The sequence below is a fragment of the Dermacentor andersoni genome, chromosome 9, assembly GCF_023375885.2.
Source record: "Dermacentor andersoni chromosome 9, qqDerAnde1_hic_scaffold, whole genome shotgun sequence".
In the NCBI taxonomy this organism is placed as follows: Eukaryota; Metazoa; Arthropoda; class Arachnida; order Ixodida; family Ixodidae; genus Dermacentor; species Dermacentor andersoni.
The window spans coordinates 18,250,487-18,394,665 of NC_092822.1; the positions used below are offsets into that span (position 1 = coordinate 18,250,487).

General features: G+C 46.8%; 2 protein-coding genes and 1 non-coding gene across 5 annotated transcripts; all 3 read left to right on the plus strand.

Annotated features, from left to right (window-relative positions):
• Positions 1-12,487: 12,487 nt before the first annotated feature.
• LOC126527158 (uncharacterized) lies at positions 12,488-34,101 on the plus strand. Of its 3 annotated transcripts, none has more exons than XR_008611650.1 (2): positions 12,488-13,424; positions 14,192-14,441. XR_008611650.1 is itself a non-coding variant. In XM_050174910.3 (2 exons), the coding sequence occupies exon 2, from the start codon at positions 31,922-31,924 to the stop codon at positions 33,974-33,976; it is 2,055 nt and encodes a 684-aa protein (XP_050030867.1). In that variant the 5' UTR covers positions 12,520-13,424; positions 31,907-31,921; the 3' UTR covers positions 33,977-34,101. The 3 variants fall into 3 exon arrangements, 2 of the variants coding, with proteins under 2 accessions (XP_050030867.1, XP_050030866.1); XM_050174910.3 differs by lacking the exon at positions 14,192-14,441 and adding an exon at positions 31,907-34,101 and having other exon boundaries at positions 12,520-13,424; XM_050174909.3 differs by lacking the exon at positions 14,192-14,441 and adding an exon at positions 20,333-24,024 and having other exon boundaries at positions 12,520-13,424.
• Positions 34,102-43,936: 9,835 nt separating this feature from the next.
• LOC126527480 (ATP-binding cassette sub-family C member 3-like) lies at positions 43,937-105,419 on the plus strand. Its single transcript, XM_050175311.3, has 27 exons — positions 43,937-43,942; positions 51,511-51,669; positions 54,046-54,180; positions 56,398-56,538; positions 58,227-58,361; positions 59,274-59,344; positions 59,429-59,545; positions 62,115-62,246; positions 63,283-63,445; positions 65,843-66,094; positions 66,960-67,163; positions 70,641-70,787; positions 71,730-71,826; positions 73,928-74,130; positions 75,414-75,590; positions 77,011-77,178; positions 78,285-78,466; positions 81,210-81,285; positions 82,309-82,519; positions 82,966-83,276; positions 86,227-86,553; positions 95,621-95,722; positions 96,778-96,954; positions 97,905-98,063; positions 98,901-99,067; positions 102,553-102,747; positions 104,969-105,419. The coding sequence occupies exons 1-27, from the start codon at positions 43,937-43,939 to the stop codon at positions 105,117-105,119; spliced, it is 4,365 nt and encodes a 1,454-aa protein (XP_050031268.3). The 3' UTR covers positions 105,120-105,419.
• TRNAT-UGU (transfer RNA threonine (anticodon UGU)) lies at positions 80,258-80,330 on the plus strand. The gene has a single exon. It is a non-coding gene; the product is annotated as a tRNA-Thr (tRNA).
• Positions 105,420-144,179: the final 38,760 nt, after the last annotated feature.

Here is a 144,179-nt window from a genome sequence, read left to right on the forward strand (position 1 = left end):
CACATTACGAACACGCCACATCGCGAGCGCGTCTCGACGGAGCGTGCAGGATTGTTGAAACGTAACTTAACACCCTCTGGTCGAATACGCGCCAGGTGTTGCGGGGTGAGGGGAAAGGGCATCGCCACAACGCCACATCAGCAGCACGCCTCTCGCTCTCACCGTGTCACTCTCGGAAGCTGGCGTGCGGTTCGTATCTCTATCTCTTTCTCACCCCCACTGGACTTGGCTACCACTGCTTGCTGGCTCCGTCAGCTACATACCGCTGCAACACGTACGCATCGCAGCACAAAGCACAAAGGACCGCTCAGCGCCGTTCAACTTGAGATTAATGCTTTCGCATTCACAACTCATAGGTACTTACGTGTCCTCGGTTTTCTTTTTCTACCTTTGTGTACGAGTAAAGAATAACTCTCCGGGCCGCATATTCAGCTCAGGTTGCACGATAGCCTCTTGTATGCCAACTGCAGCAAATTGTTTTTTTAATGAGATAGCATTATAGACGGACGGCACAGACTTTGTAGGTGTCCATCCGACGAAAAGTGTGGGCTGATCTCGAAGGCAGTGCAGCCTAACACAACGTCTCACAGGGCTAGTTATCACGAGGGAAGAATCCTACGAACTGACACTTGACGCATGCGGCAGGCGTTACACTTTGGCACGAGATAAGAATGTTTGCCATCGTGGTTAGTGCATTGGGCTCCTGTGCCAGAAGACAAAGGTTCGATCCCACCAACGGTCAAGCATTTCTTTATAGCATTAGAGGCAGCCTTCAGCCACGTTGTAGGTACCCAACTGAAAACTCGAGGTTTGTTGAGCGAGCGCGTGACAGTGTGCACAAGATCGCAAAAGACGTGCGAGGTGTAGAAACGTCACATTGACAAATGAGAGTGTGCAAGGCCGCTCCTGACGCACGCGCTCGCAACTGTCGAGACGTCACGTCATCATAATCTAAATATGCAGCAGAGAGGTAGCGGGGCTAACTACTGGCCTAGTTTTTTTTTCAGTAACATTTTAATAAAACAAAAGAACTGCTTGTGCTTCTGCAGCTATCTACTATGAATCATGACGACAATGTTGCGACCGCCACTCGATGCTCTTTTCCGCTGCGCGTGCCTCAATAGCCATAAATGCGGCTAGCATGTCATGAACTCACAAAGTGACCGACGTCGAGCAGAGTCAAGCAGGGACCTTGACATATTTGCGGGTAGTTGTTCCACGCCGTCTGGTGCGCGCCGAACAGCAACAGTGCGCCGAGAGTAGCACACTTGAGCAGCCGCGACGCTATGCCAGCTGCGTACTGAGCGACGCCTTCCTGCAATGAAAACGAAAAGAAAAAGAAAGAAGCCTGATGCAACGTGACAGCTTTCTCGTCGCACCAGCCGCGAAGTAGAACACATTTGCTTACTGCGATAATAGCTCGGTGGTTGCCCGCGTAGCTCTACGCCAGCAGGTGGTGCTAGAGAACCGGCCCTCATGTTTACGCCTCCGCTAATCCGGTAATTCGCAAACGCCGCCGGGTATACTGAAATACCGCACACGCTGAAACTCTCTAATCAGGAATGGGAGAGAATGGACAGTAATATAATCTTTCATCGTTATTTTCACCTTCTGCAGACAGCGCTGTAGAAGGTGGAGATCAAGCGGTATGATATAAGACAAGTTCCCTTGTTGAAACATTGGTCCCAGTGACGTTCCTTCGTCTACCACTGTTCACCACTTGTGCCCTATATGCGTTATTTTTACCTAGTTCAGCAAGTGATGTATATACAAAATGAGACTCAGCACACTTCTGTAAGCTAAATTCCGCCAACATATGTACTAGCATTGGTTTGCCCTGATTTTCTAGGCGTTTTAAAAACGTAGATTGTTTATGCTGACATATGTTACACATAGTTTCGAGGATAAGGTCCGAACGCCTTTTCGTTTATTAGTCCATTAAGCCCTGGCAAACTAAAGAATAACAAACCCAGTGCGCTCTGTGTTACAGCGCACTAATGAGTATGCGATAAACTAACCACAGAACCTCCTACCGGCTTGCTTGAAATGCGAAGGAGGTTGGCGTCTATTTGCCTGCTCCTGCCAGGGCACTCGGGTTGCTTCTTGGCGTAGGTGCCTGTGGAGACACTATTAGCACGCTTGGGACTTGTGTTCGTTTGTGGTTTGTGTAGTGCTTGTTGATGTGTTCATCTTTCTTTCTTTCTTTCTTTCTTTCTTTCTGAACAATGTATTTCAGATTCTGGTATAGCCGGCTCCAAAGCAGAATACCTTTTATTTTTATACATATACATTTTTTAGAATGCTTGAAAACTTACGCTTCTGCTTTCAATTGTGCAGTGCAACTCTGACTATAACCGTATTCCTTTCTTTATTATTTATTTGTTTCTTTCTTTCTGTTTACCCGCCGTGGTTTCTCAGTAGCTGTGGCGTTGTGCTGCTGAGCACGAGGTCGCGGGATCGAATCCCGGACACGGCGGCCGCATTTCGAGGGGGGCGAAATGCGAAAACACCCGTGTACTTAGATTTAGGTGCACGTTAGAGAAGCCGAGATGGTAAAAATTTCCGGAGTCCTCCACTACGGCGTGCCTCATAGTCAGAAAGCGGTGTTGGCACGTAAAACCCCATAATTTAATTGTTTTCCTCTCTGTTTATTTTTTTTCCTTATAGATATAATCAAAAGGAGCTGTAGGCTCTTGAACACAGCACCGGTTACCCCTTGCCACATTATCAGATATTGGTAATGATAGTCAGATAGCGATAGTTATAGTCATACGCGCATACTTCCCGGCACTTACACATTCAGTTTGCGAAGGAAAACAAGTTTGTAGCAATCAACATGATAGATTACAGCGTAACAGCCAAATAACATTGCAAAGTAGCATGAAAACTAGCCGAGCAGGCGAATACCTTTTCACAGTGTGCAACGGCGTTATCACCTTTCCTGGGAGCCGTGAGTTTTGCCAAAAAAAAAAAAAAAAAAAATGACGGGAAACGATCAACGGCAAAACAAGGGAATCTTCAGCTCGGAGCTAACATTTCGAGAATGAAACTTGTCTCTGTTAGTGCGAAGAGAAGTACCTACTGTAAAAACATTGGCTCAAACCTTGAGGCTTCCCTGGTTTGCCCACTGCTGATCTCATTACGCCTCCATCTTGTTTTGAAGCTGCCTTTTACGAAGAACTAAAGTCTCGGTTACGAGGCTCTGTTGCCGTATTTCTACACTAAACTTCTGTGTACAACCACTCCACCCCCCCCCCCCCCCCCTTCCTTTCTCCGCGTGTTATGCTCATCTTGTATCGAAGATGAAGCTATGGGTTATTATTTTTGGTCTGTCGATACTCCCCCTTCTTGATAAAACGGTTACGTCCAAATACGCTTCGCGATTTCGGTCTAATATCTTGTGACATAATATGTTTTGAAGCCTTCACTCTTTCGTTGAGTCTCAGAAGAACGCTCGCTCAGCAGTCCGAGAGGCAGTCGTATTTAAAACCAATCTACTACCTTGCTAAATCTTTTGTTCTTATTGCTATAAGGTTGTTATAGTTGCTTCTGTTGTCTTCTTCTGTTTTGTTCTCAACCACGTGCACTGCGTCGTCTACGCGAGTCATCAAACGGAGCGAAATGTTTGAGCCACAACTCTCCCGATTATTACCTGTGGTGCTGTCACCGACCAGTTTTCTTCCTTCTTTTTTTTAGCAATTTATTTACGAGCTTTGCGCAGATGCGCTCGCATGCGTCAACTGCAGTACCGCTACGAAAATAGCTTCGAAATGAGCTTCGAAAATACCTGCCAGCTATGGAAACGAGAACAAGACGCCTGCGAGCTTTGCGCAGTGCTCCGCGAAAGCATCCCTCTTTTTCTGCGGTAGCTGTATAAAGCATATACCGTCTCTCGACGGTATTATTATTACAGTATTATTATTGTTATTAGGTGTTACGTGATCTAGAACAAGTTGATGCTTTCAGAATGGCGCGACGACAGTCATCGCGCATTCCCGTTGCCTTGCTATATAGTGTGGGCTTACGACGAGAAGCCACGTATCCGTGAGCCTTCAGATAATGTCTCCCTCTGACATCGATAAGAATTCAAGCGCAGTGGTGCTGCTCCACATAGACACTGTCAAGTTACGCGTTTCTTGCATTTAGAGCCAATCACACAAAGCGCACCCGCCTTATGAGCCAATCACAGCTGGAAAGATGGTGAAGTGAGCGTGAAAAAAGTTGGTGCAGTGTTCAGAATACCAGCGGGCTTCTTGTGGAACAAGGTAGGACATGCGTGCGATGTGTCTTAATTGGAAGTGGGCGAATATAAACTTTGTTCGAATGCGGATCGAATACGAATAGTAAGTGTCGAATATGGAATAGTCGAACGCAGAAGCATAAGTGCAGGTTGCCTGTGGCAGAGAGCACAATTCTATAGTCGGGTGCAACTTTAGAAAAAAGGGGCGTTTATTCCTCAAAGGCGGATGCGCATGAGCCTCCACCAATGGGTGCGCACTCTAGACGTACGTCACTAGCCGGTGACCCTTCCGATGGAGAAGATGGCCGCCCGCGCTTCGAACTGGGCCGAGTCACGTCAGTCGCGTGCGTCTGCCCCGCGTCAGAGTGCATTTCCAAACTGTTTGTAGTGGTCTGCCATGCCGGAAATATTATTGCGAGCTTACGATGCACCATTTGTGCCGCGTGCGTTTATTCTGAGCGGTGGTGACGAAAGATTGCAGCGGGCATTGCTGACGCTAAGTTAGGCGAACTGGCCAGATTGCAGACTTGCAAAAAAGAAAGAAAGACGTGAAAAGTGAGTGAAAACTTTATTTTAAATGTCTGGCGATTTGGCTGGGGTGGGGCCATAAGCACCCCAGCCTAGGTGAGGGCCTCGAGTACTTGTACTCGGGCGGCTTTTTTGGCGTGCCGGACGGCCTACAGTTGATCAGCGAGGTCGTGGCTGAGCAGGGCCGCCTCCCAACGCGCACCTCGGTTCGAGACTGCAATTTCTACCCCGTTCGTCGGGGGACTCTTGCTGCTCGCTATCGGTGCATGCCCACAGCATGTGCTGAAGTGTCGCTCTGGTTCCGCACGCTTTACAATCGTCGGACGAGCAAATGTTGGGGTAGCAGAGGTGAAAGATCGCCGGGTTCGGATATATTTGTGTTTGCAATTGCCTCCGGGCACCCGCCTGTTTCTTGTTTAGTTTGGCGCGCGGTGGTGGGTATTTACATCTTTTCAATCTGTAGTGTTGCGTGATGTTCTGAAAGTGGTCATGCGGTCCCCCCACATACTCGGTCTTGACCTCAAGAACGTGAAAAGGAACGAAAAGCAAGCATATCACATTATTGAAAATTAGTGTGTGAAAACTCAGAACCAAAAAAATATAAACATTATGCTATTTAAAACCAAGAGTATTTATTTAAAACTATTAATGAAGCATTTTCGTACCTTTCCTGCCTCGATCGTCTTCTCGCCCCAGGTTTGTAATGGCTTCAATAAATGCATTGTTTTTTGTAAGCACTTGTTAAATAGCAACTGATCCATTATAAGCTCGCCAAAACGACTATTAAATGTGCCGTGTACATGTAAACCAGCGCAAAAGCCTTGCAGAGCTGCTATTTCTGCTTTTCCAGGGAAAACAGGGGGAAGTCGTGAGATGAAAATTCAAGACGATGAGCAAAACGGGGACAAGGTCAAAGAAGGAGCCAGCGTTTCGCCAAGTGGACTTGCCTTGAAGAAGACAAGTCCACTTGTCGAAACGTTGTCTCCTGCTTTCACTTTGTTCCCGTTTTGCTCATCTTTTTACTTTTTTTCACTTGCAATGAAGCTAAGGAGCAGACGATGGGCAGCGTTGTAGAAGGCACGGGGTCATTTTGCTCTCGTGATCCGGCACGTGCTCTGGCATTTCAATCAGGAGAGCTCTACCAAACGAGGCATCAAAATACAAAAGTCTTTATTTATATCGAGAATTACGCGTTTTAGAAGCATGGTTTTTGAGCGGGACTATTTTAGTCGCGGCTAAAATCGGCTGTCGAGCTTTGGTCATCTGGGTGGGGCCTCCCCTTTTTTCTAAAGTTGTACCCGACTGTAGTTTATGAGCTGGGCTACTCGAAGAGGCGGGCATTACTTGCACAAAATATCGAAATCCGTAATCGACCAATTAACAAACATTCATTAATTAAAGTCTAACTGATTACGCTATGGCCCATATTGCATGCAGTTAACAATTCTAAACGCGGCGTTCGCAACGCAGATCCAATTATAAGTAATTCTCAGGATGGCACCAATTTCGAAACATTGATTCCCTAATTTGCGGAGAAATGCATTGGCGTTCAAGTTAATTTCTTAACAAAATGTCGTTTTATGCATTGAAGCACAAAAGTAACTGGAACGCCAATGCCGTGAAGTTCGGGAATCAATATCTCGAAACTGGTGTCATCCTGAGAATTCGTTTCGAGTGACGCTGACGCCGAGGCCTGCGCTCAACGCAGGAAAGGGCGCCTTAGAGCTACGCTCTAAAATCACAAGTTGTCATGTACGCTTCCTCCGTGAAGCCGAAAACAAGCTTGCATTACCCATTTTGTGTCTGCATTGCTTCGAGAAGGTTTATCGGATCCTCATTTGTGATTAAGTGGTATAGTTTTTTTTCAGCAGACGAAGAACAGCTACCAGACTTTAACATTCGAGTGCGAAAAACTTGGCTTATTTATTTATTTATTTATTTGTTTGTTTGTTTGTTTGTTTATTTATATATACATACTGCAGCCCCTTTATGGGGCTATTGCAGGAGTGGGTTAGACAAGAAGAAGTCATACAAGAAATAAGTAAACAATAACATATTAAAAATTCACAAGAAGTAAGGCAGATGACAAATGAAACTCAAGATACCAGCAACACTGAGAGCAACACTAGTTGCAACTATTAAACAAATATTGAATAGCTCATTTTCGAATACGAATAAGTATAGTTAGTGTTAAGTACACGATTGGTATTCGAAGCCTCGAATATTTGCTTACCACTCTTAATGCTTGTGGCTTCACGAATACCAGGTTTCAGCAAAGCACATTTGCGGCACAACAACTTGGTCTGAGCTTTACCTCGGTGGGTTCTCTCAGCTTGCTCCTAAGCTATTTCTTCCTGTGACGAATGTCTATACACACTCAGGGATTATTTAAGGTCAGCCGGTATCAGAGGGTTTCACTTTGTCCGCAAACTTCTGAGTGTTTGCGGATTATCGGCTTACCGGAGCCGTGGATGGCGGTAGTAGAACTTATTGCGACATTGTCGCATATTGTGCAACTACTATACGTTTGCAAGATCTTTCTATGGCATCGGTATTATCACCGAGAAAAATCACAAAAGTACTGCATATTACGTATTAAGTCGTTACCAAAGCTTTTCGCCAATCGGAAAGTAAAATATTTCAGCCACTGCAATATTAGCTTTGCGTGCTCTCTGGTTCCGCTCTGCTTCATCAGATGTCGCTATTAGCGTTGTTGCTGCCGTACAACTCTCCGGGGATCCAATATTTGTTAAACGACATTACCTTTAAGGGCACGAGAAAAACTTTCTATTAGACAGTTTTAGCGTGTCCGGTAAGCTCAGGCAGACTGGGCGCTTTGCCGGATGGGCGGGAGGCGTAAACGTGAGTTGCCTGATGGATGGTGCCAGCTGGTGGCGCAAAGCTGAACCAGACAAACACAGAGCTGATAGCTCGGCAACCAAGCGTATTATTTTTCGTTGCTGGTCTAACTTTTCCCAGCGGCTTAATTGTGCCACGATTCGCGGCGGCCGAGAATTTACGCCATTAGCGAAGTAGAATAAAGTTGGCTGGTGAAATATTAGCTCTGTTTCTGTCTGGTTCAGTTCAGCGCCACCAGGTCGCACAGCCTGTCAAGCCGTTCACGTTTAAGCTTACCGCCCATCCGGCAAAACGCCCAGTACACCCGCGTTTGCCGGAATACAGGATAAGCTAAAGCTCTCTATTGTGAACACAACCCGCTGTCCGGTCGAAGAAGAGATTTTCGGGTGGTGTGGACAAGCGCTGTTCACAGAAATAAAAAAAATGAAAGCGTTTCGGTTCGTTAAGTCGTTGCAGTGGTGTTTAACGTGTCTCTAACTCTACTGGACTGTGATGTTAACACGTCAAGACTCATTCAGCTTATGAATATGTTCAAGAACGTTCTGGCGTTTCGATTACTCGTTTAAGAGGAAGTTTGAGCTCGGGGCCAACCATGAATTCCATATTCAAGTACGCGTAAACCGCAGAAGTGCTTTCATGAACAACTCTTTGACCGATTTAAATGAAATTTGGTGCGTTCGAGAAAGAAGCTTAAATTATCGTGACTATATAGGACGCGGAATGTTGATTTCGGGCGTCGAAATTAAAGAAAAAGAAACATTTCTTAAGATTTGTAAAAAAAAAAACTTCAGCAGGAAATTTACAAATCTTCAATATTGCACCAAAAATAGACATGGTGGTTCTGCAAACTACATGGTTAGAGAATCGAAAGCGTGCTAATTGGATATATGAATTTATAGCTTAATTGAAGTTGTGTTTGCGAGGCTGTTGCAAAAGTCCTATACTCACGAATACGTGGTATATTTCAGAGCGTTGTATAATACATCAATTTTTGTCCACTTAGACGCAAGAATAACGATATTTACACAATTGTGTGTGATTTTTGATTGTTGAGTTATAGGGCTGTAATTTTTGTAGTTGTGATTTACTAAATTTTGGACTTTTCAGGAATATCTGTAAAAAATTTACTGCCTAAATAAAAAAAATTTGATACTGGCACTAAACTTTAGCTGTTTCTTTTAAATGCAACAAGCCTCACCACGATCAGTGCAGTGGTTGAGGAGAGCTTCACTCGCATCGTGTATAGCCTGCAGTTCAAGCACCTACGCATCTGGAATTTCTGTTGCAGAGCGGCAGTACCTTGGATCGCAAGATGTGGCGGTCTCGCGAAAGCTATTAGTCCTCTTCTTGGGCTGACCGATCGTATCGCGGCCACGGCGGCCGCATTTTGATGGGGGCGAAATGCGAGAACACCCGTGTACTTAGATTTAGGTGCAAGTTAAAGTACCCCAGGTGGCCCGAATTTCCGGAGTTCCCCACTATGGCGTGCTTCATAATCATATCGTGGTTTTTGCGCGTAATACCCCATGAATAAATTTAATTGGGTCGACTGCCGTATCCCTGTATTCAAGTTACGTCTCGTCGTCTGAATTTATAGCACCTATGGAACACTGATGCGCTCAAATGCTTTCATTCATTCGCTTTTCAACTCGTGGTGCAAGGTCCCGTTATAAACAGCTGCCTTTCCGCTGACAATCTATTTTTTGTGTGCTTCACGTCCGGCAAAGTTGTGCATCATTCAGACATTGCCCCCGTGTGCTCGACACAAGGTGACCGAGCGAAATATGAAACGAAAACGAAATATCTGCTGCTGCATGAACATTTAACATATTGTAATCTTTATAATCATCTCAATAAAAACCGATTCTGATTCTGATTTTGATTAAGTATGTACCAATTACCCCTAAGCCACAGTATACTAATGTAAAACAACCACACCGTCGTCTGTGGAGTCTGGTAATCCTCGGCGCAGGGTGCTTTGCTCAAAAGATGCTTGGGGAAGACCACACAGTAACTCGTCTGGAACTCGGGTATCGCTCCCTACGAGAACTCATACGCGTAGCACTGTACAGTACTCCTGGCGACACGCTAATACAACCATGAGCGGTAGTACTGGTAAGAAGTAGTAGCGCATGCCTCTGTACCTCTATTTTCGTAATAGTGAGTTTGTGGCGTGAACCTTTTCTTTCTTTTTCTTTTGTTTTGTTGCGATAAATGTGCGCTCCTCAAACGCCAGTCCTGTGTGCTCGTATCGACCCTGTTTCTTTACGCTCTTATATTTGCCTTCTCAGAGGCGCTTTTCATCTAGATATGCGCGATTGATTCTTCACTGATGTTTCTTTACGGAATGTTAAAGTTTCACCTCGAGAGATTCGCTTGTCCTGTTTTTGCGCGTTCTACTCTCCTGTCGTTGTCGTCGTGCTTCAAAAAAAAAAAAAAGAAGAAAGATCTTCCACAGCGGCACTTCGTCTTCGTCAGCATTACAACAAGTCGTTGCCCTTACGAAGTCCACTTATAGAAACGCTGCCGCCAACCTCAGATATCCCTTGTTCGACCTCTGTTTACCGCTCACCGTCATGCAAACAACTGTCTTGTTTGGTAAAAAAGGGCTTCAGAGTTACAGTCCAGTGAACTAATGCAATATGGTATGCTTCACTCACCGTATCTGACCAGTTTTCCATCACTGACCTTCACTCTACACAGCACGGCATGGCAGATCGCTGCGAACACGACGCTTTCAACAATCGGCGCCGCATGCAGTGCGGGTCTTCACCCGGCGCAGCAAATGGAACAGATGGTGAGTGCAATTTTTGTTAACTTCCGTTGTTAGTTTTTTTCTGCTACAGCATTATTGTTTCTTGTTTTGTTTTAGTACACGCCACTTACTACAATTTAAACCGATCCACAAGAGCAAATTCTCATGTGGGCCCATCGCATAAATTGAGGTCTCGCTCTGGAAGGGTCCGCACACTGACGGTGCATGTTAAATACACGCCGTCGCACACGCCGCTTATACGAAAAGCTCGGGCGAAGATTTGGGAAGCGCACACGGGTGTCTGCGCGCGTGCCCCGGTGCTTTATTTTCCCCTATGAAAACCTTGTACGTACGTACGTTCCGCCAGCAAAAACACGAGTACCTCGTCTAATCTTTTATCGGTGATCGTCCTCCGCCTGCTATCAACTGTTACAGTGTTATCGCTCGGCGTGCGACGCGCCTGGATCTTTCGGAGCTTTCTCGAAAGTTGTCGCCGATTCTGTAGCGAACGAACATTGTCTTAATCGGATTGCGTGCGCGACAGGAAGAGAGTTGTACGGTATACTCGTCGATCGAAGGGCGATACTCGGGGCGTGTGGCTGCCGGCCGTTTCATGCGCGCCACTGGGCACTCCAGGTAGGCATTTCTGTATCGAATGAAAGCGAGAGCCTTTGTGATGCATTGCGCCTGCGTTTATATGTACCTTTAAGAGCCAAATTTTATAATTATTGGCTCTAAAGACGGGCAATTAAATGCTTTCAAAGCTTCTACGCTCCCTACAGAACGTCATGCATCCGATAGTTGTCTTATGTTGCTTCGTTGAGAAATGTCTCACGACATAATTGCGACGCTGGAAGTCGATGAAAACAGTGTAAATAAGTAGGCTACCCGTGCAATGTGAAACAGAAAAGTAAATCGACTTTCGAGATTAAAAGAAGCCAAATTGTAATATGCCAAATGGCGTATTACGCTCTAATACTCAGTTTTCGATCAATCAGTCAACCAATCAGCAAATAAATTGATCGCTCACTCAATCAACTAACCGTTTATTAACTTTTTGTTTACTCGACAACATCGCGTGATCAAACAGCGCATAAATTATGTTGCGCAACACTGTATGTGCTTTGGTCTCCGTCGATGTACCTGTGACATTTTAAAAGCTCTTGAGCGCGTAGACCACAACAAACTGGCAGTCTGAATATTGTTCCAGAGTATTGAACCAAAACATTTTTGTTGTCCCGGTTTGCGTTTAGATTCGCTGAAAGCGGTATATTTCCGTTTCAACGCAGGAGTGAAAAAAAGAAGAAAGAAAAAAGCATTTCGAACCGATTCGAACCCCCGGGAAAATGAAACTTTTCCGCCTATGACAACTGCAGTCTTAAACAAAATTACATTATTTGGGTCGTATCTTGCCACTTAACGATAATCGTCATCTGTCTTGTCCGCATTTCCTTTCTTAAACGCTGCGAGCCCGACACTTCCAAGTCGCGAACGGCATGAGCGACTGACAGAGCATTCAGACAGAACATGACAGAGCATTTTCGACAGGAAAATAGCGAGCGCAGCGTTTTCAAGGAAGGAAACGCAAGCAAGGCAGGTGACGATTATCGTTGTGTGCCAAACCGCGACCCAAAGGGTGTACATTTGTTTAAGAGTGTACATTTACTGCGCACATTTAATTACTTCTTCGAACTTGGTTACATTTCAAGCGTTAGAGCTCAACCAACACGATCCGAATCCTTGGACTGTGCAGTAGCGATAATTTTCGATGGCGATCGAAAGTCCGAGCGGGATCGAGGCTCGATCGCGTTGGAAAGTGCCCACCTGACTCCACGGGCCATAACTGGCTTTAACTCAAGCGTTTTAGAAATGAGAGCTCTCATTTGAAACTTTCAAACTTTTCATAGGAGAGCAACACCATCTTAGTAATCCAATCAGTATTTATATATTATTGGCACTCTAAGACTATAATTTAGAAAATGAAAGGATCAGTATAATATCAGTCTGCACCTATTTGTTATTTTTGTTCTATCAGACATCCGCAGATCTCTCCAGTAAATAAAATCAACTTTCCCTAATGTTTCTTTTTTATTACCGCAGTACATATAAATTTTTCTCCCCTGTTTCAGTTGTTTACAGATAGATGGTCAAGGCAATCGACCGAGGTGGGAATTAAGCCCGCACAGAAACACCATCAGACGTGAATTGTCCTGATGCAGCAGCGGCGCGTGTATTTCACACACCGACGTGTTCCACTGCTCATTATCTCCGTCACGATTCTTGCATCCGACAAAAGCCGAAGGTTTTGTTCTAAATCTCTACGCTGTGAAGAATAATGTTCCACGTCGCCCGACGGCATACAGCGTTCAGCAAACACGCTTGTTGGACGTCGCTCGCTACACCACTTCACTTTCGAGACAGGGCAATGTTACTTTCGTTTTCGCATCGGTGCGCCGGTGGCGCCATCCAACATCAGTTGCACAGACCGGCTGCTGCAAGGCGTCTGTACAAATATTTAGCGTACAATATTCGACTCAAAATTTAAACTTGAAATATTCACCCACACTTACTTTTCAAGTTGTCTGCACTACTATTGGAAAACTAGAAGAGAGAAAAAGAGAGAAACGCTGAACAGAAAAAAAAAAAAGAAAACACGCTGGAAATGTTGTTGATTCTGCACAAGTCTCGGAGGCGTAGCTGTGCGGCAGCTGTTTTCGGTCGCGTACGTGCGATGGCGACACGACATCCGCTGCTGCTGCGAATGGCGATGTCATGCCCCTCATTTCTGTGTTGTGTGTTGGGGTTGTTTTCTTCACTCGTCATTCATCAGCCTTTCCAGGGCGCTCTGCACGAGGCCGTCACGTTAGGTAGCGTTGCCAACCTCTTGCAGCACCTGTGCACACACGATGTAAGGCACGAATGAAGTCATGTAGCTTGGCATGGGCTCTCCGTGTTTAACTGAGTGCTCCGCGTGAAGACAACAGTGGCGAGCAAGTGAACCCCATTTGTAGTGCGTGGTAGCGGCTGTTTTCGCAGGTTCCGGTAAGTGTTGTCATAAATCGTCATCGCCTGCTCTGTCGTACAGTATCGGTACGCGTAGCCTTATTGACTCTTTCGACAATGATAGTGGTTAAAACTCGCTGTTTCTAGTTCCCAGCGCGACAGTTACAGTTAACACTGCCAGTGGTCGAGAGGAGGGTGGCTGTCGTGCGTGTTTTTGTCGTAGTGTCGCCCTTCTCCGTAAACGTTAACGCTGGTGCGACAATTCCGCGGCTCGTTATTATCTCGTCTGTTTAGTACTAGAATGTTTTTATATGTGATTTGTGACCTGCAGCCTTACCTCAGCTCTACTGCGGCGTTTGCCTCGCGTTTCGTCTCGAAATAACGGACCACGGCAACCACGCCTATCTCGGGGGGTGCTCGAACTGCTGTTGTCGCGTCGATGTTGCTGCCACGAAGCAACCGCGGCGCGCGTTTCAAATGTCATCAGTGACAAAACAGCGTGTTTCATGTTTTCTCATTCGCACAACTTATGATAACGCTGTTGAAGTAAACACTGTTGATTGTTAGCCTACGTAATCTGACGTTAATAAAGGGATACCAAAGGAAAATATAACTTGAGGTCTATTAGTAGATTACCCTGTTACAAGGACCAAGAGAAAAAGGGCTTTTATCGCAAAAAATATAAAGACTAAAGAAGGACAGGTGGCTTTCCTTTGCTTACCATCATGCGAAGGCGTCACACAATATGGCGGTATCTTCTCTGGCCTCCGTGTGTTGCCACCCTGAAACGTTTCTATCCCGAACAGTACACGTCTGCCTGCCCCTTCTGCAGCGACTTCGCCACTCTGTACCACACCTGACAATAACCCCTCCCACGCATTCTCCTATCATCTCATCTACATATTGCTTCTGGGAAGCTGCGCTGTCCAAATCGAGCCTCGAAGCCCAACGCCGGGTCATCGAGCGGGCTGAAGACGTCGCGCAGTTAGCAGGGGTCCTGGGCTAAGGACTGCTTCTAGCGAGCACTACCACCCAACCCCTATATAATAAAAGTTTTTACAGGGAAGCTGTATGTCGCTAGATTTGTTTTTTGCTGCATACGTCGAAGAAGTTCGCGTGGACCAAAAAATTGACATAGCTCTTCTCATTCCGCTCCGTGGCCTAGCCAGGACACTAATACGGGGGGGGGGGGGGGTATCCTGTAAAAGTATGTGTGCGCCTCTTTACTGTGACATCAGCATCGCCTAGCGACGTTATCAACAGTTGCGTTCTGGTCGTGCTATGCGTAGGACGCGTATTGTGCACACCGAGGAAGAGCAGCGTGCCCTCCAAGAGAGACGACGTGAGCAGAAGTGAGAATGGCCGCGAAGGCGACGGGAAGCCGCTAACGCCGAGCGTGCATCGGTCGACGGGCCTGGACCGTCTCGTAGCCACCTTCCGTCCGACGCAGAACAGCAGCGTGCCCGTGAAGATCGGCGTCCAGACGGAGGATGGCACCGTCATTGCAATGATGTGTACATCCCACTAGCTACGTCCGAGAAGAACATTGAGCGCTTCTGACTAACGTGTTCGGTTGGATCAATCCTGTCGACTCTCTGTCCATCGTCATTGTAGGGGATTTCAACATCGATCTGACCAGACCGGACGGAAAGTGGTTAGTAAAAAAAAAAAAAAAAACCTGCTGAATAGGCTCGGCATTCAATGCTATACACATGTCAATGTAACAACTACACGGCATCTGTCATGTACAGACTTGGCGTTTGCTCAAAATCTTTCCAGCATCGTCGTTCAGCCAATGGTCGTCTACCATATATATATATATATATATATATATATATATATATATATATATATATATATATATATAGTGTTCAACGCTGTCGAAAATGGTTTGAATATGCTTCATTCAGACAACCTTGGTGCTTCGTGTGTATTTCCCTTTTTGTGCGTGATGACGTTGCGGTGACGTCAGCTTAACAAGTTGTGGCAAGTTGTGTCAAACACCAATATTTTTTTGTTCATTGATTTAAAAGAACAATCTCCAAGCGTCTACATTCTGATATATCGGTAGCGTGGGATTTGAAATTGTATTTGAATATAAAGTTGCCCAACACCGTTCTTGAAATTCGGTGCTTGTATCGCTGTTAAACTCGCCAGTGATATGGTAGTTGTTGCGTGAAAGTTTTTCATGCTGTTCATGTTTGATGAGTCGTTTTGAGTGCCCTGGGTGAAGATTACCAACACGGACCCTCGGAGGCCAGAAATTCTATGTGATGTCACCAGCGAAAAGATGAAATTTCGCCTACGAGATAGCGAAATATTTTTATTTTATTTCTGTTTGTTGTTGTACACTTGCAGAGCTAATATATTCGGCATTCGGCCGCTGTTAATCATGTAAGCTATTATTTAAAAAGAAAAACCCTATGTGACGTTATCGTTGCGGGCGCCGTTGCTGCCAATTATGCCGTCGGTGCTTTCTAGGCTGTTTCCACCGCCCACGCGATTCTTTTCCTATCCTCCATTGGTGGTACCTGCCATGTTTGAGGTTCACAATCATCGTTGTCACATACGGTCTCTTTTGTGCCGCATGGTGAAGAATTGCACCTGACCACATTACCATAGTTGCGGCATAGTTGTCTGTGTCCCTTCGCTCGTCCTGTCGTGTAGCGCTGTTTTATTGCTCCTAATCATGAACCAACCAGCCCAAATGCGTACTCTTCTGGACATTACCATGTTGCGAAAAAATGTGCGATTCACATGTCATGTTCGTGCGCTGCAGTATTGCCTTTTGTTTCCTCTGAAGCACATGCACAGACGGCACCGCTCTCAGAGTCTGCGTGAAAGGCAACACGTTGCAGTAATTGCCAAACGCTGCTTTACGCGATATCGCAGCGGTAAGCGAGGCAGCATCCCACGTACACATTGCAGCAGTGACATGAGTTGAAGTGCCAGTGGTGGCGGCGGCAGTCAAAGTTGTTCCGCTCCCTAGTGCGATGTTGACGATGACGAGGCCTCCTAACCAGACCTAATGACGGCAAGATGTCGTTCACGACCGTCGTCGTTTGTGCAATGTAATGGACAGAAGGAATGGCAAATTGAGTTTGGAACGCTTAGCTGCAGTCTCTGTGACGTTTTCAAATGGATATTGAAAAGAAAACAGTTGCGAAATTAAAGCGCACTTGAACAGTTCATGCAATGCTTAGAACTGATAGACGGTTATCTATTATAGGTTATTAACAAAATTGATACCAAGAAAAGCCGAATGCGACCGCAGGCGGCACATGATTTGGTGTAGTGTTGCTGAAAACGTCTTTATTTTCAAAAATCAAATACTGGCCTCGAAGCTTAAATTGGTCTCGCACCTCCTGTATCAGGGAATCGGGGCAGGAATCGTTGACATACGAGAGGCGTGAATTAAAATGAAGTGGTGCGATTGGAGGAGGAGATTAACAGGCAGAACCTGTTATAGGCTGACGAAGGACAGAGTCAAGTGGAAATCGCTGGGAAAGATTGACGCGAAGTCTATCTGTGCTGAAGATATAGGCTGATATATACCAACGACGTCTATACTGTTTTTCTTTTCCTTCCCCGTTTCGTGTTACGCCTTCGTGATGCTGCTTTATTCATGATGCAACTGTGCTAACACGCGGTTCTCAATTATTCCAGGGTGATAGCTTCGTCACCATCGGCTTCAGAACAGAGAAGACTTACTCCTGCATCACGTTCTGACCGAGTATATTCACTACAATGCCACTTACCAGTTCTGGAGCATGAATAGTATAAAAGGAATCGAACGATATCCTAAAGAGATGACAGCGGACTAGTTGGTTTAACATGATTACGCCTAGAATGCGTGCAGAGAAATGCACCAAAGACGAGAACGCAATGCAAGCGTTGTGTTCTCTTGATAGTCATCACTTGTGTTCTCGTTTCCTTCCGTCGTCTTTAGTAAACATTGTATCATCGATCACTTCAAGATATTCGTTTATTATAGCGAAGCTTTATTTGCGAACACTGTCGGCCTTTGATGACCGTGACTGCTTCTGACGGCGGCGGCGCTTTTCAGAATAGCTGACGTGCAGAAAGTATAAGTAAAGAAATTACGTGTCCGATGGTGGCATCGAACTGTGAGGGTTCGTGGGACCGACAGCTCAAGCGACGGCGAGAGAAGCGTAGGTGGGAGGGACATTTATACGCGGCACGTTTTGTCACATATTGCAATTACCGACACATACTAACAGCAAGAGAAAATTGAGCTACGAAAACCACCAAATACACTATCCGAAACTTCGTTATCGCGAGCGGGCACCATTTCCATTCGATAACCGACTATCCCTACGCGCAGTCTGTCGGCGGTAGTCGTAAATCGCTCACTTGACTCACGCTGCTGCAGAGTCGTCGATACAGGAGGGGGCGGTACCATGACACCGGCACCGATGAGGCGACACAGTGGTGATGCCAGTGCTGAGGAGAGGGTCGTGCAGGACGGCCGGCTTCGAGTCCAACGAGCGGTCGTGCCTCGGACCCGCCTGAACTGATCGCGTACGCGCGTGGACTTCCAAGCAAGTATCGCCTCAGGTGCAGGCGCCGGAGCCGAGAGCACTGATCTCGCGCTCCCGCCAGCGCACCACCACACGCACTTCCTCTTCTTCGGTGTGCGTCGTTTCTTGGTCCCGTTGCCGCAGCACTATTATTGTCCGACCTCCTTGTTATAGCCCCTACTGGCAACACAACCTTGGTATGCCAGTACAGCCCGATGCCTAAACCACTAAATTTACTAGACGTTGTCGGCCACTACGCCAACGCCAACTAGCTCCTCGAAGCGATTGACGCGAGATCGCGTGCGCACTTCAATTTCCACCAGGCCACAGACGCAGGAATGAAACGGACGAAGCTACTGTCCTTCGCGTCGTATACTTCACCCTACATGCAACTCTCCTCTTCCTTCGACAAAAATCGCCTTCGTCGTCCTCGTGACCTCACTGCGTGGACGCCTTACAGTGCATCCGAATGATCTTCTGTTTGCATTTCGGCATAGCTTGTGAACGGTGTACGGCAGACACATCGCGTAATAATAAAGGTGTGACATGTGCGGTGCACGAAGCTTACACGTTGCCTAGGCTGACAATAATGAGTATGCTACACATTGTTTTACTTGTGTAGCATTGAAAGAGGCCATGACGCCAAATTTTCGAGAGCAACTTATGCATTGTGTATTAAACTCTACGTGTCCCATGGCAAGGTGTCAAAATGTGAGTGCGTTTTATTAAAAAAAGTTCGTATTTCAATTTATAAGTGTGGGAGTTGAACAGTAAAACAGTCTGGCGGCACGTGAGTAATGACGAAATGAGTGGGCACCCCCGGATATTTGTCGATTTCTTTGACCGATTGTTTTGGCAGTGGCGCTTAGAGAGTATTAAGTACAGAGAGGTGTACTCGTATAGTATATATAGCGCGCACAGAGAACCGAATGTATTGTTAGAATGTATAATTCTGGCGTTGGCTCTGCCCGAGTAAACAGATCCAGAAATGGCGTTTCTTGGATGCGTGTGGAGGCTTCGTTGCAATGGTACTGCGCATAACATTGAAAGAGAAATGCAAGAAACAACTCGGTGCGCTTCCACTCTGTGAAAAGGGATGACCAGCGAAACTGTTTGTGTGTGCCCCTTAATGGCAAACTGCACCTCCCTAGCGGGTCGTCCCGGGATTGTTCTATCTTCGGCATTGGCCCACGTACGGGGAGTTCTTAAAGGGCAACTCCGGCGTTTCTTTAACCACGTTGGGATATTGTCATTTTCAAATGGCACTGACAGTCCTGTCAGCGGTAGGGTGAATCAATTTGCTTACAAATTGATCAATGATTTTAAATAACCAATAAACGAGATACCGAAACCGAGACGGGTAGCTGATTCGTGTGACGGCACGATGAGTCGATGACGTCAGATCCTGCACTACCATAATGTAAGCACGCAGAACGCGTCCTAAACAGGCAGTGCACTTGGCGCTAATGCCGAAGAAGCGAAGCTGATGTCTCCTGACGGCACAGGAAGCTTTTACAGAGTTTCCGAACTAGACAGCGGCGATTTAGGCGAGTGCTTCAGCGGCAATGGTGGAGTAATCCCTGACGTCACAAACACAGGGTGGCCACTAGAAAGTCATGTGTCGGGAATGTAACCAATCTTTAAAATTCATTTTCAGAAAAACCAAATGACTTGCAACCATATAGTTTGGCACAGATAATCAGAGTGCAAAAGAGAACACATATTCAACATTTCATTAAGATCAGTGGACATCGAAAAATCGCCGGATTAACGCCTGCGTCACCTCCGCCGTGGGTAGGCCCGGCATTGCATTATGTTCGGGATTTTTTTCTATACGCGGACGCGACAGTGGGAAAAGTAGCCCTTAACAGCTTCGCTGTAAAAAGGACAATTGGAAATAATTGATAAATGAAACATCAGACGTTCGTGCATACAATGACAACCATTGGCCGGTACGAACAAGACATGGGATCCGAGGAAACTACGCACGCCAAATTACGTGATGCGGTAGCACAACAGCTGTTGCCTTTTCTTCTTCTTTTTGATAAATGAAGAAATAATACATAATGTATTCATTTAATTCAGACCTACTGATCTAGGCTCAGATGCGCTTCGCACTTAATCTTCACGAGTAAATACGACGGAAAAATCTGTAATACAAAAATAATTCCACGCTTTCTTCTACCTTTTCGAGCAGTGTATATACTACACGATTTGTGAGGTCCTCCAACACTGACTTCATAATCGTCGAGAGCTAGCGGTCTTGGCGAACGAACGCAAACAATTGGCCAGATTTTAGTTTTGATGCGTGCTTAATTATTAACTGTGCCGTGAAGGGTATTACCTTTTTTCGATACTGACACTTGGATTACTCCTTAAAAGGGTCTTTGGGCGCTCTCATTTCAGAAAATGATCGGCGGCATGGCGTCGAGGCCCAGTTACCTCGGTGGCATCCAACGTGAAATCCCCTGCGTGGATTTAGGACGGCTCGCAGCAGGGATCAAGAGCATCTCGCTGAAGTTTAAAGCCCACGGTGTAGACCTCGACGAGCCTTGCAGCAAGACTGTGGAGAACGCGAGTCGCTGCTGGATCACGTGGTACCTGCCCGCGCTGAACGAAGCGATGCGCGTCGCTTCAATGCACGTCTTCGAGCATGCTCCTGGCAAGTTCGCGCTCAGTTCGGTTCCGAACGCTAACTCGGAGTACGAGAACCCCGAGAGCACCCTCCTCGAAAGTGTCGCGTTAGTGTATTTGTTGCTGAAAGAGCACCGATGCATCACGCGTCTGGACGTGGGTGACACAGCAGTTTTGTTCTACTACTTCCCGTCGCTGCTTTGCAAAGCACTGCGGCAGAACAAAGGACTTAAACAAGTCCGACTTCGCCCCGATGACGCCAGAGGTATTTGGCGCGAAACGCACGCTTTGACTATCCTGTCTTCGGCCCTGACGAAGCTATCTGCAGGACTGGACGAGTTGGACATCAGCGAGCTCATGCCAACTGTCGAGTCCGTAGGAGGAATCGCCGACGCGGTTAAGAAAGGCAGCTTGCGCCGTCTCGTTATTTGTAACGGCTCGTCGAGCAAGATCGCGAGGAGATTGCTCCGTGCAGTCGGCTATTCTTCCTCTTTGACCGTGCTCGAAATCGGGGGTACCAAGACATTGCCGTTATCGAGCGCCGCTATCTTGTCCGATGCATTGAAGAGCAATACAATTCTCCGAAAGCTTTCCATAGAAAGAGTGGGAATAAACGCGGTCGGAACGCTGCTCAAATCCCTGGATAAGAACACAACTTTAGAGGAGCTGGCACTTCTCTACTCGTATAACGCACCGGAGGCCATCCTGTGGGACGGGTTCGAGGCACTACGTGTGAACCGTGGACTAAAGTGCCTGAAGCTCGTCCATCTTAACATGGTCAACAGTTGCGCCCTAATTATCGCGGATATTTTGCTAAAGAACGAGTCCCTTCAAGAAATATGTCTCTCCGAGAACCCCATCACCGATCTCGGCGCTCGCGCTCTAGCCAAGGCCTTGCAGCAAAACTCGACCTTAAAGCGCCTGGACATCTCTGACTGCAGGCTGAACTGGCAAGGGTTGTCAAGCTTTATAAAATTTATCTCGCACAACACTGCGATCGAGTGCGTTCGACTCGGTTTCGTCGACGTTCCTGAGACTTGGACGCCGAGTTCGCCCCTTACCGCGAGCCTATGCGCTCGCCTGGATGTAACGTGGAATACGCGCGGTCTCGAAGAATGGGCCTTGTCGATACGACAAGGGGAGCACCACTTTCCTCGACTTTGCGTCGGCTGGACAGCGGATGCCAAGTCGTCTGGCGTCGTGCAGTGGTTCGACGCAGTGCGCGCCAGCGGCATTTCGGTCACAGAACTCGTCATCAACTGTCCCGGAACAGTCGCTCAGGAGTGCGGCGAAGCCGCGGTGTCCTTTCTAGAGAACACCAGTTCTTTGAAGAAGCTTACCGTGGAGACCGTCGACAACTCCTATAGCTACGTGACCGCCATCATCCGGGGCCTTGCTCGTAACAAGAGTGTCAGGGAGGCCATATTTCACCAGTCCCTCCACATAGACCAGGACGTCAAAGCCTTGCGAGAACTCATGCGCACGAACCGTACCTTGCATCGCCTGGCGTTCAAAGCTCACTTTCTCAGAGAGCACGCCGTCCGCTCTCTGGCACGTGCTTTAGAGGACAACTTTGTTCTTCTCGCTTTCGACTTGGAGTACTCGCCTTACGTCACCATGCATCCGATCCTGAGCATCCTCGACAGGAATCAGTCGCTTCTTAATCGTGCCGTCGACTGCGTGTTGAGCTCCTCGCCGGAAGCGGAGTCGATTCGGGCCTTGCGCCTTCTCTGCGAATGCGAATCGCTACTCGATGCTGTTGCTGACGTTTCGGGCAAGGGACGAGAGGAATGTAGGAGCCTAGTGCAGGAATCAGTTCGCCGCCTACAGAGCGTGCCGTAAAATTAGCGACGTCAGAAGTGCTGTGGGGAAGTTGTGTGGAATAGGAAGTGCCAACTGACTAGCGTGATTTTTTTGGGAAAACATTCACTCCACCCTGTTTATAGTACGCATATGATTTCCTTTGAAATATTCCTTGAAGTTCCTCTTCCTCTGCCCGGCATCCCCTCGCCCCCCCCCTTCCTCCCCCCCCCGCTCCACGCCGAGAAAATAATGGATGTAATTTAATTGCGGTTCAACCGAAAATATGCCGAATGCCACAGAAGATCTGTAGACGCGTGACAGAACTTCTAAGATTTGTTCCATTTAAAAGCATAAGTCAAAATCTACTGACTGTTGGTTTGCGAATTTTCGATTTATGCCGTCAATCCTTCAATAAGAATCGACAAGAATCGCAAATTTTCAGAAAACGAGACTGTCAAGTTTACAACTCTGTAACTCAGCAATTCGAAACGACATCACAGTTTAGTGAATTGCACCTAATAGCACATCTAAACGGGACAAAGTTTTGTATCATACATGGCTCTGAAGTAAGTGACTATTATGTGAGAGCTATTGCGAAACCGTTGTAAACAGTGTAACGAACTCGCGTGAGATATAAATTGACATATTAGATTTCTTTCGCTTTGCACGCTTTAACAGATACAGCTGATAGACCTGCGATATCTGTCATTGGTGCAGAGCTACGGATGTGTTAACTTAAAGGGACCCTAAAGGGAAAATGATTTCTTCTGCATCAGTAAATTACCGTTCTACAACACCAAAAACACCACTCTTACAACGATACGACCTTTGGAAAGCCAGAAAAAAGCGCAAGAACGAAATACGGGTGGCGACGCCTACTTAAGTTCCCGCAGCTGGGGGCTGTGACGTCTTGGATTTTGATGGCATCTTCTAGGGCCTACTAATTATAAATAGCGGCACAGATTGACTACATTGTGTTCTAAAGGAACCAAATATTACACATGGCAAGTTTCGGGAACCTTTATTCAGCCAACGCGGCCCAAATGCGAAAACATACTTTGGAATCCCTGACGTCACGCTGACGTAACGGCACTGGGGTTTCGGCGCGAAATTCAAGTACTGGTACTTGGACCTTCATTTTCTCATCTAATAATCAACTATTTTTTTTTATATGACTGCCTGCAGGGTTCTCAAACAGTGCTTCATTAGTCTAAACTTATTTATTGTTGCGCTTTAGTGTCCCTTTAAGGCTTCGATATTTTTCAAACTTACCAGTGTTTGAAAGTTCACCTTGAAAAATTCAGACCCTAAATCGAAGTTCTGCTTGCAACAGTCACTAGAACATAACTTTATCTCTGATATGTAACAAATTTCATTAACATCCACCCAATGGTAGTCTCAGAAAAGCGTTTCTGTGTTTTACATGTATCTTAATAGGCGCCATCAGACTGTGGCCCGAGCTAAAGCTTCCTCTTAAAGCTCGCAGTTGGGCTGCTCTATATGGTCAGAAAACAAATGGCTCAGAAATGTAGAATTGCGAATATGAATGACGTTCAGGAGTGTAGCCCACAGTGCCTATTGGTAACACTCATAAGGACAGCGTGAGCGGAGCACACAAAATAAATAAATAAAATGGTTCTTCCTTTATTTTTTTACTTCGACTGCTGCGTTTGCGTTACATCGTTACATACGGAGAGCAGACGCATAACTCATGCTCGCGTCATGGCTCGTAAAAAGATTCGCATTACGGTCCACGAACTTGACCTGGGCGCCGTTCGAGCCCCAGGAGGGCTCCAACGCATTGTCTTGGGCATTATCGAGTTATTCCGCCGTGTTGTCGAATTTGGTAATGGCGGAATTTTGTAGCTAATCGCACAGGCCCAGTGCGTTGCTATGGCTCTATGATTGCCAAAAAATGCCGCTATTACGAATGCGACAATATGGCAGAATCTGATAATTTCCAGAATAGCACCCCTGCTCAAGCCCCGAGTGCCACTTGCAGGGGCGCTGCGAGCGCTGCTCACCTATGCTTACCTAATTTCACTGGAACTGGACTTTATGCTCGGATTACGTCAGGGGTGCTCGCATCTGTCGTCTGCTAAAGTCCGGGCGACGCATGCGCATGCCTGCCAGATTATTTTCCGCTCGTTCGGTTTAATTATCTACACTAGTGCACTTCTGACGGCCCATCGAAAAAGCTCTGCGGTCTTTCTTCCTTTAAATTTCATAAGACGCTCTATTTCTCAACGACAGCGTTTGCAGTGCCGGAAGACGGGGCTCGGTCCAGCGCGTTGCGAACGTTTCGTGCGCGGTTATAGACCCTACTACAGGTGAATAATCAAAGTATAAATGTGAGAAGCAGGTTAGAACAGCCGATTTAATGACCATAGATGTATTTCCTGGGGTGCAACAAGCATGCAATAAGTCTTGCCACACGTAAGTTCTACAGCATTTAACTTGATTTTGCTTTGTCAGTTTGCTTTGTCATGGTTTACTCTGATTTGCCACGACTAGTATAGTAATGCATCCAATTTTCACATTTGTCGGCTAAAGCGACCGGTAGTATACAGCACGACAGCTGAGCAACACTGAAATTTTATTTCTGCGCATTTCAACGCAATTCACTGACTTTCAGGCTTATAGTGTTTCAGTTATGACAGGTTTCTTCAGCAAAGTTGACACAGCTGCTCGGCCCAACGTTTTGGGCTAGACGTTCCTTTGAGGTCGTATATGGCCGCAGCCAGCAAGAAGCCGAAGCCTCATTAGTCATGTGGAATACACTGAAACTATTATCATAGTGGACACACTAGGATAATTGTCACGTGGACACACCGCAAGCACATTCATAGGACACACTGAAAACTCAATCCTCGAGATTCATAGTAGGCTCGCGGTGTTTTGTTTATGCGGCGGTGCTTTGTGAACTGACGAAGGTTATGGTTGTGTCTGTACTTGGACCAAAAAGGTTCGGAACCTCGTGCTGTATAATGTACTCTACTGTTCCTTTTCAAGATAGCTCAAGTTCAACTCTATTGGTTAGACTTTAACCTAGACACTCCAACTGGCGCTGTAGAGGAGTGTTATATGGGTTCAATTCGAAATAGGTATGTCCAAGAACCTACGTCTATGACGTGTTTCCAGCTTCAGCCGCATGCAACCGGCGAATGCACAGCACATGCAGTATGCGGCGCGCGGTGACGGTGTTATCGCCCTTGGACTTTATACGGAACATGACGACGATGGCGACGACGACGGCATCATTGTGCCTGGAGTGTCCGCCTGGAGCTTCCCTGTAAAAATGTTCGCATGCCAATGGTTTCCGGAAGAACGCGCAGAAGATTTGGAGAAGCGTCAGTGCTAGGCAGTATAGAGAAGATGCGTGTATCTCAGATACCATTTTAAATACACTTTGGGTATCTTGTATCTGTATCATCATACGTCTGGGAAGGCGTGTATCAGTATCTGTATTTCGGATACATGAAAGAATGTTTCGTGTATCTTAACGAGATACTGCTATCGCAACATCAGCATGCTAAATTATAAATGTTGGCTAAACTGCGCTTCTCAAGCTGATACTGCTGCCACAAAGTTGCCTTAATAAAGCTAATGGCAGCGACATTTTACCTATCTGCCAGATCCCTGCAGAAAGGGCAGGCAGAAAAACTCCACAGGGTAAAACTCCACAGCGGTATTTGCGCTATCGTGCAGAGGCTTCTTACTGACGTTCTCTTAATTAGATGGCGATACGATAGTTGGCTGGCAAGCAAAGCAGCGACTCCAATCAACTACAAAAGTGACAAGCAAAAGCCGCTGACAGCGCAGCGTATAAAGAGCTTTCATGTTAAGCAACTAAAGCAACCACAATATTTTTTGTCAGCATGAAAATAATATGCTTTGAGTAAGAAAGTGGAGAGCTTTGAGGTAACAGATATCTCATTGAAATGAAACAAGTTGGATCGTAGTTAAGAAATTTCCAAGCAAAAATTTTTGTGCATACGCGTTTGCTGCTTCACTACACGGACCTATAATAAGAAATTTGCGAATGTATCGTGGAATTTTAAGATACAAATGCAAAGTATCGTATCGGATACAATAATTGCAGTAGTTTGTTGTATCTGTATCTCAAGTACTTGTTGCCGGAGCATCTTGTCTCGTATCATCATACAATTGCAAAGTATCTTTGCCCAGCCCTGATAAGCGGCCAAGTTCGTTTGGGTATTGAAGGGGCAGACAGCAGCTCACAACATGAACCGAGATAACCCCGCTGATGGAATGACTCCTTATCGTAGTGGATAAAACAAGCCATGTTTTTTCTCATTAAGCGTATATTTATATATTTAATTAATCACTAAAGGTCGCGAAAAATGCCCTTCGGCGACCCACGCGGGAGAAACATGAAGCTGCATAACATGTCCATCACGTGACATTCTACTATTGTACGTGGTTCCTGGTGTTTTTATTAGGATTGAAATGCAGTATACTTTCGTATTATTATTCCCTAACTTACAATGTGCAGATAAGCCTTCGTTTGTAGTGAGCAGAAAAGTGGCGCTGCCTTCGCCTTCGTTTTCAATGAATTCGCTTGGCTCGTCTGTCTACAGAACGAGGACGCGGAGGCCAGCCATTAATGATGCAGACGTGTGCTTTGGGAAGGGGGGTAACGCGGCACACGTATAGGAAATGTCAGTAGAACAACGCGAGCTTATTGCAGCAGCTTTTTATTTTCAAAAGTGGTTGAAAAAGTGAAAATGTAGGCGGTTAACCGCAGTTACGCTCATTCCTATGCAAACGGAACGATGCACGGCTTTCGCACTTTGCGAGGCGGGCTATCGACATCGCTCTCACTTCTCAGCGTTGCTGGAGGAGGGACTCTTACTTTTTCAGAGGCGACTCAGACCGAAAAATTCGGCTTATTAATTATCCTCGCGCTTTCCGAAGTAAACGCTGCAGATGTAAACACTACCGAGGGTGAGCTCTTCGCTGCGCCAGAAAAAAACTAGCTCCTTAAAAATCGGTTGCCAGTCCCTTTAATAGAACTAGCGGGGAATAATAATAATAAGTAAATAAATCGGGGTGTTTTGGTCTGGTGGTATGCGGCTGATGCGCGGGTCGGTGCAGTGGCCGATGATGCATTGCGATCGTCACACTGAAAGGCTTAGACGACAGAATAATAAGGTAGGGAAGCTGGGAACAGCGCGGCTCCTGAGAGAAGCTGCTGGGCAGCGGACCAAGCTTATTATCCACGTCCAATGAGAAGAACCACGGAGTGAAAAATTACAAAGTTGTCTGGCGGCTTGCGTCTATAGCTTTGGGCTACGCGGTGATTTTGTGCCTTGCAGCCGCTTTACCAGGCTGACCCATGCGTGCGTCAACAGGTTATAACGCCACTTTACCACTGCCTGCGATTTTTGTAATGGGTAGAGGAGCCCTTGCAGAGCGAGATAAAACTTTATTATGTCCTTGGTTGGGTCCAGGGGTGGCGGGGGTCGGGAGACTAACCCCTAATCCTCCCCCCCCCCCCCCCCCCCCTTCCTCAGACAGCGGCCAGTCCTTGCTTTCTGGCGGCGTCTTCGGCCATCCGGACGTCCCAGAACTGCTCCTCTGGGTCCAAGCTGAGCAGAAAAGTCTCCCACTGCTCGGCCGTAGTTGTGATGTGTGTAGTGTTAGTGCGGTAGGTGTTGGTGGGTGAAGCTCCGGGGCATTGCCAGATGATGGGATTGGGGTCAGCGCGGGCCACGCACGCTTTGCAGAGTGGGCAGTATGCATCGGGGTAAATGCGGTTGTATAGCACGGGATTCGGGAAAGTTCGCGTCTGAAGTAGTCACCAAGTGGTGGATTGAGATTTATTCAGTGTTTTGTGTGCGGGGGTGGGGGTGGAAGGGGGGTAGCGTAACCGCTCTCTGCGGTAGTGGAGGAGAATTTTTCTGAACGTGACCATTCGGTCCCGCGTGTGACCGCGATGGAGAACAGAGGGCTGGTCGGGATCGGAAGGCGCAGGAGAAGTATGATGCGCCCGGTGTGCGAGAGCTCGGCGGCATCGCAGGCGGCTTCGTTTCCAGCCAGACCCGAGTGACCAGGGGCCCAGATGATCTGGACGCGGCGTTGCCTTGAGGGAGGAGTGCCAGAGAGACAAACATGGGCACCAAAAAGCCAAGCTCCGTTTGCCGCGCGTTAAGAAGTGATCATATCAAGATCGGATATAAATTGTAATTTCTTGTGCGTTTTTACAGGACGACAAACGTTACTGATGAAGCATAGCGCGACAGACCTTACTGACTACATGTTAACACGATAGGGTGAAGGGCCCCTTGTCGAACCACGCATACCAACCACTCTTCTACCACCAAAGTTGCTCATACCTTGTCTTTCATTCTTTACAAACTTATTCCTCGGAATTTTGAGAACGGCAGCCTACAAACAAATGTAATGAGAAAAAGAAAAAAACACCGACAGCGCGTATCATTTATGATAGCTCTTCTCAGACTGAAATATTAAAAGTGAGAAACAATAAGAGGAGATCGGCCCACGCAAGAGGCCGCATTTCTACCAGAAAGCTTGCCTTCGTGCATATATAGCGATCGCCGCCAGCGTTTCCCGGTAAACGTTACGGCTACATAAGCTGCAGTTGCCGGGAAGCACGAAAATCAGTCAGGAGTCTTTGAATGCTATCGCATTCCGCTCTTAAAGGCGAAGCTTAAACGCCCTCCAATTTTTGTGGATTGCCATGTGCTGTACTGCAACACGAGTAGCAGCGTGGTGTTGCCTATGAAGGTCGACAAAAGTTAAGTATTATTACCTCTATAGCAGCGGATCAATTGCCGAGCACAAATGCTTGAACCTTTCAGGGAGGCGTGCTGTACGCACGCGCCTTCGTTGCGCGCAGAGCGCAACTATTGCCGCGGTTTCGTCGCTGGAATCGTTGAGACCGATCAATACCAGGCTATCGGCATCAAGGACCCTTTCGGCTTCATAAAACACCTCGATTCGACGCCACAGCACCAAGCGAAAGTTCCGTCGTGACCCTGGATATCGTTGCCATGTTTGTTTATTTGGGCAGTCTTCCCAGCACAAGCAACGCATATTCTGGACTTGCGGATGCTCGCGGCCAATTTTTCTAGGCTATTAAGTGGAAGCAGCGTGGGTGGAGTTTCGCACATGTATTCCTACGCAAAGCAGTGCGGGCGAGTGTAGCGCCAGTTTTGGTTTTGGCTTCTCCGAGCTTGCATAGCTCGTTTACTTTATTACACGGAGTGAATTTCTAAGGTTAACCGATGTTTATAGACATCTCATTCGTATCGAGTTCCGAATTTCTAGTGAGGAGAAATCGGCAGCTTCATGTAGCCAAAACGTGTAATTGTTTTACAGGGACGTTGGCGGTAACGTTGCTTGTTGCGGCACATCTTGATATTCCTCTTACAGCGAAACTGTTCAGAGGAGTTCCACAATGGCTGTCGTGCAGCAGTCTCATTGTCGACATCGTATGTTAGTAAGTGAAAAGCGATAAATACGCAGCCAGAGTCATAGCTCTGAAGTGGCCGAAAGACCACGCCACCGTCGAGAACGCGGAACCGACGCCAGCATTCATAGAGTTTCTCACTACATTACCTAGAGGGAAATCTGGCGCTGCTGCGCTGTGGTATGCATGTGAATGTCGGTATATTGTGACTTTGGATTGGCATCGTTCTTGGAGAACCCGGACACCTTGAAGACGCGCTTGGAAAGCACCGTTCCGTCTGTCACTATGATTCATTTTCTACTAAAACAGCACGTAAAAAGCTGTTTTAGCTTTATTATTACGCAAAAACATGTTTTAACTATGAGAACTTGTTATTGCGTGTACGATTATATGCTACGTAAAAAGTATCAGCGGGCCTCTAAAGTTGGAGGACAGACAAGGTTCGCGCTCGCATTGAAACAGTTCGTCGTCTGTTCTTGCTTTTCTTCGCTTGGTCATGCATTGTAGGTGAGTAAAGATGTAATATGCGTGAATGGAAACATTTTATGAAGATTTTACTTTGAGAACGCGTTATTTGTGTAGCCATATTTACGTTTTAGACGAAGCCTCTTACAACACCAGCCAACACAAGCTTCGAAGACACATATACCGTCATTCCCATGACGGCGCGGTGCCCCCTTAAGAAACTCCCATAGACGGTGGCGCCAGACTTTCCTCTAGGTGATATGGTGAGAAACTCTATGTCGGCATCGGTAACCCTAGAACAGGATAAATAAACTCGTTTTTTACCTCGTTTCACAACGCCGATGGTTGTGAGCTTCAGATCGGGTCGCCTAGGTCCCGCGTAGACGTTGCAAAAATTTGTTTTTTCGCGCTTCGACATCCATTTATTGCTGAGGCTGGTTATCAGACTGTTGACCGGTGTTGACCGCTGGGACAACACTCCACGAACATTCGCCACCATTGAGCTTCCTACATGGTGGAAACTCTATGTTCGCCAGAAGACAGGCGCACTATTTTGCCTTTGAGGAATGCAGAAAATGTGGGATCGTCTCGCATTTTCAAAAACCTGAAAGGGCAAACTAAGAAAATACAAATATATCCGGTTTATTGGTGAACGTTAAGTACCGTTTCAAATTACTTGCTTTAGAAAACGAGATAAACAAGTTTTTTGTTTTCGACGTTCGAAATCATAATCACTGTCGCGGTTATACCTGTGGCAGCGCATCCACCAGTGCACTTCAGTGTCGTAGCCTTCGCTTCGCAAGTCCGCGAGTGTAGCAGGGTCAAAAACAACTGATCTCAATAATAACAACAAAACAGCGTGTATACTTTTCCCTCAGTGGGAGGTTAGACTAAGCCACGGCTGATTTTATCATTTATTTCTTGATGTAGCGGCTGATGTTGGAGGCCGCTTAATCTGAGCTTTAGAGCTCAGATTCTGAGCTTTCAGCACAGTTGAAATCGTTAAGTAGCGGCAGCAAGAAACGTTCGTTTTGGTGCAAGCAGCCAGAGCTCCCCACTGCCTGCGCTCCTCATCATGCCAGCATTGTGACAGAGAGTGGTCGCGGTCATCGAGTGAGGTCTCGTCATGCTTGCCTGTGGGCGCGTGACACGATACCACGCTTGTTTCGTTAGTAAGCGAATGTTTACCCCAAGTTGTACGGCCTAGAAAACTACGAAACTTGATTCTTGTTACTGTGTAATAGGTTGCTATTGTAAGAATGCTTGCGCTTCTGGCTGACAGTGCGACTCTTTTTTTTTTGTTATTAACTCAAGTCAGACCATTAGAGCTAGGCTGTGTTATGATTCGCACCACAACTTTACGAGTGAATGCGACGGACAAACTGGTAAGAAAAATTTTGTTTTCTTCTACATTTTCGAGCAGCACGTGTACTCTCCGATTTGTGACGCCCTCCATCACTTATTTCGTTATAGTCAAACACTAGCAGTCTCGGCCAACGAGCACGGATCAATGACCAGATTTTGATTTTGATGCATGATATACTGTTGTGAATGGTATAAACGTATTTCGGCGCTGCTACTTTGATTACGCCTAATGAGGTATGTGGTCGTTCTCGTTTCAGAAATTGAACGGCGGAATGGCGTCGGGGGCCAGCGATCTCGGCGGCATCCAAAGCGAAATCCCCTGCGTGGATTTCGGACGGCTCGCAACCAGGCTCAAGAGCATTTCGCTCAAGTTTAAAGCACGCGGCGTAGACCTAGACAAGCCGTGCAGCAAGACTGCGGACAACGCGAGCCACTGCTGGATCACGTGGTACCTGCCCACACTGAACGAAGCGATGCGCGACGCTGCGATGCACGTCTTCGAACATGCTCCCGGCAAGTTAGCTCTGAGCTCGGTTCCAGACGCCAACTTAGATCACCAGAACCCCGAGAGCACCCTCCTCGAAAGTGTCACGCTAGTGTATTCGCTGCTGAAAGAGCACCGATGCATCACGCGTCTCGATGTGGGTAACACAGCAGTTTTGTTCTGCTACTTCCCTGTGCTGCTTCGCAAAGCACTGCGGCAAAACAAAGGACTTGAACAGATCCGAGTTCACCCCAATGACGTGAGAGGTGTTTGGAGCGAAACGCGCGCTTTGACTATCCTGTCGTCCGCCCTGGCTAAGCTGTCTCCGGGACTCGATGTCCTGGAAGTTAACGAGCTCATGCCGACTATCGAGTCGGAAGGAGGTGTCGTTGAGGCAGTTAAGAAAGGCAGCTTGCGCCGTCTCGTTATCAGGAACGGCACATCGAGCAAAATTGAGAGGAGGTTGTTCCGCGCCATCAGGTATTCTTCCTCCTTGAGTGTGCTCGAAATCGAGGGCACCAGGAAACTGGCATTATCGAGTGCCGTCATCTTGTCGGATGCGTTGAGGCATAACAAAACGCTCCGAAAGCTTTCTATACAGTGGTTAGAAAGAGACGCGGTTGGAACGCTGCTCCAATCACTGGAAAGAAACACTACCTTGGAGGAGCTGGCACTTGTCTACTCGTACGACGAACCGAACTCCATCCTTTGGGAAGGCTTCGAGGCGCTACGTGTTAACCGTGGCCTTAAGTGCCTGAAGCTCGTGGGTGTTAACTTGATCAGCAGCTGTGCGCTAATCATCGCGGATATTCTGAGGGAGAACGACGCGCTTCAGGAAGTCTGCTTGTCCGAGAACAGCATCACTGATCTCGGTGCTGGCGCCCTAGCCAAGGCCTTGCAACAAAACTCAACCTTAAAGCGTCTGGACATCTCTGACTGCACGCTGAGTTGTGACTCCTTGTCGAGCTTCGTAGAATCGTTCTCTCTCAACACCACAGTCGAGTGCGTTCGTCTGGGCGCTGTTGACATTCCGGAGACTTGGACGCCGAGTTCGCCCCTTACTGCTAACCACTGTGCTCGCCTAGATGTAACGTGGAACGTACCTTGTCTCGAAGACTGGGCCGCGTCGCTACGAGAAAGGGAATACCATTTTTCTCGACTTTGCGTTGGCTGGACTGCGGATGCCAAGTTGTCCGGTGTCGTTAACTGGTTCGACGCATTGCGCGCGGGCGGTGTTTCTCTCACGGAACTTGTCATCAACTGTCCCCGAGCAGTCTCTCAGGATTGCGGCGACGCTGTGGTGTCCTTTCTAGAGAGCACTAGTTCTTTGAAGAAGCTTCGCGTGGATTTGGAGGACCACTCCTACAGCTACGTTGCTGCCATCATACGAGGTCTGGCCCGTAACAGAAGCGTCTGCGAGGCGAAATTTTGCCAGACCTACATCATAGACCGCGTAGCCAAAGCGCTTCAAGAACTATTACGTAGAAACCGGACCTTGCAACGTCTGGCGTTCAAGTCTTGCTTTTTCAGAGGGCATGCCATCCCATCTATAGCGCGCGTTTTAGAGGACAACTTTGTTCTTCTATCCTTTGACTTTGACGACCCGCCTCTCGTGAGCATGTATCCCATTCTGAGGATCACCGACAGGAATCAATCGCTTCTCAATCGTGCCGTCGAATGCGTGTTGAACTCTTCCGTGGACGAGGAGTCTATACGGGCCCTGCGCCTTCTCTCCACAAGCGACTCGCTGCTCGATGCAGTTGCTGACGTTTCGGGCATTGGAAGAGAGGAATGCAGGAGCCTAGTGCAAGAATCAGTTCGCCGCCTACAGAGCGCGTTGTAAAATTAGCGACGTCGAAAGTGCCGTGGTGAGGTTGGGTAGGATAGCAGGTGCCAACTTACAAGCGTGGTTTTTGGGGGAAACATTCACTCCACCCTGTTGATATATGTGACTTATTTTGTAGCGTTCTTTGATGTTTCTCTGCCCCTCTCCCCCAGTTGAAAATACAACAAAACACGAAAAAAAAACCATGCACGACATGCGCGTGCGTTTCAACAAAAAAGTTTGCCGTGTGCAACAAAAACGGCGCAGTTGCGCCCGAAAGGCGGAGCATTGATTCCGATAGCAAATTAGTGGACAGCTATACGAAGTAAGGATAGTAGTATTATCGGCCGTGTAAACTTGTAAACATAGGCATACTAACTAATTTAAGAAGCCTGCTGTCAAGCGAGCACAAGCAAACATGAACACATCACATCAATGACCGCGGAAACTCGCTGTCAAAACGCTAGAGTGAGGAAGCGCGGCAGCAGCAGCGAGCTAACTAACCTTCGTGCTGCGTCTCGCATGAACGCGAACTAAGCCACGAAAACAGCGCGCGGTGGCCAAGTCCAAGATACAGCGGCCCGTACGCGCGCGCCGTCAGCGCCGCATGTAGTAGAACCCCCCCCCCCCCCCCCCTCTCCTGCCTTTCCCTTCCTCTGGAGCCTTGCGCGCGACGGAAGACGGCGCGCTTCTTCCCCACGTTCCTCCCTTTCGTGCGCGAGATTGAGCCGCGATCGCCTGCTTAACCTCGCGCGCTTTCACTCGCACAGACAGCATACGGCGCACGGCGACGATTTATCGCCTTCGGAATTTATAGGGAACCACACGGCGACGCCGACGCAGAAACGCGCTTGGAGTGTCCATATAATTGCTATCGCAGTAAAGTCAATAAATGTGCGACGGAATTTCTGTCTCCACCGTGGTTAGGGCCGCCTCTTCCGCCTGCTCTTCCTGAAATATGAAATCTATCTCCTCAAACAGTTTCTTATACCTAAACACGCAGGTTATCTCTCAAGGAATGCTTTCTCACAAGAATTTTCTGTCAGCGTGCTACAATAAAACAGATGCGAGTAATTGAATATTACCCACCATTTAAGTAGCAGCGTTCTCCCTCAACTTGTACACCTTAAGCCCCGCTTTCTTGGCCATAATATCACGCAGTGACGCAAGCGTTATCTTCTTCTCGTATAATTGCACACAGTGTGTGTTCACGTGTTTCGTACGTGGCATTCTAAAAGAATATTCGCGATGGACTTCACGCGGTGAATGAGGACGCTGAGGCACGACGGGCATTGTTTGCTGGTTTGCGTAACAAGAATGAAAAAGAGTCGGACACCGCCGGACTCTTGCCTCACTGCTGCGAACGTATATGCATTGCAAACTACAAATTAGCTTTTTGTAGTATTATCTAGGTTCGATAATAATCTGATAACATGTAATTATCTAGCACCTACGTTTACGATTGCTTCTATATTACGCTCGTAAGGTTTCGTTGTATCCGTCAGCGGTAACATAAGCGCTGCCACAGCTAGGCTAGAGCTGCCACCAGCTTGTGAATGTGGTGAAATAGGCTGTTTATAATGTTTCCTCTCCTCTAGAAATAAAAAGAATTGAGAAAGCAAACACGTTGGCTATTGAACCCAAATTTTTTAGTGGGAGGCAGGGACGGTACCATGCAAAAATGTCTAATTCAATATGGCGGCATTCTGACGGAGTTGCAAAACATAAAAAAGCTGTAACCATAGGAGGTTGATTGTATGAATCAAGCAATAACATTTCGACAGTCTTGCTGGGGTGGGCTGCTGGGACGCTTATTCGTTTATTATTATGGTTAGAAGGGCGGGCCCTGAAACACTCTTAACATAGTAAGAAAACGCTGCCAATTTGTTAACGAGGGCCATGTGACCATGTGAGCGAAATATTATTACACAGTATGTAGCAGGGAAGTTACAACCTCGTACTCTCTCCTTCGCAACGTCTTCATGCAGCGTCATCGCGAGCAGTGAAGTCCGCAGCACCTATTGGTTGGCTTCCTGATTGTGAGAGCACTTCACTAATACACTTATTGCTCATTTGAGTTGAATGAAATTATATATGTGATCTCAAAAAGACAGAAAAAGCATTTCATCTTTGCGCTTGCGGTCTACACACAGCTGTTGCTGCATCTACTTTACGTGGCCTCCCGAGCTGAAAAGTGTAGCGTAGTTACTGCGACCGTCACGGGGCGCCGCCATGAGCCGTTTCGCCGCCGTGGAGTTCAACATTTGGGAGGAGCCAGGGAGGCATTGCACCCTTGCACCGCCTAACCGTCTCCTCTGTGTAGCTTCCAACGCGCTAGTGAAAAGTGAGAGAAATGGCTTACCTGACCGATTAGTGGTGTCATTCTATGATTAATTACAGAAAAATGAACGACCCTTCCCCTGCCGGAAAATGGGGGTAAGTGAAGCTTGTCCTGCGCGCACCTGACCTTCGTCACGGTTATGTAACCCACAAGTAATTGTGCCGGATTGCTTCAGCCTCCCGCTCCTTCAGCTCGGGGAGATCTTTTCGTTGCTGTCGGATTGTCTGTGCTCGGGCGGCTCTAAAGGCGCGTTAATGGTCCAGCGTTATCGGCGAGCGTCGTTAGCCGGGCGCGTCGGAGCTCGCTGGCCGCGTCCGGTTACGCTGGCGGCACCAGTGCGTCGAAGCATCTGTCGAACTATAGACGCTATTGTGCTCGCCAACGTGACGTGTCGTGTGCGCGCGCTCACCCTACGTCAGGCTATATTTAGGCCTTAATCGCTGGATCGGCGCGCCGACAACGAGTGCTTTCACGGGCGAGTTTTCGCCGCCGCTCGTAAAAGGCTGCCAGTTCCTCGGGGGAACGCACAACGCGCGGCCGTCCCATCCGTTTTCCGAAAATGAACTGAACGGAAATAAAGGCGGCGCAGTGTACGCGAAACCCTTTCTTGCCCTTTCCCTCTCCTGCGGAAGCGAAATGGCTCTGATTCGGTGCGCGCGTGGCGTGAGCGCGCGCCTAAGCAGCTGGAATCCTTGCTAATGAATCCCGCTCCGGCAGCAGTCAACTTATCAAACTGCCCTTTCCCGTAGCCGCTCTGCTCTGGGAGTAACTGGGTTTTTGCGTGACCATATCGCCACGCAAACTTGTGAGCCAATACAAGCTTCGCTGAAGAAGTGTTTCTGGACCCCTTTAATGATACGAGGCGTGTGGGTGCTCGGACGTATGCGCACGTCGGAGGGCACCCAGCAGGTAGTCTCACCTCATCATGCAATAAGAGAGAAGCTTTTCCTGCACTTTTGGTTATGCTATGGCCAGCGCCTTGTGGTATATTTCCCGCGCTGCAAAGTGTTTTTTGTGCCTTCCGTCCACGTACCAGTCCTCCAGCATATATGGCATCGCGGATGGCTGTGTTTGGCTTCACGTGCGATGCCAATTCGGCGTTCCCTTTCGCGACCCGATGAGGGCTGAAGCAGACTGGGACATAACACTGACACCAGTTCAACTAGGATATGTGTATATTTGCTATCACAATAATATTGTTATTGAGCCAGCCTGCAGTCGAACTCATCCAAGTGCCACTTTGGACGTCGTCAAATTACCGTTTTTGGCCATCTCGTCAGTGCCGCTGGTGTTCAACCCGACCCTGACAAGATTCGCGGTGTCCAGAACTTTCCCGTTCCGTCTTCCGCCGCAGACGTAAGAAGCTTTGTTGGTCTATGGTCGTACTTTCGTCGTTTTATCGATTTCGCCGAAGTCGCTCGCATACTCACCGACTTATTAAAGAAGGACGTCGCTTTCACATGGGGCCTTGCTCAAACCAAAGCCTTCTCCACTCTCGTTCGCTTGCTCACGGCTCCCTCATAGCCTGCTCATTATGACCCTTCTGCCGCCACTGAACTTCACACTGATGCCAGTGGCCATGGAATTGGGGCCGTACTTGTTCAAGGGCAGCGCAACGCCGAGCGCGTAATTGCGCACGCCAGTCCCCCCCTGGTCACCCGCCGAGAGGAATTCTTTCATTCACTGAACGGGAGTGACTAGCGTTAGTTTGGGCAGTTGCCAAATTCCGCCCCAACTTCTGCAACGTAACAATATCGACATAACTCCATTTAGTCTATGTGCACGACAGTGTGAACATGAATACCTGGAAAAAAATTCGGCAGAAGCACTTACGACTACTTAACGTGTGGAAACGCGAAAGCATTATAGTCGCTTTGGTGAAATGTTTTCTGCGCGTTTCTTGTCCGCGCAAGCTCTCGCCTGCATTTTAACTGCGCCTCGGTATGAAAACGCGCCAAGCATCTCATCGCGCTCACTTGTCCGCGAGGAGTTCACAACTCGAAGGTCCACTCAGCGGCGTTCATTTAAATGCCGTCCATTTGAATGGCTATGCAGTGCTCTATTGATGGTTCGGATGCTTGTTGCGAGTTTGTTCTTTATTGAAACGTATGCTGTTCTCAATGAATGTTTCCAGTGTCCGCTTCAATTTGCGGAGCGCTTGTAGCCTCTGCCTTACAGGGGTGTGAGCCATTGCATTTTTCGCCTGCTTACGGGGGTATGAGTCAATGTAGATTATGGCAGATGCTCGTTTGGAGCTTGTTCTTTATTGAAATGTAGGTTGTTCTGTACGTTCTATGCGGTATTCCAAGGAATGTATGCACTGTTCGCTTCATTTTGCTGAGTGCCCGTAGCCTGTGCAATACGAGGGGGATGAGCCATTGCTGGTGATGATAGTTTCTGCTCCCGGATGATCACGAAAAATGCCAACCACCGAGAGGGTAACAGCTTCGCTGCAATACCGGTGGAGAAAGCGCTTCTTGCGGCGAACGATAACTTGATAGTCTGGTGCTAAACTATCATCGTTGTAAAGTAAAACAATGTAAAAGTGCCAATACAAACCTGGAGAATCGCTGTCGTGATGGTTTATGCGACAGCTAAGACCAAATTGACTTTGTGGGCTATTGTCTATAAAATTTCTGGAAAGGGCCCGTTTCGAAGCGAACGAACAGCAGTAGAAAAAAGAAAGAAAAGAAAGAGCTACATGATGTAAAAATTAATTTTTTGTTAGGGAACCTGCGTAGTAGTACCCTCTGGAACCCTGTTGCGCAGACACGTTTTCGTTTGAATTAATGCTTGAGTCATACAGCTGTCCTTGAAAACACCTGCGCACTAGCTTGCGAACGTGGAAATGGGCTTCCTCATTGTACTGCTTTATTTTTATTTAACTGTTGAAGGATTTCAATGTTATTAAATGAATATACAAACTTCCGAAGTGCGGAGCCTCCCCTGTGTGTTTGCTACAACTATGTATCTCTTTTTACCAGCTCCGAGGGACATCTTTCTGAGTGGTCGGTCGTGTCTATCTAACTCGTCACGTAGTGACGCTGTGACGAATCTGTTGACTCGGTTCCCGCAGATGGTTGGCGTGTGACAGCTGGTCCTTCGTCTCGCTCGCTGTATTTAGAACACATATCTGCTTGCGGTCGGTCCTGACAAAACCGTTGCCATGTAGATACATGCCGCTGCGTCTCATATGTACGCTGCCTCCCTCCCCAGTGGCCCCCACCCTCTCCCCGCCCCGCTCGAAAAAAAAGAAAAGGGAAAAGCGAAAGAAAGAAGACTCAATATGCTGCTCCAGCTCTGAACTTAGTTGCTGCTACATTGGCAGTTTCTCACCGTCCGCCACCATAATATCAAAATCAAGCTCACTGCCATCGACGCAGGAAATAACTGGGGTCAAAAATTGAAGTGAGGGAAAGTCTGTCAAAGACGTGATCACGTCGCGTGTCGCCTTTTAGCGTTTTCCACTGCCATGCTAGCCGCGCTCAGCGCACTGCCCTTCCGAAAAGACAACGCGTGCGCGAGAACAATGTGCAGCAGCCGTAAGGTTGCAGCAGAGATGATGAATGTACGAGTTGGAAGAAAATGACTGACGTTGCACGAACGTATCGGTTAGAAGACGTGCACAATGTGGTGGAAAAATAAATGCATAGAAGTACGCGTCGAATTAATGAAGCTTACCGAGAACCATGCAAGCAGACTGGGCCGAGAACTCCGAGCTCAGGTTTTCGTGTTGGACGTACATTTCAGAGAGGTAGGCTGATGTGAACGCCTTCACGGAGAGTTGGCTTGCGTAACTACGCTGCGTGATTCAGTGCTCTCTACTAAGGTTGCAATTCCGGCTAGCTTGTCTGTCCTCTCGAGATACTATACCAGGTGCTTTTTCTTAACTGCACAAAAGTTAAAAATCAGCTGGGGCAGACAACACAATTCTAACTCTTAAGCTAAATTACTCAGTGAAGCGGCTATTACTTCTACGAGAAATCTACATTGCTTGATTGAATAATTAGTATAACTTCACTAATTACATTTTAAGTAATCACGGTATGGAACATATTTGACCCCACGAATTGTAGTCGATGAGCTCGATTAAGGCGCATTCACTTAGAACCGATTCTCAGAACTACCTAGTTTCGATACATTCGTTCTCGAAGTGTCCCACTTCGAGAACGAATGTTGGCGTCCCAGTTACTTGTGTGCGTCAAAGAATAAAACGGCGTTTCCATAAAAATGTCAGTGGTATACAGTGCATTCTTATTGTAAGTTTGATGGCGCATCTCTCGAAATTGGTGCCATCCGCAGAATTCGTTCCAAGTTGATGCTCTTTGCAAACACACTAGCCATACTTCTTAAAGTGAAAATTGTGCAGTAAGATGATTACTTAGAAGGGTAGTCAGTGTAGTTATGCCAAGTATTCAATTTGGCCGTTTGATTTCTCGTAGAAGTATTGGCCGCCTCATCGAGTAAGTTAGCTCAAGCGTTATGCTATCTACCGCAGGCAACCTTAAAGAGAAAATACTGGCTGTCTCGCAATCGAGAGTAGATTTAAACATGAAATGGCAATCGGCAAAGGAGATTGGTTGGGGATGATACTAACCACAATCTTAAAATGGGCGTAGTGCATGTTCGCCACGGCACACCGCACCACGCCACACTGTGCACTGGTGCATATGGACACTGCCCAGCTGGAAGAAAGCCGGCTGAACGCGGCATGACAGGCAACGAAACCCGCCAAGAAGACAGAGCGCACTGCCCAGCTAGAGGAAGAAAAGCGCCTGAAGGAAGCGCCACGCAGCGTGGCGCCATCTCTCGAAGCTATGCAACACCCGCGCCGTGGAACTCACGAACCGCTGGCGTTCAAAAGAGCACAGACAACTGTGTCTCAGTGCCAAAGATGACAGTATTGTATATGGGGCTCTCTATGTGTATATTGAACGTCGCAATTGTTAATGACAAAACTTCAGCGTGCTAGAAGTTAAACCTTGAGTAATATTGTGAACAGACATTAGGAAGAACTGGCAATCAATATTTATTTTATAACTTGTTTGGACAGTAACTAGCGTATGTAATGAGGTCCTGACAGGTACAAAGGGTTGGGGGCCCGAGACCGCATTTTCTTGAGTTTTGACTGGTTGCCCGGATGATCTCGTTTTGTCCTTGCAACTTTCCCGGATGTCCTCGTTTGAGTGTCCGGACAACGTCTCTGGCTTGTTGCTCAAGCTCGCTTGAAGGCCGCCGACAAAGGGAGCTCGAAGCATTTCATGCTTAAAAAGTTGATGCATCTAAAGAAAAGAAACAGCAGCTGTTACGCCAAAATTACAAGGAACGACATCTAAGAATACAACAAGGTATTGTTCTAGTGCTTGGCTTGTGTTTCATTGTAGAGTGTGGGCAAAGGTCTAGCGAGGTTGAGGAAACACGAAACATGAGATCCCTCCTCCCCCTCCTGTCTGAAATTTCTGTGCACCAGGATGTCGTCTTCCCAACCCCATCTCTCCCGCTTCCCCCCCTGAGAAAAATTGCTGGGTAAAGCAGTGAGTGCGGGTGCACGCATTTTGTTGGCCAGGCGCGCGATCGAAGATCGTTGTTCGAAACGCGCGTTCAGTTTGCGTTCAGTTTCGCCTCACGCGGTCGGCCTAGGCCAGCCGCGTGAGGCGAAACTGAACGTAAACTAAAACGCTCGTTTCGAACAGCGATCTCCGATCGCGCCTCAGTGCAGTGTCGTGGGCAGAGCCCGAGAACAGCTGACTCGAGAATTAATCGAAGCCGTTCAGAGAGAGAGGGAAAGACAGGGAGGTTCAAAATTTATAAAACAGGCGCGTGAGCACCGCTTCAGTATTGCAATCTGCAATTGAATGGCTAATTCAAGTAGTTATGCACGCAGCACCATCTTTCACATAATGTCACGCCGCAGTTGATATGTGCAAGAGATTCATGTAAAAAAAATACTTTTCTCGAAATAAACAGTTGAAATTTAGCGCCTGTGTCGTCGTTCTTAGCTCCGTCGTTGTGATTATAGCGCTATTAAAGGGAAGTTGTCTTTCTCTTTTTCGAGTTGGGTGCGGCTGCCTGAAAGGTGGGTCAGCCTTGTGCAAAGCTCTATATACAAAAGTCTTATGTGTTTCTAACCAATGTGTGCCAGCGAACTGGTTTACCCGGGTGTAACCATTGTTTGCTGACCAAGTACAAGCACCTCAGCGCTGCGTAAAAAAAAAGGTACCTTGGTACATAAAACCTGGACATATAATGTCGGCTCACAGACATCTCTAAAGGACACCGATCTGCTAAGGGAATAGTGAATTATATTTCACGGATTCGTTGTTTTCTTTAATTTAGTGGTTCCGTATGTGCCACAGGGGTGTGCCCATTCTTGGTCGATCCTCCAGATGGGTATGTCCCGCGGTCACACAAAGAGGTACACATTCCACATAACCATGAGCTTTAAAACGCGAACAAGGTAAAAGCGGGAGCCAACGTTTCGACAAGTGGCCTTGTCTTTTTCAAGCCGCCGTTGGCTCCCGCTTTTACCTTGTTCTCGTTTTAAAGCTCATCGTCATGAATTTCCACCTCCCGCCTTCTCCGTGTCTTCTCTTCTATCCACATAAGTGTTGCTTGATACGTGTCGTAGTTTTCTGTGCTTCAACTTGTTTACGCCATCTTTCCATCGTCAAGCATCTTACATCGACTGCGTCCTCGTGACATCGCTGCGTATACGTGTCGCACTATGCATCTACCTGAGTAGGACTTCGCATTCGAGAATCGTGTTCCATGAAATTACACGTTGCTTAGGATGGAAGTAAACAGAACTTTTGTCATCGCCGTTAGTTGCAAAGCATACAACTAACCGCTTCACTTTATAGTGTTTCGCTTCACGTAGTTTCCAACATGTGTGTTGGATAATGCTAATGATAACCTCAATATTGCTCTCTCCTTGTACGTGTCCTCAACTCGTGCTCTCTGCTTTGCACACAGCATCGTCATTGCGACCTCTACAGTACTCACTGCTCTGAATCTGTGTGGGCCACGAAACGACGCGCATATTGTCGAGCGCCAAAGCTGCGCGTTATCGCAGCAGTTGGCGCTGCCGGCTTCTAGAATAACATTGTCGGAGAGTCAAAAAAAAAAAAAAAGAGAGAGAGAGAGAGAGAGAGAGAGAAAACTTACCCAGCGGCAGTGGTGGGTAAATTGTTGGCGGTTAGGCTAAATTGGTTACAAATAAGCAGTATGCAGAGCGTGCTGCAGCTAACGCTAGCCGAGCTGTTCAACGAAAAAAAAAGAATAAATAAAACACGATGCAAGATATAATTATAAGAACTACGGTGCTTGGTCGTCAGCGGTCTGACGACCGAATACCGCAGGTCTTAATATTGTGTCTTGCACCGTCTTTTCTAAATCCTTTTTTTTTTGTTGAACAGCTTGGATAGCGTTAGCTGGGACACACTTTTGACAAAACTACAGGGATATTAATTGTATCGTTTTTTCTAAAGGGACACTAAAGCGAAACAATAAATCAGTTTAGACTAATGAAGCATTGTTTGAGAACCCTGCAGGCAGTTACTTCAAAAAAGATAGTTTGATTATTAGATGAGAAGATCAATGTCCAAGTATCAGTATTTGAATTTCGCGCATAAGCCCCAATGCCGGTACGTCAGCGTGACGTCAGGGATTCCGAAGTATGTTTTCGCATTTGGGCCGCGTTGGCTGAATAAAGGTTCCCGAAACTTGCCATGTTTAATATTTGGTTCCTTTCGAACACAGTGCAGTCAATCTGTACCGCTATATATAATTAGTAGGCCCTAGAAGATGCCATCAAAATCCAAGACGTCACAGCTCTCAGGTGCGGGAACTTAAGTAGGCGTCGCCACCCGTATTTCGTTTTTGCGTTTTTTCTGGCTTACCAAACGTCTTATCGTTGTAAGAGTGGTGTTTTTCGATGTTGTAGAACGGTAATTTACTGATGCAGAAGAAATCATTTGTCACTTTAGTGTCCCTTTAAATTGCGATAACAACTATATGGACACTCCAGACGCATTTCAGGCGTCGGCGTCGCCGTGAGGTTCCGTATAAATTTCAAGCACGATAAATCGTTGCCGCCGCCGCATGCTGTATGTGCGAGTGAAAGCGTGTGACGGTGACCCAGAGATCGCGGCTCAATCTGGCGCACGAAAGGGAGAAAGTCAACCGTCTCCCGACGCGCCCAAGGCTCCGGGGGGAGGGGAGGGAGAGAGGGGGTCGCGTCCGCCTCCGGGCGGCCCGTGCGACCGCTCGGGCCGCTGTATCTTGAAAGCCACCTGCGACGGGAACAAAGTCCGCACCGCGCTTTGTTTTCGCTTAGTTCGCGCTGATGCGGGCGGCTGCGCGAAGGTCAATTCGCTCGTTGCTGCTAACGTGCTTATTAATTCCAGCGCTTTGACAGCGATGTTTGCTTGTGCGCGCTCGACACCGTGCTTGTTAGTTAGTATGCCTATGTTTAAACTTCATACGGCCGATAAAGCTATTATATTTAATTAGTATAGCTGCCCACTGACTTGCTATCGCAATCGATGGTTTGCCTTTCCGGTGAAATTGCGAATTCTTTTTTTTAATTAGCAGCCTTTAAATAGCAACTAAGCACACGACGCCGGCACCTGGCGGTTCGTGAATGGTACGTAAATCCCAGCACGTCGCTTCCGAGACCTTTGAGCGCAGTGCAAGCAACCGCGGGCACCCCATATCTCGGAGGTCAGGCCGAGAGCCTGCGCTGATTCTAAACGTTCCGCCGTTCTCAACGTTCCGACGAGTAGTAATGGAGGCTTTTCTTTTTTTTCAGTGTCTGTATCGAAAGCCTTTATGGGTGACGCGTGCATTCGTATTCTAACTGTAGCTTTGCGCACGGGTTGCGCGTTATCTACGTTAGCTGAAGCTAGGCTTTCTACGTGGTAAAAAAAAAAAAAAAAAATAATTGGAATAGGTCTGCGACAGCAGATAAAAAAAAGGGAAACACAGGCCATACTTCTCCACACGTGCTCTAGCTCTCGCTTTCAATACTCGCTCACCGTCACCGAGAGACAAGCGCAAACAAGTACGCAAAGGAATACGAGACAATCATGAGTGACGGGTACTTAACCTTAGCAAGGTCTCCACGCGTAAAAAAAAAAAATATGTTTACAAAATCAGCCCTTTCTATGCGGCAGCTGTCAGGCTTTGAGCCCGCGGCACCAATGCATATCGGTTAAATTTTTTTTTATTTTGTTAAGCTTGATCTCACTGCAACAGGGTTGATCTTATATCTGTTCGTTTCTTTCACTTTTTTATACAGATGATGAAACACAAACAACGCAAAATTGTGCAGTAAGTATTTTGGTGTAATTACTTACGGGACGTACGGGACATATCTGACTGTTTGCTGTAGATTGGAATTGCATAGTGAGCGAGAACTAAAAGAAAAACAAAAGAAACAACTGCAAAAATACAGCTACCACCTGTTTAAGCCGGCTTTCGCCGGCAGACGAAACCTGCACTTTGTCGCGTCTCGCTTCGCGCGTTCATCTCCAGGCATCTGTGCAAGCCAAACACAACTGAAGCTGGACAATGGAAACGTATGAAGACTCGGTGGGTGAAGAAGATTTCCTTTGTAGATTCTCGCGAAGCTTGGAAGCACGTGATCGTGAAATGCCGTAAAAGTAACTTTGATATCGTCCGTTTCATTTTTTTTTTGTTATTGCGATAAGAATTGCACGAACACTCCGGGCAAATTTTCGCCGTAGGCATCGCCGTCGCCGTGAAGTTCCGCATGTATAAACGTACCCTCAGGTTTAAATGGGTAAACAACAATAAAATTCACCGACGGCTGGATCCGAACAAAAGAGCTCTAGCACAGAAGCCCGGTTCTCTACCTATTAGACCAAAAACGCTTGTCTCAGCAGGCAAATGAAGCATCCTTAAGAATGTCTTTCGGACAAAAGACGTTTCTAAGATGGCGGAGCACTAGTCCTTCTGCCCATCAGTTGCTTAGAGTGCTGCGTCCCGCCAATATGTCGCACGTGAGTGTAGTTTGAACGACGTTCGAGAAGCCGTAGTTATTGTCGCCCATCCAACTTGTGGTTCGGTGCGTAAAAACTGACAAATCACGTTGGAAACTCTATAATACAGCAATAAAGAAAGGATATCACAAATCTGTAAATTGCATGTGTTCAAACGTCGAGAGTGGGCAGAGTTGATGCATTATCCACCACGCCGAAATATACGCCAAATCTTTGAGTAGGAGTTCCGCAATACCCTCGTAAGAATTGAGAGAATTTGACATAATTTGAACGTTATATATTTCGTTTTTGTTTGCCTTAGAAGTTGTAGCAGATGCAGTTTACAGAACTGCAGTCTCTATTTATGCTCCAGATACAGACTTTCAAACGTTGTGCTCTCGTTTTTTTAGGCGTGCCAAATTTCGGTGTTTTATTTTTGCTTCGAAGCCATAGATCAAAAGTCTCTTTAATGTAGTCGCTAGAATTTAGCTTTCTCTCTTACAGGCGACAAATTTCATTCAGATTGGTTAAGCGGTTGTCTAACACGAGCAGTTGTGCACTTGTATTTGAATTTAGGGAAATCAGAGTTGGCGCCAAGGTAGAGCTTCTTCTTAATCCCGATTAATAATTAAGTTTAATGCTAATTAATAATTAGTCATGTCTATAAAAGGGTGCGACAGAATTGTATGTATAGACGCAATAGCTTCTCCAGAAATAACCTTCAGGACGGAGTACTTGCGTCCCCGTTGACACTAGAGGACCACAGATGCCGCCTTGCACTTACCCTTCTTCAAGTTCTCAGAAAATGTTAACCTGCGAAGAAGCAGGTGCTTGCCATATGGTTGGACCTTAAGTTTGAATAGCTACATTTCTTAATGAAAAAATCCAAAACGTTCAACTTGGAGTTTTTTTTTTTTCAGTGGAGACTCGAAAGCTGAAATACCTTTTCGGTCAATTGTGTCAATGCAAGGCTAGTGGCAGCATGCTGCTTCAGGTTACCTGCGGGTTCATTTTGGTTCGCTAACTACTGCACACCCGTTTTTGACCAATAACTCGGAGCAGGTCGTTAGTTTCCTAACTAGTTTTAATCCTCGAAAATGTGCTGCTTTCAGTGTTGACGTGCAAGACCTCTTCTATTCCTTCCCGCATAGGTTCTTGTTACAATGTGTACAAGGAAATATTACGGACCTCTATGATTCGCCTGACTTTATGAAGTAGTGTGGCATTGTCATTGAATGTTTGGTCGAACTTCTTTTTTTTTTATACTTCCATTCTACATTTGTGTCCTGGCAAATTGACCTATTTGTTCGATCCTCTGGTGTATCTATGGACTGTAGAGTTGCTACCATATTAAGCGATGTTTTTGTGAGTAAGGTAGACCGTGCCCTAAAATGTCATGTAGATGGTTTGCCGACACGAGATTTATGCTGTGTCGATGATTACCTAGATTTTGTGGACCGTGATAACCACACTCAGTGCATGGTCAATGTTCTTGAGGTGCTTAGAGAAAAGGGGCCATGGAACAAAGTTTACATGTGAGGTTCCTAACCAGGAGGCGCTTTTGTTTCTTGCCTTCGTGGTTTGAACCTGATGGTTGTTGGACGTATGCTCCAAGACAGGCAAGCTCCTGTTCAGTTTTAAATCGGTGCATTCGAAACTAGCCAAATTTGGAATCGGACCATGACGTTCGCGCTTGGCGCTTTCGAAATTGTTTTCATGCCACGAGATATTTTTTTTTGTCGACAGATTGATCACCTGAAGCAACCGGTTTTCCCGCTTCATCTCCATGCACTGGCTGTGAGCGTTTCGTTAAGAAGCGTCAATGAGAAAATTGTAGAGCAACATGAGAAACTTCCGATACAGCGTTCTGCTGCTCAATACCTGCTACGTGTAATGGTTTTTTCGGAGGGGGAAAAGAGCCCGCGAATACAAGCGAAATAGCCGCGCAACTGGCTACTCGAGGCACTTTGCGTGCATCGATAGTGCCCGATATAGAAAGCTGTACTGGGGGTTTTTCATGAGGCTCTACAATTTTCTCCTTAACAATTTTCATCTAATATAGAATATTTGAGAAGTTGATTAAACAAGAATAATTATGCGCGCTTCCCTGACGCCACGGCAACTCCACGGTTCTGGCTGATCGAAGGTATGCCTAGTGAGTGCGTCATTGCGCACGTCACGTCTCAGCCGTCTGGCTGACTAAATGTGTGGCCTAGTGAGTGCCTCACTGGGCCTATGATGGCTCAGTTCAGAGAAGGAGGTGGTGCCACGTCAAGAGTGCACAAAATGGCCGCGTTTATGACGTTCCGAGGTCCACAAACAGTATAATGGTTTCACATTCCCACACGTTAACACTCTTAAGTATCTCTGCCGAATTTTTAAAGATTGTTCCAGTAAACCGCGCAAAAGGTACGTGCATTCAACATTTGGAACGTCTGGGACTCTAAGCGCACCTAATGACTCGTATAAAGAGAACACACACGTCATTTACTTTTGTGCGACGGTCTTTTAAAGCCAGGCTGAATGAACTCGCTATCATAAACTGTACCTGTCGACCCAATTTCTGTGAGAAGAGTTATGCCAGGATCATGCGTCATTAAAAGAGCCGCTAGCTGTGTTGACTTATTCCGGACGCTGCGACAGTTTAGCGTTGAGGATTTTGAATTCATGATGTTTGTTTTTTTCTGTGCCATTTCCTATTTTCATTGTCGAGGTGGTAACTGTTGATTCTATATCAGCGTCTCAACCGTACAGGACACCACCGACGCTCAATTTATCGTACAGCAGCTCTACCTTTTCACCGTTTTCTTTTTCATTAGCGCTCATCCATGGAGGCCTCCGAGATTTCCGTGCTCTTTTCCAGAATTCTTCAGACAATGAAAGGCTGAGGTTATCTACTTTATAGCAGTTTTTGAGCACCATTATTAATTTCCGGTAATGATTTTTTTATTGCACGTTGAGTGTTGTTTTTGAACTTTCCGACTTGGTCTCTGCATTCTACAATCGCGGTTACAGTTGCACTGCGTTTCGGTTCCTGTGTTTCCTGTGTTTGTTTCCATAGTTTCATTAGAGTCAGTAGCGGTTCCTTTTGCGTCGTAGACAGTTTAGTTATTTTGACGTCCTCTGTTTGCAAGAAAGCCTCGCTTATCCACTACTGTCGTCTTTATTTGGTCAAACGTGACACTGTTGCTTCCATATCAATGACTTTCTTGTGAAAGGCGGCTAAGCTATTGAGCCGTCTTTTATTCTTTACTTTTTTTCGTTCTGGTATACTCAACAATGAGCGCTTCTGTCATATTAAAGCGGGCTTTATTAAAAGGACGAAGTGGGTATTAGCAACAACTATGCAGATTGTTTGCAAACTCAAGACTTATCGCACCATACGCGGTCATGCATTATCACATAAACTCTATAAGGGTAATGTTGTGGGCCAATTACGTGTCGTCTGCGGCAATGGCAGAGCGAGGAAAAAAAAATCACGTGTTCTCTTTTTCGAATCGTCGCTGCAGATGATGCCGCTATTGTGCAAAATATGCTGCGCTGAAATGTAGTTCAAATTTAATCCAATGAGAGGACACATGTGCTGCATTTATAAAGAGTACCAAACAATACCAACTGCCTAATTTCTTGCCTAAACGACATTTTATTGTGAGTGATCGTGTTTAGACGGAAAAACCAAGCTGTTCTATTGCGTTATGCCCGCTGTGTATGGTATGAGAGTTATCGCACTGTTGCTTCCATTTCACGCTGGATCGTGTATAGTCACATACATAACGTATTAAAAAAAGTATTCGACTTTCTGAGCGGTGGTTCTTGGATTCGGGGAACAAATCGAAGAGGACAATATTTGATCCGCAATTCGAAAGTTTCGAACATTCACGCATTCCTGACACTTTGAACATTTCAACCCAGAGGACCTGTTTCTGTGGCGCAGACGACAGCGGCCTGTCTACTAAATAGCGGCTGGCGGGGACTGTAGAACTACTTTTCTACCACAACTATGCGTCCTACAACAGCATTATTGGGGCAGGCATTTTGAGAATTTCGGCTTTGTTCCACGTCCACGATTTTTTCCCTGAGTTGTTTTCTTTTTTCTTCGTGGTATTACGTAGCCTTTTCTGTCAGTAACAGACATCAAGACGGAACTGCAGCTCTTCCACGTCATTGAAGAAGTGTGAGTTTGTTTATTGAGTAGGAAGGTTTTTTGCGCAGTGGGCTAGATATTCCGATAAAGTCAGCCCGAGCCCGTTCTCGCTGCCTGCTGATGTTTTGGACGTTTTCGTGTCTACATTTTGTCAGCTGCATTATCGCCACTTGAACAAAACTCTGAGTGGCTCAGTAACAGTGGAATTCGTGTAGTGTCTGGCTGCACCTCTTGACATACCGCATAATAGCATTTTGTCTACTATTAGCTAGAGGCAATATAATCGGAATCGCTACAAAGACACAAAGCGTAGTTTTGATGGTGATGTGTATGTTAGCTGCCCAGAACATTCTTTATTTGTTCAAAACATTATTTAACGTATGAAACTGATGCTCAGTATTTCATAGAAATGCGATATTCACTAATAATTTTCCCCTGAAATTTATAAAGGCCATGGAACGGCAGCACATCTGGTGCACAGCACGAGAAAGGTGCCTTAACCCTTGACTGGCAGTTTTGTCGAGTGTCATCATGTACCGTCTTTAGGATATCTAATAGCAAAAACGTCTTGATGAGGTGAAAAAAAAACGCATGGAAGAAGAAAAGACCTTTGCTTAAATCTGCTTATACAAAAGAAACAATTTTCACAGTGACCAGAGTGTGACTACGATGTGCACGAAGATGAGAATTACGAAGCCTGCAGGTTTTGTCCCCAAAATTTGTACTCGTGGTTACAGGCGATATTTCCGCGAAGCTACTGTTGAGCAGGTAACTAAATGAAGGTAAATTGCAAAAGGCAAGACTCATATTTGAATTTGTCTTCTCTTTACATAGTTTTTATCAGCTCAACGGCATTGCTGACTTCCCAGTTGAAAGGATTAACAAAATAATTATCACCGTGTTGCAAAGTCAACCAAATCTGTGACATGAGGCTATAATACGAAGTTTAAAAAATTTGTACTCGTGAATGGTTTGAATCTTGAATCCTCAAGCGATGCTAATAGCCTGCTACTGCAAAATGCTTCGCATGATACTTAAGATCAGCATCTTTCTTTAATTCTTCCAGGCAGCCCTCGCCCAGCACGTGGCTGGTGTTGCGTCGCAGCTGCTCAAGTGTACCACATTCGGTGTGCTGTTGCTCTTCGGTCCACAGCAGACGGCGCAGAACAATTACCCGCGCTTCCCCCGAGGTCCTTACTGGACGCTGCTGGATGTTGCCCACTTTGTAAGCGCCGTTGACACGCTGCGCTGTCTCTTTTCTTCTTTCTCCACCAAACTAACGCTTTATGTAAAATCGCAAGAAACGCTTAATAGGTAAAAACACGAAAGCATGCATGGCACAATGTAAGCGATGTTTACATTGTTCCACACCGCAAGAAAGCGACCAGTTGTATGTCCAACCGCACATATTTCCTCAAACAAAGCGTTCCGAACGAACATCAAAACTAAGTTTTGGCGTTGCTGTCGCTTGTGCAGTTCGACCGCTCCTCCCTTTCCAATGTTAGTAATCTCTCTCTAAGCTAAGGGACCTTACTCTGGGGAAGCCGCTTACGTACTCTGCTGATGTGACAGGCATTTGCTGAACGCCATGCGAACTTCTAGGTGGCCAGTACAAACAGCTGCAACAGTCTTGCTCGTGCTCGGGATTCAAACACAACGGAAAGTGGTTTGCCACCCTAAAAGCAACAATAAAGTTAGTTGGGCACCTGCACGCGTTATGAGGAGTTCACATAATGATTCAGGGGCGTTATTCAGAAAGGATTTTGTTCGTAAGCGCTGCTTGGCATTGACTTACTCTTTTCGGTAATATGTAAAACAACACAATTGGCTGTCATCTGCTCCTACCTATTGTTCTGGCCTAAAATGTTCCTTTTTTGTATATACGAGCCCAAATTATTCTAAAAATTCCTGTTTCCAAAAATGAAATAAAAAGAGAGTGTGCGCATGCATGACCAAAGGGCTCTAATTTAACGGAATTGCTTTCAAATCGGTACGATGCTCACGGAATTGCGCCGGGTTTAGCACATGTGTCTACTGTCTCGAAATGCTACGCAACCAAGGAGGGATGTCTAAGACCCTGAAGCTTAATACCGGACCATAAGGAAGACATTTCCGAAGAATATTCTACGTGAACTCTTCCATATGAATTTCAGGAACCACGAGACACACTACTTTTGCGAATTTGAACATAGCGAAGCGTAGCCAGATGTCATAGTAACCGTCGCAAATCCAGCACGCAGCTCTTGCGTAACTTTTGCACAACAACACAAGTTTCTTAGCTCCTTCAGAGTTCAACAAAATGTTTGGACTTGGTACGTATGCGTGGCCTCTGTGATCCCGCGCACCGTTACCTGCGCGTTGCCTCGTCCCAGAGGCCGGGGTCGGTGTTATTTGGTTGCCTCTTGCGTCGTCAGTTGCTTGCAGCGTCCGCGCTGGCATCTAACCCGGGCAAACTGCGGCTCCCAGCGAGTGTTAGCCGGGTTGCTATTAGCTAATGTCAAATTTCGCCATATGTCACATTCCCTAATGTTGGCACTCTGAGCCAATCAGAAAAAGCACAAGCTCGCTGTTAGCCTATCAGGGCTGACAAGATGCCGAAGTTGACAGTAGGACGTAATATAGTGTCATAGACTTACCTACCAAAATTACTTGATGGAACTGTATGACGCAGCGATCATACAGCTACTAATGGAATTACAAGTAGTACATGGATTTGTTTAATCGCCGTGCTTGTGGCTTCAGACGTTCTTGTGGCGTCTGAAATTAAGGTTTAGTTTCCTAAATTTCGATGCAATCATATATATATATATATATATATATATATATATGTAAGTTAAATGCTAAGATTTTATGTGCCAAAACCACGATAACATTAGGTGGCACGTCGTAGTGAGGGACCCAGGATTAATTTTCGTGCACCCAGTAAGTAGTGCACCCAAAGCACAGTGCACGACCGTTCTTGCATTTCGCCTTCATCGAAATGCGGCCGTCTTTGGCCAGGATTCGATCCCACGACCTCGGACTTAGCAGCGCAACGCCACAGCCACTACGCCAGCACGGTGGCTAATAATATATATTTCTAAACAGTCCGGGTAAATCTGCGCATACGCATAAGCGTTACGAGATGTTGCATATATAACCCGATATACTGCACAATTTGCAAAGCCACGAAATTGTTTTAAGCCCCCCCCCAGAAAAAAAAAAGAACGATGTTTTTAGGTGAATCAATGTACTGCCCATAATTCCCAATGCTGTCTGAATGAGCACACTTTCTGCGCCCGTTAACACTCGCGAGAGCTTTCCTTCTAGCAATTTTTGCATGAATTGATGTACAGAGCAAGCAGCGTGGCATTGGTATTGAAGACAATATGAGAATCGCGGGCGGACTCCTACGCTAGTGTCGGAAATTGTTCCTGGTGGTTCGGGTGTCCAACATGCCCAATTCCTTTAGAACCCACACTCTGCGTCCCAATCTCCAAGGTAACATACCATTCTGGTCGCTATTTTTGTTCCGTTGTCTGACTGGTGCAGCAGCGCTATGCTTTCTGTGAGCAATTACGAGGGAAAAAAAGCAAATCCTCCGACGGCTCCTACGCCGCAGGCGCTGTTCCTGGTGCCCGCTGCCCTTGGAGTCGCGAAGGGCTGCCTCGCCCTGGGCTCGGGTCGTCGGGCGAACACCATGCTGCTCGCATCCCTGACCGACGCCACGTGCGACTTTGCGCTGGCCTTGTCATGCGTGAGTGTTTACAACTGTCCCTTCTCGTCCGTCATGTAACTGCATGTGTGCCCTCGACAACGAAGTCAACAAAAGAAAGAGATAGCCAGTGTCTGTCCACGTATATACAAAATAAACAGACGTGCCTGCCCAACGCATGCCATGAGTAGATCTTGACACTAAGGCACATGCAGCATACGGCGCGGCGACGATTTTATCGCCCTTGGGCTATATAATACAGAACCTTGCGGCGACACCGACGGCGCAAATGTGCTTGGAGTGTCCATATAACTTCTATCGCAATAATAGTAGACGAAGTAAGGATAGTAGTTTTAGCGGCCGTATATAGTTCAAAGCATTTGCTCACTAATGAATTGATATGCCTCCTGGGCTTTATTAGATACGCAAATCTTTTTTCGTTCATTTAATAATCCTTATTCGCCCGCATCCCATACCCCTGTATGCCCTGAGGTGTCAAGACTCGCATTGAAAAAAATAATAATAAGCATGGTGTCAGCGCGCACAAGTAAACATCAACACATCACACTCAATGACCGCGGACACTTGCTGTCAAAACACTTGTGTGAGCGAGTGCGGTAACAGCAGCGAGCCAAGTGACCTTCGTCATTTCGCTTCAACGCAAGAGCGGCGAGAACACAACGCGCCCAAAGGTAGGAGCCGTCTGCAGATCCCTTTCAAGATACTGCCGCGGTGTGCGATAGCGCGCCACATGTCGCCGCATACGGCCCGTGGCGACGATGTTAACGCCCTTGGACTTTATACGGAACATGACGGCGACGACGACGGCAAAAATGTGCCTGGGGTGCGATCGGGGATCGTTGTTCGGAGCGCGCGTTCGGTTGCGACAACGATCCCCGATCGCGCCCCAGGACGCTACCACGTTTGCATGCATCTTGTTAAGCAGTCTCGTCGAGTCAACCCATGCCGGGGGGTTTGACTGAACTTGCCTCGCCGCTCGCTCCACCAAACCCGCTAGCATCTACGTGAACCCGGGGATAGTTTTCATCTCGACAAGTCAACTCGACCCCACTTAAATCGGGTTCATATAACCGTATAGCTAGTTCCCCCAGGATCGTGTCCGTGTGTCGACACAGAACTATCATGATCAGGATTGGCTCCAGCGTCGTCATCTTCACGAGATGGCTGGTTGACGTCTCCCGGCGCTACCGCGCGAACGCGCTCGTGCCACTGCTCCTGCGTTCGTCGCCGTCATTAATTAATTAAGACGCACGAAGACGTAACCAATTTTACAGTGAATTACAGCGAAGCTGTTAAGGGCTAGTTCCCCAGGATCGTGTCCGTGCGTCGACACAGAACTATCATGATCCCCTAGGGTTGGCTCCAGCGTTGTCTTTCAGAGCTGGCTCGTTAGCGTCTCTCGGCGCTACCGCGCGAACGCTCTCGTGCCACTGCTCCTGCGTTCGTCGTCGTCATTAATTAATAAAGAAACACTAAGACGTAACCAATTTTACAGTGATTTACAGCGAAGCTGTTAAGAGCTAGTTCCGCCAGGATTGTGTCGGTGTGTCGACACAGAACTGTCATGAACAGGGTTGGCTCCAGCGTCTTCTTCCAGGGCTGGCTCGTTAGCGTCTCTCGGCGCTACCGCGCGAACGCGGTCGTGCCACTGCTCCTGCGTTCATTGTCGTCAAAAATTAATTAAGTAAAAAACACAAAGATGTAACCAATTTTACAGTGAATTGCAGCGAAGGTGTTAAGGGCTAGTTCCCCGGGATCGTGTCCGTCTGAAGACGAAACTCCCCATACGTGGGTCGATCGCGGCGATAGTGCAAGGCCGGGACGACCCGCGGTGGAGGTGAAGCAGGCGTGAAGCACTCCCTATACGTGAGCCGACCGCGAAGATGGTGAAATACCGACCGGGCCTACCCGCGGCGAAGGTGTAGCAGGTGTTAAGAAATCCCGATACGTGCGCCGATCCTGAAAATAGTGCTATGTCAGGCCGACCCGCAGTGGAGGTGCAGTTCGCCATTAAGGGGCCCACATTCACAGCTTCGCTGGTCATACTACTTCACAGAGTGGAAGGGCACTGAGGCTTTTTTTTCTATGTTGTCGTCCAGCGTGGCTTGAGACAGAACGCTGCTTAATGAGTGGCACAAAGCTATTAGGGTTACACTTCTGTCAAACCTGGGCGTATCCCTGAAAGTTCATCTTTAAGGCACTAAGTTAAACGAGCCTATCGATTTCACTTTCCGGCAGGTGGCCCTGCTGCTTCTCGTGTGGGTACGATGGAGGCGCTGCCTTCCCCCATCGGGGTTCGCGTGTACGTTGCTGGGATTTTTGACTACGGCTACTCTTCTTGACGCAGTCCGAGAATGCACGTATCTGCGAAAGCATCAGGTAAGAAAACATCGGTACCCTAATTTTGAGTTTAAGAAGGTTATGATTGTTAGCAATGGTTTTCGATTAGTGAAACGTAAGTATTGAATAGGAGCATTTAAGAATGCTGGTTTCAAATGTCGAGTTGAATGTTGAATAGATTTCTTCTTTTCAAAGCTTAAAAAGGAATGCAGCAGAAGTTTGACGAAGAAGAGAGGCGCAAAGAGAAAGCTGACTTGTTCATTTCAACTAATAGTACTAGTACTATTTTTGTATGTCTTGGAGATCGAGCAGCAGTCCAAATACAAAAGGAGAAAAAATGTACTCAGACTTTCGCCATAGATATTGCAGTTCTTGGTTCGCATACAACTGGTTCATTAAATCTCCCTAGGAATTATGTGCATGGACCCCTTTCTAATATAAACAACGCTGCAATAATTGCAGTGGCCCTGTAAATATGCGATTATATCCTAAGGTTTGCAGATATCGAATAAAAAGGAATTCTGTAATCGGTTATGCCAACTCTAAGCGAAAGTATTCCACTCGCATTCGGTATTTACGGACAGCTACGCGCCTATAATTGAGAATTTCGTAGTGTAAAAAGCGAAGAACATAATTCACTCCTTCCAGTGTGTACTCTGTACACAAATATACCAACGGAACAACAAGTGAAGGCAAGACAAAAAAGAAAAGGATCTTTCGCCGATGCATCTGAGCAAATTACTAGACATAAAAGACAACTGTGTTCTTGCACCCTTAGTAGGTCCTTGGGCTCTGGCTTGCCGACTGCCCGAAATGTACTCAAGATTTTATATGTGCTTTACTATGTCCCGTTCGTTTCCTTCGCTGCACCCGACTATTTTCGAAGGCTTCACAACCTTCTTGCTTAGTACTTGTACAATGAAATAATCGTGAATTTAGCGCCAATAACGACGTTACAGATATGGGGGGACATGCACATTGGCGCTAAATTCATAATTACTTGACGCCACCACCAACAAGCTCAGCGGCAAGTCCTACTACTAAAGTCACCGCTGTGACTGGCGCCTTCCGGCTGTGCATTCCGTGGGTCTTGTCTTATGGCCACTTGAGGCTGCGATGCACGTTGCTGGCTGTTTTTCTCAACGATTCTTAAGTGTATATGGCGTCGGGCGGCGCGTTCCCATCGTCGCGATGGTTATACAGCCGCTTCGGGGCTCCGCCGCAGGCTGCTTTGTTGGCTCTGCTTTGAATCACGTTTGGTACCAACGATGCCGTCGGCGGCCACCACCGCCACATAAGAACAGTTGTGGAACACTTTTCTGTTACGTACCAGCGGGAGAGAAGGCCTACCAAAAGGTGTTTTCAACAAGCATTGAGCGCTTTGGCTTCCGTAAGGAAGCCGTAACGACTCATACGCAGAAAGATTGTTTTGATCGGGTGCTTTTCTTTTTCTTATGACACGAATTTACTAGCTGACGACACCAGATGTCGTCAAACTATCCATTTCATTGGCGGTGAAGAAGGAGGAGGGTGAGAGGGGGGATTCGATTTTGAGAGATCCCTAGCGTAATATACCACTTATGACAAACGGGCACTTTGGGTACGCTCGCAATTATGGTTTCGCTTCGCGTTTTAGTATCCCTACAAATGATATTGGCCAGCCATTGAAAGCCAGATGCCTGTAGCGAGACATTAACTTTTTCTAGAAGTATTCCTTGCTCTTTCAGGAAACCACTCTTACTAACGACTGCATCAGCGAAAGCGTCCTTGTCGTCACCTACTTGCTGACGGTCTGTACAGCCGGAAATTTCATTGGCGCCGGCATACGGGACCTCGTCGTTTCCAGGCCAAACTCAGTTCACGTAAGTTTCGATCGCATACACCACGCAGGACTCAGACACTTTCTGTCGATGTCCTCCAGGCCAGACGTAGACGACCGGCCATGGATTTCAATCTTAAAGTAACGGAGTGCTAAGTACTTAATTCATCACTTAAACAAAGAAGTACGGAAGGAGGCGGATGTGTAACATCCCTCTAACCGCTTGTGTGACATATTACTGTGCTCATGAGTAGGCAGCTGGTTCTTAAACGAGCGTGTGCTACCTCGTGGCATCAAGACTACCAAATTCGAGGCCCTCGCTATGCATTAGGCAAGAAGATGACGCTCCAAGGCTCCAGGGGGTTCATTATTTTGCCACTCACAACCATGCGAAGAAATAGGCAATGAGTGCAGAGAGAGAGATAAGTCATAAGGGAAAGGCAGGGAGGTTAACCACGCTGAGTACGGTAAGCTACCCTGCACTGGAGAAGGGGGAAAAGGAATTAAAAAGAGGAGAAGGAAGAAAGAAGTTCATAGTTTGCACTGTTACACACGCAAGCGTTCTTCAGTGAATCAGTCAAAGGCGGTCATACAGGCTGCTGCATTTCAAGAAACGCTCGAGCGCCTTTGTGGCCTTGCACATAGCAGACGCACGAGGCCGCGGACCCGCGATCTTCTCCTCTGTGAAAGGATGGTCGTCTTAAGTGCTCCATAGCTGTACGAAGGGCACTCCTCTCGTCTTCGTATGTAGGGCAGTCACACAAAAGATGTTTGGTTGTTTGTTCGACACCACATCTGCAGCAATTGGGACTGTCTGCCATTGCACTTTGGAATGAGTAGTCCAGAAAACATTGGGGAATAGGGGAATGCATAAAGCAAATTTTTATGTTTCTTTGAAATATACGAATGAGGTAAAGGGAAGCCTTTCTGTGTTTGTTTGCCTTCTTATGCTCAGGTTTACCAAGGATTCATGGACGAGGACAGCGTATCGATCTTCTCCAAGATAGCATGCCTTTCTCTCTACCCGTAAGCGGATCCAGGAAGAATGTTTGCCGTTGTGATCATGTCTCGTTTAGGTGTACCCGAACGGCGTTCTTTCCTTTGGTGCAGGACGTTCCGAGAAGCGAGGAAGAAAAAGGAATCTTCGATACTGGAAATTCCGTTGCTGCGAAGGGGCTTCCATTGCAAATACATGGTAGAGGCCCTCACGTCGCGGGTGTCAAAAGGGTATGACAGAACTGTATGCTGTTAGTGCAATTATATTTAGAATGCTGTTACGGTTCGATTAATTGGCTAAGCAAATACGAATGATGTGCGGCCGTCTTTATTATAGCTCTTCTGTGGCTCTAAAAATGTACGTTCTATTTTTTTTACCTTGCTGTGAACCTCTACTGTCCGCTTGGCCGCTCTTTTCCCGACAACTATTCCGCTAAGCACAATGACCTAATGCTAAGACCACTTGTACATTAAGTTGCACATTGCCTTGAATTATTAGCAAAACTCCGAGACCGGACATCACATGCCTCCCGTCGTATTTAATGAGGAGTGCGACGAGAAGATACTGGGCCCAGCCAGACGCTCGTCACGTCCGCCTTAAAAGGCTGGATCCCGATATGAAATTTCCTATTCTGCGTGGAATTCCTCGCCCTCATACATGCCTGATACACAGACTGCGATTAGGCGTCGCCTTTACGCGCAAATATTTGCACATTATTGGACGGACAGACTCCCAGGACTGTTCAGTGTGCGGCGCTGTAGAGACTATGGAACATGTGCTCGTGGTGTGCCCTGAGTATGCGCGCGAAAGACTGACAATGGCAGATACCTTGAGACATTTACACAATGGACCACTGTCGGAGGACCTCTTGCTAGGCGCATGGCCACAGAGTTGGCAGACGACAGAGACAATGCGTGCTCTTTCACGTTTCCTAGGTGACAAAGGCCTGGACTCACGCCTGCGATACCAGTTGTGTAATGTGTCCTTCACCTCGTTCCTCCCATTATCATCCCCCATTGTGAACCTTTTTCTTCCCCTCTTCCCCTTCCCTTACGTAGAGTAGCAGGCCAGATGCTCCATTATCCGGCCGACCTCTCTACATTTTCCAGTCATTAAAATACTTCTTCTTTCCGAGGCGATTTCATAAAGTGCTCAGAACGGATACGAAACAGATGCATGCGCAACTGCATGAAAGTGCTTGAATCATGTTCTTGCCGTCAGGTTCTAAAAAAATGAGGCTATTTTCGTCTGGACCCTTCATCCGTCATTGGCGATTAAAAGTACTCTTGAAGAGCATTCAAATGCTACGGGATGACTTTGACATCTGTGGTACAGATTGACATCAACTCACCGACCCTCAACCCCACAACGCTGAGTATTCATATCTGTGCTAATAAAAAGAAACTTATTTTTAGCATAACAAACATCGAGAGGCGATGACATTGCCCACCTGCATGGAAATGCCGCTTTCAGCACCTAACCGTCGTATTAAAGTAAAAAGTGGGGTTCTGGCATTATTAACATACGAATAAGCAAGGAGACTTCATTTGGTTAGTTATTAACGCACGGGATTGCTTATCTGTTTCCAGTGGTCATTTTTCACCGTGCCCCCTTTTGGAAACGCTGGCTAGGGGCTGTAGCTTCCATTGTTCGCTCACTGTAGGTCATAGCAAAGGCAGCAATTCAAGCGATAAACAAATAGTGCGTCTCGTGGCCGGGAAAAGGAAACAGACTCTGGAACATCCTTTTTCGCGCATATCTAAGGACATAGGCATTGAGCCGAACGCGATATATACCCTACTGTAGCCCGAAGACAATTTAGGGACACACTAATGTCAGATTGGAGGGACGATGAAGGATCAGTTAGGCCAAAACTGTGGGTAACGATTCTAACTTTTTGTCGGCTGAACTTTGGCTTAGAAAAACAAACAAGAATCAGAATGCAACCACAGTGCGGGCACCTCTTGCGCCGAGCAATCTTTGTAACCGTAGTCACTTTTTAGTCAGGGAAAGTCCTAGCGTTGGCACCTTAGTGAAAAAGTCCCCAGATTTAGCGAGTGCTTGAGTGACCTTAATCGCCACTTTGCCCGTGTTTTAGTTTTAGTGACGTAACTAGCTGGTGAATTACCTTGGAAAGATGTCTCCAGCGACTTTCGACAAGTTCAATGTCCCCCTTCCCCCTCTTGTACATGCTCATGAGTCATTGTGCATGAACATACGCTCGAGAGATAGAGATGAATCTCGAAATTGACAATTGACGAGAACTTTACTGAAGTGTCCTGAGGAACATGATTGGGGGGAGCCGAAGGCTCTCCAATAAAGTTGGTGGCTCCGCCCACGGCGGGACCGGGAGGTGGTGACTCTATGCGACGTCGCGGGCCCTCTGGACAGCCTGTAGTGCGTGAAAGAGCTTTTCAGCAGGCGTCACACTGGAACTTGTATGGAAGTGAAAAATTCTTGTGACGCGACTTGGCGACATTGCCAAAACAAAAAACAAAAAGTCGCCAACACTGGCATGTCCCCTAGCAGAAAGGTTGGCACTAGGCTGAAGTTATTGGCGCACATTTAATAAAACCAAGTATCTGAATACCTGTGAACCCTTTTACTTTGTATACCTTCGCTACTTGTTGTCTCGATCGCGTGCGCTTGCTGATCGATGCGTAAATGTCTATGACAACAGCTATGTTGTACATCATGCAGTGGGCCACGCTATTCGAGGCGACTCGAACTGTAGACTACGCAATTGAGTCATTCCTTGGTGGTGCTGTGGAATCGTACTTTCTTGTGTTTCCCGAAAAGGCGCAGGTCTCGATCGAGGAAGCCGGCCTTCCTGACCAACGTGTTTAAGGTGCTGCGGATCGACGTGCTGCGTCTGACTCTGTGCACCGTGGCTTACTTCTTTTGCATCTTTGCAAGGGTCCCTGCGCTCGAGTAAGTTACCTCCTTCGCCAACTTGAGCTGAGGCGCTACTCTTTTTTGGGCGCTGTTCGGGTTTCATTCATTGTTTGATTAGCAAAGTGCAACGTCCCAAAGAAACACGCAGCCTATCAGGGGCGCCGTTGTAGAGAGAGAGAAAGAAAGAGTTTAATGAGAACTGAAGACGTCAGCCTCGGTATATGCGTGGTTAGCTACTTCTTATGATGTGTTTGATACAACAAAGAGCAAAATAATACTGGCGGCTGAGATGACAAAAAAATTAAATTATGAATAAACAAATCAAGCCGAGATGACCAACAAAAGAAAAAAACTATATATAAGACCTGACTGGCGTAACTATAGCAGCTGTGCCTTCGTGGATTCGATTGGGTTTCAACTTTTGTGCCAGGGCCTTAAAAAATCACTGACCTGCATTTGTTCGTGTATACTGAGTAAAGCCTTTGCTGCTGGCCACGCGGTAACATAGCGGCGACATTACATATTACATGCCGTATGTGTGGGTTATATATTACCTCGCCATTCTATCCACAAAGTTGCTCATACCAGGCCTTACATTCTTGACAAATTTATTCCTCAAAATTTTGAGAATGACAGCTCACAAACAAATGTCATGAAACAGAACACCTTCAGCTTATCTATTTTCTCTTGAAGTGCGAGACAGTAACAAAGTTTAAACCTGAAAATAATGTGATTTTATTGGTCCGGTGGTGCATTACCTACGGGATCGGCCTATAAAAGAGCTTTGAAACATACCTTATACGGAAAAGTGGTGGTAAAGTCGCTAAGAGAGACGATGACTTTAATTAATAAACATAAATGAAATTTTGTGATGGCAGGATTCAAACAGACGACCCCTAGCACAATAGATCGTTTTTAGTTGGCTTACGTTTACTTGAATTCATGCTGTGACTACAGCTTCGAGTCTTACACTATTCTAAAATGTTGCTATCGCATTCATTGCTTCGCATTTATGGCGAGACTGTGATATTTTATTATGATTATTATCATTATTTCATTTTCTTTTTTTTAGACTTGTTATCAAGACCAGTGGCGAAAGCGATATGACCATAGCATCGCTTCTCTTCGTTGCAACTTGCGTGGGAGAGTGGCTCATCTCTTCTTACCACATGGATTTACTGGCTATCCTTGGCATCCGCATGAGAGCTCTTTTTCAAGGAATAATATTCCGAAAGGTATTCATCTGTTCACCTATTTCCACTCGCGCACTGAGTGGCAAGCCGACATTACCCTCGGTCGTCAGTCGGTCGGACCGAAGGGCGGGCGGATGTCCTTTGATCGTTAGTCGATCGGGCAAGCGTTTTGTGGTCGTCAATCGTTCAATCAAGCGGATGGAATTCCTTCATGCGACGTTAATGCGATTAGCATTCTTTAAAGATATCTTTTCGCTTGCCTATGTAACCGTTCCCCCGCCAACGTGAGTCACCAAATAGTCCATGCTCTAATGGGTGCAGCATCGGGTGGCTGTTCTGAGTGAGCAGGGTTCGATACCAACCGTATCACTAACTTGGGTAGCTAGTTATGTACCGCTCTTCAGCAAACCTTCTTCACGTCAATTTGGGACACTGGGCATGTGCCCTTGGGTATGTGCCGTTCTTCAGCGACAAAAAGAACAGAAATATTTCGCCTGGTGCTGGACGGAATCGGACCCAGGGTATACACACTTAGAAAATCTTGCCTGAATATATATTCATACTCACGGCATGCGCGGACTTCGCGGCGGTGCCTCTAGATGGCGCAGCGGGTTCAGTGGGAAGCGCGAGAGAGGAACCCGACGCACACACGCGCCATACATAACGCGTATCTGCAGCAGCAATGCAGTGCGTCGCTACATTGTTTTAATACTCATCGCGCGCATTACCATCGACATTCATTGTGATGCAAGTTCTGCCTGAATTTTACAGCAGCCTCTAGTTGGTCGGGCTTTCTCGCGGCGTCGTCCTCACAGGAACACAAAAAACAAGAACCTTCAGCGATTAAAGAAAAAAGTGCATCACTTCTTTACAGCATACGCATACATAACATACAGCATAGCATTCGTTTAAATGCAGAAAAATCGCAAAACAAACATCCGAACCATGCACATAATGAACGATAAGGTGCTCCTGTTAGCAATGCGAAGCACGTAGCGCTCGTTGCGTACGTTTCCCGGTAAAGATTACTGTTGCGCAAGCTACCGTGGCGACGGCAGCTTGCGACGTGGGGAGTGGTGTCACTAGTCTTTCGTATATAAAAGAACCAGCCTAGCAACTGATTTCATGATTGCTGCGGCGCCACTACGGGTAGGCAATGCATAGTTAGGACTCCCGAGGAGTAGCGTGAAAACGAGGAGCAGCAAAGGGAAAAGAAACCGCAATACGACCAGTGGCGGCCTGCTGCCGCTTGTCGGATTGCCGTGGAATTCTTGCACAGGGGAAGTCCTCGAGTCCACTGATTGCCCTCCACTGTCTTAATAATGCGCCGGAGGAGGAATTGAGCAACAAAGCACTGCAGCCCCCTTCCGAAGTTGTAGTAGTGGCTTCCGAAAGCTTCACTGGACAGCCACTTTCGCAGGGCTGCGATGGCGAGTCAATTTTTCGCCCATCGTAATGAAAAAAGAGCTGAACTGCAACTTGTTTTGCGTTAGCATTCTTAGGGTGCTTCACGCATTTTCCAGAATCTATCTATCTATCTATCTATCTATCTATCTATCTATCTATCTATCTATCTATCTATCTATCTATCTATCTATCTATCTATCTATCTATCTATCTATCTATCTATCTATCTATCTATCTATCTATCTATCTATCTATCTATCTATCTATCTATCTATCTATCTATCTATCTATCTATCTATCTATCTATCTATCTATCTATCTATCTATCTAGCCCACTAACTAACTAACTAACTAACTAACTAACTAACTAACTAACTAACTAACTAACTAACTAACTAAGAGTATTCCTACCTAACTTAGGTCACTGGGTATGTGCTACTCGGTCTGTGCTGGTCTTCAATGAACCTCTTTGATGACAGCTTGAGTCTAGGGGTAGTGCCAGGTGTTTGCCGTTCTTCATTGAATGTATTCAAGTTCCCATCAGTCGTCGGCCCACAAAGCTGTGAAGGCACTTTTGTCTTTCTTGAGGGCGACTGGCCTATGTGAACGCTTTTGACTTGTTCAAGCGCTCCGCGTGCGTGCTCGAGCTCACCATGGCTTTGGCGCCAGAATGGCGCGCGTCAGATTGATGGAAACAAAGCGCTGCATGAGCGGCGGTCTGTGTGCGGCGGTTGCTGCGGATCGCGCCCACGCGTCGCCCACGCGTCGCCCACGCGTCACCCACGCGCCGCCTCTCTTGATCCCCCGATTAGCGAGGCAGTCGCGCCACATTTCATTCCGTTTGCAACGTGCCGCACCAGACAGATTGTTAGCGCCAGCCAATATATCACCGAAATAAAAACACGTGTACAGCTGCGCTCAAATTTCGCATTAGGGGGTGTCGTAATCGTCGGCGATTTTTTGTTTTCGTTAGCTCTGATGAGGGTTGTAGTAAAAACTCGTGCGAATTCGCCTCACATCCGGGACGTGCAGGCGACGCTGCTCTCCCCCGCGGCTGCCCAACCTACTGGCTGCGTGGCCTCCCTTCTGGGTGTGGACTGCCTGCAGCTGTGCAACTTCGCGTACGCACTGCCGCTGCCCATTTGTGGCACCCTGACGCTACCGCTGCTTTTCTGGATGCTGTCCGAGAGGGCCGGAGTTGTGCCGGCCATCTGCTGCGCCGCGTGGGCGCTGGTCACGCTCCTCGCACCCTTGGCCTCACTGTACGCACAAAAGCGCATCTGGGTGAGCATCGTGTACGGTGTCTTTGTCTTTACACGACGGTGTCAGACCCTCGAATCCCGACTGTGTAGATTTTGGTTGTGCATTACCAGAGTTAGCCAACTTGTGTTGATCGAAAATCCTCTGCGAGCAATCACGAGAGGAAGGACAGCTGTGATGCGGGAGCAGGCTCCGCTATCTGGGTGTGAATTTTCGAATCTCATAATTCTCGGAATTGCCATTGTCTGAACTACCGGTAGACGTTTTCATTATTATGATGGTAACGCAACTAGTCAATATTGATGATCGAATGACGTGTGCGTTGACCTCCGTTGGGCGACGTTGTTTAGAAAAGAGTACTCGCGGTCATCACTGATGCAGCGGTACACAAGTGTTTAAAAAAAATTATACGTATATTAATGCTGAGTAATGTGTGAATATCAGTTTAGAGAATTTCATACAATCTTAGGTGTTCATGCTCCTGGCTTAGCCTGCAAACACTCCAGTGCTGCGCAGTGCATGCGCCTGCGAAATGCATCCACGAGACTCTCATAGACTGTCTTGTAAAATATTCAGATAACCTGGGAACCAACGTGCTTTGTGGAGGTGTAGTGGAATTTCGCTAGAATACCCCAGTGTTTCACTAATGCGTATAATCGTGAGTAAGTTTTGATAAGTGATTTTAATATCACTTTTTTCGTCTCTTTCCCATTCAATTACTTAAGGTGGGGCGCGTGGCCACCGTTGAAAGATGGCGCGACGTGTACACGTCCCAAAATTCTTGGCCACGATTAGTTGAATGTCGCACTCACCTTATTTGGCTTGCTTAATTAAACGTGTGTTGAGGTTCAGGGAAACGGGCGTGATGTTCATGTGTCTTGCTCCCCAGGATGTGGAAATTAAGGCCCGTGACGAGAGGCTCAAATCCATGACGGATCTCCTGTGCAACATCCGCGTCGTGAAGATGTACGCCTGGGAAGACGCCCTGCAGGCGAATGTGCTCAGCTGGCGGAAGGCAGAGGTCAAGTGCCTGCTTGCGGTTAACTTGCTCGACGCTGTCCTGGACTCTGTGTGCAGTTCCTGCAGCACCGTGGTACGTCACTCAGCGGAACGGTCAGTGAAGAAACTTGAGAGGCCGTATTATCGATCGATCAATTTTGCAGCGTTAACTCTCAATCGACATTGATTGGGTAAATCAGTTAAAGCGGATTTAACGAAATGTACGGCTCAAAACCTGACAGCGTTGTTTTAACCATGGAGGAAGGAAACTAACTAGGACTGAACATTGCGTCATACAGCCTGCTTCGCAAGCAAACTGGATGACATTTTATTAACGTCTATTAACCTCACAAATATCTTGGCCTTTACATAACTAATGATCTGTCATGGAATATGCATACTAATTATATTACTGCTAATGCCAATCGCATGTTACGATAACTTCGTCGTAACATTTCTGCTGTTCCTACTTCGGTAAAATTGACGCTTCACAAAACCCTAGTTCGCTCAAAACTAGAATACGCATCTGCCATTTCGGATGACAATCAAGCATCACTAACCCTAAACCTGGAAACGATTCAAAATCGAGCAGCTCGCTTTACTTTTAACTATTCCCGCCATACCAGGGTAACTTGTATGAAAAAAACCCTGAATCTGCCAGACCTTTCATTACGTCGCAAATGTGCTCTCTTTTGCCTATTCCACAAGCTTTATCACTGCAACCACGTGCTAAAGAAGCAAGTTCTCAACCCACCTATCTACGTTTCATCCCGTTCTGACCACAGATATAATGTTGCCGTCCCATCCTGCCGAACGAACAAGTAACATGATTCTTGTTTACCCCGCACAAGTGTCGACTGGAACCATGTTCCTGCCTCCATCATTCAGATCGCAGATACATCATCATTCAAAACAACAGTCTACCACGCTATCACTTACCGTTTTTTCTTTACACCACTGTCTGCATATTACTGTGCTTTGTTACGCATCACTCCTTTCTGTAGTGCATTCGGGCCTTGAAATTATGTATAATAAATAAATAAATAAATAAATAAATAAATAAATGAATAAATAAATAAATAAATAAATAAATAAATAAATAAATAAATAAAATGTCCGTGAAGCCATCCACTTCGCCTTTTCTCTCTCTCAAAAAGTCGGCTTGAACGTGATCGTACGCTAGGCTTACTCTTTTCAGCGTGTTTGGTTCCCGGTAGGTTTTAATCGACGCGCACTTATTTCGGTGCTTTGCCACCCCCTTTGTGCACATTTGTCCTGATATGATGGTGCAACTTCACTGGTTAATTTAAACGTGCACTTTAATCGTCCTCAGTTGCTACGTGTGAGTGCGACAACCTCACCTTGCTGTCGCATATGTTATTTTCGAAAGAGCGCGCAGTGATCGTGGCCAGCGGTGGAAGACACTAAACCTTACCGCGTCATGATCACGTGCTGGGCCGACTTTTCTTTGCTTCAGAATTGTTACGTAATGCTCTCTCCTAGTTCTCTTTTCCTTCCATGATTCTAACACCGCATGACTCTCTAGCTTATTGATAGCACCGCCCGTCAGGCCAGTGACGTGTTCTGCGGGGCGTTACGTCCCGCCCAAGTATCCCCGAAAAAGATCGATCGCAAATGCAGTCCCTTGAAGCTGTTTTCCGAGAATATTGTCCTTGGTTTAAAGCTGTAATCAGATAAAATTTCGATACTTCGTACTTGTGCCTTAGCACTGCATGATTTCAAGCATGCTTGAATGGGGGCGAAATGCGAAAACACCCGTGTACTTAGATTTAGGTGCACGTTAAAGAACCCCAGGTGGTCGAAATTTCCGGAGTCCCCCACTACGGCGTGCCTCATAATCAGAAAGGGGTTTTGGCACGTAAAACCCCATAATTTAAAAAAAAAGCATGCTTGAAAAAAGCTCAGTTGTATTAGGAATATTGTTTAATTCACAGCTGAAAAATTGTGCGGACTATCCTTGCTCTCCATGTTACAGCTATACATGGCACTTTGCACACGGCGCACATGCAAGACTAATTTCCTTGCACTACAGAGCATACAAGCACAAGCACTTCGGACACGTCTTGACCTCCCGAGATGTCTTTCGACAGCTGCAACGATTGTCATTGCACAGGAGCATCCGATCACCACTCATATCAGCATTGAGACGCTAAGAGCGCACATTCGACATCTTTCACGGCTACCATCCAACCATTTAGCCGGTTTGCCAGCGCGAAGACCACAGGCTACATACTGATGTATTGTGATGAGGCACCATGACTCGACACCATGTTGCTTCAAGCCTGCAAAACGCCCAACATCGGCATTGTGGTGTCTCCTGAAATTTCGCCAGTGTCTCTCAGTTCCTGGGATTGATAAGAAGGCAGACTTGTCACCGCTAGCCCCGAAGAAGTTGTCCCTGCTTCTCCTACACGGGTCTTGTTTTGACTCGTGTACATTCACACGGACAGTTTCACCAATTCCAACAGCTCTACCGGATCAGTGGTTGTTCCATCGGATAATTGAAATTCAATTTCAATTGAAATACACGCGCAATACCACGTCGACAACAGCAGCACTTGCAGCTCTTCAAGGTGCACTTGATTACGTGCCCCAGCAGCCACCAAATCGTTGGGCCATTTTCTGCGATACGACAGCAGCCCTACAAACTCTGCAGTTTGCCCTATGTCATGGGCTACACGAGCAGCTAATGAGCTAATGCACAAAATAAAGCACGCTCATCACCACTCGCTCGAGAAAGAACACGACATTCTATTTCTATGGTTGTCGAGTTACTGCGAAATTGTCGGCGACGAGCGCGCAGATGAAGCTGCTCGCTCAGCCCATCGAAAGCATCGGGCGGCGGCGGTACCGCTTAGCAGAACGGATGCTGCGCGGCAACTTCAATCAATTGCTCTCCACATCATACTTCTACGATGTAATTCATCAGGTTTCACCAACTCACGCTTGCAATCCCTCGACCCTAACTTTTGACTCAGCCTGCCACCTGGACCCTCCCGTCGCTAAAAAACTTTACTGTGTCGCTTATGGTCGGACGTTCCACTTACGAGTACAAATGCCTATTCAGAGGAATGGCCAACAGTGCACCTTGTAATTTGTGCGGGTGCGACGAGACTCTAGAGCACCTTCTGCGTCATTGCCCATCCTTTGACGCTCAGCGACGTAGTCTACCAGCTAAAATCAGCCTCTTAAATAATAAAGTGCTCTCGGAGGTAAAGATCCCATTCACAAAACCCATTCTGCACTTCATGAAGGCTGCTGGACTGTGAGAGCGCTTGTGAGAGTGAACTTTCCTCTGCGACTAGCTTTGTGAATGACCGACTCTTTATAGCTTTTCTTCCCTCTCCTTCTTATCTTTTATTCCCCTTTCCCTCTCCCCACGTGTAGGTTAGCCAACAGGGCATTTCCTTGGTTAACCAGCCCCTAACCTTCATTTTTGTTTCTCTCGCTCTCAATCGTGCTTTCTATCTTAAAATACGATGGTATAAATTAGTGGCTGATTGCTCTGGTCAGTTGTCCTTGGGCATAAACGTCCAGTCGTTCTTTCCAGATGATGATCATCCTGTTTGCAACAATGTCAGTGTTCGAACCTGACCGTGTCCTCAGTCCGGAGCTTTCTTTCTCATGCGTGTCCTTGTTGTACATCACCGACTTGACGGGCACTGGCCTTGTTCTTGCCTTCAGGAATGTAAGCAAGGTAAGTTTTTTAGATCTGGTAGTGCACTAGGGCGATCATTTTCATTTCAAACGTATTCCACGGACTATGGGATATCTGTCCACGTTATCCACGTCGATTCCTTGGCACTGCTGTGGTCTAAAACACAAATAAAATCTTGAGATTCTACGTTCCAAACCAACAAACACGGTTTACAAGAGATTCCATAATGAGGGGTAATCAATAGATTCCAACCACAGGTGGTTGTAAGATTTGTTTGAGCATGGTGTACGATCAGTTTTGCTATATACTGCCGTTTTTGTTTTCCTAACGCTTCTGTTACAGCAGTTGCTGGACTAAAGATTAATAAATTTATGTGTCGCTGATGTGAAATTTGTTGTGAATGTGCGATAGAAGTAACCTAATACAGACTACAAGATGCGTCAAGCACTTCGTAGAGGAGAAGGCTGCAATAACGTACAGGAAGTGTTAGCCTAGCAAATGCACGCCTTCAATTACAGCGCCCCAATGCACCTGAGAAAAATAGCGAATTGTTTGGCTAAACTAGCGTTGAGTGCTTCTTATATAAAAATTATTGCACGTGTAATCAGTTTTCCGTGGCTAAACCTCGGTTTTGGGCCTCTTGTAAGTGCATTTCAATAATGGGTCATTGACTTTGACGATATATATTTCCATTTTGCCTATTATGTACCGAATAATTCTTCAACGATTAGTTATTGTGTTCTCTCCTAATGATTCATACATTCTTGTAGCCCTGGAACTCGGGTTAGATGTTGATAAGTTAAAATATATAAAGGAAATGTACCCCCTCTGTACCCCCCCCCCCCCACTTTAATGCCTGAATGGGCGCTGTGGGTACTAAATAAATAAATAAATAAATAAATAAATAAATAAATAAATAAATAAATATGTCTTTTCATGTGCCTAGCCCTGCCGACAATTCTAATTGCTTCCATGCTTCAGGCTTCAGTTTCGCTAAAGCGCATCTCTTCGTTCTGCACGGCCGAGGAGTATGACGACGAAAACAAGTCGCAAGCGAAGGATTGTTTTAGAAGGATTGGTACGTGAGTGCTCGGTTTACTTTTTATGATTTTGCAAATTCTGTTGTTCCACTGCTTTATTTTCTGCAGTATGAGTAGCTCTTGGCAACACAGGAGTTATTGACATCTTAGTTGAAATCAAGAAAAAGAAATGGGCATGGGCAGGGCATGTAATGAGGAGGGAAGATAACCGATGGTCATTAAGGATGACGGAGTGGATTCCAAGGAAAGGTAAGCGTAGCTGGGGGCGGCAGAAAGTTAGGTGGGCGGAATGAAATTAAGAAGTTTGCAGGGACAACATGGCCACAATTAGCACATGACTGGGGTAGTTGGATTTGTATGGGAGAGGCCTTTGCCCTGCAGTGGGCGTAGTCAGGCTGTTGTTGATGGTGATGATGATTGCTCCGTTAAGGAAATTAGCCTAGCTAATCGAAATACATTCAATAAAATGCTGCTCGTTGCAAGACGTTGAGGAATTGGTGAGGTTCGACTCACCGCAGGAAGTTACCAAGCGAATGACTCACTCATGCCGGACAATGAGGACTAAGTCGTTCGCAGAGTAATTACCACGAACAGAAGCGCAACGGAGCGATCGCGTTCGTCCGTAACAATGCCCCTGCAGACCCTTCCGCGGGTTAGTCCTATAGAGAGAACCGGGGAGCTGGACCGTACGCGTCGGCGACCTGCAGCCGAAGGGAAAGGGCAAGATAAAGTGATCTCGGCAGTTGCAGAAACCGTCCTGCGGAAGTTTAAGCAAGGGCGCAGCAAGGACGGCGCACATTCCGCGAGAAAGAATCGTCGGCTGGAAGTTGTGCCTTACGAGCACAGAGTCTTATACGTGATTTTGTTTTCTGCTCCCGACAAGCCCGCACGTCTTTTTCCTTGTGTAATCGCAGCAGGTGATAAAAAAAAAGGTGTCCGAAAGAATCACGTCTCGCACTATGTCACATCCACTTGTAGAGGGGTATACGACATACCATTGTCCGGTGGGAAGAGTTATACCGGTAATACTGGTAGGAGTGTGAACGACCGATTCCAGGAGCATGCCTTGAACGCAAACAAACAAACAAACACAAAAAAAAACGAACGCATGCATTTGGTGGAACACGTGAACTGTTGCGGCTGTATAGCATTGTTTCAAGATGCACAGATTCTTGGCAAAAGCTACAATAAGCAAGCCCGATTGTTACTGGAAGGATTTCACTTAAAAAAGATGGTGAGAGTGTTGCGTTAATAAGCATTCTATTTCTGTGTACGCGAAAGAAGTCGGATATCTCGAGGCGTATACCAGATAGTCAAATGTTAAAAAAAAATTCTGCTTCTATTAACGTTCCTGCGCATGCGCCTATCATATATATACTTCATGATGACGTTGCAGAATAAACAATTGACAGTAGCGCTTATACCGCGTCTAACCTTTCTTTCGTGCCGTGTCTGTGTTTTTTTTTGCGCTCTTAAAACCTGTCGAAACATTATACCGATTCCATGTAAACTGTAAATTCCTATATGAAATTTGCTGGCTTGAAATGTCTTAACTGGTGCACTTTATATTACTGCGATAACTGCCTTTGATGCAGAGTTATGTATTTCTAAATTTTGTGCTCTCATTCTTTTGAAACTTTCCAATTTTAGTCAATTTCTGTAAAAAAAATTTATGTCCTAAATTAAAATTTTGCTTCTCATAGTTCATAGAATTTACCTTTCTTGTTCAACTGCAACGAATTTCATTCAAATCAATTCAGCGGTTGTATAATGAGATCATTCCTGCGTTCTGCAGGTAGCTGAATAGCGAAATCAAAGCTCCTCCCGACCTTAAAGGCTCCCTCTTAAGAAACCAACAAGAAATGAGTGGATTAGCACATCTTCACGTCGCGAGCTTCAATTTACATGCGCGAAGTAATTGTTGCTTGAAAACAAGTTCACTGCCCCCTTTTTAATGGCACGCAAGCATACCCTTTCGCGGATTGCAGTGTTCTTCCAGTGTGCGTTGAAACAAGATCGCCATTGCGAGGGTCCGCTGAACATATCCGAGAGCAATGCATTCTAGACTCGTCAAACGGTCTCCGAGTATTGGAGCGGGCCATTTCTGCGGGGACTCGTATGGGGGCGTTGTATGTGCAGGGGCCGTCAACCTGGAAAATGTCACGGTATCGTGGAGCTCCCTCACGATAAAGGGCGCCGAGCCTCAACTAAAGAACGTTACGCTCGATGTCGAACCCGGATCACTTGTGGGAATCGCTGGCTTTGTCGGCAGCGGCAAGTCTTCGCTGCTGTCTGCCATTCTCGGAGACGCGCAGTGCCTTGAAGGCAGTGTGGCATGCGCGGTGAGTTCAGCGCCGGTTGGCTGTCTCATAGTTCGTGGCATTAGCTTCGAAATAGAACGTTCCGAATGCGTTTACGGTTTCGCCATGTTTCTTTAAAAATAAATTAAAAGAACAAATGTGTGTGCTGCAGCGGTTGATCTGCAAGATGGGTAAAAAAATACATATAAAAGATAGACTGGTTTAAACAAACAAACGATCAAGCGAAATCACAGACATTTCAAAGTGGCACATCGTAGCCTCTACAAACTGTAAAAAAGTAATGACAAGTCGCAAGAAATGATATAAGCATAAGTTCTGTCGCATTCACTTGCAGTTCACATGTAGTGCAAGTAGCATAATATGCGTTATACTGCATACAAGGGTACACCATAAGTTGTAACAAGATCGAAAACATTTTAGGCCCACTTCAAAGAAACTTGAAACTGCACCACAGGGTTATTCCCGTGAAGTTTAATTCGTGCAGAACGCTATGGTAGTTCTCCGCCATTCTTGACGCTTCCAGAAACGCTCTAAAGTCGCTAAGGGCATATTTTTGCAGTGCGATCGTTGGGCATGACGCCAATATACTTCCAGTGAGAGCTAACTTTTGTTCAAATCGCGCATTGATCGCTATCTCAACTGGGTTCTGTGTCAAGCGAGTCGATGCGGCGACATCTTGAGCTAGGTAAAGCGCAAGTAAAACACGGACAGTGGAAAAAATGAGGTCATACAGAGCGCTCTGTATGTCCTCATTCTTTCCGCTATTCGGGTTTTATTTGCGCTTTACCTGGGTTTAGTTATCGCTATCGCTTTGTTATAGGTAGTCATACTAGATGTGCCGTAATCACAATGGTCATCCAGGCATGGCACCACTAGAACAAGACACTTATAAATATTTTCAAAAATCCTGGCCTGTACGGATCTCAGCTATGCTTTGGCACTGCCGCATGTGACTGACGCCTCCGGCTGTTAGATAGAGAAGTTATTCTGTCCTTTCGTCAACTAAATTTCTGTCCAACTTAGGACTACAATTGTTGAATTAGAATACACCTTCGCAGAGTTACGAATTCAGCCTTCAAAACCGCTCACTGTGGCGCGGTATGGGGCATGCAGTCTTATGCTTAGAAAATCTTGTATTGTTTTGCTGTCAATTGCCTGAAGTGCATTTCTTCAATCTATTTATCTGTTTACCTTCTTCAGCCTTGGGGAGTTTGGTTGCGTTTCTGCGAGCTCACTCAACTTGCCTATTTGTGCATATTAAACTGCTCTGCAGACTACGCCATATTACATGCTTTACCTCGCAGGGCCGCATAGCGTACGTGCCTCAATTGCCGACCGTGCACAACATGACCATACGGGACAACATCCTGTACGGCCGGCCTCTACATCCAAACTACTACGAACGCGTACTTCGCAGCTGCCAGCTGATGAATGACCTCAACAAGATTCCTGCCGGGGATGCGGCCGAAGTGGGAGAAAAGGTGTGGAAAGTGCCAAGTTTTCCTCAGACTTGAGGGTTTATTCCTCCTTTCTGTGCAGTGACTTGAGGCGCCTTGAAGGGAATATTGATTAACAAATTGAAGGGAATTTTGATTTACAAAACAAGTAAGTGCTCGTGGCTCATTTCAAAGAAAACACCTTGAGGCGTACGTCACCATGCCACACAATAACAGACGAGACATGCGTATTGCCTGAGGCGTCCACATATACCATATAACGTACACGCCAAGTGTCCAGTGTGTGCCGTTCGATCTAGTCAATTCCCTCGGAAGTTGTCGCTTGTTGTGCACGGCGTGTGCTTTGCTCTCATCGCTTATATCACTTCATCGCAGTGGGCAATTTACCGTACATGCGCCAACTAGCTTAGTCCATAGTACTGTTGAGTCAGATTGCTTGAATTCTGGAGGTGTCTCCACAAACACCGCGTACTGCATGCTTTCTCATACAGGAAGAAAGTTCTCTGCAGCTTTAGACTGGGTTTTGTAGGTCCCCAATAAAGAGGAATGTGTTGTTAAGTTATACTTATAGCTTGCACTTGTGGACAGCGAATAAGCTCGGCTGAACAAGAGCTCTGGTTAAATGCTCGAAATAAAAATGACTAAAGGGGATTGTAAAGTGATCGAACACTGAACCGTTCAACCTCGGGAACTTTTTCTCCACGAGAGCTTCCTAAACAAGTGAAAATGTTATAGAACTTGTGACATCAGACTTACGTCGTGGATGGCGGAACCTGACCTCTGTATTAAAGGAGTGCAAGCCAAGTACGTCAATAACCAATCTGTTCTTTTGAAAGAAAAGAGAGCGAACTCATGAAGGTATCATCTACGAGCATCATTTGGTTGTTCTCTATAGCGCCCGCGTAAGTATGAGCACAACTCTGAGTCATATTTGTGATATGCTTTTTAAGGGACACTGACGAGAAGCACTAACGTAGGCTAGACTGATAAAGTATTTAGTAAATTTCTACTTTTGTTAATTTCGCTGGAAGAGGTTGATTATTAGAAAATAAGATTTGTAACGGTAAATGAAAGCCAGCAGCCTTTTATAGTATTGTGGAAAGGTAAATTAACAATTTAGTTGAAATATTTGTTGTTCTGCTTACTGTATTATTGTAAGCGCATATACGGCATATCATTGCCTTGCTCGTCCTTTGTATATCCATGGCGCACCCTTAGTGCACCCCCTTTCCAACCCTGCCTTGTGAGCGCGAACGTGCGCATATTTGCGCCGTGTTGCACGCAATCTCTCTCTCTCTCTCTCGTTCTTGCTCCCAGAGATGTATATTTTACAAAATTTCCTCTTCCTGCTTTTCTTTAGCTTTATTTGCAGTGCGTGTGCTCCCAGCGGGAAACATGAAGCTCGTCCTCAGGGATTTTCTCACCTTTGCATGCTGTATTGCAGGGCACGAATTTGAGTGGCGGACAGAAACAGCGGATCTCACTGGCTCGCGCTGCGTACAGCAACAGTGATGTCTACCTCCTGGACGATCCGCTGAATGCACTGGACCCTCTGGTAGCCAAGAACATATTCCGCGAGGTCATTGGCCAGTCCGGCCTGCTCAGAAACAAGGTTTGTTTATGCCTCTCTTTACAGTACTGGCCGTAGGCGACTAAGTAGGCGGCCAATGGAACAGCGGCCACGTTGAGCCTAGTTTCACTTTTTACAAAGCCGGCAAAAGAGACAGGTTCCCGAAGACAGCATCGAAGTCAAAAACGAAGCAGGCTACTTTGCTGTCCAAACAAGATGGTGGCTGAGCTGTAAGCTGGAAACTCGACGGGAAGGTCGTCTGGGTCGTAGGAAAGCGGCGACGCTTTCTTGTGCGCTTAATGTAAGCTACGTTGTGTTTTTTCGTACATGCGCACACGCAAAGTGCTATAATACAGCGACAAATATGTGCTCTTCTTCGCTTGTTTCTTTTTTTTGGGGAGACAGGTCCAGATGCGTTAAATTACTAGGGTTTGAAGCTAAATTTTTAGCTGTCAACGTAGACTGTCTCCAATGCTGGCCATTTTCGCAACATACCCAATGAGTCTCCTTTCCCTCATAAAGAAGATTGCGAAGTTTATTTCTAAAGCACGTTTCTAAAGCACATGTGTGAAAACTCTTGATCTTCAGTGGTATAAGTCCCAAGGTTAAAGGTATTGCCAAGGAGACCTGCGATTCAGGAGGCGTTCAGAACGTTATACACAGTAGACACAATAAACAAGCCTGGTTCTCTTGAAATGAAAAGCAAATACTCACTGTATCCTCCCACTGCAAATCAAATCAAAATAGACTCTCTGGTTTAATGTCGCGAAGCTACACCGCGGGCGCGTTAGTGAAGACACTCGATTAATGATGATGACACGGGGCTCCTTAATGCACACCCAATTCACCATACGCGTGCGTTCTTACATTCCACCCCGTCGGAATACGGTCGCCGCAGTCGAGAATCGAGCCCGCGACCTCGTGCTGAGTAGTAGTAGCGCCAATGTGACTGAGCCACTGCAGCAAGTAGAGCTAACATTTGGTGCCGTAATATAAACATTAAAATAAATGCTGTCTGATACTCTGAGAAAGTGTGGTTAGGTATTTCTCGTTCTCTTATTTCCTTTTTACTCTACCTGTCTGCTTTAATGTTCGTGTTGTTGTCGCAGAATTATTTCGCTGAATTGTTTTGTGCACCTCTGTTTCAGACGCGAATTATGGTTTGCAATCAAGGATCCTACTTGCGGCATATGGACAAAATTGTGTTCGTTCACGACAAGAAAGTGAGGGTGTACGCTTCTCTCGAGGAGCTGCTAAGAGACCCAGCGTCTCCGCAGAACTTTCATCTCTCCTTGAAACAGAAACTACAGGCTCTTAGTACCGTGGACAGGTAAGCTTACAAGCAGCCTCTGCCGGGTCTCACACGTACTGTTGTGTCTGTAGCAGGAGCTGTACTGCTCCCCTTACCCTTAGTAAGCTCTAAGGAATAAACAGCAATCCCTCACTGTTCTTTTGTTCTTTAATAACTGCAGGCGAATAGAAAGGTAGCCCGGTTGAAAAATCCACATGCCCCATAACTCCTATATCCAACAATCCGATATGAAACACATAGGATACCATATAACAACCCATTTTTCTCGTATGTCATATGATGTTATTGGATGTAGCAGTTATGTGGAATACGGGGATTTTCAGTAGGAAGGCCATGCAGTAAAACCGGCTATCACAAGATACCGTTACGAAATTGAAGCTACGCATTTCTCCGTAAAGACGGGTACATACGCGTACGTACCAGGAACACGAAATCGACACAAAAAACCTAAATGTGAACATGAAAATAAAAGTAGGTGTCCCCCACCCCTTATGTGCCACATTAACTAAAAGAAGTTCATGTTCACTATGCAATAAAGATACTATATTATAAGCGTAACACACGAATGTCATTGTTCAAGTAGTCCTGACTAGCATGTAGTAATGAACAACCGCATTCCCGTAGTTTCTTTCAGCGGAAACTGTTGAAGAAGGCACAATTTCGACTTGTTTGTAACGCAGTCCATATTACATAGCTTATAAAATAAGTTATCGTGACTCTATATCTGCACTAAAGAACAAGAAGGGAAACCGAGTGGCTCCAATTTGATAGTCGCAAGCATTTAAAGCCAACTGTTAGGGAAACCAAGGAAAGCGCGGCAGAAATTTCTTATTGCTTTTAATTGAAGTGTAGGAATGGTGAGGTAAAGGGAAATGAAAGTTCACAAAAAATTCACCGAATATTACGATATTCACTAATACAAGATTTGAGCGCAGGTCTATATGTGTTTTCATTTCGCGATATACTGTGGCAAAGAAGTTGAGAGAGACATGTAGCAGAGTCAGCAATCGTCGAAAATGTGATGTGCAGGTCGAGCCCGTTGGCTTTTATGCATGACTCGTAGAAGGTTCCAGTGTAATTGCTGGTACCCGCTTGGCTTCCAGAAACTACTACACAATTACAATTAGGGTCGCGCATACAATCAGATTACAAGACAATCGCAAGCCATGACAATTTAAACAAGCGCGAGCGAGAGCTGACGCGAGCAGACGATAGTACGAAACCAGCGGTCCGGCTGAGATCAGATACGAGTACGCATTGAGCGATCGGGCGGGTCCGCATGAAACCCGTTTCCAGCGCGCCGCACGTCACTGCAGAGCCGCGCTCATTAATCCCATTAGGGGCCCGATTTTTATTAATCACATCATGAGAAGCCAACAAACAAGGACACCAGGCGAAATTACTTGTACTTACTAATGGAATTAAAGAAATGATAAATTACCATTGATTCATCATTTCTTTAATTCAGTTAGTAAGTTCAAGGAATTTCCCCTGTTTTCCTTGGTGTCTGCTTGTTGGCTTCTAGTCCTATGATTAATAGAAATAGGGCCCCTCGGCTAACCCCCTTTGTTCTCGTTCTTAACATAACGAGGGTCTCGAATCCGGCAACGTTGATGCCTTCAGGTAGCATGTGCGGGTTTACTGACTAGTTGCCTTCACCCAAAGAGATCTCGTACTCGTGACGCTTGCCGCATAAAGGAAGTTCCACATCCGCCGCCAATGTTTGCGAGTGGGTGCGCTGGCTAAAACTCTGAATGTTTGTTCTAGTAGTAACACATTAACGCCCAAAAAAGTGGATGGGGAAACCGCGCCGCGGTAGCTCAGTTGGTTAGAGCATCGCACGTGTAATGCGAAGACGTGGGATCGTTCCCCACCTGCGGCAAGTTGTCTTTTCATCCACTTTCATTGCCATTATTTTATCATTTCTTTAATTCAATTAGTAAGCACAAGTAATTTCTCCTACATCTTCCTTGGTGTCCTTTGTTGGTTTCTCAGGTCATAAAGTGGTAAGTTAAACACACAAGCAGCACATACATCTGCGCACATGCCCACGCACGATCAACCTGCTCGTGAAGTCTCATTAAAGCCCGTAATTCTCACAAGAAATATTAGAAGCGATTTCGTTGCAGGCAGTGCGCGAGCAGTGTTTTTCAACGGGCGAAGAATGTAGCGCACATTTAAGATATAGTCGCAGTAAACACTTGCGCGAAGATCTGCCGCCACGTGGTTCCACAGTGTTCTTTTTTGGTGATAAAGGGCTGTCTCATGTTGTCATAGCTGTTTTTGTTTCTGTTTGTTTTTTCAGCGCGCTGTCGTCCAGGCACAACACACGCGTGATATGTGTCTATGACGTGTTCTCGTGCACATTTTAAGATTGCCTCTTGAATAGGAATAGGAAATCTGGACGGGCAGCTTAGGAACATAGGAATTCGAGACAGGCCGCTTAACAAAATCGCATCTCCTGTTGACCGCTCGGTAATAGGAAAAGTAAACGGGGCAGAAAAGATGAGATCATGGAAGATAGTGACACGTTAAAGTGCTGTTTGAAACAGTCTCGGATGTGTCACATAGAGTGTCAGAGTCGCACGAAAGACGTATGTTGTGGCGCAAGGTGCCGCAGTATCACACACAGTAAGTGTCACAATGTCGCGTGCTGTCAAACAACACACTGTGAGGGGAAATCTATTGACTCGTAATCGAGAGCGTCTTACAGTTTGCCTGTACCTGAAATTAACGCAATAATTTGCCGTTCTACCGCAAGTACGGTCCTCCAGCAGGATGAAGAAAACGATGCAGTGGGAAGAATTACGGAAGAAGAGATGGCAGGATCAAAAAAAGTAAGGACGTAATAGAAACTTCTGTTTATAATGTGATGAATTAACATTTGTCAAGCAAGTTCGTCGTTTAAGTTTTTCTCGTAATTTTTATTCAACGATTTTATTTATTGTTGATTGGTTAATAGAGAGTTTTAGCGAGTCCAGTATTCCAGTAAACGCATGTGGTCTGGGCGTTTTACCGGATGAGCGGAGGCGCAAACGTGAACGTCCTGCACAGCGCATCCACCTGGTGGCGCAGAGATCGGCCTGACAAACACAGAACTAATATTGCAGTAACCAGTTGTATTCTACTTCGCTGTTAGTGTATATTTTCGGCAGCGGCGTAATCGTGTTGCTGCCGAAAATTTACGTCAGAAGCAAAGTAAAATATACTTGGTTACTGCAATATTAGTTCTGTGTTTGTCTGGCCGATCTCTGCGCCACAAGGTGGATGCGCCGTGCAGGACGTTCACGTTTGCGCCTCCGCTCATCCGGTAAAACGCCCAGACCACATGCGTTTACTGGAATACTGGACTCGCTAAAACTCTCCAATTGGGTTTGCCCCAAAATAGTGCAGGGGGTTTAAAGAACTCCTAAATATTGTAAGTCTATGAATTATTTTGGCCATCTGTTGTTATTCAGCTCGAACATAACACCAAATGCACGAACATTTTTGTGTACTGCTCTCCACTACGGAATCTTTCACTGCCACGGTGTTTATTTGTTAAGCTCAGTCAGGTCAGGTCAAGTCAACACAAGTAAGTTAGTCACTTTAGTCCACTGAGTCTGTTCTGTAGTCTATTTTAGTGTAGTCCAGTCAGTCAATTCTGGCAAACCAGTTCTGCATAAGCCCTCAAGGTGAAGGAATAATCAGGAAAGGGAAAAAAATTGTCATCTAGCCGACTGTAGTCGAAGCTCCAGAGGAAACCCAAAGGTCATTCTAGCCTATCTCAGTTTACTCCAGTCAGCCTAGTCTAGTCTATTGTAGTGTAAACCAGGCAGACAATCAGGCAACTGTTATGCGGTCGCCTGCTCTTCTCGCAGACCTCCTGGCAGCTTCTCGTGGGCCTCATCCGTTTCTCCCAATGGCCAGCATTAGCGGGAGTTGCCGTGCTAGCAGCTTCAGCCGTGGCCCAGGCAACGCAGCAGCTCTGGATCAAGTCCTGGACGGACGCGTCGACCGCTGACCCCGACGGGGCGACCGGAGCCCGAGCTTACTGGATTGGAGGACTAGTCGGCATCTGTATCGCCAACGGTAGGCATAACGTGAATATTCTCATCATCATTGTCTCTGCTGACGGGAATCTGTCAGTTTGCTTTCTTATGTCTTGTTAGTTTATCTTTACTAATTGTTACTAATTGTTTCTCAATGTGCTAAAATTGGGTGATTCATGATTGAGCATATCGGGGTTTCTTTTTCTAAGAGTGTTTACGACGTTCCCAGCCTATTATGCCCAGTAAATCAGTAATTCAGTCATTCTCAGCCATTGAATCACTGTAAGTCCGGCCTATCCTTAACTATAATAGTTCGACCTAGTACTCGAATGTAAGCCACTGTAATTTTGTTATGATTGCTAGCTGGCCAGCTTGGTTCATGGACAGTGGCATGCGCCATGGACAGTGGAATGCGCAATGAATGAATGAATGAATGAATGAATGAATGAATGAATGGAAATGTGCACTTCGGGTCTATTCCCGCAGTGATGTGCCGCTTGCTTGGCGGCACGCTGTTGGCGGTCGCTGCGCGCATCCTGTCCGGCTCTCTGCACCGCGCCATGCTGGAAGGCGTGCTACGCAGCCCGGTGTCCTTCTTCGACGCGTCGCCTAGGGGCCGGGTGCTTAACCGGTTCGCTGGAGACCTGGACTTCGTGGACGCCGAGTCGTTCATCAGCGGCAAGCAGTGCGTCCAGGGGGCGCTCCTCACCGTCGCCAGCGTGGGCGTGGTGGCTACGCAAGCGCCACTCGTAGTGGCGGTCACCGCAGCTGTTGCTGTGCTCACCGCGTCTGGATTTGTGAGTGTCCTACTAGTTGCAAGATTGTGCTATTGAATAGCGCGACAGAGGAGGATAAAACGCAGGACATGCAGTTCGGTATGTAGTTCTTGGAGCTAACGGACGTAAAGTTAGCGCACACCTATAAGTTCGGCACGCAAAAGTAGCCAAGCCAAGTTGTCGTAATCAATTACTGTAATCGTAATTCTCGTGCCGTAAAGTCACGACGTCTTTGATTTCAGGCCTTCATTTGTCGGGTCATGCTGTTGGTGCAAACATTTGTTCATGCTTATACAGATGTGCAAGAGTTGTGCACGATGTTAATAGTGATGGGTATGCATGTAGTCGAGGGAACTGCTTCGGAAACTTAATGGTGGTGTAACTACATGTGTTTATTATTGTTTCTGTCTTACGCTTGTTGATTAACTTGGAAAGTTGTGCCAGTTCTATTCTAGCTGTTGGGTTAGAGGCTTTCATACATTGGCATTTCTTGATCAGATCTTTCGTCTCCTGCGATAGCTTACTGGTATCCTGTCTAACGGAGTTACCACCGACTTCTATTGCACACTGCTTAATCATGCTCACAAGATTGTCGTTTATTGCTTAATACTAAGGCCCTCTTCCTGAGTTAAAGCCGAATACCTGTTCTGCAGGTTGATCTGGAATTGCTCTATTTTCCCTCTTACCGCTAACTCATTGATCGGCTTCTTATGTACCAGTTTGTTCCGTTCCCTCCTCAAGTCTAGGCTAATTCGAGTTCTTACCATCCTATGGTCACTGCAGCGCACCTTGCCGTGACCGTCCACATCTTGTATGATGCCATGGTTTGCGCAGAGTATAAAGTCTATTTCATTTCTAGTCTCGTCATTCGGGCTCCTCCACGTCTACTTTCGACTATCCCGCTTGCGGAAGAAGGTATTCGTTATCCGCATATTATTCTGTTCTGCAAACTCTACTACTAACTCTCCCCTGCTATTCCTAGAGCCTATGCCATATTCCTCCACTGACTTGTCTCCAGCCTGCTTCTTGCCTACCCTGGCATTGAAGTTGCCCATCAGTATAGTGTATTTTGTTTTGACTTTACCCATCGCCGATTCCATGTCTTCATAGAAGCTTTCGACTTCCTGGTCATCATGACTGGATGTAGGGGCGTAGACCTGTACGACCTTCAATTTGTACCTCTCATTAAGTTTCACAACAAGACCTGCCACCCTCTCGTTAATGCTATAGAATTCCTGTAGCTATATCCTTATTAATCAGAAATCCGGCTCCTAGTTCTCGTCTCTCCGCTAAGCCCCGGTAGCACAGGACGTGCCGTTTTTTAGCACCGTATATGCTTCTTTTGTCCTCCTAACTTCACTGAGCCCTATTATATCCCATTTACTGCTATCTAATTCCCCCAATAGCACTGCTAGACTCGCCTCACTAGATGACGTTCTAGCGTTAAACGTTGCCAGGTTCAGATTCCAATGGCGGCCTGTCCGGACCCAGGGATTCTTAGCACACTCTGCTGCGTCACAGGTCCGACCGCCGCCGTGGTCAGTTGCTTCGCAGCTGCTGGGGACTGAGGGCCAGGGTTTGATTGTTGTATTCATATAGGAGGTTGTGGCCAAGTACTGCATTAGGGTGGCCAATCCTGCTCTGGTGAGGGAGTGCGTTACCGGTTCTGGTCACCGGGATCAGGCCGCACTCCAGGCCTGTTTTGCAATTTTATCAACACGCATTTACACACAATTATATCAACACGCAATTACGCACATGCAATACGAAATATTTGGCAGACTAAACTGTAGTTGACGTCTATGTAATGCGAAACATTCATTATTTCTAGAGAACGGTTGTATGAATAAAGTAACTGTTGTGTAGCGTCCGGTTATCTAGAGATATATTGACTGTAGTGTTTATATATTAAGTCAGACAGAATATTTGTAATGGCAAAGTACTAGACTGAAAGCAAACTAAAAGGCAGTGAAACTTAGTGCAGATATCCGGTGACACACAGCCAGTGGCCTCAGAGGCATACACTCAGTGGCACATGCTCAATGACTTTAGTGCACATGGCTAGTCGCCTCTGTGGCACTTAATTTTAGACTGCACTATATCACCGGCATCGGCCCACGGAAACGTTGGAATGAGCTCGCCCGACGGAAAGTGGCTGGCTTGGCAGAAGAGTGCTTCGCATTACAAATGCCACTGTAACCCTGAGCGGAGTCGTGGTGAGCCACAAAAGACGCAAGAACGAATCGGGAGCGGTGGGCTCTACCTTGATTATGCCGAACTAGCTCGCCGCAACGTCAAAGATAATTAAAAACGTTACTCAAGACTAGTTCACGTTTTGTGGATAAAAACTAATTAAATTGCGTTATGGACTAACCGAAGACTGAAGATAAGGAGATTTTAAAATTTTCGCCGCCAAGAAACTGTGCTAGCACACCAGAGTACTCTGAGATTCGTAAGGTCTGGCTTGCGTAGCAACACCGTAGGTTTGCCACATACAAGTGGAAAAGAAACTTTAGCTTTAACTTTCTCTGCGATTTACACACCCAATTCCACCAAATACGCAAAAGAAGGGTCTTCAAGGCATATTTCCCTAAGCGCAATTCTTTTTGTGCTCTTTAGTTTCCCCTTAAGGGTTTCACGGTGGCTGTCTTAATCTGGCAACCTGGCAGTAAAATCAAATAATCGTGTTTAAAGTCCAAAAGCAGCACACTGGCCATGAGACAGGCCGTAGTTGTGGGCTTTTTCGTCAATTCGACCACGTGGACTCTTTTTGGCGCGCACGCAAATCTAACTGCACGAGCGTTTTTGCATGCCGGTTTCATCGGAATGATGCTGCCGCGGCTTGCCATCGGTCCCGCGACATCGTGCTCTGTTGCTGCAGAGCTGAGCAGCAGCACAGCTGCAGACACTGAGCCAGGGCGTCGAGTAATGTGAGACCCTGTTCCAACTTTTCCTTTCCTGTTTTTCGCAGATCATGGCCGTGAGCGTGTCCCACAGCTCGCGTTACGTCGACAGCATCGGCCTGTCGAAGCTGCTGCAGCACATGACCGAGACCCTCGAGTGCTTGAGCAGCGTGCGAGCGTACGGCGTCCTGGACCGGTTCCGGCGGCACTTCTTTCGGCTAGACGACATCTGTCTGCGCGGCTACTTTTGCTACTCAGCCTGCTACCGCTTCGCGCGCTCCCTGACGGCGGTGGGAGGCTTCGCAGTCGTCCTGTCCGCCCTGCTGCTCAACACCCTGGGCTCGGCCACACCGGATCCCAGCAGCTTGGGACTCGCACTCAGCTCAGCCACGACGGTGAGCGCACCATTTAGTCACGTGGTACAATGATGCTAGACTCGGTATTAGTTTAGCAAAGTACGATGTTGGCAGACGTGGTACATAGCTAATTCGACGTACTGTGGCGCAGAAGTAAAAAAAAAAGCGGAGAAAAAAAAGAAACAGAAAGAGCGCCAAAGGGCGCTCTTTCTTAAAGGGGCCCTGAAGCACCTATCGGGCTTAGTAAAAAGATATAGTCCGCGGATAGCATATCTGCTGTGAACATCTGAGACAAATCTTCCGGTTGTGCGCGGCGCGTGGATCTCACAAGTGGAGCGCGAGGTCACCTTTCTCTCAAACTCCCTATTTTCTACAGAAGCCTATACTCCTTGCTAAATTCTGGACACTTTATTCCGTAATATAGCGGATTCCCATACGCGGCTGCTTTGGCCAATAGCTGACATTGTGGGATTCTCATCCGTGCTCTTGGGACAAAGGAACGACAACACAGTAATGCAAACAATCACAATGGCATTGATTGCACCTTTCATAGATCAATGCCTGCTAGCCGAGTTGCTATCCACAAAACATACCGATGGGCGCGCGACAAATCTACGAAGTCCGGCTGACCGCGACCGGATAACGAGCGAATATGTTCGCACCATGCTGGATCCCAACGCCTGGTCGTTCGCGCGTACGATCGCGCGAACGGTGGCGCGTTCGAACGCGGCCTTACGAGATGGTCTCGCAGAAGCATGGATCGGCGCACTCGCGGAACGTCCGTGCAGCTTTCCGAACCCGAACCGAAGAGGAAGCGCCTTTTCCTTTCTGCGCCCAAGTAACCCCGCCGTGAGGCGGCGTTAGCAGCGCAACACTCGCGCCATCTCTCGTACTGCGCTTCAACCACATCGACCGCCGCGGGCCCCAGGCCACGCGGCGAAGCCGGATTACAGGAAACGAGAGCTATGCAGGAAAACAACGCATCAGGGGACGTGTGAGAATCGCGCATCCCCACATCCCCCAACCTTAAATCACTACATATTCCGGCGAAACATGTCACACGGTCTAACATTAACGCGTGCTTCGCGAACAAGGCAGTACATGCAACAGTGGCCGCGCCGAGGAAATGTCCAGACGGTGTCCATAACATGCGAGCCGACGTTGCTCTTGGGTACACCGCTAGTCCACTGGCCACAGTAGCAGCTCTGCAGACTCGACGGCACGATTCCAGGCCAGGACTCCGGAAACGGCGACACAGCAGTCGGCACGAGCAAGCGTCGCTCGCGCCCTGCTGGCGAGAGCCGCAGTAGCTGTCGGTGACCGCCGGCTCCTTTCTGCGCCGCCGAGGGTTGCGAGCTGGATACAGGCGGCCCCCGAAGCCGCTGCGCCGAACTGGCCACAGCATCACCATTGCCCGGGGTGGCTCGATCGTAGTCCGGGGCAGCAGCGCAGACGATGTGCAGGTGACAGCAAACCAGGGGTGACTCCAATCACGCTGCGTACACTCAACACACTCTGCAAACACTAAAGTAGTGCAAGGGAGAGGAATTCTGCGTGCGCATCGCCAACGTGCTACGATGTTCAACTCGGCTAGCAAAAGATCGGGCAGCTACTCAGATGCTAAGTTCACGTGAACGAAGCTCGCTTCCTTCAGTCGAACGAGTAATTTCAATTCGTGCGTGGCTAACTAGAATGAGGGAAGCAAAGTGCAACACCTCAATGCTACGGTCCACCAGGTTGTGTTCCTGCACGTGCGACAGGCAGCTTCGTATAGCCTTAGGCCTAAAGCGTCGCTACCCAGGCAGCAACCGGCATCCAAAAGACAACACCCGAAATGCGCGCAAAACAGGCAGCCGCAAAGAGACGTCAGCTCTGTTAGGTGGTCCTACCCGGCTGCTCGGTGCACACATCATCCGAGTTGACGGCGCCCACCGTCCCAGACGGTGTCGGAGCGCCCGGTGCCAAGCCGCAATACCAGTCAGCCCGTAGCGGCCCCTGTGGCCCGCGGCCCCCAGAGCCGCGACTTCATCTGAGTCAAAGAGATAGAAGAAGCTATTTACATAAGAAATTCGGACGAATGACGAGGCTTCTGTACTCATTCGCTTCAGTCTTGCTGATGCTCCGCGGGCGCTAAGCCTCGCTCTCCCAGGATGTACACCACGTGGCTCTCATATCGACGAATGTCATTTAAAAAAAATCATTTGCGAAAAGGCTTAGCATGTTGAAAAGTTCAAACACACTGCAGCCACCGTCGCCTCGCTCAAGAAAGCACCCCGCCGACGCTAGTGATCAAAATCCACGCTAGGCCTACGCTTCAGTTCAAACAAAGGTCTCGAATGAAGCAAAACTATTAAAAGTATTGTCCGATGCCCCAAGAGCCCCACGTTGGGCGCCAGATGTGGGATTCTCATCCGTGGCCTTGGGACAAAGGAACGACAACACAGTAGTGCGAACAATCACAAGGACATTTATTGCACCTTTCATAGATCAATACCTGCGAGCCGAGTTGCTATCCACAAAACATGCCGATGGGCATGCGACAAATCTAAGAAGTCCGACTCACCGCGACCGGATAACGAGCGAATATGTTCGCACCATGCTGGATCCCAACGCCTGGTCGTTCGCGCGTACGGTCACGCGAACGGTGGCGCGTTCAAATGAGGCCTTACGAGACGGTCTCGCGGAAGCATGGATCGGCGCACTCGCGGAACGTCCGTGCAGCTTGCCGATACCGAACCAAAGAGGAAGCGCCTTCTCATTTCCGCGCCCAAGTAACCCCGCCGTGAGGCGGCGCTAGCAGCGCAACACTCGCGCAATCTCTCGTACTGCGCTTCAACCACACCGACCGCCGCGGGCCCCAGGCCACGCGGCGAAGCCGGATTACAGGAGACGGGAGTTATTCGGCAAAACAGCGCATCAAGGGACGCGTGATAGTCGCGCATCCCCACAACATCAATCAAGAAGGGTATTTGGATCAGTAGACTTCCTGCTGCTGTTACTGTGCATCACCAGCTATGGGGAAGCACTAAAATTGACTTCAGAAGCAGGAGTATTGCTTCCTTTGCTGCCGACCATGATATGGGCTGTCTGAATGACGGCAGCCCTACATTTCCGCGAGGCACACCTGTAGTTGCTGCTTGGACTTAACTTTGGTGTCACGGCGCCTTGCCTCGAGCGTCCAGTGGTTTACGGACATAGAAAGACATAGAAGCAACCGTATTCCAACATACATAAAGATTAGTGGAGTTGAGCAATGCTCCTCTACTGTCTTGCATACAGTTGATTGGTCAAGGTTTGAGAAGCATATGGATGACGCACGTCGGCAAGGCCTTTCACACAATATCGAAGATGCAATTGTAGAATCAATGAAAGCATTCATCTGCTCACTCACAAGGTCAGCAGGGGAAAAGACTCGGATATAGAAGTGGAGAGGCTGCGTGCGGCACTCCGAGAGGCGCAGAAAATCTACCGGCACACGAAGTCCATTTTGGATCTGAGGGCTTCACGACGCATACAAAAGGAAGTCGAGCATCGTATGGATAAATTGGACGACAAGCGATGGAAAACTTTTTCTCAGTCTCTTGATCCCCTAAAATCGCTCTCGCACATATGGAGAACGGTCAGGGGTCTTCGTTCATATCCGCATCAAAGGAAGCCTTTTGCAGCTGTGGCCCTCTACGAACGCCGCTCGTAGCTTGAAGTGACTGAAGAGTTCTGTGCGCGAGTTGCTGGGTCCGTGGCCATCATTACTGACGCAGCAGTGAACGGCATCCCTGAGGCACGTGTACCAGAAATGAACGGGCTGTTTTCACTCGAAGAGCTCGACGCTGCGTTGGCGACTTGCAGGCGTTCGTCACCAGGACCAGGTGCCATCACCTACGCTGCCTTATGCCACCTTGGACATGACGCACGTGGTGAGTTGCTCAAATACTACAATGAGTCTTGGCACAATGGCGTCGTTCCTAAACAATCGAAGTCGAGCCGCTTGATCCCTATCCTGAAACTTGGAAAGTCTCCGCTTGATCTATCATCATATCGTCCGATTGCACTTTCCGGCTGCGTCGGCAAAGTGACGAAAGAATGATTCTTGCGCTCTTGGAATGGTACCTAGTACGCTTCAACATCTATCCGGACGCTATGGCGGGCTTTCGTCGAGGTCGCTCGTCCATCGACAAGGTCATTGACATCGTAACCTGGGTCCAAGAACAAAAAGGCCTCAAGCGCCTGTCAGTGGCACTTTTTCTAGATGTCAAAGGAGCATACGACAACGTCGCCCATAAGGCCATACTGAACTGAATTGAGGCTGTGGGAGTTGGTGTCCGCATGTATCAATGGATTCGGGACTATTTGACTGAGAGGTGCTTTTTCTTACAGACCGAAGACATCCCAACTTCGGAACATTACATCTGCCGTGGTGTGTCGCAGGGTGGAGTGTTGAGCCCCATATTGTTCAACCTCATCCTGGTAGGACTAGCGGAGTGCTTACCGCGAACGGTTCATGTCTCAATATGCGCCGACGACCTTTGCATCTGGTACTATGCGGTGACTCGCCCTCAGGTACGGGCCAAGCTTCAGCGGCCGGCAACCATTACGGTGTCTTATCTCCGAGAACAAGGCCTCAGTGTGTAAAAAAGTTCGCCTTGGTTGGCTTTACACGCAAACAAATGTCATGGTGTCCCGTTTTCTGGGTGTCATCATTGACCGCAACCTCTCGTGGAGCCCTCACTGCGTCTATCTTAAGAAGTTAGTTGCCATTGCTCAGGTATTCAAATTTTCCTGCGTGAAAAACTGGTGCACACCAGTCCATTCTATGTTGCAGCTGTACAGTATACTGTTTCTCGGACTCCTTGCGTTATAGTCTACCACTTTTGTCAAATACCTGCAAGACGAACATTTGCGCTTTGGAGAGCATAGAAGGTCAAGCCCTACGCACGTGTTTAGGGCTGCCTCGGGGCACCTCAACAGCAGCAACAATTTCCATCACGGGAGACCATATGATCCAGAGACACGTAGCTGTCGACTCTCTCAGAGCGCACATTCGCCATCTGTCAAGGATCCCCGACCATCACTTAGCCTCCCTACCAGCCGATAGACCTCAAGCGACCTTTTCAAGAGTGATTAGCGCTCATCAAGTGTGCATACCGTCATCTTATACACCGTATACATCTTATACACCAGCGACGAAACCTTCATCTCCCGTGTGGTGCCTGCGACAGCCTCAAGTGAATTTTTCTATTCCCGGAAGAACAAAAAAGGCCAATCATCCATCGCCGGCTCTGAAGCAACTGGCACTCCTATTGCACCAGACGTATCATGATCGCATACATATATAGCATGTACATATACATACACATATATATAGTGTACATATACACCTACCAGCTGAAATGCTGCATTCGTCGTTCCAGCTAAGCAGGGTACAGTGCAATTCAAATTGTCCCACATGACTACATCTACATCGGGAGATCTCGTAGCTCTCCATGCCGCTATGACGTACGTCGCCGAAGAGCCGACAGAGAAATGGGTCGTATTTTGTGACTCTAAAGCAGCTCTTCACAGCATCACGTCTGCATTACATCACAGAACTTACGAGCAATGATATCCAACATCAGGGAAGTACACTACCATGCTCTGGAAACAGGGCGCAACATTATCTTTCAATGGATTCCTGCTCACTGTGGCATCGTCGGCAACAACTTTGCTGATAGGGCTGCCCGGTCTGCCCACGAGGACACCCAGACGCGTGCGGTACCTTTGGCGAAGTCAGATGCTGCCAGGGAACATCGTCTGCTTGCAGGCAAAAAGTCGCAAGATTTCTGGAGTTCATGTGCCTTCAGTTGCCGATTGCATAAACTGGACCCTACGCTACGGCTACAACTGCCATCTAGCCTTTCCCGCGGCGAAAGAACCTTGCTGTGCCACTTGTGGCTGGGAGTGGCGTTCACGAACGCGTACTCCTATCGTATGGGAATGGCTGAGAACCCGGTGTGGGACTCCTGTAAGTGCGAGGAAACCATCGATGACTTATTGTGTACCTGCCCTCGCTACGATGTTCAACGCCTCTCTATCTGGACAACTTAAACCAACTGGACTCAAGACTGTTCTCCTAGTCAAAGATACTCTGACCGTGGCCACACCTGACACTGGCACGAAAAGCGATTCGTGCACTTGTACACTACTTGAAGTGTACCGGCTTAAGACACCATTTATAGTGTCCCTTAGCACCCTCCCACACGCGCTGAGTATTCTCTCTCTCTCTCTTCCTCTTCCTCTTTCTAATCCCCTTTCCCCACCTCCAGTGTAGGGTAACAAACCGGGTGCTCGTCTAGTTGACCTCCCTGCCTTTCCTGTCCTTTCTCTCTCTCTCTCTCTCTCTATTGACGCAGTTTGATAAACAGGCTCAAGTAAGCGAAAATATCCTTTCGAATTTCGATAATAATTACTCACCTCCGGAAGAAGCCGACTATCGTCTGCTCTCGCTCGGCCGCTGCCCCCCTGCGTAGGAATTGAACTTTAGCCACTTCACTTAACGGTGCCGTAGCCGTCAGTTCTCGGTAATTTCGACTAGTGGGGAACACTGAACTAGCCTCGAACCACCCGATACTTAAAGTCAGACCACACGCACGCTTGCCAGGGCGCGCTCACTCCTGGCCACTCCTGGTTATAGACGCCTTGGCAGACTTCGCTTCGTAATGATCGAGGTATTGATAGCGCTTCAAAAATGCGCAACTTGGATGCCGCTACTATCCGTTGGCCAAGCTGGTGCAGGACAAAGATGGTCCGCACCGCATATCTCAGCCACGCCGGGGCATATGAGCGCGAGCGCGCACTCTAGCCCTGTCGTGAACAAAGCAAACGCCGCTGATGCGTGTGGCTTGCGGTCTGCTACGCAGCGCAGATACCGCGGCCGTCGCGGGGTGTCGCGACGAGTCCACTGGCTGAGCGCACCTAGGCTCGCTGAGGACAACCGCGTTTGGCTACGTTAGGCTACGTTTGGGGCCCTGTAGGCGCCGAAATCACAAATAGTCGCGTCTACGTGAACGTCGAAAATCAAATTTGAACTGCGCGCCACGGTGACTTTCGGTAGGCGGAGCGTTGTGGGCATGCCCCGCTCTACCGTAGCCTTCCCAGTGCACGGTATTGAAGAAGGAAAGGGATCACAGCCAACCGGTTCATACGCGACCTTTAAATGCCAGTAACTCCGCTTCTACTGAGCGCGCTGAAGTAGATTTTGCGGGAAGTATTTCTGAAATAGCCTAATTTAACTTTAAATTCCTCTCTCCACCTCTATAACAAGTGCTTCAGGGCCCGTTGATTCGAGTTGTTCTTAATTCGCCTCTTAATCGGCCATGACTGCGGAGCTGGTTGAGCTGGCTGCAGACAACAAGGTGTGTTCACAGGCGTTGTCGGGCTAGCCACGTAATCTTGGTGATCCTCACTTATCTGCAGCCTATCTGTAGCAGCTACACATACATATTCGATGTGGCATATGTATAGCATATCTGGCGGCGTTTGTAATCTCCACAATAAGACTTGGTCTTTCAGTCATAGGATTCGCACTTCATTGTTTTTCAAACTCTCATAGCAGTTTATGTTCTGACTGAAGGCAAGAAGATTAATTCTGATTTACCAGGTGTAACCGCTGCTTGTCATATTGACCACTTTGTTTTCTCTATAAACAAGAAGGGGCCCTATAACGTAAAACTATTCCAATATATCTTATTCCGATTTCCTGACGACAAATTTACGTATCAGCCGACGCAAGCATCGGGCGGTGACCCGCAGCGTTGCCTGAACAGCCCAATCAAACGCTCTCCTCGTTCATATCGTCAGCTCGCACTGACGGACAGGGGCCAGGAGCTGTTGGGAACATATATGTCCCGTAACTAGGGAACCACCCCGTCTGGTGCCTGCGTGCACCACCGACTTATTTCGGGCCCAGTAAATGTTGCTTCATCGTCATCCTCGTTTATAGGAGGTCACTTCTGTTTGCTTTCAAAACGAATAACATTGCCTACATTGAACGGTTTTTCTGATCTAATTGGCTGACAAGAGGTAAGGAGCAAGCACAAGTGGAGAGGGTGTCGATGGGGCCGAGCCAGCGCGCTGCAAATAGATATACGAATGCAGAGGGAGGAGCCGGCGTCTGCGATAGGTCCGCTTTCTCTTACTTAGCTTGCGGTGGCTTGTCTAAAAACGCGGCCGTGTGCAACGGACCGTTAAATATGCCGCTAAAACGGATCCTCAGCATAGAAGAGTTGCCAGAGCGATGTCGTATACGAGCCGAAAGGGCTCGATAACGTTATACGGCCACGCAAAATGTTTTATTATACGCAAATAAACCCATGCTCTCCGGCACGCGCGAGTAGCCAGTGCCTGAGAGATCGGCGGCAGCCATCTTCTTTTCCTTTCGGAACGGGGCAGTCTCTGGCTATTCAGAAAAAAATCCAGTTTTGTTCGTCATATTAATGCATCCTTAACGCCTAAACGCCACTTTTGCGCAATGAGTTTTCGCGGTTTTGTGACGTCGAGTGACAGACAGGTGAAGTGGGTGCAGCCTGAAACATATTGACCAATAGCAGAGGGTTAATGGCGAAAAGGCGTGGAATCTAAATAATTATTTTTCTTATGTTCGGTAGAATCGGGCATAATCAGTGTGTACACGTCGTGTAAGATAGGGAGCTATAGCGGTTTTCGTGACGTCGCGTGATAGACAGGCGAAGTGGCGGTGGCCCAAAAAAGTTTTTTGTCAGATCGCGGTGCACTGATTGCGCAATTGGAATAGGAAAGCTTGGAACAGCTTCACATTATTGCGCTCAAGAAATGTTAGTCATATTTCATTTCACTCAAGTCTTTGTTATACAGTCTCATGGATGTGTGCTCGAGTATTTTATTTCGGACCGCCAACTGTTTCAAGCGGAACAAGCATGAGCAGTTTTCCGAATTGGTGTGACGGCATTCATTGGCGCTAAAGGACGGCAGGCAGAGGCGCGAAGTAGTACACGACAGAAGCTCTTGTTTCGTCGGTCACAATGGAATTGTGTCGTTTAGCGTGAGGAAGTGCGTGAGGTTCGGAACTGCTTCAATGTTATCTCGCCCTCGACAGGTTCCGCTGGCACTAATGAGCCTGTGCACGATGCTCTTCTGCACGCTACTGATGACGGTTTCGTTCGAGCGGAGCCTGGAGTACTCGGAGCTCCCGCCGGAGGTAAATGAATCTTTACTTCACCATATCTGGGTGCGCCGGCTACAAAAGCAAGGAATTTCGGAGTGAGTATATATGGATGGATGGATGGATGGATGGATGGATGGAAAAAACTTTATTGAGGTCCATCAGAACGTGCAGTAGCACGTAGCGGGCCGCTCCCACGTCGGGACGGAAAGGCCTATAGCCTCTCCGCCACGTCGCGGGCCCGTTGGACTGCCCATAGTTGGACTTCAAAATCGAGGCTGCGTATGGCAGCCTCCCACCTGGATGGCGTAACGTCTCCGTCGCCCCGTAACGCGGAGCACCGCCAGAGCATGTGATCTTATTTGGCAAAGTCTGAGCAAAGCGGCGCAAGGGGTTTGACGTTTGAATTTCGGGATAGATCCGGTGGAAGAGTGCGGGGCTAGGGTATGCCTCGACTTGCAAGAGTCTGAGTGTCAATGCCTGAGGCCTGTTCAGTTTGCTGTGTGCAGGTGGATACATCCGATTCCCCAGATAAAAGTACCTTGTGAGTTTATTGTACGAGGCAGGGGGATCTCTATTGTCCGGAACCTCTGTGATATTATTTTACATTTCGCTGGTAGCTCTTTTTGGCCACATTGTTACTGTTATCAAGCATGGTCCGGCATTGACTGATAGATTCAAAACTTTATTATTCTACCGAGCTGGGGTGCCCACCTCTTAACCTACACGTAGGTAGGGGTGGGAGGACGAAGCAGTCCCCGCGCGTTGAGGACGGTGAGTCTTCACGGCCTCAACAGCCAGGCTGATTGCTCGACATATGACTCACATCGTCGTCGTCGTCGTTTTCGAGTGTACGCGAACACGAGCAATTATCCTGCGATGTCACGAATAGCGAGCGGACTTGACCCGGGAGCTCAGATTTTGGCGACCGACTGCTTACCGCTATCGTTGTGATCGGAGTAGAGCCTGTTTTGCTGTTCACAAGTTCGCCCAAGAAATATCTGAATAATTAAGTTACGCTTCTGGAAGTGTTCTATTGTTTACCGCCACTATATTATAACATTATCTCACGTTTCTTTTTGTTTGCTCAGACAGACATCGTTGCAACGCCCGACGAAGACAAGCATGCCTCGATCGAAATGCCGCTGCCAGAAAAGTGGCCATCCCATGGAATGGTTGAGTTTCAAGATTACTCGTCTTCATACAGGCCCGGAGTTGTAGCTAACGTCCTCAACAATGTTTCTTTCTCTGTGAAGGCTATGGAGAAGGTGGGTGATGACTGGGTAACTTACCTTTGGTGATGAACGGTTGTTAAGACACGTCCAGAGAGGTCTACAGCTGAGAGAAGTAGTCGACGCATCTCGGGTTGTTGTATCAGAACGCATGCTCCCTCAAGGCTTCATAGTTCTTCGTAATTTGAACGTGATGGGGTGGATTGAACGTACGGGGTGGATTGAAAACAGTGCCGCAGGAACCACTTGAGATTTTATTACGTGAAACCCAATAACTAAAGATTGAGCGTGTGCATGAGAGTGACCACGGAACTCATTATACGATAAAGAAAGCGAATGAAGTGTACTGTGTTGAATTGTATTGAAATGCATTGTATTGTATTTTATGGAAGAAAAGTCAGCTGTCTCTGGGTGAACGCGTTGTAGTCATTGCAATTCACGTACTAGTTCAGTCAGACAATCAGGTCAAATCAGTAAGTTGATCAGTCGTGGACTGAATCCCTCAAGAAGTCAATACGTGTGTTAATCAAATATGTCAGTAAGTCGGTCGGTGCATACAGCCGTCACTCACTCAGACTGGCGGTCAACGCCGAGCGTGGTTTCGCGTCTTTTCAACGGATTGATAGTGACATTATTATGTTTATTATTGTTGTCTTACTGCAGTGATATCAAAACAGAACTGCGCAAAGTGTGTGAATTTGCTACCACGTCGGGGGGGGGGGGGGGGAGGGGGGGAAGACAAGTGTTAGCTCCTAACGAAGTAGTTTCGACGTAATGATATACACGATATTCTTAAAAATGGGAGGGACACAAATGTTGGTGTTTGCGAACAAAGTTAATGCTTACAAAGATTACCCTGGGAGCAAAAAAAAAAAAAATCGCAATGCTCGCAAGAAGGTAAAGTTCAACGAAACAAGATAGCTCAAAGCTGCTCATTGCAATGCCCTTTTTATTTGACACCGTCTTTGCCACGCGTTTGCTAACAGGTTGGTGTCGTTGGGCGGACGGGTGCCGGCAAGTCTTCTCTTGTGCTCGCTCTACTGCGCATCCTTAGAGCCTCGAACGGGCGTATTCGTATCGACGGCGTCGACATTGCCCAAGTACCCTTGAAGAAACTTCGTCGAGCCATCACCGTTATCCCCCAGGTGCTCTTTCCGTCTTTCGTTCATATTCTCAGTTTCAAACTAAGGGTTCGGAGACAAGCATTCGAGCGTCACAACTCATTCGCATAAACGCCTACAATAGTTTAGGTCGGTACAAAGAACTCGCGAGCGCATGACCAGCGATGCCTACCTGCACCGTCTGCTGGTGACGCCTGGGGCTGCCATTGTGCGGGCCTCCACAACGCAAACCATGGGGGCCATTCTGGACATTGTAAAATTTCGCCATGTTCGAGACCGCATCCATGTTGGCGTGTTCAGCCATTCAACAGGGCGTGGCCTCCTTGTTAACTAATAAGAGATGTAAAGAGGACTAATTGACGATGCGGAGGGATTGGCAGTGCTCAACGCTAACCAGCCCAGACGCCCCTCTTCTGGCCATCGTAGTATTTTCGAGGTAATTGGAAGTCGTTTTTATTGCATGCGCATACTACTTCATCCCGCGGGCTCTGGCAGACATCGATGACAGAGTACTGCTCAGTGGTTAGTGGCTGTGTCCGTGATACTAATGTTGGATATAATTTAGGATGAGCAGTTGGAGACTCTAGAGGGCCTCAAGCGGGCCCAGTGTTTTGGACCTTGATGAAAGTGATGTAATAAGATAATATTTCACGGGTGAACTGTAATCCTTCTTGCAACAGAAGGGTTACTATAAGATATCACATTGGCACAGGAGTTCGCGTAGTTGATTCCACAAAGAAAGCTTTGAGAAGTCCACATTGGCCCAGGCGTTAGCACCGTAAATTGCACAAGAACCATTTGATCAAAGTACTTTGAATCTACTGACCTTTGATGATGTGTTACTTGTGCAAATGCGCGCAGGATCCGAGCCTTGTGCGAGGTACTCTGCGCCTGAACCTCGACCCGACCGGGTCCCACACCGACGAGCAAATCTGGCAGGCATTGCGGCAAGCTCACTTGGCACCTCTGGTCAAAGCTCACCAGGAGGGACTGGACATGAAAACCGCCGACGGAGGCACGAACCTTAGGTGCGATTCCGACCCTCAAATACTCTTGCCGTGAATAACATCCGGCTGGATGCATTATTCCTAAGCACATCACTGTGCCATCTTTGATATGGCTCTTTGGAACATGAAAAGCAATCAACGAGCCAGTAAATCTTTATCTTCCTGATGCCCAGAGTGTATTTTGCGTCACTTATTTGTCTCATGTTTACGCATTAAGCTATTTTTGTTTCCACCCCCCCAATGCTAGAAAACCATATTCCAACGTGTTTAGAATTTCGAAATTAGGCAGGTAAATGTTTAATATATTGGAACATCGCCCACACGAGAATGAAGGGGTATATTTGTCGGTGGCGTCAAAAAAAAAAAAAAAAAAAAAAAGAAGTCATAGTGTAGCCCGAAAGGCGAGAGATCGATCGCGATAAAAAATTGATAGTCAGCTATACGAACTAAGGATCGCCCATTTATCGGCCATATAAAATCTTAAAGATTCGCTTTCTAACTAAACTAACAAGCATGGTGTCACACGCGTACAGGCAAAGAGAAACACATCTCACTCGATGAGCATGGACACTTGCTGTCGAAACGCTGGTGTGAGGAAGCGCGGCAGCAGCAGCGAGCGAATCGGCCCTTCGTGCTGCCTCTCACTTCAACGCTAAGCGGCGAGACTACAGCGCACACGAAGATATGAGCCCTCGGCTCACCTAGATTCTGTAGTCATCGTAGATAACGTTCAAGATAAGCCTTTCATGTAGATAGCCTGTCATAGATAAGGCGTGTCATACGCAGCGGCTGCTAAAATTGAACCCCTCCTCCAATGCCTTGCGCTTGGTGGAAGACTGCGTGCTTCCTCCCCGCCTTCCTTCCTCGCGCACGCGAGATCAGGCTACGATCCTTCTCGGCTCGCCCTCGCAATCTTTCGCTCGCACCTACACCGTACCTCGCACACCCACGGTGTTATCGCACTTGGGCTTTATGCAGGACATCACGGTGACGCCGACGATAGAAATGCGCATAGAGAGTCCATATAATTGCTATCGCAATAGAAATGTACAAACAAGTGTAGAAAGTCTGTATTTTCTTGACATAGCCATTATGTGGACATTCCAGGCAAATTTCTACCGTCGGCGTCGCCTTGATGTTCCGTATAAAATCGAAGTGCGATAACATCTCGACCGCGCGCCGTATGGTGTAGGTGTTAGCAAAAGATTGCGAGGGTGAGCCGAGAAGGATGGCGGCTTGATGCGACAGTTTCTTTTCTGTGTCTCCGGGAGGTGCGCGCCGTCTTACGTGCGCAAGGGCGGGAGATGTGCGCTCGCTAGGAGGTGAGAGGGAGTGAGGGGGTAGGTTAGTGCGCGTTTCTTCTTCCACTCCAGCTGCGGCGCCTGTGTGCGGCCGCGGGTGTCCTATTTTGGAGGCAATCTGCTCCGAGTTCGAAGGCTATCCGACCGGAGATAGCTGATGGCCTCCTATAGGCTGCGTTCTCGCGCGCCTATTTCGCATCGAAGTGAGAAGCAGCACTGAAGTGAGGGGAATCCGTTCGTCGATGTTGCCGCTCTTCATCACGCCAGCGTTCTTACAGCGAGTGTCTTCGATCATCGAGTGATATGTACTTGTGCGTGCTTGATGACGTGCTTGTTAACGTAATTAGTAAGTTAATGTATTTAGTAGTAAGGTAACTAACGTTACTTTGTATAGCTGTTTAATAGTTTCCTCTCGCAATCAATGCTTTGCCTGTTGTACAAAGCTGACGTTTTGCTCATCTAAAATATCGGAATAGAACTAATTACAACCATGAGATTTTATGTTTTTTAGGTATAAATTGCTTACGTGGAGTGCACCTTTTGGCCAACTATTCCACCATTATTCCAGGAAAACGCCCTGGAATAAGGGTGTTGCACCCCTAGCAACAAATAGGGCTTTCATCATCATCATCGGCATGCGTAAGCAGTAAAGATAATACTTTTTGTTGCTTGGATGTGGAAGGCCTGGATGTATTATGCTGAATACCGCCAGTGCCAGGGCGTCGAATAGAAAAAGTCTTTTCTGGCTTGGTTCGTGTTTAGGTGCACACTTGTTGGTTCAGGTTCACGGTTGAGGTTCAGCTCCAGAGTGAAAACAATAACGGTTCGAATTTGTTCGGAGCTTCCTGAGCCGGTTCATTTGGGTTCAAACGGGCGCAAGAAAAAAAAAAGAACTGAATGCGTTTGGGTGCTTCCGGTTGAAAAACGCGCGATGCTTTTATAGAGAACATTAAGCCTTTATAGACAAGTGTTGACTACAGGCAACATACGAGAAAAAAATATATTGCTGATTTTTGGTTGTGACTACGAAGTTGCTTGTTAAATGTCCTCGGACAATACTGAGTCGCAGGCAGCAATCGTCATTTGTGGGTTTCGAGTAGGAACGTAGGACGAGGAAGGAGTTTAGCGCGCGTCTTGCGTTATATTGAAAGCGCGGTCACAGGAGACATACCAATGCAAGATCTCCGCCTATAGTGGTACACACACATGATGCAGAGCAATGAACTGTATGCCTTCTTTGGCTCACATATATCTATAGCTGTCTGTACAAGCTCCAAATGACGCCATAGAAGTTTTAGGATGAAGCCAACTTCCAGTTTTCTGCCTATTGTTCCCCCCCCTTCCCCCCCCCCCATGCTGAAAGAGTTTCCGCAAAATATATTTTATTTTCGTTGATTCTGCTTATTTTCGATGTGTCTTCCACATTTCGATAAAACATAAACAGTTTTCGAGGAATGTTTCTGTCTCATCCTTAAAGGGGACGCATCCGCCCCCGGAGTAGGGTTGACCACAGTTCATAATGGCTCGGCGCGCATGGATAAGGCGCTGAAGAGCGGTCACGGCTTTAATGATCAGAACGTCATCAGTGCACCTGGCGTCGCCAGCTGCAGTAGTTTGCTTGCGTCATCGATTGACCTTGCGCCGTCGTCTGCAGCGGTTCATGTCACCGCAGCGCTGTCGCTTATACTGGTCGGGTCAAGTTTCATTCCATTGATAATGACACCGGGCTGCGTGGAGATGAGCGAGTGGCACAACGCTAATTACGCATGCTTCGACGATTCCCAGAGGAGTTTCTGCGTGTCTTTTTAGTGTTCTCCGTGCTCTGGAAAAGAGATGGAAGATCAGCTGGGCGCTCTTGTCAATCAATCAATCAATCAATCAATCAATCAATCAATCAATCAATCAATCAATCAATCAATCAATCAATCAATCAATCAATCAATCAATCAATCAATCAATCCCAGTACATATTGCTGCAATTAGGAAGATTTAGGATACCATTACTTCCTTGTCCGGTGTTTTCACTTAGGAAGTTTAAATTTGGTGTCACTGGCCTATAGCTCTGTAGCTGCGGGCTCTGGCGTGGAAAATTCGAGCCGTGAGTCCAAGGTACGATCTATCTGTAACTCAATAGTTCTTTTCGGGCTTTGTAGGTTGCATTGTGGGAATTTTCAGATGTATACACAACGCAAAAATCTCTCGCAGCGTCGGTCAGCGGCAGCTGGTGTGCCTCGCCCGCGCCCTGCTGCGCGACTCGAAGGTGCTGCTGCTGGACGAGGCCACCTCGCAGATGGACGGCGACATGGACCGCCTCATCCAGGCGACGCTCAGGGAGGCATTCGGGAACAGCACGCTGATCGCCATAGCACACCGGATACACACCGTGCTCGACTACGACAGGTGCGGGTGCGCGAGCACGTGACCACCTCAACCACCGCCAGAACGACTTTACGACAGCTGTTATGTAGCGATTTCATGGGAAGTTGCAGGCGATGTTGGTCCATCTGTTCGTGCGTCAGTTCGTGGCCTCAAAGGGGGAAAGTAGATGTACGGCAGGCGTGTGGATGACGTAGTTCAAAACTTTGTTGTGGTACGTATTGTAAAGGTCGACAACAGACATGTTGCCAGCTCCTGCAGAGCGTGAAATTGCATCAGAAAGGACGGTGTCAGGTGATGTGACCGACCTTGCGCAGTTTTCTCGTTGAGCACCGCATAAATAAATATTGACACATTCAGTTGGGCGTGTATGAAGTGATGGTAATCAAAGGCGTTTAAGAAAGATAAGCACGAATTAGCAAAACGAAAATACAGGCGGTTCGTAGGTTCGTGAACAGGCAGACGGTTTGCGGTGTGGTTAAAGCGCTTTTAGCCCTGGTTGCAAATAGTCGAGCAATTTTGTCTCGGCCTCAGACGCAAGGGTCGCAAGACAGTAAACAGGTCTGGCTAGGGGATTTCTTTTTCTGAGAAAGGCTGACTAGAACTAGAAAGACAAGGAAAAATGCATATGTAGCGCGATAACACACTGGCTAAAGCACAGAAACACATGAGTCATTAATGTGCTGGGGCACTACGTGTATGTCCTTGTCATTTTACAGCGAACCTGTACATGGCTAGCCGATTCGTCTGTCCGTCTGTCGCCTGTACGTCGAAAACTCCTCCGGCGCAACCCCATGCGCATGCGCGAAAATAAAGAGAGAGTAGGAGAGGCGCGCGATTGGCTGCGCCAGTAGTAACGCCGTTGCTCTCCGTCGCAGCCGAACGCGTGGAAAGCAGTTTATTTCCGGCTCCGAAATGTGTAGGTGCCGCGCCATACGCACTCCTGAGGAGCAGGCAGCTTCCGATCAGTAACGCCGCGAGCAAAACCGGGAACGAGGTCGTCTACACCGTGGCGATGCTGCATCCCGGGCACAAGAACAGGCTCGTGCAGCCGAGTGCAAGCAGCAACTGCGTACCGAGGATCCGGCAGCCTACCAAGCCGCCGTTTAATGAACCGTAGGGATTAACCTAGTGATAAACACCGGGGTCGCACGTTTCAGCTTCGCTGGTTAACCATCTGTACGTAGTGCTTGGGCAGTGATTTCTTTATTCATACTTAACTTCCTAGTAGAAAACTAGGTCTTATCCATTTGTCCGGTCATCACCCTTCACTGCAATTCCTACGGAAATCTATTCGACTTTATTCAAACACTAAACAGACTAAAGATGATACAACTTGTATTTTTTAAAGATTACTTTTCGCGGTGCTGCTGTTCTTTTTCTGTGTCCGTGCTTCTGCACTGCTTTAAGTCGTCACTGAAGTTTTGCGTGCTTCTAAACATTTGTTCAAGTTTGTGCGACAAGTGTGCCGACATAGTATTGCCCTGTTTGTTGTCCTACTAGCGTTTGCGTCTTGCACGACGTCATGAATCGAAGTGCACTGCCGGCCTTGTGTTATCTAGGAGGCGTTGGCCTGGCTTGCCCGCTAGCAGTGCATGACTCGAAAGGCCGCTCAGCGGCGTTCGATTGGACATTAATGCGTTCGCATTTACAACTCCTAAGAAGGGCTTAGGTGTCCTCAGATTTTTTATTTCCTGTTCCCTTTTGTAATCATCATCATCAGCGTATTTCATGTCCACTGCAGGACGAAGGCCTCTCCCTGCGATCTCCAACTGCCCCTGTCCTGCGCCAACCGATTCCAGCTAGCGCCTGCGGATTTTTTAATTTCATCACCCCACCTAGTCTTCTGCCGTCCTCGACCTCGACTGTGCTTCCCTTCTCTTTGCACCCATTCTTTAACCCTAATGGTTCATTGGTTATCTAACCTAAGGATGTAGTTGTTTTTAATTGACTAGCTCCTTTCTATCTCATGTTGGTTTCTTGGCTAAAATTTTGGGACAGCCGGCCCTTTCAGTGGACAAAATAACCACCCATCGCATGTTATAAACAATAAAACTTAGAAGCAGACAAAGGGAAGGTAGCTTAACGGGAAGTGAACTTGCTTTATGCTGCCCAGAACGTGGGAATGGTTACAAAGGCCGCCTCAAGAGGTTTATGTGGAAAAAAGCTAGCTGAATTCATTGCCTCAATTTTGAAAACTAGTGTGCATGCGACGCAGGAGTCACGGTGCTGTCTCTGCTTTCAGAATACTCGTCATGGATGAGGGAAAGGTGAGAGAGTACGACACGCCCACCTCTCTGCTCTCCGACCCCGACAGCGCTTTCTACAAGATGGCCGCGGACGCTGGCGCCGCGCCCCAGCAAGGAAATCGCCCGCTTGCCATTACTTCGTTATGACCTTGCCATTCGTAATAAAGTAAGGCTTGCACAAGCGGAGTGACGAAACGTGACAATGCACGCGCACAGGCATGTTGAATGCGTGCGTGTCTTTTTGTACTGTCTAATTTAGTATTCTACTGTGTGGGACCTGTGCTGTGCGTGACATGCGCTGTGTGTGTGTTCTGCTTTACTCATCGAGATTTGTCATCTTTCTCCTTCTTTCCTCTTTTCTCCCCTTCTTCCTATCTTCCATTTCTACGTTTCTGTCTCCTCTTTTCTGAAGAGTAGGCAGGCACTGTGCCCTTTCCGGTTGAAGTTGCCAACCTGCTCCTCGCTTTGCCTTTCCTGCTGTGTGTATATATGCTTCCAAAGGAATAATAATAATAATAATAATAATAATAATAATAATAATAATAATAATAATAATAATAATAATAATATAGTACTTGATAATATTGGAAACGTTGGCAACTTCTTCGTCAGCTTTTACATGGGCATGTCAACGAACTGACGTAGTCCCAATCGCATCACACCCAAGTGCGCAGCAATGGGAGTAACTGCTGTCCAGCGACCGCTGCGGTCTAGTGCAGCGTGCACGACGGACAGCAGAAGGCAGTGGAGCCCTGGACTGGGCAGCCGACCATTGCGATAGCAAACGTACGAAGCAGCGGCTGAAGACTTTCGGGGAAGACGCCAGGTGTAAGACTCCCCTGAAGAATCCGCCCCAGCCGCAGAACACATTTACTAGAGCTCAATAAAGTTTTCACTCTCACTCACTCACTCACTCACTCACTCACTCACTCACTCACTCACTCACTCACTCACTCACTCACTCACTCACTCACTCACTCACTCACTCACTCACTCACTCACTCACTCAGTCACTCACTCACTCACTCACTCACTCACTCACTCACTCACTCACTCACTCACTCACTCACTCACTCACTCACTCACTCACTCACTCACTCACTCACTGCACAAGAAGTCGCAGTTTCGCCCGAAAGGCGAAGCACAGATTGAGATAGCAAATTATTGGGGAGCTGAATTTTGCTATCTCAAATATTAGAGAGCTGTACCAAGTAAGCCACCGGCTCGCTGTGATATTCTGGACAACGAAAAAGCAGATGAAGCGGCACGCAAAGGTGGATTTATTTCACTAGATCTGATGCTTCCCGACTAGCTAAAAGATTTGATTCTGAAGAAAAGGATCGGCTCTGAAGCTTGCCGGCCCGCCATTACCCTTTCCTTTACTCAATCGACCCACAACTGAGATCCAGACTCCCATCCAGCATTCCTCGCCATCTCGAAGCTGTGTATCATGGCCTTCGCTTGAACGCCGCCTATGGAAACGGCTTATGGTACCGCTTCGTTCAAGTGGCAAGTCCCCACTAAAACAACTGTGGCTCAGTTGAAACCGCGGAGGATGTTCTGTTTGAGAGTCGAGCGTATATATTGACACGTGTCAGTATTGCTACTGTGTATTCAACGTCACGACCACGTGACAATATGCCGACGAGCGTGCGTTCTATGAACATTGCATGCATTCACTTAAACAGAGACCTTTATGATTTGGCAGTTTCTTAGGCCCTTCAGCCTGCCTCACGGAACAGAGGCGTGCGATGAACTTTTTTCTTTACATACATCAAAAACATTGGTCAACTCGACAAATTTTAGTTCTACTCTGTCACCCGCATGCACCTTTCACGCGGCGAATTCTGTCACCTCATTGTGTAGCCGTTGCCCATGAGTCATAAAACTCAGTGTCCATATTTTTTAACTTATTCGTTTTTTTGCGCCTCTCTCCTTCTGTCCTTATCTCCCCAATTCCCTTCCGCACGCAAAGTAGCATGTCAGCAACGTCTATACGCGAGCTAAAATCTCTGCCTTTCATTAAAGGGTTCTCTCTTTCTCTCTTTGTACGAAGTAACGATAGTAGTTTTAGCGGCGGACAAACTTGTAAACATTCTCTAACTGAATTAAAAATTTAGCTAGTAAGCAAATCAAGCACGCAATGACGTTATTAAAGTGGCTAAACTTGCTCGCCCTTTACGATGCCTGTCGATAGCAAGAAGACTGACAGAGCTGCAAGAAATGTCACGCGTTATTTATAATATATTTCTTCGCTTCAACCGAAAACATATTGCAGCAAAAGTGAAAGCTAAGAGCATTGTATTCGATCCATCTCACTTGCGTAAGATCTGTTCGTGCCTTCGGTTTGCGTGCAGCATCGATCATGTTTGAGCACACGAATATAACAGCACGTATTCAGGCGCTGCTTTTTTCAAATCTCGCGCGTTTTTTTGAAATGTTTTTAGAGTCGGGAAACCCTTACAACCAGAGCAGCTAACACCAGGAAAGAAAAAAAAAATATTTAGATATTTCTCAATGGGCTCTACAACCTTTACATTGAACATATTGCATTTATATCAATGCTATAAAGGTTGGTTAATTATTGTTCGTTAATAAATTGAGCTCATAGTAAAGATACCTTTGAGTTGCTCAAGACGACAGCGAACAATACTAGGTGGGTTGCATTCTCGTAACTCACACGTGGGTTTTTTTAAAGATCATCCTGGCTTAGCTGGAACACCCTCTATGCCCCTGAACCGCCTTCGTGTCTTCTGAGTAGACAGAAATAAAATGAATAAATAAACTTTACCTGGGGACAACGCCACAACGCCACGCATGCAGCTCCGAATCCTTCGTCACAGCAGCAAGTTCAGTGCTTTTGCAGAGCGACTTTATTCAAGTTGTCGGCTTCCCCAATGGTTCGTCCGTATAAAATTAGCAATGGTAGACCGACAATTTCACAGAACGTTACGAATGAAAAGTTTCGTGAATTCAACCACTGGGCCGTGTAAAAAAAAAAAAAAAAAATCTCTGAAATTAGAATTGTTCGCAGGAGCAAATTGCAGCCACTCCTGATGCTGGACACATTAGCAAAATGCTAGGAGCACTTACTATAGAGTTGATTTTGCATTCATCCCTGAATGCTGAAGAAAAAAGCTTTCCAGCATGTGTTTACCATAAGCGGTCGTCATGTGTTTAAAAATCTGGGGCCTCCGGTTCATCAACTGGGCCGCATCCGGTCCTAGAGTGCGCGCCGCATTGTTCGGAGCAGCTGCAAACGCCTCGATGGCCTTGGGATAGCGAACAGTTGCTGAGCGTCAGACGGCGGCTATAGTACATTCCCCGACGCCAACGGAGGAGCGGTCCAGTTGACTCTTTACCGGTAAGATAATTCACGCTGCAGAAGAAGTAGCTTCTTATTTTAGGCGGTGAGGATTTCACCACGATAGCGCGTAGTCTAACAGCAGCGCCTGGCAAAGAAGTCCTGGCGTATATTTTTTTTTAGCAACTGCAAATAATGAAGGGCGCAGTAGATGGCCCTTGTGGGTAGGGAGTTATCGTTAGCGGGAACTGGATGGAGCGGAGATCAATAGGTACACAAGCGAGCACGCAATAAAAAAAGAGTGGGACAGGAGTGCGCCCAAAACTCGGCACGTATCAGAGCGCATGCGCGTATGACCTGTTGATGATATGATGTCGGTAATCTTCGCTGCTTTTTGGCTATATTTGGACCGCAAGAGATATCCACATAAATGTCAAGGACAGATAGGTTAATTATATTTCTAGCGGATTGATTGCTTGGCGGAAAGAGGGTCTATTGTTGTTTAGGAATTCTGCTCTTACAAAAGAACCTCCTTATTCTCAATTTGCTTCTTGTCATACCCTTGTCACCCCAGATAAAACTGTTTTTCATAGCGCGAAAAAAAAAAAAAAATAGGCACTTCGCCGCAGCCATATAGTTGCCGTTCTGTTAGCGAAGTTTTACTATATTACTAACATTTATGGTGAAAGCGGGGGCGTAAGAAACTGCGAGTGCTTCAGACTATGACAATTGCATCAAAAAGCACACGAACAAGGATCCAGTGGAAGTGCACCGCCATAAGCTAGGGCATTTGAACGTAATGTACAGTGTTCAAGTGAAAATAGCCAGTAGGAACAGCGTGAACCTAAAGACCCTCTACAACACCATACCCATAGGCGCCGCCATATCTGCTCACGTGACAGTGCCCCCCATTGAGTGCTTTATGATTGGCGTTTGCTAGCTTGTCTACATTGGTCACGGAGCCCGCTATTTCGGCCGCTACAGTGAGCTGTGAGTGGGTAGACGACATAGTAGTTAGGCCAAAGCTGTAGACGCAGTGTAATCATACTTTTCATTTATCCGTTCTGTCTGCGCTTCAATTTTAATAAAAATTGGAGGACGCTTAAGCTTTGCCTTCAAGAGTGGAACGCGATAGCGTTATCGCACCCCGTTCGCACCGCCTACTGAAACGATCTACGCGAGCCAAACGTCACCATCTACACGAGCCAAACAGCCGGGCCGCAACGCGCCATGAAGGCGGACGCGATCATAGGGCGAGTGGCGCGCCACGTGTCGGGGCAGCGCCATATATTGCGAGGAGGGGGGGGGGGGGGTCTTCTGTGCTTGCCGCAAGATGGCTCGGCGTGTGCGCATAGCGCAGAAGAAATGTAGCGGAAACGTACTTCGCTACTCGTGAAACTGCGACTTCTGTAATTTACATGGTCATAATTACCGATATACACCGCGGTATAACTTTCTACGGCGCGTTTCTAAGGCAACACCGCATTCACTAGAGACGATTTTGTCCCGCTTTGAACGACCGAACTCGTGTCTGAGTGGTAGCGTCTCGGTCTCACACTCCGGAGACCCTGGTTCGATTCCCACCAGCCCATCTTTCAAGATGTTTTTTATTTATGAAGTGCCTTCTGGAATTTATTGCTCACGGCCAACGCCGCTGACGCCGACGACACCGGCTTTTCTGTGACACGAGCTCCTTAACGCTGTCGCGTTAATAGTCTTCGAGCTTATCGGCCGAAGGCAACGACTTTAGCAGCCTGGTGTTTGCGTTTACTCTTTATATTGTAGTCTTAACAGAAGGCAAATGTACAACCGAAGTGGCAGCGCATTTAACTTACGGCGTCGTATGAGAGCGAGGGGGAAGCAAAGCTCGGATTAAGCGACAAGAAATGAAGGAAGTAAGGTCAACTAATAGCTTGATCGCTCGTCATGCATCTGTAGTTGAGGCTCTATTCTTACGGCCAAATCACTGCACAACCTATTCGACAGCTTCCTTTTCCGGGTGTCTGCTGCAGCGCGGACAAGCGTAACCGCGCTAGCCCGTTTACGGCACTGCCGTCAAAAGAGTGGCAGTGGAAGTGGCGCGCATTGTTCTTGTATTTCTGCAAGCGACGGGACCGATGGACACATGGTGACATATTTGGAGCAGATAAAGACGTTCATACGGAGCAATAGCCGGCGGCAATAGCGGCAATAGAGAGGGATATAAGGAAGGCAGGGATGTTAACCAGTCCGGAGTCTGGTTGGCTACCCTACGTTGGGGGAGGAGAAAAGGGGAATAGAGATAAGGGGAGAGAGAGAGAGGGGGTATAGAGACGTGCACAGACAATCATTGAGCCAGGCTACATGATAACCGCGCCTGTAGCAACGTTACAACCACCACCGCCGCAATATTACAAAGCGACGGAATGTCTTTATTTCCGTATTAATTATGGAAATGAAAATAAAAGCTCCATAATATATAGTTAGTATGGCCTCAAGGCAAGGCGACCAGCACCCGTACGTTCATCGGTGTGGTACGCGATCTCGCTGCACACGGTTGCAGGTGCGGTTCTAATGCTTCGCATAGACTCAGCATCAGCTCCCTCGGCTACCTGTACCGTCTGTAACGTGCTGGCCGAAGATGTCGGCGGCGGCCAACCGACGACGAAACGCGCGCTCCCTTTGCATAACATCCCTGTCAAAAGCACGGGAAGCTATGAGCGAATACGTGAGTGCCGCCTCGAACTACGAAACGAACTACGGCTCAAGGGAAACAGACCATTAAAATTCTGGACCAATTTCGAATGTTGTAAAACGTCATCAGCGTATTTTTATGTTCACTGCAAGACGAAGGTCTCTCCCCGCGATCATCTAATTACCCCTCATATGCGCTAGCTGATTCCAAGGTGCACCTTCAAATTTACTTATTTTGTTACACCACCTAATTTTCTGCTGTCCTCGACAGGGCTTCCTTTCTCCCGGCGCTTCATGCCCTACGAATCACGTGGCCTACACCCAAAGCCAAATTTTCCTCTCAACTTCAACTACATCTACCCCCGTTTGCTCTCTGATCCACACCCCTTTCTTCGTCTCTTGTCGTCGTTAGGCCGAACATTTTTCGTTCCATTGCTTGTTTTAGCGGTCCTTAAATTGTTCTCAAGCTTCATTGTTAACCTCGAAGTTTCTGCCCCATATAATAGTACTTGAAAAATGGAATGATTCTACAGTTTCCTTTACAGCGACAGCCATGAACTTCCGGTCATCATTTCGTAATGCTGGCCGTATCCAGTGCGGCCCATTTTTATTCTTCTGTATATTTCGTTCAAGTGATCAGGGCCCCCTATGAGTGATTGACCTAGATAAACTTTGTCCTGCACACACTGTAGAAGCTGAGTGCCGATGATGAATTCTTGTTCGGTTGACAGGTTGTTAAAGATTGCCTATGTCGTCTGCATCTTCTTCTTTAACCTATCTTACGCTTCCTCAGTTAACGTTCTCAAGCGATTGTTTAAACGTGTCCCCGGCATGGCTGAACAGGACAATTTCATCGGCAAACTCAAGGTTGTTGTGATATTCGTCCTTGATTGTCGCTCCTAATCCTTCACACTCTATTAGCTTGAATATTTCTTATAAGTATGCAGTGAATATCATTGGGGAATTCTGTCCCCTTGCCTGGCCACTTTCTCGATAAGTATTTTTCACTTGCGGATAATTAAAACATGTGAAGCCGGAAGTATCACTGTGACATAGTTGAAGCTTGAGGAGCCGCGGATACGTGAGCTGTGGCCTGAACGTAAACAGCGAAGTTACACATGAATGAAAGAATTTTCCGTTGTCAACCGAATGCTGCAAGCACCACGACCTTGATGTGAAGTTCTTTCAGTTCTTCTGTACAATCCATACGATATGCATTTGCACCGCTAATTACACACAGGTGTCCTAGCTTCGTTCAAACGCACTGAAGTAAGTGCGTTTGAACCTGTGAGTCGCCGGTAGACTGCACAAAACAGCATAGGTAGGCATTCAGTCCCATTTGAGTACTGTCGTTGTGCTTGAGTGGCCGTTGACCCCATTTGGCTGTTTGAAGTGTTTTGTTAATGCGAATGAAACCTTTGCCATGGGCATTGATCCCAGCATGTACTGTGCTCGTATTGGCCCATTCTGCCTATGCTCAGGACACCGAAGTTTGGCTACTAACCATGTAAATGGTATCAGTGTACTTTTGCCGACCCCTTCTCTTGTGCTTGCTTCCTTGTGCTTTGCCTTGCTCTTCCTTTGTGCTGATGATGTCGAGGCCAACCCTGGGCCTAAGACTGGGCCAATACGTTCTTATCCTCTTCAGAGAGTTCACAGATGACTCAGACAAAACTCAAGACGACAGCTACCCAATGGAAATAAAGAAGATATCACAGACTTAAGAACGCAAATTAGTAGCATCGAACAGGACATCGGTGGTATCCGCGAAATTAGTGATGATGTTGGTTCTGTCCATGGCATAATAAATGAAGTAAGGCAATCCATATCAAAGACAAACGAGGAGCTGGGCGACGTTGTAGATGATCCTAATAATAGATCGAGACGTAACAACTTGTTGATGAAGGGACTACCAGAGACAGAGAAAGAGGACTACACAATCACTGAAAGGAAAATATTTTATTTCAGTTCACTTAGGTTTGCGCTTCCACGATAACGACAATGAACGAGCTGACCGCATTGGTATACGTCGAACCACACAAAAGCGCCCCATTATCCTAAAGTTCTTATAGCTGAAAATATAGTTGAAAATATAACTGAAACAAAAATATAGCTGAAACAACCTGGCTTTGGCGCGGAAGCAGTGCTCGGTGACATTAAGTTGCTCTCAGTGATAAAAAAGGAAGAAAGAAAGAAAAATGAAATGAGACATTTCTTTCTACAGTGGAAAGATTGGGCAAAGTTCAAGGGTGACATATGCGTCGACAATATTAACGCGGAGTTTTCGGGTAGGCAGATGCCGCCCGCATAGAATGTATTGTTGGCGCTGTTTGTGCTTTCTGAGAACGTCTGGCTTGTGCGAGCGCCTCTCACTATATAGCGCTGTCCGTGCGCGTCTCTCTGCTCCCATCTCTCTCTTTCTCTTCCTTCTTTCGATTCCCCTTCTCCCTTCCTCTTGCACAGGGTAGCCAACCGGACACTTTACTGGTTAACATCCCTACCTTCCTTTTACCTCTCTCTGTCTTGCAGTTGCAACTCTGCGCTGCATGCTTCCACTCCACACCACGCTAGCACTTTAGACTAATTGAACTCCAACACGCTGGAGAATGTGACCCTGCAACCTGTTTTTGTTTTCATGTCCGGATTTACCCATTGACACGAAGTTCGGAGCGTCTGCTGAAATGAACATTGCTTGTTTCTCAAATCCCTGTACCAATTGCTGCCACTTGCGTGTTTTTCTTTTTAATGTATTCCTACGTGCCTGTACTGTTATTACTGGTTAATGCCGGCGCGCGGGATTCATTGTCGCTGCTTTTTCTAGTATTTATGAGCTGTCACCATCATTCTTTTTTGCCACTTTACTTACCTTCCCTCTACCTTCAACTTTTGTTCCCTCCTTCCTAAAGTGTGGGCAGACGTTATAGGACTTCTCGGTGGCAGTAACCAGCCATCTCACCCCCTATTTCCGTATTTGTCTACGGTATATGTAAGTTTTCATATGGAATAATAATAATAATAATAATAATAATAATAATAATAATAATAATAATAATAATAATAATAATAATAATAATAATAATAATAATAATAATAATAGTCACATCTTCGTGCAGATGGCTGATGTGCTTCGGCCGGCCGAGATTGCCTCCTTGCTGCTTAAATGCTCGACGCTAGTCATTGTGCTGCTGTTGGGTGGTCTCCAGACATTGCCCAATAACTTTCCCGCCGTTCCAAAGGGTCCGTACTGGACACTTCTCGATGTCGCCCAACCGGTAAGTCCTCTTCAACCACAAATTGGATGGAGCTCGTTTTTATATTTCATAGAAACGGATCCACCTCCATGCATGCTTCAAAGGGCGGGCACCACGTAACAACGGTGACCTCTCGCACTCGGAAGGCTTTGCGATTGTGTGGAATTAACCAGAAAGTGCGCAATACAGGAGTCAATGTCACTCTGTCCTTTACACGTTTTACATCTTCTGACAAAAATAATATGCGCATTATGGCAGCAATATGCATTTTAGCTGTGGGAAAATGTGCATATGCACACCATCCGAATAACCATTCATTCGCAAGAGTGGCAATTCGGGCCCGTTGGCATTGCATAAGGCGACCTGAAGAAGCGCGAACTGTACACACACAGTTAGAGGCACACACACGCACACACACATGAAAGTGGATTTGTGTGTAGTAGTAGTAGTAGTAGTAGTAGTAGTAGTAGTAGTAGTAGTAGTAGTAGTAGTAGTAGTAGTAGTAGTAGTAGTAGTATTAGTACTAGTAGTAGTAGTATAGTAGTTATAAACTTTATTGATCAAAAGAGCAGACGACATCTACGCCCTAGGCAGGCGGTGTTCTCTGTCCAGGACACTGTTGTCTCCGGCCAGCCACCGTGTTCTGTACACCAGGCTCGCCTGGTCCTCAGGATCGGGGCTGGTCAGTCGGGCCTCCAATTACCCGGCGATTGGTTTCTTGACGCGCTGTACGTATCTGTCGTCACATTCCCATGCCATACCGTTCTATAAAATATGTTACAAGATATTCGGTCCCTTCTTGCTGTGTTTGCATGATTTGTTGTAACTCGTCGGGTACATTCTGTTGAGGAGCATGGAATGTCGAATGTATGGGCTTTTTTTTCTACCTGTGCCCAGTTGGCGCGACTTCAATCGTCAATTCAATCTATTTTGAGCTCTCCGGGCCCTCCTAACTTACCACCCCTTGTTCCCCACAGGTGCTGCTCTTGGTCTCGACTGGGTTGGCCGTCGCCAAAGGCTCAGGCGTTTTGGAGAGCGTCGATCTGTTTGGCTACCACAGCGTATCCGCTCTACGAAGTGCAGCATCGGATTTCGCGATGGCACTCTCTATTGTAAGCTGTGGAACTTCTTAACATCGACGACTGAGTGAATAAGTAACAGGACTCATTGACTGATTGAAAAATTGGCTAACAGAGGGGTTTCCTGACCCATTGGCTGACTGATCAGTTGATTGACTGAACTACTTTCTCACTCATTGATTGGCTTATCAGTTGATTGATTGAGCGTGCACTCTAAAAGAAGTTTACACCCTTTTGGTTGTATTTTGTCCCCAAGCAATAATCTTCATCTGTCTTGCCCGCATTTCCTTTCTTTAACGCTGCGAGCCCGGTACTCCCTAGTCACGAACAGCTTGCGTGTTATCAGCGACACAGCATTCTCGACAGGAAAATAGCGAGCACGATTATTGTTTGGGGACAAGACAAGCCCCAAATGATGTAAACTTTTTTAGAGTGCATGACTTCCTGACCAATTGGCTGACTGATCAGTTAATTAACTGAATCACTCTCTGCCTCACTGATTGAATGCCTGATAAGTTTTGACTAAACGACTTCCTGACCCGATGGCCGACTGGGGAACGACTTCCAGGCTTATTGTCTCGAGTTCACTGACTGAGTACCTTCTTGAATCATCAATCGACTATAGGAGACTGAGCGAACGACTTACATAATTACTGAATGGTTAATTGATTTACTGTGGAGTGCAACGTCCAAAGTAGCGCAGGAGCCGTGAAAGTTGTCGTAGCGGCGGGTTCTGAAATAATCCCTACCACCTCAGAAATCTTAACGTGCACCCTAAGTTCGGTGCGCGGTCATTCTTGTGTTCTGTCTTCGTGACAATGCGGTCGGCATGACTCGGAATCGAACCCGCGACCTCTGGACATCTGATTCACAGAGAAGTGAGGATAGCGCGGAAAGACAACGCCGGAGAAGAATTAGACACCACCAAGCGCATACTCGCAACTAATAGTTTGTTCGAACAAAGTGGGAAATGGCCTTCGTTCAGTGGTGGCGACACGCGAAATTGGTTCTGCTTGCTCTGAAATACTCGTTTTGTTCGAATAAAGACATAGGTGTGAATAAGCGCTTGTGGTGCTTACTCTTCACCATCGTTCTCTTTTCGCGCTACCCTCAATTTACCGAGGATCCGCGCCAACTCGCACAATTGTCAAGCTTGATCTGTAATGAGCAGCCGGACGCCATAGCCACTAGGCCAACGCGACTGGTTAGGCTCTATAACGATGCATTTATTCAGCCAGGACCCTTTATTGCCGCATTGAAGTCTCACTTATCTGCGTCTATGGGAAATCGCTTTTTTGCCTTGCGTTGAGCAGACGCGCATAAGCGTGGTTGAATTTTTTTTTTTTTAATGCGAGGGTAAATGCCTCAGGGCATACAGCGGTTGAATAGGACGGCACGGTCGAGCACATCTCACTGGAGGCAGCCATCTTGGAAAGAGCGAGACAGGTCAGGTGCTTCGATGCACGCGCGCGATAGGGCGTGCCCATCGACAACCCTCGCTTGGTGGCGCAACCCACCGCTCCATTCCAAAGGGGACTCTCATAACATCCATCCATCCATCCATCCATCCATCCATCCATCCATCCATCCATCCATCCATCCATCCATCCATCCATCCATCCATCCATCCATCCATCCATCCATCCATCCATCCATCCATCCACCCATCCTCGCTAGCCGTAGAGTTTGTCACCATATTACCTAGAGGGAAATCTGGCGCTGCTGTGCTGTGGTATGCATGGCAATGCCGGTATATTGCGACTTCGGATTGGCATCGTTCTCGGAAAGCCAGGCAAGCACCGTTCCGTCTGTCACAATGATTAATCTTCTACTAAAACAGCACGTAAAAAGCTGTTTTAGCTTTATTATTACACAAAGACATGTTTTGCGTTTAACTATGAGAACTTTTTATTGCATGTACAATTATATGATACGTAAGAAGTATCGGCGGGCCGCTAAAGTTGGAGAACAGACGACAATATTCGCGCTCGCTTTGAAATAGTTTGCCGTCTATTCTTGCTTTTTTTCTGTTGGTCAGGCATTGTAGGTGTGTAAAGATGTAATATGCGCGCATGGAAACATTTTATGAACATTTTACTTTAAGAACGCGTTATTTGTAGTCGTATCCACGTTCTAGACGAAGCCTCTTATAACACCAGCCAACACGGGCCTCGCAGACACATATACCGTCATTCCCATGACGGCACGGCGCCCCTTAAGAAACTCCCGTAGACGGTGGCGGCAGATTTCCGTCTAGGTGTTATAGTGAGAAACTCTATGTCGCTAGCGAAAGACGGCAGCGACGCTTTGCGCTCTGCTTAAGCAGTTTGTAAGCGGACGATGTTTGCGGGACACGGACGGCGCATGCGCATTCGCGCGTCCGCTCCGCTCAGCTGCAGAGCGGAGCGTAAGAACGCCAAACTAAGACATTCTATAATATTGCATTTGGGTGCTTGCCCAGCTATTTGACTCCTGAAATGTGCCGTCTACGATGAACTGGCGTTTCACCAGCTGGGGCGTGAGTCAACACCTGTTTCCGCCGCCTGTTGTGCTGCAAACGTTTGCAGTTCACTCTGAAATGAAACCTACGTACGGAGACATTCACTGACAATTGGGATCAGCGTACGCTGTTAGAGTCTTAAGCTGAAATCGCGGCGCGGCCGCTTCGGCGCTCACATTGTGATTTGTGCAGCGCTTGCGAAAAGAAAAAGATGGATAGAACGAGACAGCACAACAGGAAGGGCGCAGTACAAGTGCGGAGTTGCCGCAGTGTTTTATTAGTAAGGCTCGAACATATCGGGAGATCACTTCTAAATTTTACGGAATTGTGAAAAAATGCCTGTAGCAGATAACATAATATAGTCCTAGGGATTGATTATTTAAAGAGACGGATATTACTTGCGAGCGAAAAGTAAACACATATTCAACTGATTAAAAAACCACTAATTAAGTTCCTAATCAATTACTTTGTCACCTATTGCAGTTTACAAGTTGTAGCCGGGTGAATTTGCAAGGCGTATCCACTTGGAATGAATTTCCACAATGAACAATCTGGAGATATGCGTCCTCGAATTCGTCGCAAAAATGCAGTGTTGTTACGCCATAAATATACGTAACAAAGCGCTATTTTATGCCTTGAAAAACAAAAGAAACTGAAACGTCCATGTATTTTGTCCCAAACTTTGGGAAATACCTCCACACTGGTGTCCTTCTGGAAATTCATTTCAAGTGGATACGTCCTGCCAACTCATCGGTTACGATTCGTAAATTGGAATGTGTGCCGTGAAGTAAATATTAAGAATTACGGAATTGTTATATAGTTCAATATGTGTTTCGATTTTGGGTGCTAGTAATGTCCAACTCTTCGAATAATCCAGCTCAAGGACAAAAAATATGATATCTGCCACAGGCGACTCCTAAAAATTCGTAACACGTAACAATGACCACACCACGTTTATTTTTTCAAGAAAATGTCATAGCAAGGCGGCATAGCACAAACTTTTAAGACACTTTTAAATGTTTATCAGGCTGCCGGCTTGCTCTACGGCTTTTATTGCCTGCTTCCGCCATCGTGTACGAGGGATGGGAAATAAAAATTATTATTATTATCATTCTTGAAGCGAAGCTTTCCTTGCAAAAGAGAATACTAGCCTCTTCCTCTTTGGTTTGGGGTCGGCGAGTGCGCGGACTTGTCGCACGCTTGTCTACACGTTCTACGAAAACCTCTCGCGAGGCTTCAGAGTTGGCGCACAGAAATGGACGAACTCGATCGTTCGAATGCGCCACTGTTCGCGCGACCGCACACGAGAACGATTAGGCGTTGGAGTACAGCATGAGGGGGCGAACATAATGTGTCAATATCCTGTCGCGGTGAGTCGGACGTCCTCGATTCGTCCACGCACATAGGCATGTTCTATTCGGCTAGCTGGCATTGGTGTATGAAACGCGCAATAAGTGCCCTTTTGGTTGTTTGCGCTGCTGTATTGTCGTCCCTTCGCACCAAGAACACGTCTGAGACTCTACACGCAAATCGTCGTTTAATGGAAAGCTGGAGCGGTTATGAAATTGAAAGATGAGGAATTTTTCGTTCCAAGCAATTCACGTCGTTGCCAAACTCGACGTGTTTGTCAACCTTAATACCCACACTGCTGTGTTGCAACGAGCGGGCGTACCCGTTGAGTTGAGCGATTCCTGAAGCTGTGCAGCAGGACTAAAACACTCACCGTCTGTGGGCACGCTTACGAAGCACGTCGCTAATCCTATAGAGCTCACAGCAGCTACGTGGCGGCTGCGGATGTCCGTAGGGGTACCGCTATGTACGCAATCGTTGTAAAGCAACAAACTGGCTCTCGGGGACGCCTAGATTCCTGCGCTGTACAGGCAAATACGTTGTATGCTCTTCGCTATACAGGCGTTCACAATATATGCTAAAGATATAGTAATTCCACCGGACACATAATATTATTCGTTGTACGGGTAATCTTGTTGTAGTGGCGTTCATTGTACAATGTATGTAGAACAAGTGACACCCAAGTGGGCAAACATGTAAGTCAGCCGCTATATAACTCACACCCTCGCTCCAAAAAGAGGGTAGAAGGGCGTGAGTTGCAGAACGATTTAGACCCAATTTAAGGGTGTAAATTATTTTCCATTACACTGTCGTTCGACGTAGAGGCGATCGACTGCAGTGTTTCTGTTTTTTTCTTGTGCGTGAACGACAGCAAGCATACCGCGTTGCCAGAGGTGCAAGTGGTGCTTTTCCTTGCATTTGCGCCCCTTTGGTACACTGCACAGGCACTCCTGGCGTTGCTGCTGTGGCGCCGATGGCGACGGTGCCTTCCTCCGTCGGCATTTGCGGCCGCCATTTTGGGCCTGTTGTCGACGGCCTGCGTGCTTGACGCTTTCTGCCTGTGCGCGACAACAACGCAACTGCAGGTACGGCACAGTGTGTAATTGCTAAGTTGGAAGTGAAATATTGTCTCCGGTAGAGATACCATTGGTTTTTGGATGCGCTGATGCGAACCTGCTTTGTCAATAACTACCTAAATGTTGCATCATTCCCGTTATGGTTATCAAACTGTGTTGTTACTATTGTGTCTGCTGTTGTGTTTATCAACATGGTACCCACTCCTATCCCTAATATCCTAGGGCATTGAGGGAAAATGGGTGAGTAAGTAAGGTAAGTAAGTAAAGAAAAAGTGCTCGGCATTTGTTGCGGCATGGCGGCAAGCTAGTACCCGCGAAATATTTACGTATAAGTAACCCTCGGTTATTTGCGATAGAGCGAGCTAGGTCGAAGTTCTTCGTTTATTCTACAGAGGTACCTCCGTTTTATTGAATCGGACACAGCACTTTCTCGGTACAATACAGGTCTCTCGGATGTAGTTAGACTGGATTCAGATTTCCTCATGTTAAGAAATAGATTGTAGAGTGCACCGAGTGATCGTAGTGTTGCGGCACCCTCGTCGCTAGCAAACTCATCCCTCGAAAAAATTTATTGCGGCAGTCTATAGAGAGCTCTTAAATGTTTTTCTGTGTAGGGTATGCATTGTATGCAGACAGAATGTGGACTTTCGGCCTTCCGTGGATTAGAAACTTTGGTGGCAAATGTCTACAGACTTACAGTGAACAAGCCCGTTACACAAATCCACCCGCAACAAATTCCATAGACCCATGGTAACAGAGCTAATAAGGATTTTTTATAGACACTCTATGTTCACTTGATATGGCCGAAAGGAGACCTCTCTAGGAAGCAAAGCTGTCTGGATCCTCGTAATTTTCAAATTCACTTCGATAAAAGAACGCACGTTGCATCAGCACAATATGTCTGCCTATTCTGACTCGCCATTGGGTACAAAAGTATGCAAGAAAGCGCGCAACTTCCGTACCATTTATCTAACATTCGCGAAAGTTACCCTCAGGAACGCTTCTATCCCACTGTTCAATAGTTGAAGCCATGCTTGACAGTTAAAAAACGAGGCAAATTGTGTTCAGTAGGAGATCGTTACATAACACACACCGTAAGCAACCCCAACTCTGCCTAGGACGAACTGCCAATCATGACAACTGGCGTGTTCCCTCTTTCTTTTGTTTCGTTTCATTTTAGGAGATGATAACGCGTGACTTTTGTACACACCATTGCACTTGCCGTAAGTGAGGGGTCTGTCGTGGGCGAACTGTAACTATGGCTTTTTTTCTTCTTAAGGACATAATGCTGTCGGCAAATCAGCTCGAGAAGAAATCATATATTGTGAGCTTCATCGTGCTGGCTACCGTCATTGGGAACTTCCTGCTATCTGAGATTCAAGATTTGGTCATCAAAAAGCCCAAATGTTATCTGGTGAGTGAGTATTATGAAGAACACAGTTTTCGTGAGAGGAAAACATCTCAAATTTGTACGTGCACTGTTCGAACATCGAACATCACTACTTTCTGCATGGAAGGCTGTTGGTCCATGTGTACCGCAAGTTGAAGTATATCATATGATTTAATTCAGTGGTTTGCCTTGATTTAAATTAGCAATAATCTAGAACAAAGCGAAATGTCATTGTTTTTTTTATTGCGATAGCAAGTATCGTGACGCTCGAAAGGCGTTCCCGCCGTTGGCGTCGCCGTGCTGTCTCGGTATCGATGGTGCAAAGCGCGGCTCTCGCTGGGTAGTTTGAAGGTATCTAGAGACGGGAGAGACGGACAGTGTGTTTGACTGCAAAAACGACCAGGCCAAGTGGACACATAGCGTCACCCTTCGCTCACTGAAATCGGATCAAGATTGGCTCTTCTGCAGCTTGTGTGCGTACTGCACCCACTGGTGTGTAGAGTGGTCCTTATGGTGCCTACTGGCGTGCACTATACTCCACTGGTGCGTACAGTGATCTGAGCGGAACGGACTTAACAAGTGCTGACGGTTTTCCTTTGGTCTAATCTCGTGCACCATGAAAATGCGACGCTTGCCAAGCCGCTGACGGTGCTTCTCAACACACCAGCGTCCTGAGACGCCTGGTAGCTGCCGTGGCGATGTTTCTGGTGCGCATTCGCAATTGCCTCACGTGCTGCATCACGTCATCACGTCACCCCCGGTGTTCTTAGAATGCATTCTGATGAGCTTGAGCGCAGCACTGAACCTTGCTTATGATGGGAATGAACTGCGCAATTTGTACGCAGACCGCAGACATGCAAAGAAGGTACACAGCAGCGCTCAGCGCTTGTGTACGTCGTTTTTGCCTTCGGTCCGCGTAAAAATGGCGCTGTTTAGTCCTATCATGTAGCTGCCCCAACTCGCCTAAATATATCTGCTCTTATGAACCATGCAATCACCTTCAGTACTTCTCCCTTCGGGCAAAACTCTTTCTTTTTTTTTAGTTAGATAAAATACCCGTTAACATTTCTTTTGTAGTGTTAGTTATGCTCCCGTGGTTGAAAAAAAAAAATGAAACGTGCAATCATGTTATGCGTTTAATATACCATGCGTCCCCGAAAATGTTAGCCAAGCTGCTCAACGCCAAAAACAAAAAAGATATTTAAACAACAACGTGCTAGATACAGTTATAAGACCTAAGGTGTTCGGTCGTTGGAGTTCTGACTACCCAACACCGTAAGTCTTAAAACCGCATCTTGCCCCGTGTTCTTTCTTAATCTTTTTTTTTGTTGAAAAGCTTGGCTAAAGTTATTTGGGACACCCTACATAGAAAGTTACGGCCCCGTGGTGTCAGCCTACGATTGGTTGCTGCCTGTTATGGAACACGACGTCGTTCATACAAAGACTATGACGTGCAAAAGTTCATTAAATACATTTGCGTGTTTAACGCGCTTGGGCACAACATAATGCCACAAATTTTACTTCAGAGTTCACCTTCTGTTTTCATTTTCGAAGAGAACCCGAAGCGTCCCGCTAATATATTATTGATTCTTATATTCAACTCTTTTCCTTCGATATATCAGCGCCATTAAGTCGCCTATGATCATACTAAATAATCTTCCCTCACGTTTCTTTCAGGAATACTTAGATGAGGATACAATGTCACTACTTGGTCGACAAGCCTGTACGGTACTGTGTCTGTAAGTGCGAGTAGTTCATTATACACGAAAGTGTTCTATGCCGGGCTCCACGGCAAAATCGGTACACTGTACAACATTACTTCAAGTAATGGCGCCATCTTTTTGGGTTGTATATCTTTATACATAGAGTTAGTATAACCAACTCAAGAGCCGGTAGAGAAAGAGAGGTAGGATAGAAGACAGGAAAGGGACGGAGGCTAACCATACGCACGTGCGGTTTGCGACCCAAGCTCCCCATGCCTCCAATTCATTAGAGAGGCTTAGTTTAGGGGACGCAAGCGGCTTGCGTACGCAAGTACTAGGGGCGACAGTACTGCGGATGCAAACGTACCAAAGCGCTAGGGGTCCAACGCCTTGCGTCCCCTACACTAAAACTCTCTATTAAAATAGGTGGCCGCAAGGGCGCCGCCATGTTGCTTCACTGGGCAGGCGCGCAGGCGCAGACGACGAGGCGCGATTCAGACTAGACGCACAATCAACGCGACTGCGAGCCTCCCTTGATATGGTGGCGCCATCTAGTTCAGGCGCCTTAACAAGAACAAAGTTAGTTAGCTAGTTAGTTAGTTACTTACTTACTTACTTACTTACTTGCTTACTTACTTACTTACTTACTTACTTATTTTCTAAACGAGCCGTCTGACGCACCGTAAATTTCACATAGAACTTTAAAAAATAGACATAGGATCCTTCTCGAAGATATGAAGAATTACATTTACGCATTGCCCATACGTACGGGCTACGTGTAAATCCTTGTTTTTTGCATAACATTTTGATTATCTTTTGCGTTACGAAAATTAGAGCTAGCAACATTTCCTGATTTCCTCTCAGCTGAAGCGACACCAATGACACTGCTATGCTTATTGCTGTTATTTTGCTTTGTCTTCTTCCTTAAGTACTCTTACAGTAACCTTTGCAAAGGTATTCGAGAGGACAAAGAAGCGGTGACAGGACGGGGGACGAGACACGTTATTAACAACCATCATTGTCCAGTTGGCCAAAAGCAGTGAAAGTTTCGTCTGCATGCGAGCGCAATGTCGTAAACAATGGTCATAAGAAATTGCCCAACGGTTGGCATCTATGGGTTGGGCGCCATCTATGAAGTCTTAAACGGCACCGAAATAGAGCGCGCCTCTAAATCCGCTGGAGAAGGCGAGCGACCTCTTATGCGAAATTACGGGCTGCCTTCTGTGTGCAGCGGTTTTCTTCGCTCGCATGTCCCTGACAGCATTGTCTACTGATCGTGAATGTTTTCTTACCGTGCTCAAGATGTGTTGAAACGCCCCCCTAAAAGCGCCTTACTTCGGCGGGGTGTATTTCATCGTCTCGGTTATGACGTCACATTCTCATCAAAACGCAGGCTGTTCAAGGACGCACGCTCGGCGGGAGCGTCCGCATCGGCGCGCCTGCCTGTCCTACGAAGGGGACTGCGCTGCAAGGATCTCGTCCAAATACTCACCGCCAGACTCGCAGCAAAGTAAGCCTTCCACTGTCCGCTTCCCCCCGTCGGCCCTTACAGTGGCCGTGCGGGATTTCCCTAGTACGCTTCCAGAAGCGGGCTTATCTTGTACTGAGAAGATATGAAGACAACCTGTATTGACAAGTTATGTAATCGATGATGATAACTTTTCGTTGTGTTTTTTTCAGGCTGCAGTTTCATAAGGGTCGAAAGCAATGGTTTAAATATAAGCTGGAACACTCTAGCAGCTAGCAACTAAATGCATGTTATTGGCTACTCTATGAAGCAAGACCATGCTAGTTCTTTCTTTTACATTCTGCTTAATTGCATAAATAGTCAATATTCATTAACCAACCTCGCAAACGTTAACTTTGGGGCAAATCTGTCAATGAGAAAGCTGTGGAGCGCTCTAGGAAACATTAGTTTAGCCGCTTCTTTCTACTTGGTACGTAATATATTCTTTTCTGCGCCCTAAAGAGAGCCCGCCAAATATGAAAAAGAGCACGTGACATGCCCGCTTGCACTCCACGATTGCAGTACTCTCAAACGAGTCTTCATCAATTTCACCATATTATATATAATGTTGTCTGGACATATTTCCTCTCTATTTACTATTATGTTATTTTTCAGTTGGCTCTTACACCAAATTTACGTGATGGGGGGTTTTAACCCATATTTTCTTTTTTGTTGGTTTTGACCTGTCATGCCGCTGGTGGTGCGTATTCCCCTCGCCTTTATGTAGGTTTTTTAGACTCTCGAGCGATTACAAGATCCCACTATAGTGTAATCTTACTGGGCCCAATGTCGCAGACACCGGCGGTTCACACAGAATTCGATAACGAGTAACCAGACCCGTCAACAGAGTGAACAGTCCTGTCGGCGAGTAAAGTAACATAAGACGCAAATCGCGTTGCATGTGCCTCGATACCAGACAACAAGCTCAAGCGAGGAGGCGCTAGGTAGCGCAGTGATGCAGTTCAACATTGTTCGCAGAGGTCGGTTGCTATTGTACCGCTTTCGCAGGGGTACGTTCACTATTGCTCAGGACAATAGGAAGTTTTAGATTTCGCGCCAGCAAACATCGGAGGGGCAAACCGCTATGTTTACAAAACAATGCAAAAAGGTATACGAGAGGAAGCAAATGGAATTCGAAAGAGCGCAAGCAGGGGATGGCGCTTTGAGTGCGCAAAGCCGCTTGCGAGTGCAAAATCTCAAACACGCCTATAATACAAACATCACGTGCGTACGTACAACAACAGGCGCCTGCGTCACGCTTGTCTGTAAAGTGCAAAAGCTCCGACGTGCTCTTTGTACTTACGTAGGCGAATTCTTCCTGGACAACGGTCAATGTTTGTGACGGTGCTGGCCAAGGTGCTGTGGGTGGACGCGCTACGAGTCGTCCTCGTCACAGCTGCGTACTACGGCTGCATATACTCCAGGATACCAGCACTCGAGTGAGTCACTTGTGCCGTGCGTTGGCGCTCGGCCTGATTGATTTATTGGTTGGTTGGTTCATTCATTCATTCATTCATTCATTCATTCATTCATTCATTCATTCATTCATTCATTCATTCATTCATTCATTCATTCATTCATTCACTCATTCATTAGGGATATGATTTGTTTGTTACAATGATGCCGTGACAGGTTCATAGCGCAAAATGAAAGACATGGACGCGCAGGAGGGTAAGTCGACGAGCGCTCAGTGTGTTCCTTTGAAAGAGAACCTTTCTTTGCTCATTTCCTCGGGATTGGTTGTCGCCGTCACGTCGACACACGGCATGCCGCCACAGGCATGTACGCCGTGTATCGACGTATACACCAACGCTTGTGTGCGTTTAGACGTCAGCTGCAGCTGAGCCCGTGGACACGTGCCCAACAGGTTTGTAATAAAACTTTCAAGGTATCGCTTATCCCAGTTTCAAAAAGCGGACCCGCAGTTCCTGATTATGGCGAAGAGTAAAATTCAGCGGGAAAGGGTTCCACCGTGTCTAAAATTAATGCAGCTGCGCGTCTCTGTCTAGCATACGAGAAGCTCACCACGGGATGCTATTCGCATAAATACGCAGGTTGCTGATAAACAGCCACGATGAAGTCGGTACGACGTCGGCAGTGCTCATGTTTGCGGCAGCAACTTCGTGCGAATTGCTGATCTCCTGCTACCAAATTGACATACTTCAGACGTATGGCTGCAGGGCCCGTTCCATGCTTCAAGGACTGATCTTCAAGAAGGTACGCAGATCCTGTAACTACTAGTAATGGCTAACGGTGGTAGAACAAGGAATGCCGCTGAAGTCAGAGTTTCGACAGGGGGAATTCGCCTTCGTCAGAGTCTGACAAAGACACGTTCTCTTGTCGAAACGCTGGCTGCAGCGACATTCCTTGTTCTACGGCTGTTAATCGCTTTGACTGTTAATCATTTCTACGTGAACCTCTCTCACTTGTTCTAACGGTGCATTGGTTGGTTGCTATGGAGCTCACCTTCGACCTGGGACCACCCCCGAGATTTGTCGGCGTTTCGGTCACGTGGCTGCTGCAACTTTTTCGGTAGCGTGCGGATGCCCTAAAGGGACGGACAACTGGCCTAAATGTATTGTGAGGTGCTGATGGGAATGAAACGAGCATTATTTGTAGGAATAGAATAGAGAACGCTGCTCGCGATTTAGGTAGTATTTATAATTTTAAATTGGAAATGAAAGTCTCAAAAATCAGTAAGGGGCGCGAACTACGGGTGCCTTGGTACTTCGGATTTAGTATATGAGATTACTATACGTAAGTCGGCTGTTATTAAGCACCGCATACTTGCTGTTTAAAATTGCAGTTCGTACATTATTAGGCTTTTGCACTTTATTGTTTGCGTATTATGAAGTGAAAAAGAAGTCCACGCTGAAGAGCGGCGCTCGAATCCCTCAAAGCATGGCGGCGCAATTTATTGCTGTTGTACGCGCGCTAGATCCTGAGTACGCGTTCGAGCTGAAAATCCTTTGTCCCAGTTCCCTCAGGTTTTGGAGAGACGACAAGCTTCGGAAATAAAAACCGTACGCATGGATGCGGAAACACGCTGAACTGCGTATTAGTGTAAAGGTGTCGTTTCAAGTTAGAGAACTTAACTTGGCTTGACTAATAAACACTCGTGACTTGTTAATGAGCAAAGCTGTTGGACAGGAAATCACGAAAGCACGTAGCTGTGATTTAGTAATAATTTGAACACATCGGAAAGCATCGATCGCAGAATCATCGGCTTGATAAACAAACTAATACTTTCCCGCAGCTGCAACCGCTCTTGTCTTCTGCCTTCCACCAATACCGGCACATAATGACTATCGCGCTTACTATCGCTGTTTCAAGCAAGCTTCCAGCGAACGACTACATCCTCACTGCAGATCGAAAAATTCTGATAAAAAAGGCCCCACGGCCTCTTCCACGTTACCGCTACATCACTCGACACTCCGACAGGCAAGATGTCAATTGCAATAAAGAAGCTGACACCATAAAAATTGGTTGCTAGGCCTTTTAATTCGCTGCCAGGCTTCTTATTCCTTTACAAGAGAATGAGTTCTGACATGTTTTTATTCCATCCTTAGATCACTCTGCCCAGTGACTGCATGTCCGGCTCGACCATGCCTTCTCTGGCTCCTACCTCGCTCCGTTTTATACCTATAGTGTGCAACACTGTGGATAAGGTCCTCCACTTAGCCGCTAGTGCGTTAGTGAATTAATAGCATTTCTAGAATTAATAGAATTAATAGAATAATAGAAATCTATCAGAAAATTCCTAAAGTACGACTTAAACCCAGCCCGCAGACGTGATTGTATCGGATTGTTTTTTGAATATACGAGAAAACATAATTCTATCACGCGGAAACTCAAACCCCTTTTCCAGCTGCCGTTTTGTGGGTGAGCACTCCACGAAAAATCCCGACCAACAAGAGGCTAACAGCTTCGCTACAAAATCCGCCTCCATTCCACTCTGTGAAGGGGGATGTACAGCGAACATGGTGCGGACGTTAGCCGACGTTACACAGGACGTTAGACGACGCTTTGTGGGTGAGCACTCCACGAAAAATCCCAACCAACAAGAGGCTAACAGCTTCGCTACAAAATCCGCCTCCATTCCACTCTGTGAAGGGGGATGTACAGCGAACATGGTGCGGACGTTAGCCGACGTTACACAGGACGTTAGACGACGCTTTGTGGGTGAGCACTCCACGAAAAATCCCGACCAACAAGAGGCTAACAACTTCGCTACAAAATCCGCCTCCATTCCACTCTGTGAAGGGGGATGTACAGCGAACATGGTGCGGACGTTAGCCGACGTTACACAGGACGTTAGACGACGCTTTGTGGGTGAGCACTCCACGAAAAATCCCGCCCAACAAGAGGCTAGCAGCTTCGCTACAAAATCCGCCTCCATTCCACTCTGTGAAGGTGGATGTACAGCGAAGATGGTGCGGATGTTAGACGACGCTACACAAGTACCACCGCCACAAGCGACTTACGCCACGTGCGCCCACGTGTGCGGAAGTGGCGCAAACATCCTCATTTTGCTAGGCCGTCTGCCAAGTGCAAGTGCCTTATTGAAGTATATTAACTTGTAAATGTATATAACTTCAGAAAATGCGTAACATGCGATTTACACACAAGCTGCAGACATGATATCTTCGGACTGTAATACGAATTTACGAGAAAATGCATAATTCTGTTGTTTAGAAAATGTTATTTCAAATAAAGACGATACGAACAATGAGTCACAATGAAGGCACAATTCCACCACGAGGAAACTCTGTTACTCGGAAACTGAAAAGCAATGTCATTTTTCAGCTGTCGTTCGAGGTCCATTATAATTATTATAGGCCTCCCGTCTGGCACAAGTGCGGTTTTGAACAAATTGAACTTCTCAGAGTAAAATGTGTCCCAAAATTCGTAGTGTTCGACTTACGCACAACCTAGACATGGTAGCATCGAATTGTAACTGTAGTATACGAGAAAGTATAATTCTTTTACGCAGAAACTCAAATGCACACCATTTTTCCAGTTGCTGTTTTTGGAGGAACACGCCACAAAAAATCCCGGAAAGCTAGAGGCTAACAGGTTCGCTGTAAAAGCGCCTCGAACTCGGCAAGAAAGCATCGCTTTAAGAATTTCGGGCTCCGGTGGAGGTTGCGCTCCTGCCTGTTTTGTAAAAGGGCCCTGAACCACTTTTTATCGAAGTGGAGAATGGGATTATAACTGAAGATAGACTATTCCAGAAATAGTACTTTGCCGCAAAAACTACTTTCATGCTTTAAGCAAAAGCAGAGTTATCGGGAATCAAACACGGCCTCCGCTGTGATCCCATTCCTACTTTAATGCATTCCACTGTGAAGGCTACGGCGCAGCGGGGCGTGCCCACAACGCTCCGCCTTCTAAATGTCACCATGGCGCGCAGTCCAAATTTCATTTTGGATGTCACGGAGGAAGGAAACTAAGGAGAGGCCCTGACGTCACTCTTTGTGAAGCAAAAGTGAAGCCGGAAGTTGGTGTTGCTCATGGCGATGCTCCGCCTTTTGTGCCACCCTCCTCTCTTGTTTACATCTTTCGCGAAACCACGCCGCGCTGCGCGTGGTTTCGCACGCGGAGCGCGCGCGCTCGCGCAACATCCGGCAGAGCACGGTGCAGGTAACACAGCGCAACAAGACACGGTGACTAACGCAAACCCGCCCACACAGCGCCTTTGCCACGGCACGAAACCTACCAGAGCAACACGTGTGCGCCCTCAAAAAATCAGAACAACGCCGCCATTGTGGCCCAAAAGGCGTGGCCATGCAGCAAAAAAAATAAAAAAGCAGCAAAAGAAATGAGAACCTATACGTCATTTCCGCCACACTTTTATCCTAGCGCGCGGAGGGGGTAGGGCCTCTCCTTAGTTTCCTTCCTCCGTGTTGGATGTCAACGTAGTCGCCACGACTTTCACCTTCGGTGCCTACGACGCGCTAAACACATAAGCGAAACGCGGTTGACCACAGCGAGCCGCAGTGCGCTTAGCCAGTGTGGAGCATATACAGGAACACTAAGCCAGTGGACTCGTGGCGGCACCCTGCGGCGGCCACGGTATCTACGCCATGTAGCCGACCGCAGCTTGATGTCAGCTATCGGCCAACAGTAGCCGTCTAAGAGAACGACGAAATAAAGCATCTATAAGAGAGTGAGGGCAGGGCGTTGTGTTGAAAGAAGAGTGCTTGAGACTTTGCGATCCGTTTGCGAGCTCCACGCACCGCGTACGACTGCAAAATTTGACTGAGATGTTCACAGCAGGGTATGCTACCCGCGGACTATGTTATTTCACCAAGCCACTGAGGTGGTTCAGGGCCCCTTTAACATTTCATAGCGACCACACCGCTCCCATACACCCCGGTCTCCTATGTACTCGTTCTCGTTACAGGTGACCACCATGTCGGCCGGTACAAAGTCACGTTACCCGACTGGTTACATCAGTTCGCTGCTGGCCGTCGACTGCGCCCTGGTTGGCGCGTTCGTCTTAAACCTGGCGGTGCCCGTATTCGGTGTCTTGCTGTTTCCTTTCCTCTTCTGGATGCTTGCGACGCGTGCCGGCCTCTGGCCTTCGCTGTGTGCCGCATCCTGGACGCTCGTGGTTCTGAGCTTGCCTTTTGTTGTCCAATTCGTGCAGCAGCGCTTGTGGGTGAGTACCGCTTCTAATACTACCCCCGCTACGTGTACATCTTCAACTGCCGTCTAGCCCAACGACACGACAGGGTTGCCGCAACCCTTTAAACTGAACGAATTCTGCAAGGCTTATTTCGGGTCAAGTTGCGTTGCTCCGATCACGTGATCACACTTTGTATGCGCGTGTGAGGTTAAAATGCGATTCATTCATTCATTCATTCATTCATTCATTCATTCATTCATTCATTCATTCATTCATTTGTACAGTTCGTTCGTTCGTTAGTTGTTCTGTAACTAGAGCGCTAGGTCACCGACGACTCCCTACTGCGAAATTTGAGCGCATCATTATAGGTGTTTTCATTTTCCGATATATTGAGGCATCGCATCAATCACCGCACCGACTGGCAGAGCCGCGACGCGCGGTCCTGTAGATAAACCAGCCACACAGTTGCCGCTTCCCAGCAACTCCAGCTTATGCAACGGTAATCTTTACCGGGAAACGCCTGCGGCGAACGCTATGCGTGAAGGCATTCTTTCCATCTTTCTGGCTCTTTTTTGTCTTTCCCCCAGACGGCTGGCGCCGCCGCTGCCATAGATGCGTGGTCGTGAGCATCATCTGGTGGCGCTTGAAGGGGACTTCCTCCGCTCTTCTCCTCTATCGCCTTTCATCTCCCGCTGCCATAGAGTTTCTCACTATAACACCTAGAGGGAAATCTGGCGCCACCGTCTATGGGAGTTTGCTAAGGGGTGCTGTGCCGTCATGGGAATGAGGGTATATGTGTCTACGAGGCTTGTGTTGACTGGTGTAGTAGGAGGACTCGTCTAAAACGTGGGTATGGATACACAGATAACGCGTTGTTAAAGTAAAACCTTCGTGAAATGTTTCCATTCTCGCTTATTACATGTTTACTAACCTACAATGCACGATCAATGGAAGGAAAGCAAGAACAGACGACAAACTGTTTCAAAGCGAGCGCGAACCTTGTCGTCTGTCCTCCAACTTTAGTGGCTCGCCCATACTTTTTACGTATTATATAATTGTGCATGCAATAACAAGTTCTCATAGTTAAAAAAGAACATGTTTTTGTGCAATGATAAAGCTAAAACTGCTTTTTACGTGCTGTTTTAGTAGAAAATGAATCATTGTGACAGACGGAAAGGTGCTTGCGTGGCTCTCCGAGAACGATGCCAATCCGAAGTCACAATATACCAGCATTCCCATGCCCACCACAGCGCAGCAGCGCCAGATTTCCCTCTAGGTAATAATGTGAGAAGCTCTGTGGTTTACCATGGACGCACCCTGTTGGCTATCCTGTACCATGTGAAGGGGAAAGAACAGAGAACGTGTGTGTCGCTTTGCCGGGAAACCTTTTAAAGTCAGTTATTTGAGATACCTAAAACATGCTATAAATGGCGTCGGTAAGATGGTCTTTTTCATCAAATACTGCCGACTGCCTGTTAGCGGTGAAGGCAGGAGTGGGTACAAGTGAAAAGTAGAGGAAGAGAGAGAGAGAGAATGAAGAGGAAAGGCAGGGAGGTTAACCAGATATGAGTCTCCGGTTTGCTACCCTAGAGGAAAAGCAAACATACACTACTAGCGATAACATAAAGTTACAAAATGAATACTGGCACGGATACAGAGCAAACAACGTTGACAGAAGTTAAGGAACAGTTGAGAATTCCCCAATGAGGACAGCAGATATAATTTACAAAAAGTAAAAAAAAAAGCACTCGTGCAGGAACAAACACAAAAAAGGTAAAAAAAAGGAAAGTAAGTACTGCACTAAAACAAATTCTTACCCCTAACCAATTGCGTATATGAGTTTCCTTTATTTGTCCTTTTCTCCGCGTAGTTCCTACATGGATTTTGCAGATGTTCGTTGCTGTCTGTAGTTGTGCTATAGAACTGTCACCTTTACGTTGCAAGATGCTCAGCAATTCCAGGAGGCTGCTGTATCCACGAGTGATAGACAGTGAAGTAGTTCGCCGAAGTGTGCTCACTTGCAAGAAGCAAGGAAATCAGACAGTGCGCCGCGTCGGTTGACGCTTTCTGCTTCAGATGCTTCATCAAAATGTTCTGAAGAAAAAAGAAATCATTCCAGTGATTTTTCAGCAAAAGGTAATCAAAGCCCGTGACGAGCGGCTGAAGGTCACGACCGACGTGCTGTCCACCATCCGCGTAGTGAAGATGTATGCCTGGGAAGACGCTCTGCAGGAGAATGTGCTCCGATTGAGAGAGGTGGAGCTCAAGTGGCTCTACAGGGTCAACCTACTGGACGCCATTCTCGACTGTATCTACAGCTCCACCAGCTCAGTGGTGAGTGCCTCGTTCGTTGCTGGCACGGGATTCTAGAGCAACGCGGGGCACTTCTTCAGTGTTATTCTTCGCGTGGTTGAATATAGATGGCTGGCCCTGACGTCATCCTAGGTTCTATGTTGATGAACAAGCACGGTGAGCAGCTGCGTCTGTTGACGTCTCGCGTAGCTTCAACTCCCACACAACCGGTAGGGGCCTCTCCTAAGCTTTCCTTCCTCTATGGAAGCAGGTTATCCGTGCCAGTGAATATGAGATACTGACGTCATCCTAGACCTCATATTGGAGAACTATCACGGTGAGAAGCTGCATCCGTGACGTCACATACAGGCTACCACGTCGTAGCTTATTGCCTCTATGAGACAGGCGCAGTTGAAAGAAAGACAGCAAGATCTAATATAGTTCAGTAAGTGATCAAAACCCATAGTACAGAGGTCAGATGCGAAAAGATGTTTACTTGGACGGGTCTAGCCTACGGGGACAGCTCCCTCCAGGGAGCAGAGGAGCGTCCAGTTTGGCACCAACACTGACATTACCGGCCGGGTTGATAGGATCGGCTGGTGTTGCGTAAACCGGTGCATGGCATCCGACATCAAGCGGCTCTTTCTCAACCCGCGCAGCCCGCGATCTCAGTGGCCGAGAGGTGGTGTGCCTAAAACCCCTTAAGCTTCGTAAAGTAGTGCCACGCTTTGAAGAATGCCGCCTCCTCCTCGCGTGTTCTGGCCGACGCCGCGTCGCTATTGGCCTAATAGCATCACGTGGGCCCTCGCGCCGTGCATCAGCGCCATTTCTGCTCGAGAAGCGGAGTGGCGAGGAGCGCATCTTGCCGCCGTTGCTACGCTCGAGCAGTGTAGGCGGTGCCACGGTCGAGGAGGGAGCGTGAAAGAGAGGAGAAACGAGGAGGAGTGAAGACGGAGGAGAGAGAGTGTCGCTACTTTACGAAGTTTAAGGGATTTTAGGTGTGCCAGGTCTTGGCGATGGCGTTCCTGCCGGTTTCGGCGGGCGTTACGTCGTTGGCGTCGATGCGCGTCAACATTGAGAGGTGTAGAGAGGAAACGAGCCCGAACGCCGAGGCTGGGTCGTCCTAGAACGTGACGCATGCGCGGCGATCTTGCATGTCCTGCGTGTCGCATCGCTCCGTGTCTACACTGAGCTGAGATTGCGCCCGAAAGATATCGCTCAACGTAGACAATAATCTCCGTTGGCTCCTGTGCATTTCTTCAATACCTTTATTGCTACTTGAGCACACGGCAATGGAACCCTCTCTTGCCGCATTCCACTGCGGCTGTTCTCTAGCTGAATAGGCAAACCAAGTCACAGCGGAAGACGCGCAGCGCGCGCTCCGCTAGGTTCCTCGCACCACCAGCAGATGGCTCTCGCTTCCGCGCACCGTTTCCGTATAGGGTGATATGGTCTGGACTAGTTTCAGAGTAAGGGAAGCTCGCAGTAAAATTGAGTATGAAGAACGACTGAGGAATATGGAAGAAAGCAAATGGGCTGGGAGAGTGGTGAGGTATCTGTACAGGAAAAACATTGATTCACAGTGGAGGAAAAGAACTAGGAAGCTTACCAGGAAATATGCGGCCTGTAGGGCGGGCAACACAGCAACAAAGAACGCCAAGCGGAAAGTCAGAGAGGCTTAAATAGTCTCATGGGTGGCGGCAATGGAAAAGAAATCTCCCGTGAGTAACTACTTAAGAGGAAAAAACGATATCAGGAAAGAAACAATTTATGATAACTCAAAGGGAAGCTCATTACTTTTCGAAGTGAGATCAGCATGCCTTAGGACACGCACCTATAAAGTGAGATATAAGAAGGAAGAAGAAGCGGTTGCTTGGGGCTGCGGTAAAGCTAGGGAAACGATGAAGCACGTATTATTAGAATGTGAATATATCTGCCCGGTGATCGTTTTAGGCACCACTGGCCTCCTTGAAGCCCTTGTGTTCAGCGAGAGCAGGGGAAAAGTAAACATGTCCGCAGTAGAAATTAGTAAGAGGCGAATGGAAGATTGGTTGAAGAAAAGTAGGGAAACGGCAAAAAACGTAGATGTACAAAAGCAAAGTTCGCAATATGGGGTCAGAAGATTTGGTTGTAGGAGTTCATAGTGTTTTTTTTTTCTTTTTTTTTTCTTTCTTTCTTAACTTAGGTAGGACATTAGACAGTATAATAGCAAGAGCTTGGTGGCGCAACCCACCGCCCCGTTCCAAAGGGGACGCTCATGACATCCATCCATCCATCGACCCATCCATCCATTGGTTGTCAAAATAAGTTTGTCAGAAATAAAGAAGGCTGCCCCTAGAATATTTTAGAACCACATAAACTTATTAGGCAGGAAGTCTCGCACAACAATATATCCTAGACGAAGATGGAAACAAACTGTACGGGGAGGCGACATTAAATTTCTTCCGAAAAATAGCTGCCGAATCATTTCAATGCCATGACGAGGTTGTTTTTGAGGAAAAGAAAGCGTGAACGAGAACCAGATGGAACAGGAGTTGGGAATGAGAAATTTCAACTGGAAGAAAGCCGAAGAGAAAATTCCTAAGCGCACAACCACAGGGTTACTAGGCTGATCATTGAACTTGGACCAAAAAGTAAGGAACCTCTGTTGAAAGAAGTAGAAAGAAAGTTACAAGACAGGCGAATACCAGATGGCGCAAAGTAGAATGAATTAAATTTATTAAAGTAAGGGGAGCAATTATAGAATTCACTCGTATAGACGTTTGACCATTACGTAGCAATACAGGCGATTAAATTAAAACTGTGAGCATGGGCAGAGAATAATGGCATACTGGGAGAATTTTAGCAGGGCTTCAGAATCGATAGACGTCTGGATGATAACTTATTTGTTCTTATTCAGTGTATTGAAATATAAAAAAGGGGGACCCTTATATGTGGCTTTTTTAGACACTACCGGAGCTTATGACAACGTAGGCGGCAACATTTTGTATGATACTCTGGAAGGGGAAGGCTTAGGCAATGACTGTATACAGCTTTTGATGGAGATTTACCTAGAAAATACCGCTTGCGTTGAATGGGCAGCGATGAGAAGTGAAGAGAAAGTTTATGTCCCAAAGGGACTAAGACAGGGGTGCCCTTTATACCCGCTGCTGTTTATGATATACATGGTGAGGATAGAAAGGGCGCTAGAGGGAATCTGTTGTAATCGCAGGAAATGCGCCTGTGATGAATATCTGTCCCTTCGCTATTCAGTGCGCCGAATATGCGCGCGCATTCTTTTGTTAGGGCTGTTGCCTTTAAAATTTCGGCGACCAAGCTGTGTCGCGTCATGAGTTGTACTGCCGTGAGATGTAATAAACGGCTTTTCGACGTCTGCGTCTCCCTCGCCAACGTAATCAATATCAGGTTTAATCTTTCATACAAACAGGCGGGCACATATGTAGAGCAGCAGCTTCCAGGTTTTTTTTATGCGGACGACATCGTGTTGCTTGCTAACAAGCGAAGTTATATGCGACGTTTCTCTAATATCTGTGGACAGGAAGGCGAGATGTTAGGATTGAAATTTAGCGTTAAAAAAATGAGGTTTTGTGGTTTTCTATGAAAGCAGAGAACAGACAGTGTCAATACAGGGTCACGAAATACCTCGGGTAAAAGAACACAAATACATTGGTGCGTGGGTAAACAGTGGTAATAAATGTATAGAAACACAGGAAGTAAATAACACCAAAGGGGAAGAGAAATGCGGCCATAATAAAAGACAGCGCTATTCGGATACAATAGGCATGAGGTGCTCCGGAATAGGTGGAATGGTGTAATGATTCCAGGACTTACATTTGTATATACAGTTGTTAGCTGGAAGTCAGTGGTACAATGAGGACTCGATGGCAACCAAAGATCTGTGGGACGCCTCACATTGGCTGCTCACGGGAAGACTACAAATGAAGCTGTGCAGGGGGATATGGGCTGGACAATTTATGAAGTGAGGGAAACTCAGAGGAAAATTGATGTTCAAGAACGACTGAAGAATATCGAAGAAGTTCAATGGGTTGCGAGAGTTTACTCATATTTGTACAGGAAAAACATTTAGTCACATTGGAGGAAAAGAATTAGGAAGCTTACCAGCAATATGCGACCGGAATAGTAAGTAAAATGACAATAGTGAACGTCAAACGCAGTCAGAGTCCGAGACAATTTCATGGGCGTCGGCAATGGGGAAGAAACCTGCTATGCTTAACCACCTAAGAGGAATAAACAAAATAAGGAAAAAAAACAATTTATGATTACTCACAGGGAAGCTCTTTACTTTTCGAAGCGAGATCAGAATGCCTTAGAACGCGCACTTATAAAACGAGGTAAACTAAGGAAGAAAGAGCGTGTGTTTGCTGCGGTAAAGCTAGGGAGCCGATGGCACATGTTTTATTAGAATGGTAATATATCTTCTCTGCTGTCTGTTTATGCTCCTGTGGCCTCACTGAAACCAAAGTGAACATATCCACAATATAGATTTGTTAGAGACGATAGGAAGTTTTCTGGAAGAAACTAGGGAGAACACAAACAATGGAGGCGTACAAAAACAATGTTCCCAATAGTGGTTCAGAAAGTTTGACGCTAGAAATTTCTTGTTTTCTTTTCTCTAAATATAGGTAGGACATTAGGCAAAATAATTACAAGAGCTTAGTAGCGCAACCCTCAGCCCTGCTTCAAAGGGGACGCTCGTAGCATCCGTCCATTCACATCCATTCACCCATCGATCCTTTCGCGGTAGCGGCGGTGGCATTTAGCCTCTCTACAATGCCTGACTAAAGCTTTCCGTGTGACTTTGTGCGAACATTAAATAAACACAAACTCTTGTTTCGACCCTTTATGCAAACACAAACCTTTGCTGTATATAGATTCCAACTCCCTGGATCTGCTGCATTTTTGTTATTACTAAAGTTGCGGTTTGGTTTGATCTAATACTTTTGCCATCTTGTTTTCTTTCTTTTCCTTTTCGGTTCTTTCTCGAAAGTATGTTATAACATGATTGTAGGCCCGCTTTGTGTAATGACTTCTGGGCCTTTATGAAATCGTAAATGGAATGAAAACAATCTTTCAGCTCATGATCATCCTCTTCTCGACGCTGTACGCTCTTGAACCCGGCACCGTGCTCACCCCAGCGCTGTCCTTCTCGTGCGTGTCGCTGCTGTACATGACGGACCTCTGCATGAACAGCTGCGGACAGTCGCTGAGGACTTTGAACCAGGTGAATACTTACTGATAGGTGCACTCACGTATAGCTCTCTTGATCGTCTGAAAGCACGCCGATAAAAGAAAACTCCAAACTGTTAACGGACGAAAAACGGAGATGGTAAAGTTAAAATTATCTGCATAGCAAAGAAAAGAAAAAGAGCCAACTGTACCAATCATTCTGACTCGGGCCTCATTTAATGCCACAGCAGCAGACGACCTTATGGATATTTTTTATGTACCCTTCAGAATGAGGTGAAGGCCGATGCCATCAAGCTCGTTATTTTCAGTTTGATTCTTCGTTCATTAACGGTCCTTAAGATTCATTTCGTGTAAGCAAACCATTGAACCTTAAAGCATGCATTGTTCTATCGTGTTAATGTTTTCTCTTTCTGTGTGTTACCCATCATTATGCCACCATTACTCCAGATATGTTTCAGTATATTCTATCGCAGGTTGATTATTCTTTGTTACAATTAAAACCGATTTTCTAGCTCAGAGTAGCTACATCTTGGCCTGCGTTTGAACGGAGAGTGAAAAATGGTCATAAAATATGCCCTAATATTTCTCCGCTTTTACTACGAGCTGAAAGTCGACCCTATCACCTGGTAGGTTGGTTGGTTTTGTAAGGACTATGCAGTGAACCTAGAGACTAGTTCATTATAGCTATAACAAACCAGGTAATGGAATCCACCGCCATCTTCACAATAATAACTGCTTTGCAATGCAACACACTGTCGCCCTTCTTCGTTACAGTGTTTCATCTCAGGCTCTATGAAATACATCTACAGATGCCTCCACTATCCGACTCTCAGCGGTAGGAAACCCAGCGCAAGTGATTAAGTGTGATAGCTGCACAAGAGCCCCGCGGTTAGCCGAAGCACACTTTCCGCGCTACTGTCCGTCCTTCGAAAATAAAAGGCTTTCACTCCGAACCACTCTAAACCCTTTAGGTGGAAACACTTTTCATCGGAAAAGACCTTGAAGATCGAAGCAAATTTGCTTAAGTGAGATCCTATGCGCTATTTGCCCTTACTCTCTCTTTCCTCTCTCTCTCTCTTTTCGTTCTTCCTCTTTCCTTTCTTTTTCTTTTTTCTCTCGCTCCTTGCTGTCTGCTGTCTTGTTGACCTGGTTATTAGGACCAGTCAAGTTGCTTTTCTTTAGCAACATTTTTCCTAATGCCTTGGCGCAGTGTACCACTTGTTTTCATGAATACAGGTATTATTATTATTATTATTATTATTATTATTATTATTGTTATTATTATTATTATTATTATTATTATTATTATTATTAAACCATTGTCTCGCATAACACAGCTGCGCAAAAGGTTGGCAGAATCGCTGCTGCGATTCGTAAAGTCTGAGTGACCGTGCGTGACACAGCACTGAGCATAGCCGTCACGTCGACGAGTCCCACTGCGCATCACCTGTTGACTTTCTTTCCTTCCCTTTCAATTTTTTTTCTCAGTCTGCTCCCTGCATTTGTGATAATCATTTTTCTGTGTGTCATTCGTCAGCATGTCCATCTCCCGACCGCGCGTTGCCGACGGATCGTGAGCTTACATATCAGTGGTGGCTGCAGAAAAAAATGTTTTGCCTTTCTCCGCGGTGTGGCAGGGGTGAAGCTCAGTTTGGAGAAGTGACCTGACGGCGAGGACGTCCCCGGCTGAGCTGAAAGGATGGCCAAATCCAGGACAAACACAGCAAGCCAAGCCCCAACCTTTTAACTGCAGTTGTAGTAAAATTTCTGGCCGCAGCTGCCGTACTCCACTGCAGTTGTACTTCAATAATAATAATAATAATAATAATAATAATAATAATAATAATAATAATAATAATAATAATAATAATAATAATTATTATTATTATTATTATTATTATAACAGTATAATAATAACAATAATAATACTAATATGTCAACTGCAGGACGAAGGCCTCTACCAGGGGTCTCAATCACCCATGTATTGCGCTAGCTGATTCCAGCTTGCGCCTGCAATTTTCCTAATTTCGTTACCCCACCTAATTTACAGCTGTCCTCGACTGCGCTTCTTTTCCCTTCGTCTTCCGTTGTATTCTACGGTAAATTTACTTCCCATGATCAGGGTCCCCTAGAAGTAATTTGCCTATAGATAAAGTACTATTGGACAGGTTCAAAAGTCTGACTGCCAATCACGTATTCTCGTTCTCTTGCCAGACAATTTAACTTTACCTTTGTTTTTCTGCATACTCATTTTCTACCTTACACTTACACTTTCTTGGCTAAGTTCCTCAATAATTCATTTCAAGTCATCACCAGCGTTGGCGAACAGGGCAATGCAATCTGCAAACCGTAGGTTGCTGAGATATTAGCCGTTGATCCTTACTCCTAATGCTTCCAGCTCTAAGCAAGCTGTGAATACCATAGGAGAGGTTATATTTTTCTGCTTTTCTTGTAGAGAAATAAGGTAGCGTTGAAGTCTTTGAACCTAAATATTTGGTAATATGTTGACGAATGCCTGCATTTCTAAATTGGGAAAGCGTATACGCTTTCCTAAATGATAGTCAGTTGGTAAAAATGCATGCTGTTCAAAGCTGAGAAGTGCTTCATACGAGGTACAGCCTCACAATGACTTAGCGAGTTAGAAATTTTGAATAATGTTACGTAAATCGCGCGTAGGTGAGCCACACACGAGATGCAGATCTAGTGTACCTCATGTTGACAAGCAGTTTGCGCTGACATGACATGAAAAGAACCATATTTGAGTCCTGAGTAACTGAGATCGAGGGGAGATCTAAGCAGTGGGCGCAAAAAAAGAAAAAAGACGGCTCAATATTCCTATGTTTGGTATTCTATACATCGATCATATAGGCTCATGCGGGAACATGAGGCTCCTATCAGATTTCTCGTGCTTCAACACAAGATTATTAGACGTGAACTTCATATGGAGCTATATGGGTCCTGTCATTCATATGGGTGCTTTATTTTTTTGCGCCATTCTTAAGCCGATATGTGTCTTTTGATGATTGTATGCTGTATAGCGAGATAAAACTGCCACACTCTAAAGCTGATGCTTATTTGCGCTGCTTTTCCAGATTATTGGCGCTTTCCGAGAAGTAATTCGCTTTCCATTTCCGATGTTTTCATTTTAACTTACACTTTCCTAGGGACTATTGTCACTTCAAAGAATTAGTGATTTCTGCACAGCAGAGGAGCAAGAGGAACGCACAAATGATTCCATCATTCACTTTTCATCAAAGACAGGTAAAGTACCGCTTTAGTAGCAGCAAAAATGGTACTCTCGTGTTATTCGTTTTGTGTAAGTCACCCCCTTAAAAAAAATTGCGACAGAGAGGGCAGTATTCGCAGCAAGACAGGGGATTTAGTTACTGATCTTTTAAGAAAGAACGAAAATATTTAGGCTTAGAAGAAACCATTCAAGAAAGCCGACTGTGGTTAGCGTGCTGGTGAAAAAGTACATCAGGAAAGCATATATGAAATTAGTACAGGCGCCAGTTTTAATTAGCCCCCTGTAGTCGCGTGAACACAAAAACAAAACCACAAGGACAATGGGCGAATAACATACTCATCTTCATGCTGAGCGAAAATTAACGAGTGTCATATACGCCGGAATAATTTACCACCATAAACCTCGCAGCCGGTTGTAAACGTTCTGGCTCTGTCAAACGATAAACTAGCTCCTGTAGGTTTTTCTTATTGGCGAGACCAATAATTTTCGCGATATTTTGCTGCTTCTTGATAACCACTACGATTCCGTTAGTAACTCTCACCACCTAATTCATGCCGTAGTCTATAATCAAAAATTTGAAAATTTAGTTCTCATAATCAGATAATGTGACCGTTTGAAAATAAAATACCCATGCGATACTTCTTATGAATTAGTGTAACCATTCAAATATTCTACGCCACAAGTTCATGGGCATTATACATTACATATGTTGAAAGGTATGCGCAGTACTCACTGTAAACCTTTTCTGCAGGGCTTTAATAAACGAGCAGTGATCGCCAAACTTCTCACGAATACATGAGGCCTTTGATTGAAGGGTCACTCCCTGATTATTATTGCTGAGGTGTTGAGTGTATCCTATCACCTTCTCGTTTAGGTTATTACAGATGCTATTTTCTGAAATTGCATCGACTGACCCTATCCAGGTGCCATGAGGATGGAGAAGTGCACTTTTGCATGGAAGGAGCTCGACTATGGGAAAACAGAAGCTGATCTCAATGACATCAACCTAAGCGTGGAGCCCGGCTCGTTGGTCGGTATCGTGGGTTTCGTTGGCAGCGGCAAATCGTCGCTCCTAGCGGCGATACTGGGAGACATGCACCGTATCAGCGGCAAAGTTACGTACACGGTGAGTACGATCTCGATGAAATAGGCCTGAAGTGGGCTCGACCTTCCTTTGTGTGACAGTAGGATTTGCAGCCTAAGAGACGGTGGGCATGTTTCTTCCGTAACACTCCCAAAGAAGCCGGGTTGGCAAAGTAAGTGGTTGGGTGACTTGGCCCATGCTCGTAAATAAGGACAAAAAGAACGAAACGTACACACACACACACACACACACACACACACACACACCTACACACACACACACACACACACACACACACACACACACACACACACACACACACACACACACACACACACACACATATATATATATATATATATATATAACCTTGGCATTTAGTCCTTTAATAATCGTAATCACACGCGGTATTCTATATATATATATATATATATATATATATATATATATATATATATATATATATATATATATAACCTTGGCATTTAGTCCTTTAATAATCGTAATCACACGCGGTATTCTAAGTGTCTGCTGATCACAACATACTGACGGGCGTCTGCGTTTAGATTTTCCTGTCACCATTTTAATGCGATTAGGATTCTTGGGGAACTTCACACTTTGCGGTATGTATGTATGTATGTATGTATGTATGTATGTATGTATGTATGTATGTATGTATGTATGTATGTATGTATGTATGTATGTATGTACCTACAGACACCGTCTCTAGCCTCTTTCGTGAAGCTATTCAGTGAAACATATGCTTTGAAGATTCTACAGTGCAGGACGGAATCGAGCCCGCATCGTACGTGTTCCTCAAGCACAGGAGCCCGACGCTGCAGCGCTGCCCCACTTTGGGCAATTGCGTTTTTTTGTTGCAGAAAGAATTTCGTTCGCTATAGTAGCCTGAAA

What these genes read in the sequence shown, in the direction of transcription:
- LOC126527158 (XM_050174909.3), top strand. Translation starts at nt 20,336, where the DNA reads ATGATCGGCGGCATGGCGTCGAGGCCCAGTTACCTCGGTGGCATCCAA.
- LOC126527480 (XM_050175311.3), top strand. An exon ending in TGCTCACCGCGTCTGGATTT is followed by an intron (nt 83,277 to 86,226) that starts GTGAGTGTCCTA and finishes TGTTTTTCGCAG; the next exon opens with ATCATGGCCGTGAGCGTGTC. An exon ending in ACCGTGCTCGACTACGACAG is followed by an intron (nt 102,748 to 104,968) that starts GTGCGGGTGCGC and finishes CTCTGCTTTCAG; the next exon opens with AATACTCGTCATGGATGAGG.